The sequence below is a fragment of the Manis javanica genome, chromosome 4, assembly GCF_040802235.1.
Source record: "Manis javanica isolate MJ-LG chromosome 4, MJ_LKY, whole genome shotgun sequence".
Taxonomy (NCBI): Eukaryota; Metazoa; Chordata; class Mammalia; order Pholidota; family Manidae; genus Manis; species Manis javanica.
The window spans coordinates 71555401-71675000 of NC_133159.1; the positions used below are offsets into that span (position 1 = coordinate 71555401).

Sequence of the window (119600 nt, forward strand, 5' to 3'; positions counted from 1 at the left end):
TTAATGTTCTGTCCTTGTCCTTGATCTTTGTCATTTTAATTATTATGTGTCTTGGTGTTGTCCTCTTTGGATCCCGTCTCTCGGGAGTTCTGTGTGCTTACGTAGTCTGAGCAACTATTTCCTCCCCCCGTTTGGGCAAGTTCTCAGCAATTATTTCTTCAAAGACACTTTCTATCCCTTTTACTCTCTCTTCTTCTTCTGGTACCCCTATAATGCAGATATTGTTCCTTTTGGATTGGTCACACAGTTCTCTTAATATTGTTTCATTCCTGGAGATCCTTTATCTCTCTCTGCGTCAGCTTCTATGCGTTCCTCCTCTCTGGTTTCTATTCCTTCAATGGCCTGTTGCATCTTATCCATTCTGCTTATAAATCCTTCCAGAGTTTGTTTCACTTCTGTAATCTCCCTCCAGATGTCGGTAATCTTCCTCTGGATGTCATCCTTTAGCTCTTGCATATTTCTTTGCAGCTCTGTCAGCATGTTTTTGATTTTGATTTTGAATTCTTTTTCAGGGAGGCTGGTTAGGTCTGTGCAGATCCTCTCTCAGGTGTTGTCTGAACTATCTTGGACTTGACTAAACTTTTTTGCCTTTTCATGGTGATAGCGGTGGCTGTTGGCAGGTTGCGGGTGTGTCAGCTGGGAGAAGAAAGTCCTTTCCTGCTTGCTGGATGCCTTGCCCTTCTCCACTGCCTGTGACAGTTATCTACACTCCTGGAGCAGCCACCAGGTTAGTCCCCTAAGCTGCTGTGGGCGGGGTCTCTGTCAGAGCAGTGCGGAGCCCTGTGGGGAGTGGCAGGCACACCAGGTGCACTCCTCCATGATAGCAGCGCCCCTGCCGGGCAGCTGTGTACCAACAGTGGCCTTTTGGTCTGGCCCAGGTGGCTCTGTGTTGGGCTGGGATTCCGGTTGGCTGCTGGGAGCGCACCTGCCCTCTCTGGCACCGCTCCAGGTGCGTGCGGGGCTCTCCTGCGCGGACCTCTCCAGGACTCCTCTGGCTCCTCTGATGCCAGTGTGCGCGAGCCACACCCGGGCTGTTCAGTCACTGCTGCTGCGGGCTCGCACAAGCCTCTCCCAGTCTCCTCTGGCGCCATTGGCCCATGCGATTTGCTCCTGGTCCCTTCCTGCCCCACCGCCCCCGGCATGCACTGCCACTCTCCCTCTACTGGGCTGGTGTGTTGGGATCCATGCTGGTTGTATGAACAACTGGCCGGCTGCTTAGTGTTGTGAGGGGCTTCAGAACTGTGCTGCCTCCCCGGGGTTTAGGGCGCCTAAAGTTCCCTGGGATTCCCAGCTACTGGCTAAGTGTGCTGGGACAACTTTGTCCAGCCATGGGGTCCTTGTCTCTTTAAGACTTGCAGAAAGCACTCACTTTTCTTTTGTCTCAGGGGCGCCAGTTGCGGGGACCTGCCCACAGGTTTTGCTTTTCCATTTCTCTAATATCCAGCACCCCATGCACCTTGTATCTGCGCTCTGGGTGCGGATTTCTAGAGCTGATTGTTTAGCAGTCCTGGGCTTTCACTCCCTCCCTATTCCGACTCTTTTTTTCCCGCCGGGTTCTGGGGTTGGGGAGCATTCGGGCCCTGCCTGACCACGGTTTGTATCTTACCCCCTTCATGTGGTGTTGAATTCTTGCAGATGTAGATGTATCCTGGCTGTTGTACTGCATCCACTGGTGTCTCTTTTAGGAATAGTTGTATTTATTGTATTTTCATAAATATATATGTTTTGGGGAGGAGATTTCCTCTGAACTACTCAGCTGCCATCTTCCCATGATCCCTAGATTTGCTTTTGAGAATAGTCAATCAATTAAGTAATTCAACACATATTTTACTAAATACCCTTGTCAGAGACTGTGCTAAACAACGGAGATATAAAGGAATAAGACATCATCCGGACTCTAAATTTCAGTAGGGAAGACATCTATATAAACAAGCCATTGCAACACAATGAACACAATGTAACACTTGCTCTAATGGAAAAACAGAAAAGAGTGACTAAGTCTGTTGATGCCTGAATGACTGCGGAGAAGGTGATATTTGAGTTAGGTCTCGAAAAATGAATAGGATTTACCAAGTAATGAAGATGAAGAAAAGCATTCCAGGTTGAGGTAGAGGTGGAAGTAGAGGCAAAGGAACAAACAGGTGCACAGTTACTAAAGGCTGTGGCATATTTGGGAAGCAGTAACCAGATCTCCGCCTCTGATCCTGGGCCTGAGCAGCAGTGTCCCCAGAGCTATGAAAAACCACAACTTGAGTATATCACTTTTGCCTGGGGCTTCTTTGAGCTTATTCAGTTTTATGTCACTATTAGTTAATAATGATTTAAGACATTGGTAAATAACATTGAATAAAGATTTTAGACATTTAAAAAAATGAAAACAAACATGCATACAATGTGGAGCAGAATGCAAAAACTTCATGAATTCTTTATATGAAACAAATATATCTCAGTTGCAGAAGTCAATTTTAAGGTATAACCCTCTCACACCATCAATCAGCCTATTAACAACCCCGAGACCCTGTGGTTTCATGCCCCTGAACTCTAAAAGGCTTTGGTGGAGAAGCATGGGACTAAACGTTGGGTGGAACCAGGCAGAGAGAAAGGAAATGAGGTTAGGGAAAAAACTCACTATCTTCCAGATATCTTTAAGGTCTCTTTCATAACCTCTTTCATGGTGTGCAGGGTTCCATATGCCAGGTTGAGAATTTTTAAGCAGGATGATGTTAGGACTGAATCTCTGTTTTAGAACACTCTGTGGCAACTTGGCAAATGCATTAGAGAGGAGACAGAACAAGAAAAGAAAGTATTATTCTCATCTAGGTGAGGCATGAGGCAAACCTGAAATAAAACAGAGGCAGATGGATTATTTGAGAGAGAATTTAGGAAAGGAGAATAATAGAACTTGGTGACGTGTTGACTATGAGTGGTAGGAGTCAAGGATGGCTCTCAGATTTCTAGCTTTGCAAACAGATGGATGATGGATACTATTACCTAAGGTACAAAATAAAGGAGGAGAAAAAGTTTCTGAAAGTTAGAGTTGACTTTTGTCTTTGTAAGTTGAAAAGACTGTAGTGCAGTAATAATTCATTCAATGTCTTTATTCATTTATTCATCCATTACCTTTAATAACTATTACAAATCATGAATGAAGCTAGACATGTATTTGCAAATGTCCAATAGGTAGAGGAAGTTCAGGTCTGGAATTTAAATGACATATTGAGCTGAAAGTACAGAAATAGAAGTCACTGATGGGTTTACAAGGGTAGTTGAAGCTAAGGTGGATAGATCTGATGCCACCAGAAGACGGCAAAGAGTAAGAGGACTCAGGACTGCACCCAGTGGGAAAACTAACCTTTCAGTGTAAGGGAGTGGAGGAGCCTGGGAAAAGATTGTCACAGTGTCACAATAAGTCCTCCTCCTATCTTTGTTTTTTAATGATTTCTTTAGTAAAATTTATTTGCATGTTACTCACACAAATTCTTCAGAAATTGATCTTCCTACAATCCATGTAAAGTCATCCTATTTAGGATCGTTAAATTTCAGATGTTATAGATCTATATGCTTCTCAAATATTTTAATTGAAATTTGGCCTAAAAATTAATTTAGATCAATTGCATAATTTTCTTAAATTCTGCGAGCTTACAAATCAGGAAGTTTCAATCATTTTTTTAAAGAAAAGGGGGGACATGGTGTTGAGAGAGATGAGCTTCACTGTATGAATCCCGTATGACCCATAATCACAGATCAGGTAAACCTTGGAATCACAGAGGGATTTAATTTTCTTCCCCTGAGACTCATACTTCTAGTGTGAGTCAAACTCTATATAAAACATTTTGGCAAAAGGAAAGTGAAACACATCATAAGTTCTGGGACACCCAATCAAGCAGGATTTTTTCTCCTTCACGTCAGAATCCAAGGCCGGTTCCTAGGAGGGCCCCAGATCGCGCTGGGGTGAGCGGAGCAGCTGCCCTGAGCGATCCCAAGCCCTCAATCTTCATATCCTGCTGCTAGAGACCACACTCTGGAAGGACCCTCCTTTGGATACGAGGCACGAACCAAGCCTGTCAGTCCTGGAGACAGACAGGGCCACTGCCCTCAACATACCAAACTCCTTCCTTGTAGCGGCAAACTGCGGGTCTCGCACAGTTTCAGGGTGCGTGACGTCAGCACCACAGCAACCAATCACAAGTCTGTTCTGAAAACAGTGCGACGGAGTGGACACTGTATTGGTGGTGGTGCTTTGTCAATCTCAGCAGAGGCACCTCCTTTTTTCTCTTAGCAACGGAAGCGTCATAGCAACAACCTGAGGCTGCGGTTTGCGTACCGGAAAGAGAAGTCAAACTCCATCTCCAGATCTGAAGGAGTTTTACTCCAGGGTGTTGCAAAGCGGCCTCTTTTCCCTCCAGTTCGGCAGTTATCAGGTAAGGGAATCTCTGAATGGGAAAGGAGGTTTGGGAAACTATTTTATTCACTCTTTCAAGGGCGTTTGGAACACACGCTGTGCCAGCGATGTGCTTGAAAAATAATGACTACAAAAATGTACAAAACTTTCCTCGATTTTAAAGAACTTCCAGCTTAGCGAAGAGACAAAAATAGCAGAGCAGTTAATCACACTCTAAGAACTGTGAGGGCAGGTACTGTCTTGTTCACAGGTTGTACATTCCCAGTATCTATCACATTACCTGGCACATAGTTAGAAGCTTCATAAACAATGGATGGATGGATGGATGGATAGATGGATGGATGGATGGATGGACGGATGGATGAAAAGGAAAACAGAATGATCCTGATATAGGGGATCAAAGAAGAAAAGACTAATATAGGCCAAAATAGTTTGATGACCAAAACTGTCAAGAAAGGGCTGGTGTTAGAGTGAAGATGAATGGGAGAACACTAATGCTGTGAAAGTAAAGACCTTGTCTTATTTCTCCAGTGACCTCCAGTACTTAATTGCTGCTCAATAATTTTTCTCTTCTTCTCCACAGTGTATGCTGAATGCTGAGTGAATTCAAAGCAATCTTTCAGGCAACTCTTGAGTTTGAGGCCTTCTGCATTTGCAGGGGCCTGGCATAATTAACTACACTACAGCGTGATTACAAACTGTCAGGGAGAAAAAGATTGTTTCAGCCTAAGTGAGAAAGTTGGGGAGGCTTGAGGAGAGAATTGGAGTTGAGCCTTGAAGAGTGAGTAAGATGTAAGCCAGCAGAGAAATGTGTGCATAGTGTGGAGCAGTATTCAGGGAAGTGACTTAAGGTTTGCATTTTAAAAGGAGAGCTGTGAAAACCTTCCCTGTGGGCGACTGTTCTGGTTGGAACAGAGGTAGGAGGGCAAGTTAAATGTACGTGATCTAGTCAGAGGACAGGGGGAGAGGAATCTGTGGATAGAAAAAAAAGTTACATTTATTTTTACTAACCACTAATTGAAATGTATGCATTTGATAACAAACCACAGTGGTATTAGCAAGAATTTTGACTTTGTCACACCAAGAAATCACAGCTCTTTTCATCTTACATTATGGATGTTATAGATATATTATTTATGCTCATCGCTTCTTCGAACTTAAGGTAGTAATTAAGACCACTGCTAGTGGTTGCAATTGAATAATAAATATCTTGTTATTTAATGTGTTAATAAAGAAGCACTTGCATTATTATATCATAATTTTTAAAGTAGTTTGAAAATTGTATTTCAATATGATCTGCCTCCCTTGTAATCCCATGTTTTCATCTGATGCATGGGTTTCTCCAAGCTTCCAGAGTGATTCATGGCACAAAACAGTTAGAAACTCCTGGTATCTATCAGGACATGCTGAAGGCCTGACCCACAGGAGGCTCTGGGAGAGGTGCTTGAAATTTAGGACACCTTCCAAGGGAGAAGGGATGGGAAAGCATCTACTGAAATAAGTAAATATTCAGTCTTGGAAAGAGGGAAGTAGGTTGGGAGGAGGGAAACAAAAGTAGTAGGCAATTCAGAAATACAGGAACAATATTTGGAGGATAGATGTACCTTTGCAGGGTAGATGTATACTTGTCAGAAGATAGCTGCAGAGCCCAGGAGAACCTTGAAGTTTAATCAGGGTCTTGATGGAATTTGACCAAGGAGCAGAAGCTCCTAGAGACACATTTATCAGGATCCCAAGATGTTCATCTTGGATCTTATTCTAAATCTCTATTTTAAAAAAGAAAGGGAGGCAAACACGACAAGCTTATGCACTTTGGGAAGAGAAAAGAGGGTGATGACCACCTAGGCAAGGCCAGCTCATTAAAGAAGTCTCAGGGAAGTAATCATTTCTAAGGAAGACTCTGGGCAAAGAGAAACAGCCAGTGCCACAGGTCTTCTCAGGATTAAAGATCTTGTGAATGGGAGTACAGTACATCTATAGAGGTAACAGACAGGAACATGTAAGCAGGTGTGTGCATGAGAGCAGAATAAAGTGAGGAGAGGAAGCTAACAATGGTTTAAATCACTGCATCATGTCAATTATAATTTGTATCACCTAGCCCTTCATCTGCAGTAGTTATGCTCCTGAATAACAGGGGCATCATAAAAAGTCAAGGACAAGTCTTGAAAGTTAGCTGTTTCAGTTGGGAGGAGGAAAAGGTGATGAGCATTTTCAGAGTAATCATGGACCTGGACATGACTGAAGGCAATGCTCCTGATAATCAGTGGTGCTATCACAGATTTTAACTGTTGCATGGAGGACTTACCCCATTCTTGCTTCCCTCATCACTCTTTAAGTGATGCTGTTTAAGGTCTTTGCTGTTAATGCAGAAGGTATAAATGTGTCCTTTAGTACATTGGTAGTGAAGAGGTATTCTGGAATTGGTGAGATAATTTCCAAAGAAAATAAGTGATTTTAATATCAAAAATATTTAAATGGAATGCTTCAATATTTTTAGGTATTATCTTTCACAAACTCTATTTAGAAACTCATAGTGGCTTTGAAAATCAAATGTAATACAAACCACTGGGTTAGGCATGACCTTTTTTAAAGAGCTTATTCTACTAATAGCTCCCCACCTCATTCAGAGTAAAAGCCAAAGTCCTCCTACATGCCCTAGATCACTGTGGTGCATTTCATAATTGTCTCCAACTATTGTATTCCCAACTATTACCTCCCACCCATTGCCTTGCAAATGTACATTCCTCCTCCATTATCAGAATTGGCTTTGTAACTTGCTTGGGCTGATGGAATATAAGCAGAAAGGACAGAAAGCCGGGGAGACTTAGGAGGCATTACATGGTTCTGGTAGCTCTCTTAATTTTTTTCTGCCACAAAAGTGTCAAATGGGGCTGCTCCTTCAGCCTGCTTTCTACAATAAGACTTGAAGCTGCAGCTCACCCACAGTTGCAACACAGGACATAAGAAAAATAAGTGTTTGTTGTATTTACTGAGATTTGGGGGATATTTGTTACTGCAGCCAAGCAGACTAATACATACCCCCAGTCTTCCCTCACTCTGCTCCAGCCATCATGACTTTTTTTTGCTGTTTTCTTTAATGTGCCAAGCATATTCCTGCCTCAGAGCCTTTACATTTGTTCTCTCTTCCTGAAACACCCTTCCCTAATATCTACATGTCTGGCTCCTTCCCATCACTTAGGTCTTTGCTCTAATGTCACTTAAATGATATCTTCCTTAATTGGCCAATATAAAACTGTAACTTCCTTACACCTACAATAGCTCTTGTTCCCACTTGATTTTTCTCCTCAATAGTTATCATCAGCTAAAATATCAATGATTTTTCTCCTTTGTTTGCTGTCTCTCCCCTATAATATAAGGGTAATGGTTTTATCTATTTTGTTTGCTGTATTCCTACCTCCTAGGAGACCATCTGGTACATCAAAATTGCTCAACAAATATTGGTTGAATGAATGGTGGTGATAATAGTGAGTATATAGGATGACTCCAGGTGGTGTCCAGAGTGTTTTGCAGCATTTTAAGTCAAATGCAGCTGGAATAGAACATGGAGAGGGATACACTAACAAAGAATTTTCTGAAAATAGGGCTAGGCCCAAGATTTGAAAGTATGGTAAGACTGAGAAGTGGGATGGAGCATACCTGACAGCCTGAATAGTTGGATCAGAGTCATTCATACCAGAATATTTAAAAAGTAGAAATTCTTATTTTGTGAGAAGCAGAAAATGCTGACTAAATAATCACATCATACCTTTCTAGGTAAAGACAATAATTTTAAATAGTGTCACTTATAATGAAACATAGTAAACAGTTATCTCTGAAATCCAAAGTACAGTCTTGTATAGAGATTAAAAGCATGTGGACATTGGAGCCAGACTGCTTGGGGTCATCCCTGACTCAACCACTTACATTCATGTATCTTTTCAGGCAAGTTACCTGACCTCTTAGGTCCTGTTTTCAAATCATAAAATGGGAATGAAGATAATAGTATTAATAAAATACCTCTCCAAAAGGGTAGTTAAAATGAAATAAAAAATATGTGTAAATTACTTACAACTGTAAATATGGCACATAGTAAGCACTCAACAAACATGAGCTATCATTATTCCCATTTGAAAAAAACACATGTGAAAAACCTGAAAGAAAAAAACGTATCCACATAAACACAGACCCACTGACCCAAACTTTGATCCAGATTTAGTAATCAAGGGACTAGGCATCAAATGAAACTTGTGATAGTTGAGTATGGGCTATAAAATAATGTTCAGTCTGTATTGCTTTATTAAAATGAGGCAATCCAGTCTCAGATAACTGAGCTGATGAGCATACAACTTTATTTCATTAAATCTTCACAGCCATCTTAAGAGGTAGATTTTTATTATTACTCCCATTAAGCAGATGAATAAACTGAGACACAGAGGGCAAATAATTTGCCAAAGTTCACTCAGCTGGTTAAAGGTAGAGCCAGTTTTTAAACCCCAATGGTAAGACTGCTGAAATCACACTCCTAGCTACTTAATAACATGAGACAGAGGTAAGGATTGAAAAGATGACAAGGATTTGATGTTATAGCAATGGCCTTGGCAAGTGTTATGTCCTGTCAAAACTGATGTGATTCCATAGAAAACTTTTGGAGGTATTCTCTGACAGCACAAATAAGGACACAGAGGTTTGCACACATGCTAGACAAAAAACCTGTTTAAATTATGTTAATTAAAAAATTATCAAGTGCTGTCCTACATGGCTTCACAGCTGAATTGTACCAAATATTTAAAGAGCTAATACCCATCCTTCTTAAAGAATTCCAAAAAGTAGAAGAGGAGGGGATACTTCCAAACACATTCTAAGAGATCAGCATCACTTTCATACCAAAACCAGACAAGACACTACAAAAAAAATTACAGCCCAATATACCTGATGAACATAGATGCAAAAATCCTCAACAAAATATTAGCAAACTGAATTCAAAAATACATCAAAAGGCTTATCCATTATGACCAAGTGGGATTTATTCCAGGGATACAAGATGGCATAATATTTGTAAATCAATCAATATCGTATACCACTTTAACAAAAAGAAGGATAAAAACCACATGACCATCCCAATAGATGCTGGAAAAGCATTTGACAAAATTAAACATCCATTCATGATAAAAACTCTCAACAAGATGGGTTTAGAGAGTATGTACCTCAACATAATAAAGACCATATATGACAAACCCACAGCTACATCTTTCTCAATGGCAAAAAGGTGAAAAGCTTTTCCTCTAAAATAGAGAACAAGACAAAGATGTCCACTCTCACTACTTTTATTCAACATAGTACTGGAGGTCTTATCAAAGTAATCAGATAAGACAATAGATAAAAGGCATCCAAATTGATAAGGAAGAAGTTAAACTGTCACTATTTGCAGATGACATGACACTATACATAGAAAACCCTAAAGACTCTGCCAAAAACTTTTAGAATAACTGGGTTCAGCAAAGTTGGAGGAAACAAAATTAATCCACAGAAATCTGTTGTGTTCTTATATACTAACAATAAACAAGCAGAAAAATCAGGAAAACAACTCCATTTAAAACTGCATCAAAAATACCTAGGAATAAACCTAGTCAAGGAGTTGAAAGACCTATACTCTGAAAACTATAAGACACTGATGAAAGAAATTAAAGAAGACACCAATAAATGGAAATCTGTATATGCGTTGGATAGGAAGAATTAATATTGTAAAAATAGCCATCCTGCCCAAAGTAATCTACAGATTCAATGCAATCCTATCAAAATAACAACAGCATTTTTCAATGATCTAGAGAAAATAGTTCTAAAATTCATGTGGAACCATAAAAGACCCCAAGTAGCCAAAGTCATCCTGAGAAAGAAGAACAAAACTGAGGGTATTATGCTCCCTGACTTCAAGCTATACTACAAAGCTACAGTAATTGAAACAGTATGGTACTGGTACAAGAACACATCCATAGATCAATAGAACAGACTAGAAAGCCCAGATGTAAACTCATGCACATGTGGTCAACCTCTTCAACAGCTGGTGTTGGGAACACTGGACAGACACATGCAAGAAAATGAAACTGGGTTACAGTCTAACTCCATACACAAAAGTAAACTCAAAATGGATCGAAGACCCCAAAGTAAGACAGGAAGCCATAAAACTCTTAGAAGAAAACATAGGTACAAATTTCTTGAACATAATTATGAGCAATTTTTTTCTGGGAATATCTTTCTAGGCAAGAGAAACAAAATAAAAAATGAGCAAGTGGGACTACATCAAATTAAAGAGCTCTGTACAGCAAAGGACACCATCAGCAGAACAAAAAGGCATTCCATAGTATAGGAGAATATTTTCATAAACAGCTCATTTGATGAGGGGTTTTACATCATAAATACATAAAAAGCTCACATGCCTCAACACCAAAAGAATCTAATAACCTGATTAAAAATGGGCAGAGGACCTGAACAGACATTTCTCCAAAGGAGAAATACAGATGGCCAACAGGTACATGAAAAAATGCTCCACATCGCTAATCATCATGGAAATGCAAACTCAAATCATGAGATACCACCTCACTCCTGTTAGAATAGCCACCCTCCAAAAACAAGAAATAACAAATGTTGGTGAAGATGTGGAGAAATGGAAACCCTGTACACTGTTGGTGGGATGTGAATTGGGGCAGTCACTGTGGAAAGCAGTATGGATGTTCCTCAAAAACTAAAAATAGAAATACCATTCAACCCAGTAATTCCACTTCTAGGAATTTACCTGAAGAAAACAAAATCCCTGACTTGAAAAGATATATGCACCCCTATGTTTATTGTTGAATTATTTATAATAGTCAAGATATGAAGGCAACCTAACTGTCCATCAATAGATGAATGGATAAAGAAGACGTGGTACATATGCACAATGGAATATTTTCAGTCATTTAAAAAAAGAAATCCTGCCATTTTCAACAACATGGATGGATCTAGGGAATATTATGCTAAGTGAAATAAGCCAGGCAGTGAAAGACAAATACCATATGATTTCATTTATTTGTGAAAACTAAAAATAAAGTATAACAGAATGAACAAAATGGCAGTAGACTCATAGATACTGAGAAGTTGGTGGCTACCATGGGGAGGGGTTGGGGTGGGTGGGTGAGGAGCATTAGGGGGATAAAGGGGAACAAAAATTCTCAATCATAATAAATTGGTCACTGGAATGGTGGTACAGCATGGAGAATATTGCCTACCATTCTGTAATTTCTTCCTATGTTGACAGACAGTAACTATACTAGTGGGGATGAAGATTTAATAATATGCATAACTATTGAACCACTGTATTGTATACTTAAAACCGACATAAGATTGTATATCAACGACACTGCAATAAAAAAAATTACGTGTGTGTATGCATGTTGTGGGCCTGTGTCTGCCCATGGACTTTAATCTGTATTTGCAGTTTGGGCACCTGTTTGGGAGTAGGGACAGGGCAATGCAAAGTAATTCCCTGGGATGGAAATTGCAGCAAGAGGCAGAGAAACCAATATCCTCTGTCATGCTTCCATGGGAAGGCCTGGGGCTGAAACCTAGAAGAGCTGGCAGACCGATTCCTTCTACTTCAGTTGAATGGCCCCATGGAATGGCAAGATCTTATCAGTGAGATGGCTGCAGTAAACCTTTGGTCACAGTACACCCATTCTATGAAAACACATGTTGATTTAGGCAAAGACAAAGCTTAGAAAACATATTATTACTTACTAATTGATAATGCTTACTATTTGACACTATAAAACAGAATTTACTATTATTATCTTTTTATGCAGCTTAAATCAGAGCCATGGCTCCAAAATCTCCAAAACAAAAAAGCCCAGGTGGCCGGAAAAAGGCAAAACACAGTAAAAATAAACCAACGCTACCTGGTAGGATTATTTTTTCATTAATAGGATTTTTATGGATTTAATATTTGTATACATGTTAGAAGTCAAAATGATCATGGTTTTGTTGTGAGTCAACTTTGTTCCCTGGGTTCTTGTCCCCGCTGAAACAAACCGAAAGGCAGAGGCACAATAGGTTTTATCTGAATAAACTCCAAGGGTGAAGTAGGCCAGAGTCAAAGTAGACAGAGGCCCAGATCTTTTAGGGGAGGGTCTATTTATCATGTCCTAGCCTTGAGGTTCCTCTTTGATTGACCGTTCTAGTTACACACCCATGCCTCTTGGTGTGCCTGTCTTTTCCCAAAAACCATATGGAAAAAGCCCACCATAGGGTGGACATTTGAGAGGGGGAAGCAAAACTGCTATTTTTTTTTAAATAAGGTTATGATGAGGGGTGGTTTGGACAGTTCTTAGTTTGTTGGATGGCTCCCATGTTGTGATCTGTTTGGGACTGGTTTAGCCTGGTCCCAATGGGCAAGGAAGTTATCTGCCTGCAAAGCCTTTGTTGTCTTCAATGGGAACCCCCATCGGTGTTTTTTCCTTTGAGAACCTTGTCTTCCCCTTCCCCAGCTGCTCTTCTACCTAACATTTTACATATCAAATTACCTTAAATATTTTTGCTGTTATAAAGACAAACACATGTGGAATTTAAACTATGCAGATTTATCCTTAGTTCTGATTCATGTCATTACATGTCAATTAAATGACATATAATGAATGCCATAGCAAGCATATCACTTAAAGATAATTTGGTGAAAAGACAATCATTAAGATTCAATTATTCATGAATTAGCTCAAGTCTCCATTGTAGATTTACATTTATGTTTCATGTTTTGAGGCTTTGTAAAATATTGTAATAAACTAAGATGTTTATTTGATTCAAAAATGTAAATTTGACATCATTTTATTATATTCTAGTTAGAGAAGAAGCAGAACCTATGAATATGGAGAGCATGGGTAAGTGGAAATATAATTTAGAATTTGTCCCCAATTTTATAATATTTTAATATATAATAAGCAAGCAAGAATACTACAAATTGAAGCGATTGATCAACATGTACACAGGCTGAAATGTACATGGCTATAAAATTACATTATTTAAAATGAAAATTTTTAAAGAGAAAACAGGGAATTTCAAACTGAGAAATAGACTTGAACCAAGCAGTCCCTTAAAATCCAACATGGCATGATTATTGAGAGGCCTTTTGTTACTATAATGTGTTATACATTTCCAAGTTTTTACTTTTATTAGAATAATATTTTTCAGACTTTGGCTCACTGACAATACTTATCTGTGCCTCATCATAAGATTCCATTATTTCAAGGAAAGCAGCTGATTTTTAAGCAAATAAACTAGAACTTAGACAACCAAACTCATGTTGTTCTTACTCTCAGAGGCTAAATAATCTTAATCCAGTAGGATTTACTTGGTTTTGTTGTTATTGAAATTTACCTCTTAGTGTTGATCCAGAGGATGTGCTTTATGTTTCCAAACAGAAAGGAAACAGTGAGGGTGGGGAGGAGGGAGATCTCAAAGCCTTGTTAACCCTTGTGAAGATTTTAGTCCTGTAGGATGGGGAGCTATTGCCACCGTTTACTCATAGGAGTGATGGGATCTGAACATGTTTTTAAATCCTCACCCCGGCTGCCCTGTTGCAAACTGCACGGTCAAGGACAGAAGCAGAGACTAGTTAGGAAGCTCTTGCAGTTATCCAGGAAAAAGATGGTGGTAGCTTGGGCCAGGGCAGCAGGGAGACAGTGGGAGGATGTCAACGAACACTAAGGGGCACTGGGACAGGCCTATGCGATAATACAAATCATATGTTATACCTCAGTTGTCCTGCATATTAAAAGTTGCTTTAAATAAGCCTTATGACTCTTTTCTCACCCTCAACACATTCTCACTCCCATCTAAGCCATCCTAACTCTTGTCAGTTCTTCCTCTAAAATAGATCTCAAACCCATCTACTTCACATTATCTCCACACCTCTCACTTAGATTAGTTCCTTAGGCCTTCATCAGTATCACTGCTTCCACTCGGCCTCCTTCTGCACTGCACAGGCTGGCCACATCCCCTTCCTGCTCAAACTCTCCATGGCTTTACTTTGTCATTTTGGTGGTCCTGGCTCTGCCTTCCTCTCTGACTGTGTCTCTGTCCTCGCCCCCCTATTTATAGCCCACCAGCAATGCTGAGCACAGAACATACCAGATTTACTCCTGCCTTGGGGCCTTGCACATGCTGTTCCCAGTGCCTGGATGGCTCTATCCCAGATTTTTATGTAACTATCTCCTTATTATCATTCATATCTGGACTCCAGTCCCACCTCTGCAAGAGGCTTTCTTGACCTCTCCTTTCCTTAGTATTCTGTTTTATTGTCTTCATAGTACTTATCAATATAATTCTGAAATTACAGCCAATTCTTACTCTTCTTGGAAGTCCTATACAGCTTCTGTGGACACTGAATTAGCAAATAGTGAGCCATTGCTCCTAGAGGAAATACATAGTTAGGTTCCTGTGAGCCTCTGGTCACAAATTTTCATTAATCAATCAATACATAACCTTGTTTTACATGTGTGTCTGTTTAACAACACCTTTTCTAATATATGTTGTTGATCCATTAACAGTGAACTCACAATACTTATCTAATACATGTTTTCTCCATAATGCACATCATAGCCTTCTTCCACTTAGGAGCAGGAGACAGTACTTCAGCACTGCTCTTGGGGCCATTTTAAACAGTGAAATCACCAACAAAAAGCACAAAATGGTGAAAATGTAACACTAAATTGACATTGGAAAGGACACTTGTTTACAGTTTGAGAGCTGATATAAGATGGTAGATCACTTTGTTTAACCTCAGCTGGGAATGCGCCCATGGGGCAAGTCAAACTTTTTGCCACCATAAGCATATCCATTAATGACCATGAAAATACCATGACTTTTGATTTTGGGATTAAAATAAAATTTGTTTAATTTATGCATATGAATTTGCAAATATAAAATCTGTGAACAATGGGGATTTACTGTTTATGCATTTATAATCAGTTTACTCACATACCCATGCTGGCTTGCACTTGCACACATGGTCTTTCTCTTTCACAGGCATTCACATGCTCCAGACGAGCAAAAACTCTTCTTCACCATTGTACACCAATGCCTAGAACATATAATAAGCACTCAACAAACATTTGTAGATTGATTTATTGAAATAATGAATGAATAAATTGCTTTCCCTGTGCTTCCTGTCCAGATAGAGCACCACCACATCTACCCTCCTTAGTTCTAAGTTCTACCTCTCACCCAGTTCTCCTAGATAGCACTTGTCACGGTTAGTACTTAATATTTCCAAGTGTATTTATCTGTTTAATAATGTCTGTCTTCTCCTGTAGATAGTATACCCTCTCACCAGCACCATGCTTTTCTCATAGCAGGTATTCAATAAACATTTCTTGACTACATGTAAGTACTAGTAAGACATGTAAGACTACATTGACTAGTAAGAAAGTCCATGACCCTGAGAATGAGGCATGGTGGAGATGTTTTGACTGAAAGTAAATGATCTGAAAAATAGAAGTGAGGATGTTTGTTTAAGAGAATAAAGAAAACTTCAGCACTTTGCAGTGAGAGTTGAGGGTAGGTGTTGTTTTGTCATCCCCTTACACTAGAACTTCTCTACCTCCAGACTCCCCTCAGAGCAACATCAGGATGAAGCCCTCTGACTCCCTTGCTGTGGGTCCTGACATTGTCAGCTGTCACTCAGGGCTTGTGGCTGTGATGCTCCAGGGAAATAACATTCCTTTGCCTACCAAGGAACCCAGGAACCCACACACAAACTAAAAGGCTATCTCCTAAGGGCCTAAAGGCAATGACTAGAGGTTTCTAGAGAATAACTATAATTTTTACCGATAGCTAACATTTACAGGGCAACGACTTTGTACCAGACACACTCTTATGATCCCTTTATCTCTATGAAGTAGGCATTATTAGGGTCACTACAGAGATAGAGATGCTGGACTCCTCAAACTGTAATACTTTATGCAAATTATAAATCATACTTAATACAGATTAGAGTACCAGTGATGAATTAATCTCCTAGTGCCGCTTAATGCACCACAAAGTATTATCTCACAATTTTGGGAATGAGGAGTCTGAAATCACTGTCTCTGGGTGTAAGTTAATGTACTAACAAGGCTGGTTCCTCCTGGAGGTCCTGAGGGGAGACTTGGCTTCCTCATGTTTTCCAGCTAAAGGACCCTGTATTCACTGACTCCTGGCTTCCTCTGACCTCCATCTCTGATCTTCACCCTGCTCTCATGTCTTCCTTTAACCCAGTCCTCCTGCCTTCCTCTTATAAGACACTTTTTGGTACATTGAGCCCATTGAGGGGCCCAATAATCTCCCCATCAAGATCCTTAACTTAATCATACCTGCAAGCCCCTTTTGTCTTGTAATGTGATATATTCATGGGTTTCAGGAATCAGGGCATGGACATCACTGGCAGGACATCATTATGTTTGTCACATGTAATTAATAGCACAGGTTTTGGAACCAGGCAGAATTGGTTCAAATTATAATTCTGCCACTTAATGACTGTGTGGCCACAGATGACTTCATCTCTCTGAGCTTCTGCTTCCTCATGTGAAAAACAAGGTACTGATCCTACCTCATAAGGTCATTGGAAAAGTTAAATTAGGTAGTGTATACATATTTCTTTACCTGAGGCTGTCACAAAAGTGGCTCATGTTGCTGTTGTTACCAAAATAGAATATATACTATAAAGATAGGGAAGCTGATCAATGAATGAGAATAGAGATCCAAAAAATAGATTTACCTATTTATGGTCAATTGACTTTGAGCAAAAGTACAAAGGCAATTCAGTGGAGAAAAGATCATCTTTTCAGCAATGATTCTGGAGCAGTTGGAAATATATATGCAAAAAAAGTAAACTTCAATCCATACCTCACATCATATAAAAATTAACTAAAAATGGATCCTAGACCTAAATGCAAAACAAAATATTATAAGCCTTCTAGAAGAAAACAGTAGAAAATCTCTGTGACCTTGGATTAGGCTAAGTTTTCCTAGATACAACACCCAAAGATACAAATCATTTTGAGGGAGGTAAAAATGAGGAGTTTGTCTCTAATTTATCAGCAACTTGTATTCTGAATGTCTGTTTATTATAACAAATTATTGCAATTTAGAATATTTTTCCACATATCATCAGTGTTATGCACATAGTCATTAGAAACCCCCAAATTTCCTGAATAATTGTACAACTAGAATAGGATAAATATTTCTATGGGAAAATAAGCTCAAAATTCCAGTTGGAGAGACCACATGCACTTCTTGCTTTTCTGGCCCAACTGATGAGCAGGGGGAGGGAAGATGTTAGGATGCTCATGTATGCAGGGTCTGAAGAAGATGGACGTGGACTCTGGGGCCTTGGGAGCATGGAGTTGGGGAAAAGAGTTCTGAGGGAGATTGCAGAGCTGAGCCTTGGGTGGTGGAAACTGATGGTGATTAGAAGGAAAAGAAAATGAGAAGGCTTTAGAGAAGGGATGGCAGCAGGCAAACAACAGGCTTACTCTCTCCATTGCCCTAATAGGGCTTGCTGCTGCCAAGAAGTGGCCTGGGATGGGGAGAAAAGGACTGGAAGAACAGGAATGGAAGCCTCTTGAACCAGGATTCTCTCCTCTTCCAAGGGCATTCCTGGGACTAGGGAACCAGAAGAGAGAAAAGGGGATTCCCTACCTTTCCTGCCTCCCTATATCCGAGGGTTTGTTAATACAATGTAATTGAGAAGTTGGTAGCTTTAAAATGTGAAACATTGAGGAGCAAGCTTGACTGTGAACAAAAGACACCCTAAGGAGCAGGGGTATTCAGGTAGGGCCAAGGGAAGGTTTCTTTAAAATTTGACCTTTGAGCAAATCAGCGCTGAGGGAAACAGCACAGAAGGTGAAAAGGAGGTGGCCTGGCTGATGGGCTGGCAAGCATAGCTGCAGAATGCCACAGGATTCGGTGCAGTACACAGAATTTTCTCTGTGAAATCAGAAAAAAGTCTTCACCTAGTGACAGAGAGTGCGAGGTGAGAGGGTGACATAGGGGATGTGTTAGGGAAGTAATGTAGTTTGTTAAGAGCCTAAAAAGGTGATCATATCTTCAGACCAAAAATTTCACTTTACTATCTGTCCTAAGGAAACAATTTGAAGTATAATAAAAATATATAAAGATACAAAAGATATTTGTTTGTAGGGTTATTTACAGTAATTGGAAACAAATAAGAAAAAGTGTGATGCTTACTGACAATAGAATGTGTAAAAATTATGCTACAGAGTTAATGAAAATATGATAGATAATGTAATTTCATGGGAAAAATCTCATGACATAATGGTAAGTATTAAAGGAAGGGTTTAGAATTTCATTGAAGATACTATACATGGGTTGGCTAGAAGGAAATAGAACAAACTATTAATTGAGGCTCTCTTTGAGAGGTAGTATTATGGATAATTATTATTTTTAATCTCTCAACATTTTTGAAAATGGATATAGTTAATTTAAAAATAAGAGCAAAATAAACATTAGAATAGGGATGGCTCAAGATGGCAGCATGAGTAGGGTGGCAGAAATCTCCTCCCAAAACCATATACATTTTTGAAAATACAACAAATACAACTATTCCGAAAAGAGAGATGAGAAGATACAATACAACAGCCAGGCTACCTCTACATCTGTGAGAACTCAGCATCTCATGAAAAGGGTAAGATACAAAGCTGTGACCCAGTGGGACCAAAACACTCCTCCCACCCCAGCTCACCAGCGGGAGGAGAAGAATCAGAGTGGGGAGGGAGGGGAACCACAGGACCACTAAATAACCAGCCCTAGTAATCTGCACTGGGAGCACAGACACACATTGCATGGTGTACTGGATATTAGAGAAACAGAAAAGTAAAGTCCAAGATGGAGACTGTGAGTGGGTTCTCACAGCTGGCTCCCATGGAACAAAAGAAAAGTGGGGGCCCTTTTTAAAAGTCTTAAAGGGACAAGGGCTTAACATCTGGACAAAATCATCCCACACACTCAGCCCAGCAGGCTGAGAATCTTAAGGAACTTCAGGTGCCCTAACAGCCTGGGTGGTAACGCAGTTCCAAAGCCCATCATGGCCATAAGCAGCCTGCCATTCACTCCCCCCTGCTGGCGCTGCAAGCAAACCGGCTGACCTGCCACAGCTGTGGAGCAGCCAGAGAACAGCCCTGCCCACAGAAACCACACAGAGTCTTCTCCCAGTGTGCAGCTAACTGGGACAGACCCAGAGGCTGCTGCCAGCATGCAGCTGCCCGGCACAGACAGAGGGAGCCAGAACAAGATCTGGAAGGCAAGAAGGGATGCCGTTCTCGCAGGAAAACATACCTGGTATGTCTGCAACCACCTGTAGTGCCCTAGGCTATCCCAAGGGCCAACCCGCCCATGGCAGCTCAGGGGATTAACTCAGAGGCTATCCCCTACACCTGGTTGACTGGCACAGGCAGAGGAAGCTGGAGCAAGGTCCAGAAGGCATGAGGGGGTGCCGTTCACACAGGAGAACACACCTGGTGCATCTGCAAACCCCCGCAGTGTGCTAGGCTATCCCAAGGGCCACCCCACCCATGGCAGCTCAGGAGATTATTCTGGAGAGTGCTCCCTGTGTGTGGTAACTGGCACAGGCAGCTGAGAATGGCAAGGTGACCAACAAGCAGGAAGGGACTTTGTTCTCTCAGCTGACACATGCACCACCTGCCTGAGACCACTTCTATCACCATGAAAAGGCAGAAGAATCTGGTCCAGTCAAAAATGACTCAGACAACCCCAGAGAGAGGGCCTGGTGAGATAGATATAACCAATTTTCCTGAAAAAAAATTCAAAATAAAAGTCATAACTATGCTGATGGACCTGCAAAGAAATGTGCAAGAGCTAGAGGATGAAGTCCGGAGAGAGATAACAGAAATGAAACAATCAATAGAAGGTCTTAAGAGCAGACTGGATGAAGTGCAAGAGACTATAAATGAAATAGAAATCAACGAACAGGAATACAGAGAAACTGAGGCAGAGAGAGATAAAAGGATCTCTAGGAATGAAAGAATATTAACAGAACTGTGTGACCAATCCAAACGGAACAATATTCACAATATAGGGGTACCAGAAGAAGAAGAGAGAGAAAAAGGGACAGAAAATGTCTTTGAAGAAATAATTGCTGAAAACTTCCCCAAGCTGGGGATGGACTTAGTCTCTCAGACCATGGAAGCTCACAGATCTCCCAACACAAGCGACCCAAGGAGGACAAAAACAGACATACAATAATTAAAATGGAAAAGATCAAAGACTCAAAGACAAGAACAAGGTACTAGAGAGAGAAAAAAGATCAATCACCTACAAAGGAAAACCCATCAGGCTATCATCAGACTTCTCAACAGAAACTTTACAGGCCAGAAGAGAATGGCATGATGTATTTAATGGAACAAACAGAAGGGCCTTGAACCAAGAATACTGTATCCAGCATGATTATCCTTTAAATTTGAAGGAGGGTAAACAATTTCCAGACAAGCAAAAGTTGAGGGAATTTGCCTTCAACAAACCACCTCTACAGGGTATTTTAAAGGGACTGCTCTAGATGGAACCAGGCCAAGGCTAAATAGATGTCACCAGAGAAAATAAAATCACAGCAAAGAAAGCAGACCAACCAAATACTAACCAAAGGCAAAAAATAAAATCAACTATTTGGTGCATCTGCAAACCCCCGCAGTGTGCTAGGCTATCCCAAGGGCCACCCCACCCATGGCAGCTCAAAGGAAACACAAAAGAGTACAGAACAAAACACCTAACATATAAAGAATGGAGGAGGAAGAATAAGAGGGGAGAGAAATAAAGAATCATCAGACTGTGTTTATAATAGTGTAATAAGAGAGTTAAGTTAAACAGTTAGATAGTAAAGAGGCTAGCCTTGAACCGTTTGTAACCATGAATCCAAAGCCTGCAATGGCAACAAGTACATATCTATCAAAAATCACCCTAAATATAAATGGCCTGAATGCACCAATCAAAAAATACAGAGTAATAGAATAGATAAAAAGCAAGACACATCTATATGCTGCTTACAAGAGACTCACCTCAAACCCAAAGATATACACAGACTAAAAGTGAAAGGATGGAAACAGATATTTCATGCAAACAGTAGGGAGAAAAAAGCAGGTGTTGCAGTACTTGTATCAGACAAAATAGACTTCAAAACAAAGAAAGTAATGAGATAAAGAAGGAAATTACATAATGAGAAAGGGGTCAGTCCAACAAGAAGATATAACCATTATAAATATCTATGCACCCAACATGGGAGCACTGACATGTGTGAAAAAAATACTGACAGAATTGAAAGAGGAAATAGAATGTAATGCATTCATTTAAGGAGATTTAAACACACCACTCACTCCAAGGACAGATCAACCAGACAGAAAATAAGGACATAGAGGCACTGAACAACACACTAGAACAGATGGACCTAACACATATCTATAGAATTCTACACCCAAAAGCAGCAGATGCACTTTCTTCTCAAGTTCACATGGAACATTTTCCAAAATAGACCACATACTAGGCCACAAAAAGAACCTCAGTAAACTCAGAAAGATTGAAATTCTACCAACTAACTTCTCAGACCACAAAGGTATAAAACTAGAAATAAATTGTACAAAGAAAACAAAAAGGCTATCAAACACATGGAGGCTTAACAATATTTTCCTAAATAGTCAATAAATCAATGAACAAATTAAAACAGAGATGAAACAATATATGGAGACAAATGACAACAACAGCACAAAACCCCAACTTCTGTGGGATGCAGCAAAGGCAGTTCTAAGAGGAAAGTATATAGCAATCCAGGCCTATTTAAAGAAGGAAGAACAATCTCAAATGAATAGTCTAAGTTCACAATTATTGAAATTGGAAAAGGAACAATAAATGAGACCCAAAGTCCACAGAAGGAGGAACATAATAAAGATCAGAGAAGAAATAAATAAAATTGAGAAGAATAAAACAATAGAAAGAAATCAATGAAACCAAGAGCTGGTTCTTTGAGAAAATGAGCAAAATAGATAAACCCCTAGCCAGACTTATTAAGAGAAATAGAGAATCTACACACATAAATAGAATCAGAAATGAGAAAGGAAAAATCATCACAGACCCCACAGAAATACAAAGAATTATTAGAGAACACTATGAAAATCTATATGCGAACAAATTGGACAACCTAGAGGAAATAAACAACTTCTTAGAAAAATACAACCTTCCAAAACTGACCAAGGAAGAAACAAAAAATCTAAGCAGACCAATTACCAGCAATGAAATTGAATTGATGATCAAAAAACTACCCAAGAACAAAACCCCTGGGCCAGATGGATTCACCCTGAATTTTATCAGACATACAGAGAAGATACAATACCCATTCTCCTTAAAGATTTTCAAAAAATAGAAGAGGAAGGAATACTTCCAAACTCATTCTGTGAAGCCAGCATAACTGTAATACCAAAACCAGGCAAAGACCCCACAAAAAAAGAAAATTACAGACCAATATCCCTGATGATCATTGATGTGAAAATACTCAACAAAATATTAGCAAACCGAATTCAAAAATACGTCAAGAGGATCATAAGCCATGATCAAGTGGGATTCATCTTAGGCATGCAAGGATTGTAAAACAGTTGAAAATCCATCAACATCATCCACCACATCAACAAAAAGGGCAAAAACCACATGATCAATTCCATAGATGCTGAAAAAGCATTTGACAAAATTCAACATCCATTCATGATAAAATCTCTCAACATATAGAGGGCAAGTACTTCAACATAATAAAGGCCATATATGACAAACCCACAGCCAACATCATACTTAACAGCAAGAAGCTGAAAGCTTTTCACCTAAGATCAGGAACAAGATAGAGATGTCCACTTTCCCCACTGTTATTCAACATAGTACTGGAGGTCCTAGCCACGGCTATCAGACAAAATAAAGAAATACAAGGAATCTAGCTTGTCACAGTGTCACTATTTGAAGATGACATGATATTGTACATAAAAAAAAGACTCCATTCCCAAACTACTAGAACTAATATCTGAATTCAGCAAAGTTGTCTGATACAAAATTAATACACAGAGATCTTTTGCTTTCCTATACACTAATGATGAGCTAACAGAAAGAGAAATCAGGAAAACAATTCCTTTCACAATTGCATCAAAAAGAATAAAATACCTAGGAATAAACCTAACCAAGGAAGTTAAAGACCTATACCCTGAAAACTATAAGACACTCTTGAGAGAAATGAAAGATGACACTAACAAATAGAAACTCATCCCATGTTCTTGGGTAGGAAGAGTTAATATTGTCAAAATGCCTATCCTGCTGAAGCAATTTACAGATTCAATGCAATCCCTATCAAAATATACCAACAGCATTCCTCAATGAACTGGAACAAATAGTTCTAAAATTCATATGGAACCACAAAAGATCCCGAATAGCCAAAGCAATCCTGAGAAGGAAGAATAAAGTAGGGGGTATCTCACTCCCCAACTTCAAGCTCTACTACAAAGCCACAGTAATCAAGACAATTTGGTATTGGTACAAGAAGAACAGACCCACAGACCAGTGGAACAGAATAGAGCCCAGATATTAACCCAAAAGTATATGGTCAATTAATATATGATAAAAGAGCCATGGATATACAATGGGGAAATGACAGCCTCTTCAACAGCTTGTGTTGGCAAAACTGGACAGCTACATGTAAGAGAATGAAACTGGATCATTGTCTAACCCCATACATAAAAGTAAACTTGAAATGGATCAAAGACCTGAATGTAAGTCATGAAACCATAAAACTCCTAGAAAAAAACATAGGCAAAAATCTTTTGGGATAAACATGAGCGACTTCTTCATGAACATATCTCCCCGGGCAAGGGAAACAAAAGCAAAAATGAACAAGTGGGACTATATCAAGCTGAAAAGCTTCTGTACAGCACAGGACACCATCAATACAACAAAAAGACATCCTACAGTATTGGAGAATATATTCATAAATGACATATTTGGTAAAGGATTGACATCCAAAATATATAAAGAGCTCACGCACCTCCACAAACAAAAAGCACATAATCCAATTAAAAAATGGGCAGAGGAGCTGAACAGACAGTTCTCCAAGAAAGAAATTCAGATGACCAACAGACAGATGAAAAGATGCTCCACATTGCTAGTCATGAGAGAAATACAAATTAAAGCCACAATGAGATAGCACTTCACACCAGTAAGGATCATCACCATCCAAAAGACAAATAACAATAAATGTTGGCGAGGCTGTGGAGAAAGGGGAACCCTCCTACACTGCTGGTGACAATGTAAATTAGTTCAACCATTGTGGAAAGCAGTATGGAGGTTCCTCAAAAAGCTCAAGAAAGAAATACCATTTGACCCAGGAATTCCACTTCTAGGAATTTACCCTAAGAATGCAGCAGCCCAATTTGAAAGACAGATGCATCCCTATGTTTATCACAACACTATTTACAATAGCCAAGAAATGGAAGCAACCTTAGTATCCATTAGTAGATGAATGGATAAAGAAGATGTGGTACATATACACAATGGAATATTATTCATCCATAAGAAGAAAACAAATCCTGCCATTTGCAACAACCTGGATGGAGCAAGAGGGTATTATGCTCAGTGAAACAAACCAGGTGGAGAAAGACAAGTATCAAATGATTTCACTCATATGTGAAGTATAAAAGTAAAGAAAAAACTGAAGGAACAGAACAGCAGTGGACCCCACAGAACCCAAGAATGGACTAACAGTTACCAAAGGGAAAGGGACTGGGGAGGGTGGGTGGGAAGGGACGGATAAGGGGAGAAAGGGACATTATGATTAGCAGACATAATGTAGGGGGGTGGGCACGGGGAGGGCTGTATAACACAGAGAAGACAAGCAGTGATTCTATAACATCTTACTATGCTGATGGACAGTGACTGTAATGGGGTACATGGTGGGGACTTGATGATGGGGGGAGTCTTGTAACCATAATGTTGCTCATGTAATTGTAGATTAATGATACCAAAATAAAAATAAATAAATAAGAGCAATGATTTTAAACTCTTGCAAAATTTCCCCCAAGACAATTATTTAAAACAAACAACTGCATGTTCCTTATTTATATTTTAGTGATTGTATTTAATGTTCAAATTACACTTTGCTCTTCCCAGGTCATCCAGAAATTTATCCATTATTGTTAACTACCAAGACCCAGGAAATATTTAACTGTCAAATAGATGAAGATATCACAGATGAGCAACCTTATATACTTATCAAAAAAGAAGCTATTTTTGCAGACTTTGAAAACAGAGGTGCAATATCTGACTTCCACCCAGTCAAAAAAATTATCCAGGTAAGTCTAACATCCCTCTTTATTTTTCAGTCTTACCTCAAGAGGTTCCTGGTACATAATAACAAAAGTTGGAGGGATTTTTTAGATCAAAACTGGCATTCCCCTATTTCCTCGGGCGTATGCTATTACACCTCCTTTGAAATCCTGTTTGATGATCCTTTGTGAAAAGTGAACTCCTATCAGTGACTGTTTTATTCTACATACAGAAAAGCTCATCCTTGCCCACCTTTAACTGGAATAGGAATCTACCCTTATTTTTTCCATACTGCTTTAATTATTTACTGATTTGTCTCTGAACATGCTACAGAACACAACACTAAATAAAAGGCATGCTTTTTTTTCTATTAGAAATAAAATTACATACTAAATTTCAATGGGCCCACTGTGTTTTAAGAATTTTTTTAAGTTAATAAAATAATTTTGGAATTTAGGGTTTTAAACCATTGCTTTGCTCCATGGCTATCTTTTATGATTGATTGATCAAAGGAATATCAATTTTGTGTTGATGTCTGACTAAACTGAACGACCATTGAACATTTATCTTATTTTCTGATAATATTCCTGTAGGAATATCCTGGAGATGAGCTTCTGGTCATTTATGACAAAGACTTCAAATATGGACTTAACTTTTACCTTATTGGAACTGAAGAGGGCAAGGAAAACTATTTAAATGTAAGCACACCCTAAGCTCTTGCATTTTGTCATTGTCAGAAGGAAGCAGTACTTCTGGAGGAGAACTAGGTGTGTTTATGATTATTCCTGTTCAACAGATTATTCTGTTTCCCTGGGACATAGATCTGGTCTGGCCCTAGAGTTGGTGATCAGTAAATGTGGGAAGAACTCAATCAGAGATGTCGGGGTAGCAGATACTTAACTTATTTGCCCTTCATTGACCCCGTGAAAGCAGGAACAGTGAATCAGAAGTATGGCTACTCTAGGGCACTGCTTGGCCTCTGTTCCTGGGTCTCCTCTTGCCCCCTCCATGACTTTGGGTAAGTGGTTGAACCAATCACCTGCAAAACTCTGGCATCAAGAGTATCCACTTCCAGGGCTGCTGTGAAGATTAAATGAGCTGATACAAGGTAAAGCCCTTTGTATAGTACCTGGCACGACACTAGGTGTTCTATAGGTGTTTGCTACGATTATTTAAAAGCAAAAATTTAAAAGGAGAGTTCCTACGCAATTGAGGGGGGGATGGGGTGTCAAAGATAAGCAGAAAATTTTAAATGGTATTTTCCAAGGAAAGGAAATTAGTTCACCTTTGAGATGCTGCATTCAAAGTGACTGTGAAAGGGTGCAGATTTCAGAGCCTTGCCTTTCAATTGACATCCCCACGGGGAGTTTTGTCAAACTGATGGAGACCGAGGAGTTTGGGTGGTTTTCCAATATGCAACAACAAAAAAAGGAAAGACCAAGAACTGTGAAATGCCTAGCACTTTTTAAATTGAAAATAATCTTTCACTTAGCCTCAACAGTTTCAATTTTATTTTTATGGTTGTTTTTCTCTGTGTTTAAAATTTTTTATTTCAATGGAATATTTCAAATACATAGAAAAGAAAATATTATAACAATATCTACACAATCACCACCCAGAACTAGTAAATGTTATCTTATCATATTTACCTCAAATTTAAAAAAATAAAAATAAAATATGACCGATAATGTTCCACTCGCTCTTGTATCCTGCCTAATTCCATTTCTTCATTCCTCTCTATAAAAATCCATTATTGAAAAGTTGTTATATATCTTTCCTGTCCATGGTGTTATAATTTTACCATATATGTATGTATTTTATTAATGTAAAATTATGTTTTATACATAAATAATGGGTTTTATTAATGTAAAATTCACATGAAGTTATGCATTATCATTCTGTAACTTCTGTTTTTCACTGAATTATAAAATTCTAGGATCTGGCCATCTCAATCCACTTAGCTATCACATATATGGAGACTGAGTTTGTTCATGACAACTGCTTTATTGGATTTTATTTTATGATTATACCACAATGAATCAGTCCATTCACCTACTGATACTCATTTGGTTGGTAGTAAATAAATTTCATTGTGGAGATGTATCTTCTTGGTTTAAAAACGTCCAACTCATGATTTGATTCATATCATATTTATTCATACTTATACTCCTCTTATCAAAGAACATTTCATCAAATCAGAAAAAACTGGGTTTATATTGTACCGTGTTAGCATTCCATATAGAGATGTGCAGTGAATGCTTTTTTTTTATCATTTATCATTTCCCTTTTTCCTCTTCCATCTTTTACTTCTTTCATCCTCTTTGTATAGCCTTGATATCTTTCTTTTGTGTTCTTTATTCTTCCTTATTTTTCTCAGTTTCCTTCTCCTAACTGAAAAATGAACCAGCAAAGAAGAAAAATAAGGAAGTGCTTAATGAGTTTATATAAAAGTGTAGTGCAAAATATACACATATAGCTATAACCTAATTCTGGTCATATATTTTAGAATGATATGTATTCTCCTCTAGGCCCCACAAGTACCAGAAGAACAGGAAGAATATAAAGAGCACATTCCTGAAGACTTATTTGTTTATAAGCCACCTATCTCTAAACCATGGGTTTCTTTGGGCAGTGAAAAAGAAATTGAGGAAGAATCAGTTAAAGAATCTACAAAGCAGGTCAGAAGCTTGCATATGATCTCTAGTCATTCCCACCCTGTGGTTGGACAGCGCTTATTCCTGAGAGACCCTTAAACTTTGCTATATTTACTATGAAAATGTGGTTTTTCTTTTGATAGAAGAATGGGTCTTAGGTGGGGTTAAGGGTTGACTTGTGTCCCCCTGAAAAGATAAGTTGAAGTCCTAATCCCTAGTACCTCAGAATGTGACCCTGTTAGGAAATGGAGGGCACTAATCTAATATGACTGAGGTCCTTATAAAAAAGATGGTCATATGAAGACAGACACGGGAGAATACCATGTGAGGAGGGAGGCAAGGGATGGGAGGGATGTATCCACAAGCCAAGGAACACCAGGACTTCTCATCATCAGAAGTAGGAGACAGTCAAGGAACAGATTCTCCCTCAGAGTCCTCAGAAGGAACCAACCTCCAAACACCTTAATCTCGGACTAGTAGTCTCCACAACTGTGACAGAATGGGTTACTGCTGTTTAAGCTTCACAGTGTGTGGTACTTGGCTACAGCAGCCCCAGAAAACAGACACAGCAGCATTCCCAGAGCAGCCTGCAGGAGGATTTGCCTGTGAGAAATTTATCATGAAAAAAAAAATAGGTAAAGTAGCAGGACAGGGACTTACTGAAGCCCTGCAAGGGTGCAAAAGTCTGGGAGAGAGAAGACTTCAGGCTGAACCCCTACAGGAATTATGGAGAAAAACCTGAGTTGTCCCTGACAGAAACAAAAGAGATGGGCTTCCATGTGTCTCCTGCCAGTCCATCAGTGGCCAGGATATAAACTGCCAGTCACTTCCTGTTCTTTGTACCTATGAGCAAGTGGTCCCTGTAACCCTGAAGCAGTGCTGCACGGAGCAGCAGGCTGTGGCCACAGGAATGGAAAGCACACTGAGCTGGAGGGGTGAACAGAAAGTATACAAAGAGATCTGAGAGGATCTGGGCAGAGCACCAGGTTGTCTACCATACATCCATTTTTTCCCCAGGGACTTGATTATGTTACCTTTACTGCTTATATGTGTTACAGATTACGTATATGATTTCTCGACAAAGGAGTGAATTTGGTGCACCAATTCACTTCAGTGACCAGAATGCTTCCAGTGTAAAAGATGCCTATACTGAATGTACAGCCTACCCAGATAAAAATTTTACCCTTAAACAACTTGAGAAAGATGTTGGCATGCAAGCAGTTCCCAAAGTCAAGGACACAAGTACTCAGACAAGATGGTAAGTATGTGATGAGTTTATATATTCTCAAAGTCAATTGCAGTAAAATCTAGCAACATCCATATTATGTTGGGAAATCTTTATTATAAATAGGAATGGATTGGCAATGACAACATAGATCTCTGCAGACTTCAATTCAAGAAGGTCTAATTACACTCAACAATGTCCTTTAAAATCTTAGTAGGAAAATGAGATACAAGTATGTAGACTATAAACACTATGAAGTGAGAAAATGATGTTGTTAATCATTACAGTACTGCTTTCAGGGGAGGGGCTTTGGTCACCTCTCACCTGGAATATTGCCACTGCCTCCGAACTGCTCTACTTTAGCACTTAAGTGAGCATCCTTACCTGTCAAATCAGATTGTGGTACATCACTGCCAGAATCTTTTCTTCGGCTCTTCATCACATCCAAAGCCCTTAGGATGGCATATAAGGCCTTCCTTCCTCCATGACAAGGCTCTGCATGCCACTCTGGCCTTGTCACCCTGCTCCTGAACAAGCCCTCTGTGCTCCTGCCCCTGAACTGCTCCAAGAATACCTGCTTTTTCACTTCTCCCAGCCTTTGTCCATGTTGTTCCTCTGCATAAAATGCCTTTCCACCTGAGGAATCTTTTCACCCTTTAAGTTCCAGTTCAGTGCCCCCTCCTCTGTGATTTCCTGGAAACCCCTGGTTGAAACTGATCCCTCCCTCCTTTGGGTCCCCATTAGAGCTTAGAAGTATCTTTTTCATAGCACCCATGACCCATACTGTGCTCATCTACTTACCTGTCTGCCTGCCTTAGATCCAGAGCACTGAGCCTACAAGCCATATCATTTGGCACTGGCAAGCTATTAATTAAAATGTATCCAGTGAAAGGATCGATTTGAAATGTATTGCTAAGGGAATGCTTTGGGGACTTGAGCTAGGCACTAAATCTGAAGATAAATTAGCTAAGCTATGCACTTTATTAGGGATTTCTAAAAAACTTTTTATTTTTAAATAATTTTAGATTTATGTATGATAAGCCGTGAAGGTTGAATGATTCAGAGACAGAGAAAGGGCAAACAACTCAGACTTTTTAAACTACTGAACAGTTCAAAGAGGTGGGAAAAACCAGGTTTGCAAGGGACCATGAGACCAGCCTGGGTAGAGCAGGAGTCGTAGCAGGTGGACAGAGAAGTGAGTTTTCGGTGGCAGACAGTCAGAGACTTGGGCGAGGTCAGAAGCAAGGGAGAGGCATGATGGCAAGGCTGTTGAACTCAGGTGGGCCGGGCAGTCTGTACGGAAAAACAGAGGGAAAAGCGCTGAAGTTGAGGTGATTGGCCAAAGAGCAGTCTGTAATAATTAAACCAGGTAAAATGTGACCAATGTCTAAAATAAGGTGGTAGTAGTAAACAAAGACAGGGTGGAAAGGAGACGTGGGAAAAATGATGCTCAAACTCTCATCATTAAAACAAACTAAAACCAACGTTTTTTTTTTTTTTACCTCCCCTGCTATTACATTCTTTCTGTGCTTTTCTTTATAAGAAAGCCCCTCACCGCAGTTGTCTGCATTCTCTGCTTCCATTTTCTCTTTGGTCATTCTGCCTTGAGCCCACTCGTCTAACCAGTTCACTGAAGACCTCCGGTAGTCCGATGGCCTAATCCAGTTTTCAGACCTTTTCTTTCTCCTCTTCTCAGCAGTATTTAACATGGTTGACAATTTCTCTTAACACACTTTGTCCGCTTTAGCTTATGGGAAACATTCATTGTCCCCCTCCTAACTCACCGGCCGCTCCCCGCTCCTTCTCAGTTTCTGTTCCTGGACCCCCTCTTCCCTACTTCTAAGTATTAGAGGACCCCAAGGCTAACTCCTTTTGATGTTTTCTCTAACTACTTAATCCCGCGGTGAATATATCCAGTCTTAGGGGGTTACCTATTATCACTTACTCATCTGCTTACTCAGATGCCTAATAGGAGTTACACATTTAACATGCCCAACAACAAACTTTTGATTCGTACCTGCAAATCTGCAACTCCCTGAATCTTCCCCACCTCTGTGAATGGCAATGATAGTCTTATAATTACTCAGACCCAAAACCTTGGATTTTGTTGGTTCCTCTTTAAATATCTTCAAAATGCAGCTTAGCAATGTGGGGGGACTGTGATGCCTGCTCCCCATGCTGCCAAAAATTGAGTATAACTTTTGACTCTCCAGAAACTTTACTAATAGCCTGCTGTTGACCAGAAGCCTTACCAATTATAGTCAATTAATACATATTTTATAGTTGTATGTATTATATACTGTTTTCTTACAATAAAGTAAGCTAGGGAAAAGAAAGTATTTTTTCAAATTGTTGCAAATCTCAAAAAAATTTCCAATATATTTATGAAAAACGTCTGTGTATGAGTGGACCCATGCAGCTCAAACCCTAGCTGTTCAAGGGTCACCTCTATACCCACTGCTATCACTCTGGACCAAGCCAGCACTGTCTCTGATTCAATGCCTCCTAACTGGCCTTCTACTATCCATCCTTTCCCTCCTACATTCTGTCCTCCATAGAAGAGACAGGGTAATTCCATTAAAATGTAAGTCTGATCATGTCCCCCATCAAAAACCTGCAAAGACCTCCCATCCTGAAGGACACACAAGGCTTCATGTGGTCTGGATCACCTTTGCCCCTCTGCCCTCATTTCCCACATCTACTCTGGCTTGTCCATTCCAGCCACACTGTCTTCCTTGTTTCTAAAACCACCAAACATACTCATACCCAATGTGTTTATGCTTACAGTTTTTCTATATAGGCTGCTCTTCCCCAGATATCCTAGGGCTCCATCCCGCCTTCATTCAGGTTTCTGCCTAAATGAGGCATTCTCTGACACTCCTGTATAAAAGCAACAAGCCCCATTACTGTCTCGTACTCTATTTTTCTTCATGTTACTGTCATCACTTGATATATATTTGTTGTTTTCTTTCTTCTATCACCTTCTCCCCACCCCCATATAAAACTTAAGCTGCATGAAGCAGGAATTTTGTCTATACTGCTTATTTCCATATCCTCAGCTTCTAGGACATTCCCTGGTACATATTTATTAAATGGAATGGGAAAGGGAAGGAAAGGAGGAAGTTATAAAGTTAAGGAAGAAAGTATAGAATAGATTACTGACTTGAGTTCAGTGTTAGAAGAGCCATGAAAGATAGAGTGATTAGGAGAAACAGGGTCAGCAGTGCAGGGTGTCATACAAAACGTGGCTTTCAGATCTATGTAAGCCAATGAGAGTGCAGTGCTCAGGTCAGGGCACATAGACATTGATGCCAGGAGGCAGGACAACAAATGAGTCAGAAACAAGGAGGCAGGTTAACAGACAGGCCAGAACCAAAGGAGGTAAAAGGAAAGAAGGACTGGTAGTCAAATCTTGGCAGAGAATTAGAACATCAAAGATCTATAAACACTAGGAAGTGAGGGTGAGACAGGAAAGACAGATGGAGTAAATTAGTACCAAAGAAAGGTATGGAGACATGTTTTTAAGCCAAGCCAGCCAGAAACTTCTATGTTCCTGCAGGGTAAAGAAAAGTGACAAGAATGAATCTAGACAGGGTAGACTCAGAAAATGACAGTGAACTTCTGCTAGCAGGGACCCCAACCACAGGACTTGAGAATGAGTAGGCTCTCAAATGAGTGTTGGCTGATAATAATGGATGGTTGTTCCTATATAGATGGAGTGAATAGCTAAGAAGTAAGGACAAGTCTTAACCCATAAAAATAAGAAAAAAAAAAGGATCGAAGGAAACTCAGATGGTTGAAATCTAGGTGACAGAGAATGTTGACACTCCTTATGAAGATTAGGGAATTGGGAAGGGCAGCTGGTCTAAGGAGGAGAAGTCCAAACAAATCAAAGATGAGATTATGAAAGAAACTTCAGTGAAAGTGGGTGCTTACAGGGCTCTTACCACATACCAAGCATTCTAAGCCCTTTGCACACATCTACTGAATTGATTCCCACAACTGCCCTCTGATATAAGCATTACCCCCATTTTACAAATAAAGAAACTGAGGCAAAGAAAATTAAAAATGAAAGCCCAATGTTTGGAACATAATTTGAATTAGAAGCAATAATGAATAGATTTGTTGAGAAATACCAAAACAAATCACGCTTACAAAATAACAGTGACTCTTCATCATGTTGTTATTGATAAACGTGTCAGGTGCCATACATTTTCTTACTTAATCCTACCTGGAGGGTACTACTGTGGGATAGAAATTAAAAAGTGAAGCTAAGATTTGAACCCAAGTCTCTCTGCTTCCCATACCAACATTTTCCCATCACTTGCCTTCTACTATGGATACTGATCTAGGTAGGGAGAAAAGAATGAATTGTTTATTAGATATAAACAAAATTCCTTTTGCCCTTCTGTTTGATTATTCTCCATTTAATATATTTGCGTCTTGCAGAGATGTTTTACTGACATTTGTTTAGTAAACATAGATTAAATGCAATCTTATTTTTTTGAGCGCTTAAAATGTGCTTGGCTGTTCTGCAAACTTTGCACATATTAACACATTCAATCCTTATAATGACTCTATGAGCTAGATTCCTTAAGGATTTCATTTACAGATGAAAAAACTGGCACAGAGAAGTTAAATAATTCTCAGGGTCATAAAGCGAGTGATAGACCCAGGCTCCAAAGCCTGCCGGCCGTTTGTGGGGGTGTACATCCAGTGACTGTGCCGTAGGGCCTTCCACCCTGAAGCCTGAGATGAAGGAGCTCCCCCAGCCTAGTGGGTGAGGTCGACGGAGCCCAGTACAGTGCAGCAGGACGTGTTCACGGGTGGAAGTGAGTGCTGAGAGCAGACTGGATGGAACAAGCCTTCTTCCAGACATTGTGTCACCATCATTGCTAAAGTGTAAATTGTTCCTAGGCAGAGTTTCTCAGTCTCAACATTATTGACATTGTGGGCTGGTTAATTCTGTTGTAGGAGGAATGTCCTATATATTGAAGTGTACTTAACAGCATCCCTGGACTCTACCCACTAGATGCCAAAATGCTACATCCAAAGACGTTTCCAGACATTGTCAAATATTCCTACATTGTGGGTGGGGAAGAATTGCACTGGTTAAGAAACACTGATTTAACAAAATGAAGAGAGAATGATAAGCAAATGTGGTAAAACATTAATAATTGATGAATCCCTGGGTGAAGAGTGTATGGGAATTCCTTATACCCTTCTTACAATTTTTCTATAATTTATAACATAAGAGTTTGTTGATTATGTTGGAGAGAAATACATGAATATTTTGAAAAATAATATCAATTGTCCAGGATAAAGAAAAAAATTCAGTGCACAGAACTTAAATATAAAATAACATCCTATTATTGTCATGGACACATATCTTTGACCTGTTGTGAGCTATATTTGCTTTTCTTTGATCTGACTTTTGGTATTTGCTTTTCTTTTAATGTATTAGGCCATATCCCAAAAATGCTACTACACAATATTATCCAAGAGAATTTTCAGACGGGGAAAAGGAGACACTCGGACAATCAAAGTCTTTGATTGACTTTCTTAACAATGCGTCCATAAGGTAACAACTTTGTATGAAACTTTAAAAATAAAAAAAAGTGTATGTTTAGTTATAATGATAGGTCTTAAAAACAACTCATTCTATGGTGTCTAGATAGTGTGGAGATAGTTATCAGATATGCATGAGCATATTGCACTCCCCACAGATTAGCAGTCTATCTTTCCCTTCCATCGCTGGGCAACATCCTAGGCCTCCCAAGCTGGGGCCACACCGAACAGTGTGAGCCTGGAAGATGTATACAGTTGAGTGTGTGAGGATGTTTTCCTAATGGCAAATTAACAACTACTTATTTACCATGATTTCTCCTACTTCAGTGTTTTTTCCATTCCTCACTCCCCTTCCTAGCTTCTTTACAGGATTTTATAGCACTTTTATGGAATTACTTTTAAAGGTGAGGATGCTTTGAATGGTGAGGATGATCATTATAATGGTGATGGAAATTTACAAAAATATCTTTGTAAATGAGAACCTGAAGTCAATTCAGATGGACTTTTTGTATGTCACTCTTCTCCCTAATTCCTGTGTTGTTGCCACTCTTAGTGGATCTGAGACAGAGGTCTCTTCAAAACACCCCCTACCCTGTACTAGGACCCTGGTACTAGGTTTCCAAACCAGTGAAAGAGCTGGACAAAATTTCATCAAGTTGATAATAGAGTTCAGGGAAGTGGAGCCAATGATGGACAGATCTGCCAGTTGTAACCACTAGGTTGGTTTCCATTTCTTTCCAAAATTAAAGTGTTGGTGGTCAAGTTCACATACAGCCCATGTTCAACTTTTATACTTTTATTTTTATTTTTAAGAAAACATTTGTCTTGCCAGGGTTTCAGCCCTGGACAAATTCACTATGGATTCAATGTGACCAAAGAAATGACAGTAGAACATTCTTGGGGTGAAAGAGTTATACCCAACTTTATTCCCACTGTGGCAGGTCAATCACTAGAATCCCGTCCACTCAGAGTGAGCCTGCATGCAGCAAACTGGTCTCTGCCTCTAGGCCGCTCTACCTGTGCAGCTGTCTCAGTCTCTGTCCTTGGCACTGCCTTTGCTCTACTCTCCTGCAGCCTTACAGCTGTGCTATTGTAGTACCCAGAACACTGGGCGGAGCTCTTTACATAGAGCCAATAACAATGCATGCCCACACATGTGTAGTGAGCTAGCCAACCAGGGCCAGGTGAGAATCCTGGCCACAGGAACCTCCACTTTATCCACAATGTATAAATATGTTTACTGTGGGTCAAGGTTTTTAGAAGTTTGTGAAGTTTTTTAGAAGATGGAACAAAAAGAGCAAGATAGATATTGCATCAACTCCTGATGGGTTAGTTTTTCAATAGTCTGTCCCTTGCTAACTTGTCATATGTTTTAGCTAGACTGCCTGCTGTTTCACGGTGTAAGCCACCAGATGGCTATAGAATCAAAGCTGAGCGCAGAGGAAATACAATGCCTTTACAAAGAGCCAGAAACCCAGAGGAAGAGAGCTTGCAGTTTCTCCTCTCTTGACTTCAAACACTAGCAGGTCTCTGGAGAAGATATTAAAAATGCCAAGAAACTGCTAGTATTCTACTCAGTGTATCTCCCTGGAGGAGCCACACTACATGCAGAATTCTGTGGAACCTTAGGGAAGAGAAAAGGGCTCAAATATTTTTAAGAAGGGTTTGTTGTTTTATAGAGACTGCTAGTTGTTTGAGGGAAATGAAAATCAGGTGAGTTTACTTCTGACTTTGAAGTTAGCCTCATTATCTTGTCTGCTTGGTAATAAAATTAAACGTGTTTCTGCTTATTAACAAAAACAAAAAACCAAAAAACAAAGAGTGCATTAATTATTTGCCACTTATTCACAGGAAGTAGACTATAGTTTTTCCTACACAGGCAATGAGAAAGAACCAGAAAACCTAAGGTTTTCTTTCCTCCAAATCAAAATGAAGTAGTTATTAAGTTTTTTCTTGGTAAGAACATTAAAAATGAAGACTGTGTACTATCCATTTCAAGGGAATAAATGGTTGATAGCCAGTTCTCAATTATCCACATTGTGTGTTATTTTTAGCCTGGGCTTTTATTCTTCCCATTCAGTTGCCATGATTAGAAAGAGAGGAATAGTAAACAGTTTTATAATTTCCTCCCTAAGGTGTGGGAAGGAAAAGCCAGAACTATAAGAAGAGAAAAACTGGTGCAGGAATTAAAATAGCATTAGCCAAGAATAAATGAGCAGCCCACACTCACTTCACTGCCATGCTTCTCACTCTAAGACAGTTTAAGGTTTAATTTTTTAAAAATTGTTGTAAGTGCAGTTTCATTCTAGAAGAAAGCCCTGAACTCTTTCTCATAGTTTTATCCATAAAGGAAGCAATATTTGCAAAAGAAATTATAAGAGAGGAGAAAGCAACTTCAAGGGGGTTCTCAAAACAACTAAGAAATGTTCATTTAGGGGTTACAAAAGCCAAGGATACTCATGGGCTTAACTCAGACAACAGCTTCACCAGCCCTCAGTTCATCACTGTCTTGCCAATGGATTTCAGCCCAGGGCAAGTTCACTACGGATTCAGTGTGACCAAAGAAATGACAGTAGAACGTTCTTAGGGTGCATACCCTTGGGGCTATACCCAACTTTATTCCCACAGTGGCAGGTCAGTCACTAACATCTCACCCTCTCAGAGCGAGTCTGCATGCAGCAAGCCAGTCTCTGCCTCTGGGCCTCTCAGCCCACACAGCTGACCTCTGGGCCTCTGTCCTCGGCACTGCCACCATTCTAGCCTCTGCTCTGCTCTTCTGCAACCTTGCAGCCGTGCCACCATGTCACCCAGAGCACTGGGCAGGGCTCTTTAGAGTCAGTAACAAAAACATTGTCCACATGTGTGTAGTGAGCTAGCCAGCCAGGGCCAGGTGAGAATCCTGGCCACGGGAACCTTCATTTTATCCACAATCACCCTCAGAAACCACACGGTGGAGTGCAGAGAAATCAAGAAACAGGAAACCAGAGAAAAGGTGTTCACTTCTCCTATTCAGGCTGGGAGGGAAGAATCTGGAAACCAAAGCAAAAGCTCTGCCTTTAACTTCTTTCCTTGGAATTCACTCCCCCATTCAGGCTGAAACAGGAAGAAATAGGATATTGAAAATGCTAACAAATGTTTCCACGGGAAACTGGGTTTAAACCTTGAAGCTCCAGGGTGTGAACCTACCCTACAGAGGGTTACTCAAACTTCAGCGTGCATATAAACAACTGGTGGTCTTGCTAAAATGCAGGTCCTGACTCAGTAGATCTGGGGTGGAGCCTGTGACTCTACATTTCTAGCAGGCTCCAGGTCAAGCTGATACTACTGGTCCACGGACTGAATGTTAAGTAAAAAGCTCCTAGGAAATTCTAGTTGAAAGATGAAGTACAAGAAGAATTTAACGAAAAGAATATTCAATTAAGCTGGAAGCCGTAGTGTTAACGCTTAATGGCAGAGGTAGCAAATGGTACCCTTGTTTAATTACATTTGAGGAGTATCTATTATAGTATGTAGTGTTTATATTTAATTGTGTAGATAAGGGTTTTTTTTTTTTTCTTATTTTAGGAGATGCGTAATTGAGAACCACTCTTACAACTTACTGCATCTATTTAAAAACCAAGCTATTTGGACTTTCAGTCGTTAGGGTAAAGCCTTGAGTAGCATTCTAATTGTGGGAAAATTCCCACAGGCCTTGGGAGGGAGCTGAGTTTTCAAACTTTAAGCATATAAAGGGACAATAACTTATAGTGACTTTAAAAACAGGAGTCTGTCAAGCCAAGGTTCCCAGACAATTCAGAGATGAAACTGAAGGGCAATATTAGCATTTTTAGCAGGATACTTATTTATTTCAGGGATTGTCTCACGCATTGCAGAAGCCTTCCTAATGGCATTAAACACGTTAGCACCTCCTAGGCACTGTGATAACCAAAACCACCATCACTGCACACACACATGCAACACACTTCTAAACTCCCTTGACAATTTATGTATATTATACACACACACACATAATCCTAATTACATATTAGTATAATTAGTATGTACATATATAATAATTTGGTACTGAACATGGCTAAGAATATTGCCTTGTCTGTCAGTTTGGGGTTTTCAGGAAGCAGATAAGACAAATTTCAAAGCTGAGGTTTACTGAGATTCACACTGTGAAAAATAAAGGAAGTGGAAGCAGGGCTGGGCAAGGAGAGCTTCCAAGTCTCAGCCCCACGCCACTGCAGGAGCTCCAGAGCCAGAGAGGCCTTTTGGCAGAGTTCCTACACAAGGCAGAGCAAGTCTACTGGGGTCCCCACAGCTGGGTGCTTGGCCGCTGATCTGGTGAAAGCCCAGCCTTAGTTTGGAAACTGGGGCCAGTTGTGAAGGTGCTACAGGCTCTCAGCTAACGGCAACCTGCATTGGAAGTTCTGAGTAGCACACTGCCGTGAAATTTGTCCCTGCTTAAGTCGTTTATTTCACATGGGGTTAAACACTAGTTACCAAATAAAACTGAGAGTATTTTTTTCTTTTGGTACAAATGCAGGAGGAGGAGCTGCTGAAAGACATACCATTGAATACTAACAGCCAATGTCTTAATTACTTTTTTTTTAATGAAATAGTGTGGAAATAGCCTTGCAACAGAATGAGATCATGAACACATTTGTTAATGACTGGAGATGCCTGGCAGAAGATGAAGGCACCTTTGAGGACAAGACTGATACCCACCTGAGGGAGTACCAGTCCTTCACCGACCTTCACAGCCTAACTGAGAAAATGGTCACCTGCGTCTCCTGGCATCCGACTATCTATGGTGAGATGGAAATGACCGACTCCCTTTGGCGATTGGCGATGGCATTGAAGTAGTCTGTTGCTTTTATACGTACAGTTGCTAACCAGCTCCATTTCAATGGGACAGTGTCCATTTGCTGAGTACCTGTCCTGCCAAGCCCTTCCTGTGCCTGTCCTGGGTCCTCTGGGACACTCACTGCCGTCTCTACGAGGGCGAAGCAAAGCTCAACTCAGGGAAGTGACTGGCTCAGGTCATACAGCTCGTGCAGTGTTGAATCTGGATTTGCCCCAGGCCTGCTGGGCTCCCCACTTCATTCCCTCTGATATTTTGCCTCTCCTGTTGCCTGAGGAGAGATTGCTGCCTCCTTTAAAGTGCTAAGCTGCCAAAGGGGGTAGGAATGTGTGAAGGGGGAACTACGGAGAAAGAGAGGTCCTTGCCCTCTTTCTTCCTCCTTCCCACCTCCACCTTGGCCATTTCCTCACAAAAAAATGAACACTTTTTTTTCTTACTAAATCTTCAAAGTCACTGTTTATTTTACAGTAACAGTACATTGCAGTTTGGACCAGCTGCATTTCAACTGTTGAATTATCAACATGTGGTTACTGGCTCTGTTCTACACAGACTCTGTTGAACACAATGTAGAGCTCTGAAAAAATTCTTGGTCTCTTACAGAATATTTTTACTTGTTTTACCAAAACGGAAATTAATAATATTTATAGAAAAGCAAAAACTTAAAAACACTTTGCATGTACTGTTACTGAAGATTTTGACTCTGTGTTTCCATCAGGGCTCATGGCTGTGTCACTGGCTGTACGACTCTCCTTTGAAGACAGAGTCCACTTTTCTGGTAAATTATTGCTGCAGCCATCACTGATTCTTTTCTGGAGTTTCTCTGACCCCATTCATCCTCAGGTAATTGATGAGAACCATTCATATAGTCTAAAATTTTCAGATTCCACTTTCGTGTGTATTTTTAAGAGTTTTAACAGCAATATTTTTTATGCTCCATATTGTAAAACCTTATGAATTCCCCAATTCAGAATTTGTCATTATTCAATTTGAGAAAAGCTAAATTTACATTTAGTTAACTGATCAAAGGGTATTGAACAAATCAACATACTATTTTCAAAAAAGATTCTAAGAGGAATATTTTATCAATTGTAAAAGCAAACTCTATTATGGGCTTTATTTAAATACTAATTATTCAAATTCAAATAGACTTTGTTTCCATATGAATTTCCTTGATTTCCAGGGTTATAAAGTAGGTGCTAATAATTAGTAAAGTGCAGAAGACAATGGGGAGTGGTGGGGACTAAGACCCTAGAGAATGCACAGCCCATCTGTGGGGACAGCCACTCTTCAGCTCTCTTGTTGCCAGGTGGTCCCACTTGTCAAGAGAATCCAAAAAGCAGGAATTTTATATGAAATCTCCCGATTTTTAAATAGCTCAGCTCAAACCAAAACACACAATCCAAATAAAATAAGGCTGGGTTTGTCCCCCCAGGGTTCTATTCCATCATCTACTCAAGAAAAGTTCTGCTTATAGGGAGGGTGCTTTATAGTGTTAGATTAAGTTATTTCAATGTACATAAACATAGTATTTTTTCTTTAAAATATCATATAATTAAGTCATTCCCTAACAATCTCTAGATTCCTCTTTTTCCTTCTTCCCTAATTCACCTGAACTGAGGAGGTTTTAATGTAATTGATTCTAGGTACTTTAATTATTATAGACCCAGAGATCAAAATGACGGATCTCTACTTCTTTCTTGTCAGCCTACTTACTACAAAAATGGTGCCGTCCTATTGCTGGGGTCTAACATTTTCTAGTAGTCTAGGCAAATAGGAACAGGAAAGAAAGACCCTCCTTTTCTCTATTTTGATGAATAGCTTTAAAAAGACAAGTAGATAAATTCCTAAGGAAATAATACAAAGATTTATTTTGTCTTTGTTCTAGTCAAAACTGTAGGAGAATATTAATAGATTTTATTTTTCAAAAATACAGGTTTCTCTAGAGCCCACAGAGTAATGATTAAACAAAGATGAGCCACCCCAATTCCAGTTTGAAAGCTTTAGCTCAGTGGTGGCAAAGCGATGGCCTCTGGGGCCCTTGTTTTTGGTCATTATATTTAAAGAAGAAAGGTAACCATGCAATTGTTTTGCCTGATGGCCACCCAGTCACGCAGGTGCTGTGTGTGGTTAATATACCCACTTCTTCACATTGGTATGTTCCTTGCAGGGCTTCCTCCCTACCTTCCAGGTACTTGAGTTTGTTCACCTTCTGGTTCTGTGTTACCTTAAAATTTGAAATATTATCACAACCAATAGCTCAATCTTCTCTCATTCAATAAATGTTCACTCTGTGCCAAGCTAGATAGACAGCAGGGAACAAAACAGACAAATATCCTGCCCTCACAGAGTTTACACTCCACACTTTTCAGAAAGACTAGCCGCATAGTCTTTGTTTATTAAAAAACATATATAACATGCCCCCACAATGACCCATGGAGGGGAGGGGAGGGAGAAACCTGGGCCCCTTGAGACCACACCTGCTCTCATATGCATGGCTACCATCCACAATTAAATGCAGTAAAAGCAGCTTCCAGTCCAGAAGTACAATTCTGGGAATGAAGCCTCTGTGCATGTTTCTTATAGCTAGTTATTAAATGAGCTAGTTATTAAATTTTGGCTGTTTTAATATTATTTTCTAGCTATGATCTTAATAAGTTTTCTCACTTCTTAAATTTGTGGGGTTGACTTTAGTTAATGCTGGAGAGCCCAGACGACATCTTCTGTTTCCAGTTCTGTCCAAGTAACCCTAATATCATTGCTGGAGGCTGCATAAATGGACAGGTACTTATGGATTTTTTCCATCTATTTATTAATTTAGATAGCATTCTATAATACATTTTTGATTGGTGATTTTTGTAACTGAAGGACTCAACTTAGCAGAAGGAAAGCATGCCAGTTATATGCCAGTCACCATGCCAGGAACTGGGGTACAAAGATGTGGTATTGGGGTTCAAGGTACCAAGGGATAACCCAGTTGTGATAACTGGAACAAAACCAGCTCAAGTCTATTTGTGTCGCTGTGATAGAACCATACCTTGTACAAGATTCTACAGAAAAACAAAACCCAAAAGCATTAATAGCTTTTGGTTCAAGAGGGCTCTTCTGAAATTTCTGAGGGGATAGGAGTCAGGGAGTGATCAAGAATTTAAACAGAAATTCACTGGAAAAACATATCTACCATTAAATTTATGTATGTATAATTTGACATTTGCTTTTTTCATCTTTCCCTTTTAACTTACCTAATTTATGTAAAATTTAGATCTTATCTTCTAATTACCTGTTTCTCCAATAAAGTAAAACAGAATCTTAAAGCTGTTTTATGAACAAAGTTTAAACTCACTGTGATTCAGTGAGTTTGGCCATTTCATGGTCATGATTTTTTTTCATGGTATATAATCTTTTTTTGTGTGGCTAGGAAATATTCCTTATGGTTAAAATTTGTATATCTATAGCATCCGTGCCCATTTATCCAAAACCAAACAAGGGCAAACAAATTTTCTCCTTTAGTTTTGTTTAACAATAACTGGTGGTGTCATAATGATGACTCAGAGCCCATTCCTCAATTCCTGAAAATCCTGAAATGCTTTTTTCACTCACTATGATGAAGGTAATATGACTTTGTTTCAGAATATTTTAGAAAAGCAAATGATGAAAAGAAAATCATTCACAATTCTGTAATTCTGATGTTAACATTTTAGGGTACTGAAATGGCTTTTAATCCTTGAAAATTAATCAAATGTAGGGTTGCGTGTTCTATTTTGTTCTGATTTTTCCAAAAATGATCATCAGTGTATATGCAAATTTGGAGTTAGCCATAATATTAATTTAAGTAGAAATAATCATTTTCCAGTCTTTTTGAATAGTTGGGTATTTGTACTTAATTCTGGAGAGCAAGTTGTTTTCTTGTGAGTTTAAAGTAGCTGTTCCCACTATCACAGCACATTCCCAAAGACAGAGGAACTCTTCCCACAGCAGAGGGAATTTCATGATGTTTACCTTGGATTTTGAAAAATAATAGCATGTATTGGCACAAGCACAGAAATCAAAGTGCTGAAAACACTTTTACAGAGAAGAAAATATTCAATTTTATACATGCTTTAAAAGTTCCTAAATTACAGGCTGTTCTGAATTACATACTTTTATAATAAACCAGTGATCCAGAGAGTAAAAAAATAAATAAAAAAGTTGCTGACTTACTTAAAATGTAGGCTAAAATGTGGTAATCTCCCAAGGTGACTGATGTATCAGAGTATATACCAATCCTGTTAGGTTTTAAGAAATCTCTAAGACCCAATTAGCTGTTTCCTGATGATACATTATAATAACATTAATTTCTGTTTTAGATTGTCATGTGGGACATTACTGCATATGCAGACCGCATAGAAAACATCAAGACAGGTGGTAGTGGAAGTAAAAAAGTCACACTCAAGGTTAGCTTTTTATAGCTTTTCACTTGCATATTGTTCCATTCAGGAGTTTGTTAAAAAGTACATACATAACAGTTACCAAGCTAAACAAAGACTCAATAGAGAAACAAAAAGTGCTGTTTCTCAAGCATTCACCTCTATTTGTAGACATGTTCTGAATCACTTTTATGTAAATCCTTGATTAAAAACACAACAAAGCATGTTGCATGGTCTGTCCCAGGGTGTTAAACTCTTTTTTGTTGTTATTATTGTTAAATAAAATAATGGGAACAAGTGACTTGCCTAAAGTGATGTCACTGAAAAAGCACTGGATGGAAGGGCCATGTACCCAGGCTCTGGATCCTTCTGTTTTGCTTTGTTTTTATACTCCACAAATGAGTGAAATAATTTGGTATTTGTCTTTCTCTTCCTGGCGTATTTCACTGAGCATAATACCTTCTAGATCCATCCATGTTGTTGCAAATGGCAGGATTTATTTTCTTTTTATGGCTGAATAATATTCCATTATGTGTAAGCATCTTCTTTATCTATTCATCTGTTGATGGACACTTAGGTTGCTTCCATATCTTGGCTATTGTAAATAGTGCTGTGATAAACATAGGGGTGCATATGTCTTTTTGAATCAGGGATCTTGTTTTCTTCAGGTAAATTCCTTGGAGAGGAATTACTGGGTCAAATGGTATTTCTATTTTTAGTTTCTTGAAGAACCTCCATACTGCTTTCCAGAATTGTTGAACCAATTTACATTCCACCAATAGTGTAGGTGGGTTCCCCTGTCTCTGCATCCTCACCAGCATTTGCCATTCCTTGTCTTTCGGATGTTGACCATCCTAACTGGTGTGAGGTGATATTTCATTGTGGTTTTCTCTGATGATTAGTGATGTGGAGCATCTTTTCATGTGCCTGTTGGCCATCTGTATTTCTTCTTTGGAAAAATGTCTGTTTCAGATCCCCTGCCCATTTTTTAATCAAGTTATTTGATTTTTGATTGTTGAGACATATGAGTTCTTTATGTATTTTAGATGTTAACCCCTTATCAGATAAATTGTTTACAAATATATTCTCCTATACTGTAGGATGACTTTTTGTTCTGTTGATGCTTTCCTTTGCTATACAGAAGCTTTTTAGTTTCATGTAGTCCCATGTATTCATATTTGCTTTTGTTTCCCTTGCTCAAGGAGATGTGTTCAGGAAAAAGTTGCTCATGTTTATATTCAGTAAATTTTTGCCCATGTTGTCATCTAAGAGTTTTATGGTTTCATAACTTACTCCATTTTGAGTTTACTTTTCTGTATGGAGATAGACAATAATCCAGTTTCATTCTCTTACATGTAGCTGTCCAGATTTCCCAGCACCAGTTGTTGAAGAGGCTGTCTTTTCCCCACTGTGTATCCATGGCTCCTTTATCATATATTAATTGGCCATATATATGTGGGTTTATATCTTGGCTCTCTATTCCATTCCATTGATCTGTGGGTCTGTACTTGTTCCCGTACCAAATTGTTGGTTTACTGTGGCTCTGTAGTAGAGATTGAAATTAGGGAACATCATCCCCCCAGCTTTGCTCTTCTTTCTCAGGATTGCTTTAGCTACTTGGGATCTTTTGTGGTTCCATATGAATTTTAGAACTATTTGTTCTAATCCATTGAAGAATGCCGTTGGTATTTTGATAGCGGTTGTATTGAACCTGTAGATTACTTGGGCAGGATGGTCATTTTGACAATATTAATTCTTCCTATCCATGAGCATGGGATGTATTTCCATTTATTGGTGTCTTCTTTAATTTCTTTCCTGAGTGTCTCGTAGTTTTTCAGAATAAAGGTCTTTCACCACTAGGTATTTTATTCTCCAATTGTAAATGGAGTTGTTGTCCTGATTTCTCTTTCTGCAAATTCGTTGTTAGTATGTAGGAATATAACAGATATCTGTGTATTAATTTTGTATCCTGCAACTTTTCTGAATTCAGTTTTTCTAATAGTTTTTTGTTGAAGTCTTTAGAGTTTTCTATGTATAATATCATGTCATCTGCAAACAGTGACAATTTAACTTCTGCCTTACCAATTTGAATGCCTTTTATCTCTGTCTTGTCTGATAGCCGTGGCTGGGACTTACAGTACTATGTTGAAAAAAGTGGTGAGAATGGATATCCTTGTTTTATTTCCAATCTTAGAGGAAAAATTTTCAACTTTTTGCTATTAAGATGGTGTTGGCTTTGGGTCTGTCATATATGGCCTCTATTATGTTGAGGTATGTACCATCTATACCCATTTTGTTAAGTTTTATCATGAATCGATGTTGAATTTTGTCAAATTCTTTTTCAGCATCTATTGAGATGATCATATGATTTTTGTCATTTTTGTTGATGTAATGTATGTTATTGATTTACAAATATTGTACCATCCTTGCATCCCTGAAATAAATCCTAGTTGGTCATGATGGATGATCTTTTTGATATATTTTTGAATTCAGTTTCCTAATATTTTGTTGAGAATTTTTGCATCTATGTTCATCAGGGATATTGTTCTATAATTTTCTTTTTTGTGATATCAGGTCTGATTTTGTTATGAGAGTGATGCTGGCCTCATAGAATGAGTTTGGAAGTACTTTTACTTTTTGGAATACTTTAAGAAGGATGGGTATTATCTCTTCTTTAAATGTTTGATAAAATTCATCCATGAAGCCATCTGGACCAGTAGTTTTGTTCTTAGGTAGTTTTTTGATTAACAGTTTATTTCATTGCTGGTAATTGGTCTGTTCAGATTTTCTGTTTCTTCCTGGTCTTAGAAGGTTGTATTTTTCTAGAAAGTTGTCCATTTCTTCTAGGTTGCCCAATTTATTGCCATATAATTTTTCATAGTATTCTCTAATAATTCTTTGTATTTCTGTGGTGTCTGTTTTGATTCCTTTTTTGTTTCTGATTCTTTTTATGCATGTACTCTCTCTCTTTTTCTTAAAATGTCTTGCTCGCTGTTCATCTATTTTGTTTATTTTCTCAAAGAACCAGCTCCTGGTTTCATTGATTCTTTCTATTGTTTATTCTTCTCAATTTTATCTCTTCTCTGATCTTTGTTATTTACCTCCTTCTACTGACTTTGGGCCTCATTTGTTCTTCTTTCTCTTGTTTCTTTAATTGTGAGTTCAGACTGTTTACTTGAGATTGTTCTTATTTCTTTAGATAAGCCTGTATTGCTTTATATTTCCCTCTTAGAACTGCCTTTGCTCCATTGCACAGGTTTTAGGCTGTTGAGTTGTTGTTTTCATTTGACTCCATATCTTGCTTGATCTCTGTTTTAATTTGATCATTGATCCCTTCATTATTTAGGAGCATGTTGTTAAGCCTCCATATGTTTGTGTGCCTTTTTGTTTTCTTTGTGTAATTTATTTCTAGTTTCATGTCATTATGATCTGAGAAACTGCTTGATACAATTTCAATCTTATTGAATTTATTGAGACTCTTTTAGTGGCCTAGTATGTGATCTACTCTGGAAAACATTCCATGTACACTTGATAAGAATGTGTATCCTGCTGCTTTTGGGTGGAATATTCTACAGATATCTGTTCGGTCCATCTATTCTAATGTACTGTTCAGTGTTTTTGTTTCCTCACTTATTTTCCGTATGGTTGATCTGTCTATTATTGTGAGTGGTATGTTAAAGTCTCCTAAAATGTATGTGTTGCACTCTATTTCCTCCTTTAATTCTGTTAGTATGTATTTTACATATTTAGGTGCTCCTATATTGGATGCATATTCATAATAGTTATATCCTCTTTTTACACTGACCCCTTTATCATTATGTAGTATCCTTTTTTGTTTCCTGTTACTTTCTTTGTTTTGAAATATATTTTTTCTGATATAAGTACTGCTACTCCTATTTTTTTCTTCCTATTATTTGCATGAAATATCTTTTTCCATCCCTTCACTTTTAGTCTTTGTATGTCTTGGGTCTGAAATGAGTCTCTTGTAGACAGCATATAGATGGGCCTTGTTTTTTTTATCCATTCTGCCACATGATGTCTTTTGACTGATGTGTTTAGTCCCTTTACATTTAAGGTGATTATTGATAGATAACTATTTATTGCCATTGTAGGCTTTAGATTTATGGTTATCAAGGTTCAAGAATAGCTCCCTTACTATCTAACACTCTACATTAAATCACTGATTACTCTATTTCAAACACAATCTTAAGGTACTTTTTATTCCCCCTTCTTCTTCTTCTTCCTCCTCCACACTTTACTTATTAGGTGTCATATTCTGTACTCTTTGTGTATCCCTCGACTGGTTTTGTGAGTAGTTGATTTAATTTTGTACTTGCTTGGTAATTTATTGGTCTACTACCTTTATTGTGGGTTCGTTTTCTCTGGTGACAGCTATTTAGCTTTAGGAACATTTCCATATAAAGCAGTTTCTTTAACATATCCTGTAGGACTGGCTTAGTGGTGATGAATTCCTTCAACTTTTGTTTATCTGAAAATTGTTTAATCCCTTCTTCAAAGTTAAATGATAATCTGGCCAGGCAGAATATTCTTGGTTGAAGGTCCTTCTATTTCATTACATTAAATGTATCATGCCACTCCCTCTGGCCTGTAATGTTTGTGCTGAGAAGTCTGCTGATAGCCTGATAGGGTTTCCTTTATAAGTAACTTTTTTCTCTCTCTGGCTTCTTTCAACACTCACACCTTGCCCTTGATCTTTGCCATTTTAATTATATGTCTTGGTGTTGTCTTCCTAAGGTTCCTTTTGTTAGGGGAACTCTGGGCATCCATGCCCTGAGTGTCTATTTCCTTCCCCAGATTTGGGAAGTTTTCAACAATTATTTCCTTTAAAAGACTTTCTATCCCTTTGTCTCTCTCTTCTTTTTCTGGTACCCCCTATAATGTGAATGTAGTTCTATTTGGATCTGTCACACAGCTCTATTATTATTCTTTCATTCCTAGAGATCCTTTTTTCTTCAGTTTTTCAGCTTCATTGTTTTCTTGCTCCCTAATTTCCAGACTGCTTACAACTTCTTCAACCTGTAAAAGCCAGCTCTTAATTTTCCCCATTGTATTTTTCATTTCAGATAACTGTATTCTTCAGCTCTGAGTGACTCTTTTGGAGGTCTTCAATCTTTTTGTTGGGGCCCTCCCTGAGATCTTGAACATTTTTCTGTAGATCCACGAGCATGTTTATGACTTTTACTTTGAAGTCTTTATCAAGAAGATGGGTGACTTTGGTTTCACTCAGCCCTCTTTCTGGTGTTTTGTCTTGTAGTTTGGACCAAATTCCCATCTCTTCATTTTTTTTTAGTGTTTCCTGTGAAATAATAGCTTTATGTAGGATGTCCCCTCTAGTGCCCAGAAGCTCAATTTCCTGTGCAGGAGCCCCAGCTGTTGGCATGCAGATGAGTGGGGCACCTTTCTGTCTGGCTTTTAGTGATCTGATTTCAGGTGGTCTGTGTGGGCCATCAGCTTATCCTGCAAACAGGGAGAATACTCAGGGCTGCCCCTCTGGAGTTACTGTTGGTGGAGCCACCCTCCTCCCAGCCTGCAGCAATGACAGGGGCCACAGGTAAGTGGGGCCAGCACCTGCCAGAAGAAAGGAGTTCCCAGGGCTGGCTCCTGCAGTATTTCCCTGGCTGGGCTGAAACAGGGCCAAGAAAGCTGGGATGGTCTTCCTCCTCCTTCCCAGTTACAAAGCCTGCCTCCACTACCAGGTCAAGTGGGCTGAGCATGCAGGGAGGAGACTCAGTGCTGCACTGCTAGAGCTGCAGTGGGTTGAGCTGCACTTTGTCCAGCCTGCAGCTATGGTGGGGGGCTTCAGGCAAGTGGGACAGGCACCTGCTGAGAAGAAGGAGCTCCCAGGGGCTGGCTCCTGCAGACAGTTCCCCAACTACCCTGAAACAGGGCTGAGAAAGCTGGGACAGTCTCCCCCTGCCAACCCAGGAGCAAAGTCTGATTTCACTGCCAACCAACAGGCTGTGCACCCCAGGGAGGAGCCTAGAAGCTGCATTGCCAGCAAGGGGGATGGAGTGTCTGAAACTCATAAGAGTTCCTAACCTGTTGGATTGAGGGTGGGTTGGGGAGATATTGTCCACCTGACCCTTCTCCTGAGCAGAAAGCTCTGTGTAATCCTTGCCTCTCTGGTGCCCCTCTCACTGCTTTCTTCTGGAGTTGAAGTCTTTCAAACTGCCTGCTTTGCTTTCTTCTCAAGGGTTGCTGGTAGAGCATACCTGTAAGTGGCTGGAATCTCAGTCTCTCTGAGTATTCCACCTATCTTTGTTGTCCAGCCCTACTTATCACCAGAGCACCATGTAACGTGGGTTCATATTCCCAGGGCAGATCTCCAGGGCCAGATGTTTAGCAGTCCTGGGCTTTTACTCCATCCCTGCTCTGTTCCTCTTCCTCCCACCTGTGGCTTAATATAGGGGGAGGGCTTGGGTCCCCTAGAAATGGCTTTGCTACTTTACCCTTTACTGTGAGGTCTTCTTTTCATCCCCAGATGTGTAGTCAGTTCTACAGTCTTGAGGTCGTTTTCAGGTTTAGTTTTACTTGCTGTATTTTCATGTTCCATGTGGTTTGGAGAGGAAGTTTCTGCCTTGCCTTCTTACACTGCCATCTTTTTCCCAGAATCCTTTCAGGCTCTGGATCATGGTCCTGCGAGTTTGGATATGTCCCCTCACCTCAGCAAGCATCGATTTTCTCATGTATAAAATGAAGGGGTTACAATCCTTCTGTATAATAATATACTATGGTTTCGTGACACTGTGGATTCTACCACAAGGGCTGGGAAAAGATTCCTTGGCTCCCAAACTCTACTTACCCACCATATTGAACATCTTTACCTCCAGTCTTCATTCAGCCTGGACACCATCAGTTCTCCTATAGCAAACACAATGCAATGTGATCCTCTGTGCACACAATGAAAAATTCCTTCAAAAATGAATCTCACTGATTCTTTAGGGAGTGGCTCAATAATTCTTGTTAAGTTTATATATAAAATCTTAAGACTAAACTGAGGAGGAGAGAAGATAGTCTTATTACCTAAATAAATGATACATAGAAATGCTAATTTTTTTCCTTGACCTGCTATTTTTCCAAGTTAATTTTAATTGAATGGCGAGTTAAGTATGTATTCTTTCATCAGCTCTCTGAAATTAGCATATAACTTTCTTTTAACATTTTTCCAGCCCATGTTTCTTCTTGAACCAGAGAGTAATAAAGAAGCAATGTATATCAGACACTGTGCAGTCTCCTCAATAGAAAGTGGTCATAAGAAAGTAATTACAGATATACATTGGCTGTCTGACACCTTTGAGGTGAGTTTTGATGCCTTCATAGTTTTCTTCTGCACTGTAAATTTTCAGATGATTTTATTCAAATACAATGTTTCCAGTGAACAATTCATTTACATTTGAATTGTGAAATAACCAGGATATAGGCATCAAACAGTTGTGTCACTGTTGCCAGACCAACATCTGACTTTAGGATAAGAATAATGCCAATGTTTCACCTTCTATGGTTTATAAACCACTAAAAAATGTAGGTGGAGTCCACATTGATATAATATAATAGTTATTAACCATATTATGTGAGAATGTAAATTTTATGAAGTTTGGGACATTCCTATTTTTTTTTGAGGGGGTTATTATTTTTTTATTAAGATATCATTGATATACAATCTTATGCTCAGATTTCACATGAGCAACATTGTGGTTACTACATTCCCCCTATTATCAAGCCCCCACCACGTACCCCATTATAATCACTGCCCATCAACATAGTAAGATCCTACTTGTCTTCTCTGTGCTATACTGCCTTCCTCGTGCCCCCCTATATTATGTGTGCTAATCATGATGCCCCTTAATCCCCTTATCCCTCCCTTCCTACCCACCCTCCCCAGTCACTTTCTCTTCAGTAACTGTTAGTCCATTCTTGGGTTCTGTGAGTCTACTGCTGTTTTGTTCCAAGAAGCTCTGTTTCAATTCCATTTCGGCTCACATCACACACACAAATTAATTCAGATGATCATAAACTTAAATAAAAATGAATCACAGAAAAGACACAATAAATCAAAATAGAATATAGTATTTCTGGATTGTGAGTTTTCTAAGCTAATTAGTGTTGAAAAATTCAAAACATATATATGTAAATTTCTAAATTAAAAAATAAAGAACAAATAACAAAATGGAGAAAAATATGTGTCAAATATGGTAAATACAAAATTTCCTGTATATAAGCAAAAGACATATACTGAAAAATATATAGTAGGTAAACATGAAAATCATTCAGCCTTTCTAACATCAAAGAAAATAATAATAAAGTAACAATAATGTGCTATTTTGAACCTGTTTAATTTTTTTGAAGGAGAATTTCAAATACTACTCTAGTGTTAAAGAAGATGAAATGGTGAAACCAGTAAACTAACATTGATGGTTCCAATATAAAATCTTAAGAATATAGTCAGTCAATGGTGGTTCTTCATTTTCATCCAAATTTTCAAACCTTTTGATGAGTAATTCAAGTTTTGGGAATTCATACCAAGAAATAATCTGTGTCTCAAGATACAAAAATTACATGTTACACCTTAAGAAAACATATCAAAGTATATCCATAAAAGAAGATTGGAAAAGAATAATATAAAGTAGAATTATGTTTGATTTTAAAACCTTCTGTTTTCTAAACTGTTGAAATATTATTATGGGGTTTTAAAATAATCCTTAAACCATAAAACTCCAGAGCAAGTACACTTTTGGGGTCTCACACTTCATACAACAGGAAAGGCTCAGTAGAAAGAGGCAACACGGATCTGTGTTGTTTCTCAGATCCAAGTGGAAGTTGGCAGCAGTCACCAACTTCCACTTGTTTGTTACTTCTTGTTTGTTACTAAGAAGGTAGGAAATTGGGAAAAGTCATGTTTCTCTATTGATTCAAGAGTGGCACCTTCATAGGTTGCACAAAACCTTCCACCTAGTTTGAGAGCTAGCTGACTGGGATTTTGGACCTCTAGGACCCCGTGGAGCCGTTAACCATCTCGGACTCCCTCAGTGTGCTAGCAGAGTCAGGCACTGATTACTGAAGGAATGCTTGCTGTTATTATCTAATCTTAACACTGAGCTTCTTTTCTATTGATCTTACCTGGTTAACACTCACAAAACTTCTCCGTTCCACAATTAATAGCAAAAAACCATAACAACCTACATTTCTAATAATAATGGATAATGCAATTATGATACATCTTTTATATATTATAAAACTATTAGAATGACTTATGAGTACACAAGTGTTCAAATTTTATTAACTGAAAAATCTCAGTACAGAAGTTTATAAGCATGCTAATTAAAATTATGTAAAAATGTTTGAAAGAAGACTGGAAAACTAGTTAAGGCAGAATTAAATTTGATTTTAAAGCCTTCTATTTTCCAAATTTCTGTGATAGTATTATTTTTTTTTATAAAAATTTAGAGGAAAATCTGAAAGGGAACAATCTATGAGAAAAAAGGCATTACTGTTCTAGATACACAGAACTTGCTTTTTTGTTTTTAAAAAATAGATTGACAGACTGGGTTCTGTCTTTGAGAATCGAAGTGGATTGTGCTGTCAACTTGTCACGTGTTCGGCGGATTGGTATGTCCTTGTTTAGTGTTCTCGGCCATAATTTCAACATATGCAAGGGAGTTCTGGGGAGGTTCCCCCACTCCTCAAGCAGTTCCAGGTCACCGGCTGCGTGTCCTACAATTCACCAGTTTTCCCAATTCTGACACCATCTACACAGAGATAGCATGAAATCCCACAGTTTAAGGGCTCAGTCCCACAAGATTACCCTCCAATCCACTTTAGATGCAAGTGGATACGGGAACTTCAACCAGTTGCCTGTAAATCAGAGGTTCCTTCGACCCACTCCTCAGGTTTGCTTACTTTGCTAAAGTGGCTCACAGAACTCAGAAAAACATTGCCCTACTAGATTACTGGGTTATTATAAAAGGATATAACTCAGGAGCAGTCAGACAGAAGAGATACACACAGGGCAAGGCATGGGGAAGGGGCGTGGAGCTTCCAGGTCCTCTGCAGATGCACCCCTCTGGGCGCCTCCACGTGTTCACCAAAGATTGACAGTTCTGCCCCTCTGATATGCTCCCTTGGCAACCAGCCCCAGTCCTTCCTAATTTCCAAAGTCACCTCATTAATATAACAAAAGACACCTTATCACTCTTCACACTTAAAATATTCCAAAGATTTTAGAAGCTCTGCCCTAGAAATGGGGATGAAGAATGAATTGATATCTTATTATAATTCACAGTATCACTGTTATTTTTATCAATGTTATTTTTAACATTATCCAATATGTTTTCATAAAACAAATTCTTTATTCTTAGATGCTTTATTCTTAGATGCTTCTAAAATCATTGCCTTTCTCTGATCTTAAATAATCTTTGTTGTAGCAATTAAACCTAATATAACTAAAGGACAGAATATTACAGACTGTTGCTGGTTAAAAAAATATTTTTATAGGTACAAATATGTTGTAGAAAGAATTAAGTAGGTTTCATGGTTGATAATGTATAACATTATCTATAGTTATTCTCCTTTTTCACTTACTCATATTTGTAAGTTTACAATGTGCTGTTTACATTCAGTTTTGTCTTATAATTACAAAAATTACAACATTTAATTTGGAAGTGTTCTTTTTAAAAGTGAAAAAGTTGTACAGTTTTTGTGGTAAATGTGATTTAATGACTACAAAATCCTCATCTGCAATCAAAAGTATCATTTGCATACAGTAAACAGGCCTTTATAAACTTGCCATTTAAATTAAAGATGTCTTGTTTACATCACTACTTCATTCAGAGTGTTCTCTGCTTTCTAGCATTTTAGAATTACTGGAAGTTTAGAGCACCTCTTCTTTCCCCACCCTTTATGCTCCCCTCTCTGCTGATGTGGAGACTGGTCAGGAAAAAGAACAGAGGGCAGAGAAGGAAAATGACTTGTACAGCATCACACAGCTACATTTTGGCATATTTTGTACACATTTGGCACACAGCTACAAACAGGCACATTTTGGCCCCAAGGCACCCAGCTCATGTCCAAATCACTATTTCTTTATAGGCTGCAATAGGTAGCCTTTTGGCTAGTCAATGTCAATTTACCACAATTTTAAAATGAGCAGAATCTGTTTCTTTTTCTCAGTGCAAATAAAATAAAGATAATAATTAGGAGGAAAGTTGATCCACAGCTTAATAATGCAGTTAGAAGTGCAGGCCAGAACACAAAAAGCCCTTAATTTTTGCAATGCTCTCTCTTATCACCTCCATAGCTTAATTTCTGACTTTTCCAGGATATATTGGCAAATAGATTGTGGAGGCATCACAAACAATTTATCTAGAATAAGCCTCAAAGTATCAGCACTTATAAGTACTAAGGATGTTTTTGTTTTATTTGGAATAACAATCTTTGAATCCTACTTTTTTGCCAGAATGGTCTTTAGATATTTCTCATAAAGTTACTGACCCATAATCCATGGGTGGGGCTCTTTGGCCAGAAAAAGTTGTACATTTTATTGCATATTTTTAAAAAGTTTTATAAACCATTTGGTAACTATGTTGGAGAATATCTTTTAAATAGAATTAATCTCCCAATTTATAGAACTAAAAATTTATAATGAAGTAGGAAATATGAAGAATGTTTATCACCCAAATACTGGCAAAACTTTTTATTCCAAATAGCTTTGATCCCAATAGAAATAATGACACCTTAAGCCATAGAAGCTGACAGCATCAAAAGCAGTTGTGGAACAGCAAGCAAAGGCATAAGTAACATTAACACCAACCATGGGCAAGGGATGGAGGCAATATGATTAATCCTGTGGGCATGTATTGGGTAAGGTTCTGTGATTGCAAGCAACAGAAATCGACTATGCCTACTTGAAGGGGACAAATTAAATTTATGGGAAATAAATGTATTGGAGGTTTATGCCAATACTACTAAGTGCTTTAATAGGTTAGTTATTCTTATAACTATTTTTACATTAACAACAACCCTGAAAAATACTTATAGATAGAGGAAATGAGGATCTGAAAGTTAATATATTATCCATCTATTTATAGTGAGTTATATATGTAACTGTTTACCATAGCTAGGTATATACTATATGAATCACTATTACTATATATATATACTATAGTAATGATGTTACTCAATCAAAGGAAATGCTGATTCAGGCCTCAGAAAGAGCCCAGTGGATTCGATGGCAGGAATGAATGGCCAGCCTCTTCCATGTGAATGAGTCAGTGCCAACCATCGCGTCATTGTTGAGGTTTCATACTGACAGGACAGTCTGACTTACTTCTGTTACGTTGTGAATGGACCCCTTTGGATAGAGAAGGAATGTCAGAGAAACGTGAATGTTCCAACCTGACTGCAGGCAGCTGGGAGAGGCAGGTCCCCAGAAAACAATTAGAATGTTCTTCCTAAATAAAAGGGGGTGGTGGTGGTGGTGAGGAGATTGCTGCCCAGGTAAAAACAACACATGGCACCAATAAGGCCATATGAAACACTGAGCAACAATTAAGATTATGTTACAATGTCATGAAGAAATGCTTGTGGTATGATGTTGATTACAAACAACAGAACACAAAACAATACTGTTCTTCTATAGCCTTGGAGAACATATAGAAGCACTGAACAGACTTAAAATAGTACATGTTTTATATTGAAGGCACAGGTCCTTGATTATATTCTGGAATATTCTGGAAATAATTCCTTCAAACGTTGTTAACATTTTTTTTTAATTTTTGCTTTTTTTAATACATAGAAGATAACTTTTACTTATATGGAAAACTCATAGTCCTAACATTTATACTTCAGCCAAACTAAGGTTCTTATAAGCAATATAGAATAAGATAAAATAAGGTTCCATTAATTAAGAATATGTGGCTGATTTCTGCATTAAGTTTAACTGAATTTATCTGTTTCTAGCAAAATCATTTCATTAATTCATTAATTCATAATCAATTCATTACTTAAGGCAAATTAATGCTACAAATGAGATTCAAGAAGAGTCTTGTAATTTGGAAAATAGTTTTAAACTAGCTATAATTATATTTTAAAACAGTTCTTATTATCTTATTGTGGTATTCTCCCAAGGATTTATTTTTTAACAGCTTAAAAATTATTAATATTTTCATTGATTTTAACTATTCACTAAGAAGAATAAATGATTGATATTAAGTAATTCACATGAATAAAGTTTTGTTAGTCTTACTTGAGTTATCTGATTTTCTAAATACTTTAACTTACACATCTAAATTCTTTAATATCTTAAATTTATTAATCAGGTTACTCATATCCTTAGTGATAGAAATTATTGAGCCAATATCAAATATCCTTTGCCATTCTCATCATATTTTTTTCACATAATGCAAGACACTTTTATTCTAAAGTACCATACAAGTATCAATATAAATTTTTACCAAATTTATTGCACTAAAAACAATACTCTATATTAATGTGGAACTTTATGAGAATTTTCACATTCATAATCTCACTTGATTTTAATAATCAACATGTGAGAAAGGAGAAATAACTCTACTCAATGCCTACTATTTACAAAATGCATTAAATCCAATTTCAGCTGTATGTGTTATTTTCACTATAAAAAATTATATATGATGTATGTGTCTATATATTATGCCTCTTGTGTGTGACACCAAACACACAAGGAATAAAAGAAAAAAAAGGTAAATTGGACTTCATCAAAATTAAAAACTTGTGCTTCAAACAGCATTATCAAGAAATTAAAGGCAATCCACAGGAAGGGAGAAAATATTTGCAACTCATCTATATTATAAGAGATTTCTATCCAGAATATAAAAAGAACTCTTACAACTCAACAATAAAAAGAAAATAACCCAATTTAAAAATGAGCAAATATTGTTCATAGACATTTCCCCCAAAAAGAAATGCAAATGGCCAATAAGCACATGAAAAGATGCTCAATGTCATCAGCTATCAGGGAAAAGCAAATCAAAACCACAGTAAGACCTAAAAGAGGCAAATAATCTTGACAAAAAAGAAATAAAGTTGGAAGATTCATTCTTCTTGATCTGTAAACATTCTACAGAGTTAACATTTATAGAGACAGATGTACTGACACTGGCCTAAGGATAGACATATAAAAGAGTGGAATGGAGTCCAAAAAGCAACCCATATGCCTGTTTGACTGATTTTCAACAAGCATGCCAAGAGAATTTAATGGAGAAAGGTTAATCTTTTCAAAAAATTGTGCTGCTACAACTGAATACCTACACACAAAAGAATGAAGTTGGATCCTTATGCCTCATTCTGTATATGAAAATTAACTGAAAATGTAATAAAGACCTAAATGTAAGAGCTAGCACTATAGAACTCTTAGAAGAAAGCATAAACATAAGTATAAAATACTTATGGATTTAAGTTAGAGAGTGATTTCCTAGATATTACACCAAAAGCCGAAGCAAATGCAAATCAAAATCAATTTTGATGAGGTACCACATCATACCTACTATGATGCCTACAATAAAAAAAATGAAAATGATAGGTGTTAGCAAGAGTGTGGTGAGGTTGGAATCCTCATACGTTGTTGATGGGAATGGAAAAACAATGCAGTTGCTTTGGAAAACAAACAGTTCCTCAAAAGATTAAACATAGAAGTTATCATACAAGCCAGCAATTCTGTTTCTAGATACATACCCAAGAGAAATGAAAGTTACATCCACACAAAACTTAAACACAAATGTTCATAGCTGCATTACTCATGATAACCAAAAAAGGAAAACACCCAAAACTTATTTATCCATTCATCAGTCCATCAACTGATGAATGGAAAAATAAAGTGTGTTGTATTCCATACTATGGAATATTATTTGGCAATACAAAGGAATGAGGTATTGATACATACTATAACATGTATGAACTTTGAATATGCTAAATGAAATAAGCCAGTTTCAAAAAAACACATATTATGTGATTCCTTATACGAAATGTCCAGAACAGACAAGTCTATAGTGACAAGAAGTAGATTAGTGGTTGTCAAGGGCTGGTGGGAAGGGTTGGGGGAAAATGGGGAGTGATTGCTAATCTGTAGAGAGTTTCTTTTTTGGGGTGATGAAAATCTAAAATTGACTGTGGTGATGGTTGCACAACCATCAAATTGTGTACTTTAAATGGGTGAATTTTGTGGTAGGAGTTATATGTGAATAAAGCTGTTATGTTAGTAAAAAAAGATTGTGTCAATGTCAAGACTCAATCTTCATATATATTAGTCTCAATACCAGAAAAGTCATTAACTAACCCTATAAACTACATAAAGCTCTAAAATAGAAAATTTCAAACAGTCCCATTTCAGAGATACTAAAAAACAGCCACAATCGCATTGCTAAGTGTAGCAAGTATGGTAGTTCTGAGGTTACTCCTCTTATTTGTACTTGATAAAATAATAAAACATAAACTTTTTTTTAAAGCACAATATGTTTTTGGGATATCAGACCACAGAAAGCTTTAACCTCTCAACCAACCGAGAAAAAGAAAGAAGAAAGTATTGAAATTCCTTTTGATGTACCATCTACTTTTTTGCATCTAGATCTCTCCTGGAAACCTCTCAGTAAGGTAAGTAACATGGGATTTAGTTCACTCAATTTGTTTACATACACTATGTAATGTATATATATATAAACATACATATATACACACACTCCAGAAGTAGAGCAGCTTAAATTAATGCAGCACTTCACAATTCACGTATTCATGCAACTAATAAATTCTTTCATTGAGGATTAATTTGATGCCTGCCTGGGTCCAGCCAGAAATCAGTTATTGTGAACTCAAGATTGATATTTATTCATGTATAAGCAAGCCACAACTTACCAATGGTTTGTATAATAATTATTCAGTTACACAGCAGCTGCTTGAAAATTGGTAGGCTCTCAGGGTAGCCCGGAAAAGCTGATGTTACTGCTATTGTAGATCAAGTCGGCATAGTTTGCACATCACTAGCACCAAACAGTATTGTAATACCTATCGTCAAACAAAACTGAAAGTAATTGAAAGAGAAATTATTTGTACTTACTTCTAATGGAAGAGTTTGAAGAAAAACCGTTTTAATTTAAAAAAGAATTGGCTGTGGGAAGTATGAATGAATTTCTGACTTTGATGACTCTTTCTTTAGAATCAAATTCAAACGTAATACTTCTCTTTTCCTTTGGTTTACAAGTATCACTAGAATTACATCATTATGTATTTGAGAATACATAGTGTATTGAGAATGTATGTGAGAATATTCCTGACGTAAATGGGATTAGAAATTAGAAATTAAAGAGCATTAGAAATTTTCTGGGATAGGATTTACTGAGCTGTAAATGGTTTTAGAAAAACAGATAAAAAGTCACCCGAGGGGAACAAGCCATTATTTTATATTCAGGCTAACAAAGATGTATTATGGAATAGAATACAAACCATTTTCAGAAATTAACACATGAGACTTTGGAATTTGGAAATGAGCCTCCGGACAAGCTCCCTTGAATAGCATGGTTTTGGAAACAGTGGTTAAAGTGCTGTTCATAAGGGAAAGCAACTAGAAATCTTAGGGAGAATGGAGAAGGGAGGAGAAAAAGGTGGGAAACAGCAATCTGGGGGCAGAGGGAAAAGAAGAATAAATCACCCTTGGATTATTTAAGGGTAATTGGAGATAATCTGTCCAGTATGTTCTCCCAAAAGGTCAGGCTATCTAAAGGTGAAACAAGTTTAGACCACTGCCCAACCAAGATAAGCTTGAGTGAAGACCATCTCCTTTATAGAACACAAGGTAATTGCCTCTGCTTATTAAAAATGCATTTGATAGTTTGAATGTTAGTGATTCCCTATGTTTAAGGTGAGTTACTTGCTCTGACAGCCTAATTTATAAAAAGAATACAGAAAACTAAACCCTTCAATATGGAGCTTTATGATGGATATACTATGTATAGCCAACACAATAAAATTGCCTATACACACAAAAATGATTTGGCAGACTTCAGTTCAATTTAGTTTCACAAACATTTATTGAGCACATTGATGTATTTTTGAAAACTCATTACATTAAATTTAATGAAGTCCACTTATGAATATGGATATGCTTAAAGAATAATTCTATAGAATGCAACATATCTCAAGTCTAGCAAAATAAGTTATGAAGCGCTAAGAAACAAATTACCATTCTCAATCAGAATGTAACAGGAAAATTTATATTTGTACAGCACCATGATAAAACTGAGTAAAGAGAAAACAACTGACTTTTAAATCTATCTCAACTCAACCTGTATATCTTTGATTAATTAATTAAAGTATGTGTACATTTAAGCTGTCAAAACTATTAAAATAATGGAGCACATGAACATCCGACTTTGAGAGCAATGCATAACTAAACTACTAGAATAATTAGCAACTGAAGTATTTTCCAAACATTTGCTTTATTAAAAGGATTTCCATTTGTAAATGGCCTCATGTTTCATAGATAGGACATCTATGAAAAACATTACATATTTGATACCCTGCTTGGGCAAAATTCACTTTGAAGTACTGTTTCTCACACATACAACCCAAGACCTCATGCCAAAATAAAAATGGAATCACTAAATTTTTATAGATATTTTCAAAGTAATATTAAAACATTGTATGTCTTTTATGTATTTGGGCCTGCTTCATTCCAGAGGGAATCAATTTAAGATCAATCTAAGATCCTCCTCTTGGCAACAATTAATTGAATTCCAGCCATGGGTCAGGGACTGTGCTAATATTGCACATGCTTTCATTCATTTAACAGATATTTATGAAGTGTTTATTTCATGCTAGGCCGTGGGGGTACAGCTGTGAGTAAAACAAATGCTAATGAGCAGAGCAGTCCTGCAAGCTGGGAATTTTCATTACCATTCTATAAACAAGAAAACAAGACCTAGAGAGGTTAATGCAACTTGTAAAAAAAATAACTTATTAAATACCCTAGTCTTATTTTTTAACCTAATAAAAACAAATAATCATGAGGATGTTACTACTATTACCCAGTATATAATAAGGCTACCACTCTATCTTTTAAAGTGTGTTTTATCCATTACTCACTTTTAACATTATTGAGGTATAATTGACACAATAAAATGCACGTTGAAGTGTTCAATTTGACATGTTTTGACATATTAAATACCCATGAAACCATTCCTGTACTCAGGGGAGCATGTACCTCGCTCCCAGAACTTCACTCATACAGAGATTCCCTTTATAATCCTCCTCTGGCACGTCCTCCACCTCCATCCCCAGGCTATCACTGATTTGCATTCTGTCACTATCAGTTTGCATTTTCTATAATTTTTTTTTTTTGAGAGGGCATGTCTCATGTTTATTGATCAAATGGTTGTTAACAACAATAAAATTCTGTATAGGGGGGTCAATGCTCAATGCACAATCATTAATCCATCTCAAGCCTAATTCTTGTCAGTCTCCAATCTTCTGAAGCATAACGAACAAGTTCTCACATGGTGAACGAATTCTTACATAGTGAATAAGTTCTTACATGGTGAACAGTACAAGGGCAGTCATCACAGAAACTTTCGGTTTTGATCACACATTATGAACTATAAACAGTCAGGTCAAATATGAATATTCGTTTGATTTTTATACTTGATTTATATGTGGATCCCACATTTCTCCCTTATTATTATTACTATTATTATTTTTAATAAAATGCTGAAGTGGAAGGTAGATGCGAGATAAAGTTAGAAAACATAGTTTAGTGTTGTAAGAGAGCAATTGTAGATGATCAGGTGTGTGCCTGTAGACTATGTGCTAATCCGAGCTAGACAAGGGCAATAAAACATCCACGGATGCAGAAGCTTTCTCTCAAAACAGGGGGGGTGAGGTTCTAAGCTTCACCACTGTTGTTCCCCGATTTCTCACCTGATGGCCTCCTGCGACTGTGCCTGTTTTAGGTTGTTCCTCCCTTGAGGAATCTTACCCGTCTCTGGCTAACCAGTCATCTTCCGGGGCCATACAGGGAAATGTAAAGTTGGTAAGTGAGAGAGAAGCCATATTGTTTGAAAAGGTTAGCTTTTTACTTCTTTGCAGATTTATGCCCTGTGGCTTCTATGCCCAGCACTTGTCTCGAGTTATCTTTACCACCTGGAGGAATTATGATACTCGGTAAATTCGATATGAGGCACGAATTCTATTTAAGGGTTGTAATTAGGAAGGAAGAAGAAAAGCTGTAGAGGTAGCAGATGGAAGAAAACATGGGAGGATTGATTATTTCTTTGACATATCTTCTTGTAGAGTACCTTAAGCATGTATAGGTTTTAAACTACTAACTAACTTGCGCACACATATTAACATAATAGGAATATGGTAACATAAACAAAGCAAATCTATAATTACCAGCCATCTCCAGTGAAGCCAAGAAAACCATTTAGGCACCCTGGGCATTTGTGAAAATTTGTCTATGATATGATGGATATTGTCCAACTGTACTTGAACAGTCTGAGAGAAATAAGACAAATTAAAGCAACCCATTTCTGGGATCTGTTCACATCCCATATGTTCTTTTAACTGTAGATAGTCTATAGTCGTAAGATTTTGGAGTGCTACAACTTGCACCCCTCCCAACTCCTGGTTGAGTTCCAACAGTACAGATCTGGTCAAATTCGTTGTCTCACTGTATGCACATGCCAGCCTAGACATCTCCCTCCTCATTCCTATGGCAAATCCAGGAAATGGTGGGGTGGACGCAGCCACACGGCAGCATCGCCCGGATCCCTGTGGAGGCTTTTTGATGATCATCCCCCGGCACGTGTCCCCCAGAGAGTGCTGATGCTGGAAGCTACTCCTCATATCGTATCTTAGTTCATTTTCTGGGTAGCCAAGCTAGGCCTTGATCTTCTGCATAGAAACAAACAGACCCTTTGCCCACACTTTGACATGCCCTCTATACCACTGTGTAGAACTCATTGGAGGTCAGCACACAGGAACTGCTTTTTTTTTTTTTTTATTAACAGAAAGGCATATTATCAGAAAAGAGTACGTCCATAGCTGATCATCTGACACCCTTTAAGTGATCAACATTAAGGATATTTAAAGCATGTGTTAATCTTTGATTTACCAATAGTTTTATCCTATCAAGGAGTAATCCCCCTTTTCTTTCTTTCTTTCTTTTTTTTTTTTAATCTTTAATCTACACTTACATGAAGAATACTATGTTTACTATGCTCTCCCCTATATCAGGTCCCCCCTAAAAACCACATTACGGTTACTGTCCATCAGCATAGCAAAATGTTGTAGAATCACTACTTGTCCTCTCTGTGTTGTATAGCCCTCCCTCCCCTTTCTCCCTCCCCCCCATGCATGCTAATCTTAATATCCCCCTTTTTCTTCCCCCCCTTATCCCTCCCTGCCCACCCATCCTCCCCAGTTCCTTTCCCTTTGGTACCTGTTAGTCCATTTTTGGGTTCTATATTTCTGCTACTGTTTTGTTCCTTCAGTTTTTCCTTTGTTCTTGTACTCCTCAGATGAGTGAAATCATTTGGTATTTCTCTTTCACCGCTTGGCTTATTTCACTGAGCATAATACTCTCCAGCTCCATCCATGTTGCTGCAAATGGTAGGATTTTTCCGCTTCTTATGGCTGAGTAGTATTCCATTGTGTATATGTACCACATCTTCTTTATCCATTCATCTACCGATGGACATTTAGGTTGCTTCCAATTCTTGGCTATTGTAAATAGTGCTGCGATAAACATAGGGGTGCATCTGTCTTTCTCAAACTTGATTGCTGCGTTCTTAGGGTAAATTCCTAGGAGTGAAATTCCTGGCTCAAATGGTAAGTCTGTTTTGAGCATTTTGATGAACCTCCATACTGCTTTCCACAATGGTTGAACTAATTTACATTTCCACCAGCAGTGTAGGAGGGTTCCCCTTTCTCCACAGCCTCGCCAACATTTGTTGTTGTTTGTCTTTTGGATGGCAGCTATCCTTACTGGTGTGAGGTGATACCTCATTGTAGTTTTAATTTGCATTTCTCTGACAATTAGCGATGTGGAGCATCTTTTCATGTGTCTCTTGGCCATCTGTATTTCTTTTTTAGAGAACTGTCTGTTCAGTTCCTCTGCCCATTTTTTAATTGGGTTATTTGTTTTTTGTTTGTTGAGGCATGTGAGCTCTTTATATATTCTGGACGTCAAGCCTTTATCGGATCTGTCATTTTCAAATATATTCTCCCATACTGTAGGGTTCCTTTTTGTTCTATTGATGGTGTCTTTCGCTGTACAGAAGCTTTTCAGCTTAATGTAGTCCCACTTGCTCATTTTTGCTGTTGTTTTCCTTGCCCGGGGAGATATGTTCAAGAAGAGGTCACTCATGTTTATGTCTAAGAGTTTTTTGCCTATGTTTTTTTCCATGAGTTTAATGGTTTCATGACTTACATTCAGGTCTTTGATCCATTTTGAGTTTACCTTTGTATATGGGGTTAGACAATGGTCCAGTTTCATTCTCCTACATGTAGCTGTCCAGTTTTGCCAGCACCATCTGTTGAAGAGACTGTCATTTTGCCATTGTATGTCCATGGCTCCTTTATCAAATATTAATTGACCATATATGTTTGGGTTAATTTCTGGAGTCTCTAATCTGTTCCACTGGTCTGTGGCTCTGTTCTTGTGCCAGTACCAGATTGTCTTGATTACTAAGGCTTTGTAGTAGAGCTTGAAGTTGGGGAGTGAGATCCCCCCTACTTTATTCTTCTTTTTCAGGATTGCTTTGGCTATTCGGGGTCTTTGGTGTTTCCATATGAATTTTTGAGTTATTTGTTCCAATTCATTGAAGAATGTTGCTGGTAATTTGAGAGTGATTGCATCAAATCTGTATATTGCTTTGGGCAGGATGGCCATTTTGACAATATTAATTCTTCCTAGCCATGAGCATGGGATGAGTTTCCATTTATTAGTGTCCCCTTTAATTTCTCTTAAGAGTGACTTGTAGTTTTCAGAGTATAAGTCTTTCACTTCTTTGGTTAGGTTTATTCCTAGGTATTTTATTCTTTTTGATGCAATGGTGAATGGAATTGTTTTCCTGATTTCTCTTTCTATTGGTTCATTGTTAGTGTATAGGAAAGCTACAGATTTCTGTGTGTTAATTTTGTATCCTGCAACTTTGCTGTATTCTGATATCAGTTCTAGTAGTTTTGGAGTGGAGTCTTTAGGGTTTTTTATGTACAGTATCATATCATCTGCAAATAGTGGCAGCTTAACTTCTTCTTTACCAATCTGGATTCCTTGTATTTCTTTGTTTTGTCTGATTGCCGTGGCTAGGACCTCCAGCACGATGTTGAATAACAGTGGGGAGAGTGGGCATCCCTGTCTGGTTCCCGATCTCAGAGGAAATGCTTTCAGCTTCTTGCTGTTCAGTATAATGCTGGCTGTGGGTTTATCATATATGGCCTTTATTATGTTGAGGTACTTGCCGTCTATTCCCATTTTGCTGAGAGTTTTTATTATGAATGGATGTTGAATTTTGTCAAATGCTTTTTCAGCATCTATGGAGATGATCATGTGGTTTTTGTCTTTCTTTTTGTTGGTGTGGTGTCGAATGTTGTACCATCCTTGCATCCCTGGGATGAATCCCACTTGGTCATGGTGTATGATCCTTTTGATATACTGTTGAATTCTGTTTGCTAATATTTTATTGAGTATTTTTGCATCTACATTCATCAGGGATATTGGTCTGTAATTTTCTTTTTTGGTGGGGTCTCTGCCTGGTTTTGGTATTAGGGTGATGTTGGCTTCATAGAATGAGTTTGGGAGTACTCCCTCTTCTTCTATTTTTTGGAACACTTTAGGGAGAATGGGTATTATATCTTCTCTTGTGTTTCTGATAAAATTCTGAGGTAAATCCGTCCGGCCCCGCAGTTTTGTTCTTGGGTAGTTTTTTGATTACCGTTTCAATTTCTTTGCTCGTAATTGGTTTGTTTAACTTTTGTGTTTCTTCCTTGGTCAGTCTTGGGAGGTTGTATTTTTCTAGGAAATTGTCCATTTCTTCTAGTTTTTCCAGCTTGTTGGCATATAGGTTTTCATAGTACTCTTTAATAATTCTTTTTATTTCTGTGGAGTTTGTCATGATTTTTCCATTCTCATTTCTGATTATGTTGATTTGTGTTGATTCTCTTTTTCTCTTAATAAGTTTGACTAGAGGCTTATCTATTTTGTTTATTTTCTCAAAGAACCAGCTCTTGGTTTCATTGATTTTTGCTATTGTTTTCTTCTTCTCAATTTTGTTTATTTCTTCTCTGATCTTTATTATGTCCCTCCTTCTGCTGACTTTAGGCCTCATTTGTTCTTCTTTTTCTGGTTTCAAGAATTGTGATGTTAGACTATTCATTTGGGATTGTTTTTCCTTCTTCAAGTGTGCCTGGATTACTATATACTTTCCTCTTAAGACTGCTTTCGCTGCGTCCCACAGAAGTTGGGGCTTTGTGTTGTTGTTGTCATTTGTTTCTATATATTCCTTGATCTCTATTTTGATTTGTTCATTGATCCATTGATTATTTAGAAGCATGTTGTTAAGCCTCCATGTGTTTGTGAGCCTTTTTGTTTTCTTTGTAGAATTTATTTCTACTTTTATACCTTTGTGGTCTGAAAAATTGGTTGGTAGAATTTCAATATTTTGGAATTTACTGAGGCTCTTTTTGTGAGCTAGTATGTGGTCTATTCTGGAGAATGTTCCATGTGCACTTAAGAAGAATGTATATCCTGTTGCTTTTGGATGTAGAGTTCTGTAGATGTCTGTTAGGTCCATCTGTTCTAGTGTGTTGTTCAGTGCCTCTGTGTCCTTACGTATTTTCTGCCTGGTGGATCTATCCTTTGGGGTGAGTGGTGTGTTGAAGTCTCCTAAAATGAATGCATTGCAGTCTATTTCCCTCTTTAGTTCTGTTAGTATTTGTTTCACAAATTCTGGTGCTCCTGTGTTGGGTGCATATATATTTAGAATGGTTATATCCTCTTGTTGGACTGAGCCCTTTATCATTATGTAGTATCCTTCTTTATCTCTTGTTACTTTCTTTGTTTTGAAGTCTATTTGGTCTGATATTAGTACTGAAACCCCTGCTTTCTTCTCACTGTTGTTTGCCTGAAATAAGTTTTTCCATCCCTTTACTTTTAGTCTGTGCTTGTCTTTGGATTTGAGGTGAGTTTCTTGTAAACAGCATATAGATGGGTCTTGCTTTTTTATCCATTCTATTATTCTGTGTCATTTGGTGCATTAAGTCCATTTACATTTAGGGTGACTATTAACAGATATGTACTTATTGCCATTGCAGGCATTAGATTCGTGGTTACCAAAGGTTCAAGGTTAGCTTCTTTAGTATCTTACTGCCTAACTTAGCTCGCTTATTGAGCTGTTATATACACTGTCTGGAGATTCTTTTCTTCTGTCCCTTCTTATTCCTCCTCCTCCATTCTTCATATGTTGTGTGTTTTGTTCTGTGCTCTTTTTAGGAGTACTCCCATCTAGAGCAGTCCCTGTAGGATGCCCTGTAGAGGTGGTTTGTGGGAAGCAAATTCCCTCAGCTTTTGCTTGTGTGGAAATTGTTTAATCCCGCCATCATATTTAAATGATAATCGTGCTGGATACAGTATCCTTGTTTCAAGGCCCTTCTGTTTCATTGCATTAAATATATCATGCCATTCTCTTCTGGCCTGTAGGGTTTCTATCGAGAAGTCTGATGTTAGCCTGATGGGTTTTCCTTTATAGGTGACCTTTTTCTCTCTAGCTGCCTTTAAAACTCTTTCCTTGTCCTTGATCCTTGCCATTTTAATTATTATGTGTCTTGGTGTTGTCTTCCTTGGATCCTTTCTATTGGGGGTTCTGTGTATTTCTGTGGTCTGTTCGATTATTTCCTCCCCCAATTTGGGGAAGTTTTCAGCAATTATTTCTTCAAAGAGACTTTCTATCCCTTTTCCTCTTTCTTCTTCTTCTGGTACCCCTATAATACCAATATTATTCCTTTTGGATTGGTCACATAGTTCTCTTAGTGTTGTTTCATTCCTGGAGATCCTTTTATCTCTCTCTATGTCACCTTCTATACATTCCTGTTCTCTGGTTTCTATTCCTTCAATGGCCTCTTGCATCTTATCCATTCTGCTTATAAATCCTTCCAGGGATTGTTTCACTTCTGTGATCTCCTTCCTGACATCTGTGATCTCCCTCCGGATTTCATCCCATTGCTCTTGCATTTTTCTCTGCATCTCATCCCGTTGCTCTTGCATTTTTCTCTGCATCTCTGTCAGCATGTTCATGATTTTTATTTTGAATTCTTTTTCAGGAGGACTGGTTAGATCTGTCTCCTTCTCAGGTGTTGTCTCTGTGATCTTTGTCTGCCTGTAGTTTTGCCTTTTCATGGTGATAGAGATAGTTTGCAGAGCTGGTATGAGTGACCGCTGGAAGAGCTTTCCTTCTTGTTGGTTTGTGGCCTTCCTCTCCTGGGAGAATAGCAACTTCTAGTGGCCTATGCTTGGCAGCTGCGCACAGACAGGACTTCTGCTACCTGCCCGTGTGCAATGGAGTTTATCTCCGCTGTAGCTGTGGGCGTGGCCTGGCTGGGGATGCTCCTCCAAAATGGTGGAGCCCCGTTGGAGGGGGAGTGGCCAGGAGACTATTTATCTTCGTAAGGGGCCTCTGTGCTCCCTGTTGCCCAGGGGGTTAGAGTGCGCAGAGATCCCCAGATTCTGGTCCCCTGGTCTAAGTCTCCTGGCCTGCCCCTTTAAGACTTCCAAAAAGCACTCTCCAAACCAAAACAACAACAGCAACAACGAAAGAGGGGGAAAAAAAAATGGAAAAAACACGCGATTTTCTTTGTCCTCAGGTGCCGGTCCCAGGCACCCACTCACCGGTCCTGCTGCCCTGCCTCCCTAGCACCAGGGTCCCTGTCCCTTCGCGGCTTCCAATAAGCACCTGCCAAAAAAAAAAAAAGGGGGGGAAACGCGTGATATTGTTTGTCTTCAGGCGCCGGTTGCAGGCACCCACCCACCAGCCCTGCTGCCCTGCCTCCCTAGCACTGGGGTCCCTGTCCCCGTAAGGCCTCCAAAAAGCACTAGCCAAAAAGAAAAAAAAAGGGAGAAATGCATGATTTTCTTTGTCTGCCAGGCACTCGCCCACCCGTCTTGCTGCCCTGCCTCCCTTGTATTGGGGTCCCCATCCCTCTAAGGCTTCCAAAAAGCACTCGCCAAAAAAAAAGGGAAAAACACTATTTTTTTTGTCCTCAGGCACCAGTCCCAGGCACCCGCTCACCGGTCCTGCCGCCCCACCTCCCTGGCATTGGGGTCCCTGTCCCTTTAAGGCTTCCAAAAAGCACTCGCCAAAAAAAAGGGAAAAAAAAGGGAAAAATGCGCAATATTCTTTGTCCTCAGGCGCCAGCCCCAGGCACCCGCCCACCGGTCCCGCCGCCCTGCCTCCCTAGTATTGGGAAAAACGTGCAATTTTCTTTGTCCTCAGGCGCCGGTCTCAGGCACCCACTCACCAGTCTTGCTGCCCTGTTTCCCTGGTATTGGGGTCCCTGTCCCTTTAAGGCTTCCAAAAAGCACTCGCCAAAAAGAAAAAAAAAGGGAAAAACGTGCGATTTTCCCTGTCCCCAGGCACTGGTCTCAGGCACCCGCTCACCGGTCCTGCTGCCCTGCCTCCCTAGTACTGGGAAAAATGCGCAATTTTCTTTGTCCTCAGGTGCCCGTCTCAGGCACCCACTCACCGGTCTTGCTGCCTTGTTTCACTGGTATTGGGGTCCCTGTCCCTTTAAGGCTTCAAAAAAGCACTTGCCAAAAAAGAAAAAAAGAAACAAACCACTCCGGTTTTTTTCCACCTGCCGGGAGCCAGGGGGAGGGGCGCTCAGATCCCGCCGGGCCGGGGCTTGTATCTTACCCCCTTCATGAGGCGCTGGGTTCTTGCAGGTGTGGATGTGGTCTGGATGTTGTCCTGTGTCCTCTGGTCTCTATTTTAGGAAGGGTTTTCTTTGTTATATTTTCATAGATCTATGTGGTTTTGGGAGGAGATTTCCACTGCTCTATTTACGCCGCCATCTTGGCTCCACCCTCCTGCATTTCCTAGAATTTTATGAGAATCATACATCCTTTTTTTTTTGTCTGGCTTCTTTCAATCAGCATTATTTTGGGCTTCAACTATGTTGCTGTGTATAGCAATAATTCATTCCTTGTTATGCCAGAGCAGTATTTCATTGTACGGATATACCTCAGATGTTTATCTTCTCACCCGTTGAAGGCTATTTGGATTGCTTTCAGCTTAGGGCTATTGCAAATAAAGCTTCTGTTAACAGTCATATACAAGTCTTTGTACAGACATGTCCTTTGATTTGCTGGTGTAAATATCTAGGAATGGAATGATTAGATCATATGACAGGTGTTTGACTTTCTAAGAAACTGATGAAGTGTTTTCCAAATTGGTTGTACCATTTTACATTCCAACCAGCAGTGTATGAGAGTTTCAGTTTTTCCACATCTCATGAACAGTCATTATGGTTAGTCTTTTTACTTTAACAACTCTGACATATGGGTGTGATGCCTCATTTGCATTTATCTGATGATGAAAGACATTGAGCATATTTTCATGTACTTATTTGCTGTCTGTATGTCTTCTTTGGTGAAGTGTCCAATTATTTTGTCCAATTTTTAGTTGTGCTATTTGTTTTCTTATTATTGAGCTTTGAGAGTTATTAATATATTCTGCCTACTTGTCTTTTATCAGATGTATAATTTGCAAATATTTTCTCCCAGTCTGTGATTTACTCTCTGTTAAGGTACTGTGTTATTCTCGTAACACTGTCTTTGGAAAAACATGAGTTTTTAATTTTGAGGAAGTCCAATTTATCAATTTGTTTTCTTGTGAATCATGATTTTGTTGTGAATTTAAGAAATCCTTGCCTGACTTTGGGTTATTTTTTTTTCTAGGAGTTCCATAGTTTCATAATAAGCTTATGATTCTTATAGAGTTAATTTTTGTTTATGCACAACTTATGGATCAGAGTTGTTTTGTGCATGGTGTCCAAGCACCATTTGTTGAAAACACTATCCTCTTTCCACTGGATTGATTTTGCATCTTTGTCAAAAATCACTTGTCCAAATACCTGTAAGTCTATTTCTGAACTTTCTATTCTGTTCCACTGATCATGCGAAACAGAATACATGTGTCTGTCTTTCCACCAATACCACACTGTCTTATTTTAGTTTCATAATTAGTCTTGAAATTAGATAGTGCTAGTCCTTCAACTTTTTTCTTTTCCAAAGTAGTTTTTGACCATTCTAGGTTTCTTTGGATTTTCATGTGAATTTCATGAGTTTGTTGCATAGAATCCTGCTGTGACTTCGACTGGAATTGTGTTGAATCTATAAATCAATATTATAAGAATCAGCATCTGCAATTTTGAGTCTTTCAACCTGTAAGTATCGTGTATCTTTCCACTTATCTAAGCTATTAATTTCTCAATGAAGTTTTATAGTTTCCAGTGTACAGGTCTTTTATCTCTTTTGACAAATTTATCTCTATGTCATATTTTGATGCTTGTGTAAATGATACTTTCAGTTTTTTAATTTCTGATTATCTGTTGCCAGTGTATAAAAATACAATTGATTTCTGCATATTGATTTTGTATCCTAGAATCTTGCTAAGATCACATTACTTAGACTGGCATATTTATAGATTTATTGGTTTTTCTATATAAATCATAATGCCTTCTGCCAGAAAGGACAGTTTTACTTCTTTTCTGATCTGCACAATATTTTTCTTACCCAAGCACTGGCTGGAACCTCCAGAATGTCATATAGAAATGGTGAGAGAGGACAACCTTATTTTGATCCAGATCTTAGGGAAAAGGCATTCAGTGTTTCACCATTAAGTTCAGTGTTACCTGTAAGGTTTTCATAGAACCCTTTATCGGATTGAAAAAATTTATCTTCTATACACAAATCACTCTTGGATTTTGTCAAAAGCTTTTTCTGCATCTTTTGAGATGATCATATGCTTTTTTTTCTTTGTAAGCTTATTAATATGATGAACCACTTTGACTAATTTTTGAATGTTAAATGATTCCTGCAGTCGTGGGATTACCCTCACTTGCTTGTGATGTAGTATACTTTTACTACATTGTTGGCTTCAGTTTGCTAAAATTTTGTTAAGAATTTTTTCATCTATGTTCATAAGGGACATCAGTCTATAGGTTTTATTCTTCACAATGTCTTTGGTTTTGATGATTCTGACCTCAAAGAATGAATTGGGAAGAATGTCCTTTTTTGTTCCCATTTTTCTGGAAAAGTTTATTTAGAATCAGCATTATTTCTGCTACATGTTTGGTAGAATTCATCAGATGAGCCATCTAGGTATGGATTTTTCTTTCACTTGCTCTTTGTATTATTCTTTTGTTTTCTATTTTATTGACTTGTGCTCTAATCTTTATTATTTACATTCTTCCATTTACGTTGGAATTAATTTGCTCTTCTTTTAGCTTCTTAAGGTGAAAGCTGAGGTTACTGACTGGAGATCTTTTCTAATATAGGTGTTTAGTGCTATAATTTTCCCCGTAAGTACAGCTTTGCAGCATCCCACACGTTTTTATATATCATGTGGTCATTTTTATTCAGTTCAACATACTTTCTAAATTCTCGGGATTTCTTCTTATGCTCATGGGTTACTTAGAAGTGTGTTGTTTAGTTTACAAATTGTTGGGATTTTCCGGAGATCTTTCTATTACTGATATCTAAGTTAATACCATTGTAATCAGGGAACATATTTTATAAGACTTGTATGACCGTACTTGGTCTATCTTAGGAAGTGTGCCATGTTCACTTTAAGAGACGGTGTATCTGCTGTGGCTGGATGGAATGGTCCACCAATGTCAACAGATCAGTTTGGCTGACAGTATTCTTTAAATTTTCTATATCCTTTTTGATTTTCAGTCTCCTTGTTCTATTAATTGTTGAGAGAGCAGCATTGAAATCTTTGACCAGAATTGTGAATTTGTCTATTTCTTCTTGTAGTTCTCATTTTTGCTTCATGTATTTTGAAGCTCTACTACTAGATACATAAGTATTTAGGATTGTTATGTCCTCTTAATGAATTGGTAATATCCCTTACTCTAAAATAAACTCTGTCTAATGTTACTATAGCCATCCAGTTTTCTTTTGGTTCACATTCATGTAGTATATTTTTTCATGCTTTTACTTTTAACCTATTCATGTCTTTTGTTTCTGTTTGACATGCATTTCTTGTGGGTCTTGTTTCTTTTTTTAGTCCAGTATGATAATCTGTCTTTTACTTGGGACATTTAGAGCTTCTGCATTTACTATGATTTTTAATATGGTTAGATTTAAAACTGTCATCTCTTTTTTCTCTCATCTTTCAGGGATCAATGTCCTCTGTGGTCTGATGTCAGTGTCTTGAAAAATATTACTCCATACATTTTGCCTATTTTTTAGGTTGTTTTAGGTGAGAGAGCTTAAGTCAAACCCCAGGTGCTTCATCTGGGCCAAAAGCAGAATTCTCTCTAAAGTGTTTTAATAAAACTTCGTTATTAGATAGGACTACATCTTCTTTTTTTTATAACAAGTGAATCTAAACTTTATTGTTCTTCAAGTGAGTGTAGTTTCCATTGATCCTTCATTTCTTTATAAGTATCAGACTCCTAGCCTACCTCTTTCTGAAGACTGCCTGAAATATGCTACCATTTCATATTAAGGAGACTTTCCTTTTTCCTTAAAGAATATTATATTTCATTTTAGAATAGGCACAGTTAAAAATTAAAACCAAGGAGTAGCTGCATAAAGCTAAATGTGGTCAAAAGCATTGCTTAGAAATATTGTGATCCTTTAATTTTTTAAAGCATAATTTTTATGCTGTTATCTGTATACTTATGTATCTATGTTTATTTAAAACATTTATTAAATTCTTGCAAAGTGCCAGGGTCTGAGGATACAGCTGTGAAAAGGCAAGTCTTTGCTTTTATAAGGCTTATATTCTGGGGAGATTGACACTAAAAAAGTAACAAATATATACCTGCATCCATCTGTTTGTTTAAAATGAAAAATCTTGAAGCATGCACCAAATGTTATCAAACAGAAATACTCCACATCAAATGAATATTTTCTTTCCAGGCCAGGTCATTTTGTGGATGTTTCTTAGAGAAAGGCGTGTTTAGCCAAATGAGTTTGTAGAGGGAATGGACACATTTTTAGATCCTCAGCTGAGACTATAGCTGGTCATGTCCCTCTGTGTATGTTCAGAAGGCTATGTTGCAGGCAATACCACAAGGCCTGGAGAGAATTAAATTTCATTTGCTTAATCCCATGGATTTTGCTAACATATGCCTCTTAATCCTCAAGGCAGTTACTATGTCAATGTCCTCTTGTGTATGGCTAGCTCGTAGGACTTTGAGATCTAACTGTGGTGTTTTGGACCTCCTTTGGACACACTGCCAGACGTAGACATGTTGACCAGAGTACACTTATACGTTTCTTGACCACATTTTGCTTATTGAACCTCTCTTTGGTTCTCTGTCACAAGGCCATAGTGTCTGGTACTCTGTTGCCATCTAGTGGCCACAGGCCACTCGCCCTATGCCTGCCGAGTTGGATCCATAAAAGTCAATGCCCTTCTAAGCACAGTTGACCCTTGAACACCTGGGGGTTAGGGGCACTGACCACCACCGCACAGAAATTCACATGTAACTTTTGAGTCTCCCAAAATTTAACCACTAAGAGACTACCATTGGTCGGAAGCCTTACTGATAACATAGACAGTTGTTTAACATGTATTTTGTATATTATATGTATTATATATTGTGTTCTTACAATAAAATTGGCTAGAGAAAAGAAAATGGTTTTTCAAATTGTGACAAATCTCCAAAAGCTTTTCCAATATTTTTTGTGAAAAAAAAAACTGTGTACAAGTGGACACACACAGTTCAAAGTCATGTTTAGAAGTCAACTGTAGTCCTTTTAAGAAGTTGTATATTTATTCTAATGAGGAAGCCTTTGCTCTAAATTGTTTTGGAATCCCTCTTCTGGAATTGCCTTCACAGCCTCTGTTAATTCTAAGTAATATGACAGAGTAATTAACGATGTGGATTTGGAGTTGATGCTCTGGGTTTAGGTCCCAATGCCACAATTTATTATTTGACCAGGTCAAATTATTTTACCTCTCTGTGCCTTACTTTTTTTTTTTCCACTTGTTTGAAAAGAGAGATGATGATAAGGGGACTAACTAGTAAAGGTAACTACCTCATAGAGTATTGTGAGTATATAATGAGATAATGCATGTAAAGAGCTAAGAAGAGCCTATTGTCAACCCACAAATGTTGGCTGCCGTGCATGAGACATTGGGCAAGCTACCTGATCTCTCTGAGTCTCAGTTTACTCATCATTGAAGGGCAACTGACACTTCACCAACTCAGGAGTTATTGTAAGGACTGAATGAAATGGTTCATATAGGACATACAGTTTAGAGCCTGGCAAGTAGCAAGCATTTAATAAATATGAACTGCCATTATTACTATCCCTGGTGACAGAAAATCCATGGCCTCTGAGGATGACATTGAATTGAGTAAATACCCAAATTATTCCAGGCAAGTCTGAATCAACACAGCTGATGATAACATTTTTCTCTGGTCTCATCCTCTTTGACGCGACCACCTTAGACACTATCCATGAAGCCCCTTTTCTTGGAGCTCCTAGCTTCCTTGGCTTCTGTTTTCTTCTATGAACTTCTTCAATTCCTCTCCCCTGTCCTCTCTCCTGTCTCCTTCATGCTGCTGCCCCCTCGTCATGAATGTACCTCAAACTCTTAACTTTAGCTGTGTACTTCCCCTGTTAACATTCTCCCTTTGGTAACCTGGTTTACTTTCTTACATCTGTTGAGAATCCTCCCCTCCCCTCCCCTCATGCCTTCTCCTAGATTTGAACCTTGTCTTTTCCCTTATAATCAATGTATACAGAACAGAATCTCTAATTTGAGTCACCCCTTACTGTCACCTCAGGTCCACAGGTCCAGTCTCTCACTCAGGATAATTAGGTCTTCCTTGCAATCCCCAATTTGCCTCTTCCTTAGCATTACTAGTACCAAGCCCTGGATCAGGCTCTTGGCTGCCCTTGTTTGACCAGAGGACCCCAAACTTTTCTATTTTTCACCCTCTCAGGAAAAACTTTTGAGCACATATCCCCAATGAACATGTATTATTTACAAATTATATATATGTCTATACTACTAATATATTTATATACATTATTTTTTAAAAGAAAAACAGATGTAGAGATGAGTGAAGAATTTTAAATAAACATTTTAAAGACTTTATGTATTAAAGAGATACAAATACCTTTTTACTCTTTGTAAATGTATTATGTATACATTTTATTATGAATAATACATTTTATTAAGAACAATGTGATAGACTACCTAATTATTTCTGAAATGTTGATTGCCATTTTGTAATACAGCTATTTAAAGGTCTGTTTTCATATTTGGCTTACTTTGTTATTTGTTTTTAATGTCTTACCTAAGGGGAAAAGAGAGTCCTCAAAATATGTAGATCCCAAAGCAAGGAAGTGTTGGTTAACTAAATCATGATAATTATTTTTTACTTTTGTCCAGAATTATGTTAAAGTTTTTTGAAAGTGCAATATGTATTTTTAGTATACATGAAGTTTTCTTCCCCTATTTTAGTTTTCATCTGTATGTCTGTTTTCCTATGGGTGATATAACCCAGGGGATGTATTGATGAGATGTGGTGAGGAGAGTTTGTAGGCCTATATTTCAATGCCATCTTTCCAGAGATTTAATATCACATTTAAAAAATAACTAATAAGTGACATGGGAAAATGCCCAAGTGTATCTTTAAAAGAATAGAAAAGCAGGAAATAAAGTTAAATATCTAATTAAAAGAATCTGTTTATATACACATTCACAAAAAAGGAAATAGAGGTAAATATACCAATATTTTAATAGCGGTTATTTCTGGAAGACGTAATAATGAATGCTTTTTGTTATTTTCCTCATGCTTTTCCCTCTATTGATTTTAGATCCTAAGGAGACATTTGAATTAAAACAAGATGACATCAGATGTTTTTAAAAAGAAAGAAGTTCCAGATGATGTTTGAATTTCAGCTCCCAGATTAGCTAATGCTCTTACTGTTTGCATGTGTAGTTATAGTTATCATATCATACAATCATTGACGTTCATAAATAATAAACCAAAGCTAATCAGAAAAACATTAAATTATATCCTATATTCTGTGCTTATTCCAAACAAGTAATACATTTTGAATGTTTTTTTTTAGAAGTTAAAGAAATTTTGACACTTAACCGGCCCATCTTTAATTATTTGAAATGTTTCCATATGATGACAAATGAATAAAAATGACATGAGTTTTTGATTAGAAAGTTTTAATAAGAGAAAAATCAAGGGTGATATAACCCAAAGGATGTATTTTGTATCCATTTTTTACTGTAAATAATTCTGAAATGAGGTAGATATGTGGAAGTGATTTTCAAACTGTGTGCCATGAAACCTTTTAGAGACCCTGAAAAAGTAGTCAGAGGTCTCCCCCTTCCTACCCAGGAAGCTTTTAAGCACAGCAATGCAGCTTTGATTGATTTTATATGCAAGGGGTCCTGCATAAGCTTTGGTTTGAAAAAAGCATTTCACTGCTAAATTAGAAGTCCCAAAATGCTTGGACTTATGCCCATCATATTGGGGAAGGAATGGGGCAGATGTGTGTGTCAAGGGACAGAGAATACAATTTAATTTTATTTTAAAAGATATTTCACCATAATGCTGTGTTCCTCTCTCCATATGCCTCTGAAAGATAAAGTGTTATCTCAGAGCAAAGCCATAAAGGCAGAAGAAATAAACCCATACCAGAATCTGGAAGGTGGGTTGGTCAATCATCTCAAGCCAATAGAGGATTTCTGCACAAAGTTCTTTGTGGGAACAGAGGTGAGGTGGACTTATCTGCTTTTAAAATTTATACTTTTAATTACATTGAAATATTTGACTGTAACCCCTATTGTACATGTTTGCTTTATGGATGCTTATAATATTTATACCTTTTTCATATTTTAATATGCTTATTTGTATTTAAAATGTTTAATCTCAGTGTTTCATAGATTCATATTTAAATGTACCTGAAGAAATGTGGAAAAATCTATAAAATTAGTTAAGACTATTTTTACTAATAATTTATTGATCAACCTGCAAATATTTATCAAATGTCCACATCATATGGAAGAATTCATGTTGAGTGTGAGAGATTTACTAAGGAAATACATTGTTTTGTTAGGCCAGCATAATCTAGTAAGAAAGACTGTGAAAACGTCACTCAATTCAGAAGATAAATAACAACTGGACATAATGTAAAAGCTTCCGTTTTCTTAACAGCTACTATAATAAGCAACACAAGCTCCCATTATTGGACATTTTTTATATAGTGGAGTCTGTGCCAGCTAATTTTCAAATTACATCTCATTTAATCCAAATAATCCTGTAAGGGTTGTATTATTATTCTCATTTTAGAGATGAAAAAATGAAGCTCAGAATCTTATCTGTAGTCGTAAAGAGGCAGGGAGATGCCCTTTTCATTCATGAAATACGTGAATTTTCTCCCAGACCATAGTACCACGGGAAGACGCGGCAGATGAGTCTCACCAGAATGCAGTTCACAATCACAGTCAGTACTCCATGGTGGCTAGTCAATTCCACTAATTCTCAAGAATGTACTGCCTGCCCACAGAGCTCGGCCCCAGGTCAGAGCTGACTCCGGAGCAGTGTCCCTGTCCCCAGGACACTCACTGCCTAGTTAAGGAGCATCATGTTGATGACATGATCCCAAGGCCACAGGGACAGGACAGAGGAGGTTGGGGAAGGTGACCGTGAACTGGTGGGACATTGCGAGCAGCTGAAAGATCAGGGTGAGAGTCCAATTCCCAGCAGAAGCAACAGGCTGAACAGTATTTTGTATTTGGTAAGTCCGGGATTTGTCTGGAGGTAGTGGTATAGTTTGGTGCAAGATGCAATGCTGTACCTCGCATACTAGGTTAATGTCCAACCAAGGGCTTTTCTGCCTTGTCAGGTACTGTGAATTTCATTTGGTAAGCAACAGGGGCACTACCAAATAAATACATGTTTTATAACTTGTGCTTTACAACAACTCTGGAAAAATATTTTACAATTTACCATATTAACTGTTTTTAAGTGTACTAGATACATTCGTGTTGCTAAACAGCTATCTCCACCATCCATCTCCAAAACTTTCTAATCATCCCAAACTGAAATTCCATACCCCTTAAAACAATAACTTACCATTCCCTCCTGCCCTCAGCCCATGCAACCACTATTCTACTTTTTGTCTCTGTGAATTGACTCTTCTAGGTACCTCCTGTAAGGGCAATCATAGAATATTTGTGTACACACCAAAGTTTCTACAGAGGAATGACAACTGTAGAAAGATGAAAACCAAAAGATCTTAGAACAGATATAAAACACCCTTTGCTTAAACTCCTGACTCAATCAAACATGGATAAAATCCAAACCCGTCACACCATGGCCTATAAGATTTTGAATAATTTGGCTCCTTCCTATCTCTCCACCCCAGTCTGCACCAATCTCCCTCCCTCTCTCCAGCTGCTCTGAGTTTTCTCTCATTCTTCTTTCACATCACACTCTTTCCTGTCTTTCGAGCTCCTGCCCTGCTTAGAATTAGCTTCACCCATCCTTCTGCAGACGTTTATTGAGCATTTAATATATACCTGGCACTGTTCTTGGCCTAGGGAATATGGCAGTGAATAAAACAAAGTGCCCTGCCCTCATGGGTGGACATTCCAGTGGAATGCTCTTCTATCAGCCCTTCCCGTGGCTGGTCTGGCTTCCCTGGATAGAGAGATAAGGGAGGCCTCTCTGGGGCTCAGGATGGCTAGTGCAGGGCAGAAGAGGAAGGGAGTGAAGCCCTGGAGGCAGAGAAGCCAGGCAGGTGGTGATTTCAGGGGCACCAAAAATGCACAAATGAAGAGGGCCTGAGCAGTGAGGCTGAGAATGTCAGCATGGGAGGAGGGCGTGGAATTCTCAGACGTGAATGGGGAAGGATGTGAAGGTTTTCAGCTAGGTGGCAGATGATATAATGGACACTTCACCCTTACTTATTAACCTGGTTCAAACTAATCCTCTTTGATATGGTTCAATTTCAATGTTCCACACACCAGCTGTGAGACCTAGTAGGTATTAGTAACTCTCTTACAGGACTTTGGTGAGAGCTGAGGTCACATACACAAAGCTCCTAACAACTCTGGCAAACACTGGGTGCTCAATAATTGGTTGCTATGAGGGTGATGTGTCACAGGCAACACACTAGACCTGTACCCTAGACATGTACTGATCTGTCTGTTCCCTTAGACCTGAAGACCACGGGTGGAAGGGGTGCTGATCCTCTGACTCTGATTTTCCAACACTGAACACAGTCCTTGTTTGTTCAATGAATTGGCATGAATGAAACAAAGCACAGATGAATGAATGAGTAGGCCCTGGCCCCAGTGAGCTTATTCTCCACTTTGCACGAATCAAATATTTTTCCATCTCCCTTCCCTTAGCAACGTATCCCAATTCATCCCCTCATCTGAGTCCTTGTAACCTCTCTTTTTACATAACCTTCTCTGTGTTTTCCTGTTACTATACAATGAAAAAAAAAGTTAGAATTAGGAGACAACTGGGTGACCTTGAGTAAGTCACTTAACCTTTCTGAGCCTCAGTGTTTGCATCTATAAGATGGCACCATGGGACTACACTGTTTCTCTAAACCTTTCCCAGCTCTCTCATTCACTGGTTCTGTTTGTCCTTCCCATTTGTGTGGCTCTGTCTGTTTCTCCTTTACACCAGGTCTTTCTGCCTTTCCCTCTCCCTAAAATGGCCGTAAGTGGAACTAGAACATGTATTACTTGTTCTGTTATTTGAATGGAACTTTGTGTTTCCTGTTCACAACTTTAAGAAGGAATAAGTACCACATTATGAATTCATATCCCCTCTTTCTTATTCCACAAATATTGACTATGTACTGACTGTAACATGCTGAGAACAAATCACCAAGGAAATAAAACCAGACCCCTCCCCACCTGGAGCTTTCAGTCCATCAAGATAATTTCCCACTTATCATCAAGATAACAAAAGCTTTGGAAACCCAGCAGTTGGAACTTGTGTACAAAGATTATCTCCATAATTGTCTATGTTCTCCACATCACTGTATGTAGAGAAAAACTCAGCAAACTCATGTTTTTGTTCAATATAAAATCGAGTCATCAGACTGAGCCTCCTTCCCCTGCCTGTCCCCTGACCGAATTGTCATTTGGTTAACATATCGCTTTGTGTCTGTTATGCTTACAGTTAGTCCTCCCGCATGAACATAAAGTCTTTTGTCTCTTAAGTCATCATTGTACCATAAGGAACCTGTATTCTTTTTAGGAAGGTGAAGTGATATACACAGATTGGAAAGTGGAAAGAGACCCTGAAACTGGCCGATTTATGAGTAAGTTTCTCCGATTGCTCTTTTATGAATAACCTGTGCCTTTTCCACAAGGTGCTGAGTGACCTTGGCCTCGCTAACGGGAGGAGGGCACCTAACGTGCTGACTGTACACCTATTGGTCTCAGCAAGGGCCGCAGACGAGCACGCCGGCTGCCACCTGAGAGCTTGTTAGAAGTACGGATCTTAGATCCTACCCCAGGTTTACTCAATCTCAATGTGGACTTTTAATAAGATTCACCAGGTCATTTGTTTTCACCCTAAAATTTGAGGAGCACTGATCTAATGATACTTAAATGACTGAGGCACTTGGACAAGTAATTAAAAATTAGCAATGTCAATTCAATAATTGAACAACCTGGTAGCTCATCTATGTGGGAAATATTAGTCAATGTGAATTTATAAACTAAATTTACAATGCTCTTGAAGACATCAGGACAGGATGGAGAAGTGGCTGCAGGACCTTCCCCTGGGTTAGGACTTGTGGTGTCCACGTGTTCCCCTGCTCCCAGGGCCCGGGCTCTGGGCCGCCAAGCAGAGGTCTGAGGGTCACACCCAGTTTGGCAGGAATCACAGTCAGGAGTCTGGGCACCCACACATGCCCAGCTCTTTGTGTTTAGTAGGCTCAGAGCCTTGGCATTCACTACAGTTACAAGTACTCACTTTCAAGTTTTGAATTTTATCATGGCATGAAAATACAGTTGAGCTATATTTCAAAGTGTGGAATAATCATGAACAAAGGAAGAGGCAGCTGCTGAGATGATCAGAACACCACGGAGCCGAGAGGTGAGGCAGCCAGCCTAGGCTTGCAGAGAGGATCTGGCCAATCCTGTGGGTGGGTGGTTGGGACAAGGGGACATGTGAGTGACTAATGGGTCAGAAGTCAGAGCCAAGCCTGCAGGGAACAACTGCTGAGGCTCCAGTCTTCACCTCGAACTTCACTCCCTCATTTCTATCTATGGAGACTGGTTCTGTAGAGTAAAGTCTACCGTAGGCCTGGGAAGGTTTCCTTTGTCAGCCGTGCCACCAGGATAGCCACTTTTATCTAGAGACCAAAGCACTCCTGCTTTTACATAGTATCCCCCTGTTGAGGAACCCAACATTAAGTGTGTTATGTTTAGAATGGGCCACTAAAGGGGGATTAGATGTGACACAAGGAAGGGTCAAGTGCATGCAGAACTGAAACCTATTTTTACTTTTCAGTCCCAATTCCATGAACTCAAAATCATGTGCCGGATACAGTAAACTATATTCAACTTCTTAAGGCTTATTCATGTCCCAATTCATTCAACAGTTCATGGATGTTAGTTGTACACTTGCTGCACACCAGGCACTCTATATGACATGGCAGCAGTCCCCACCACACCCCTGGGACACAAGCCTGGTGGCCTGACTTGGTTATGCACAGAGGCCCACAGTTCCTCTTGGTGTGAGAGGTTTCCTTGGGGCCCCATCTCCCCCTGGAGCCATCTTCCTTAACTACTTTTTGCAGGGGCCTCATGACAAGCAGGTTTATTTATTTATTTTAAATGGGTTTCATTCCATTTATAACATAACCAATACCAATAAAGTTAAGAACCAAGAGCTTTGTTTAATTCTCACTGATGTTTATTTTTTCTTTCTTCCTTACTTTTGCCCCTCACTAAATCATTATTAAGAACCTACTATATAAAGATGACCAAGATATTACCCTCAAAAGGAGTTCCATGACCTGTGCAGAGAGTCAGACAAACAAACAAATGGCACTGTGATGCTGTTATTAACTGCTACGGCTGGAAGCAGACACGAAGTGATGTGGAATCCTAGAGAGGACCTGACTCTCCTGGGCTGTTAAGACAAGGTCTCACTAAAGAGAGATACAGTTGAGCTGGGTCTTGATTGCAATTTTCCAGATGAAGAAAGACATTCTGGGTAGAAGGGTTAAAAAAATGCAAAAAACACAGAAACCCAAAGGAATGGTGACGATTAGGAAACAGGGAGGTCTCCTGGTCAAAGCCTAGCAATGGAGAGGGCAAGAGCAGCCCTAGAGGTGCCAGGAGGGACATCTGGGTCCAGGTAGGCAGAGCCTGGAGTGCCCTACTAAGCTTTGGACCCTATCCCAGTGCCACCAGTATAATCAGAAAATCCTGTCAGAAAAGCAGGTCTGAATTAATTTACTAGTGAGATATGTCATGGAAGTCTGATAACCAATTGCAGTAGTCCATAGAGAGATGGTGAGGACTAAAGTGTAGGCATGGTAACAGGATATATAACAGGAAATATGAGAGAGAGACTTAGGGGTCAACATGCCAGGACTTTGTGACCAATGGGTTGTGGATGGTCAGCAACAAGGTGAGTTGCTTTTGATTCCTTTGCATTTAGTTCATTTTTTTAATGGGAAATAATTTAACCACCAATTTAAAAGATACTTTAAGATCATCATAATACTTTAATACTTCAAAATCATCAGTCAAGTATTGTTTAACATGGAAAGCCAAACGACATTGTTATTCCCACTGAATAATGGCTGAAGTTCAGGGCCAGTCAATGTGTACATGCACTGAACTTTGAATTGCACGCCCTAATTACTCCGGGAACTGGCTGTGTTTTCCTTGGGAGCTACCAGCCCAATGTCTTTCATAAACACCACGGACATTTCCTGAGTTAAGATGAGGCAATTACTGGGACCCGGTCCCTCTTGATCTGCTGGAAACCCCATGGTCTTACCTCAAACGCACAACAAGGCAGGAAGGACAATTTCCTCTCCTAAGAAACTTTTGAAAGATGGATTTCCCTGACTGAGTTAAGTGTGATAAAGAAGGCCAAATCAAACAAACTTTCCAATGAAATGAAGGCTGAATAATGGCAGTTGACAAAATCATTTCATGTACTCTACCCACAAATCGGCTCATGTCCTGTGCAAGGCACTCTTGCAAGCACTCTCCATAGATTAGCTCTTTAATCCTCACAGCGACCCCGTGGGGTAGCGGCCAGCACTGTAGGGTTTCAACGTGGGCAGTCTGGGCTCTTAACCACATCACCATACTGAATCCTGCTTCAGATAAAGCCTCTGGAAACTACGTTTTTGCCTATTACAACTTTCTTATAACACCCTGGCCTGAGGGCTCTGGCACTCCACTTAATAACTAAAGGACAGCTCCATTCATCGATGAAGTGCACTAAGGTCTTCATTGGACAAAAGGAAGGAAAAACTATTATGGGCTGAGAACCCCTAAGATATTATTTTAAAGCACAGCTCCTGATGACTGTCGATATTGCTCTTGGTAATCATTACGTTTTGCAGAGGGCTTCTGACTCCAGGGCGGCACTGCTCTACGGTGAGGTGGAGCCTAGGGACACGCTGCTAACAGAGCAAAGGCTGTGAGAAACAGGAGGAGCAACAAGAAAGATGCTGATTTGCAGGGATCTCCTGCCTTCCCTAGAATTTTCCAGATCACTTCAAGTGGGCCCTGAAAGTATGTCTTCTGTGCTGTCTTCAAGATGGGGCTTTGGTTAGAGAAAACTTGGTCTTTTTTTTAATCCAGAAAGGCTGCACTTAAATTATTTTGTTTATTTTTAGTTTATAAGCTTTTTCAAATGATTTTAATTGTGGTAAGATAAATATAAAATGACATTTGCCATCTTAACCATTTTTAAGTGTATAGTTCGGTAGTATTAAATACACTCACTTGCTGTACAACCAACATCCAGTACTCTTTCTATCTTGCAAAACTGAAACTCTACCCACCTTGAATACTAGCCCCTCTGTCCTCTATGCCACCAGCAACCACCATTCTGCTTTCTGTCTCTATGGATGTGACTACTGTGGGCAGCACATGTAAGTGAAATCATAGTACCTGTCTTTTCCCTTAACATATCTTCAAGGTTCATCAATGTTGTAGCATATGTCAGAAATTCCTTCCTGTGGAAGGATGAATAATGTTCCATTGAGCGTATAGACCACATTTTGCTTATCCCTTTATCCACTGATAGACATGTAGGTTGCTTCTACTTTTTGGTTATTGCAAATTATGTTGCTATGAGCTGGGGTGGACAAATATCTCTTTGAAACTCTACTTTATGAATTTTTTGCAAGATTTAGTAGCTCTTTTTTTTTTTGCTTAATGTCCCACAGGTGTCCTGAAGAAAACAAAAATGCAGCCTTCACATAGCTATTAGTACAATGAGATTCAGAATAAGTTCATAATTTTGCTATGAAGTCGCCAGACACTGTAGTTTGGCCAGTTGGGTGCCTATTCTTACGGCCATCCCTGGGGCTTGGGCAAGGAGTGGGGAGAAGGCAGTTCTGCACTCAGGCCTGGGAAAGAGGAACCCAAACAATGACTGGGTAGACAGATGAGGGGAGGAGGAGGACACTCAGGTCTAGGACAGAGATTAAAGGGAACTCTTAACACCCAGACCTGCCCTCTAGACTTCCCAGCTGCAATAATGGAAATTCCATGCAACCTGGCTGTCATTCTCAGCACTTCATCTCTCTCACCCACCCCGTTTGAGCCATCTCTAAGTCTTGTCAATTATAGCTCACAAATATTTATCGATTACCCACTCTTCTCCATTGCACCTTCATCCAAGCCACCATCCTTTCTCACCAGAACTGCTGCAGCAGCCTCCTACCATATTCCGTCTTTGTTTTTACCTGCCTTGAACCCATTCTCCCCACAGCAGCCAAAGAACCTTTTGGAAATGTCAATCAGATCATCTTCTAGGCCTCCAGGACTTATAAAAACACATTACACTTAGAATATAATCTGAACTCCTTTCCTACAAGGCCCTGCATGGTCTGGGCCCTCCTGTCTCATGCTGGGATCATCTGACTCCAGTCCTACTGCCCTCCCCAAATTTATACAAGCACCAGACACCTCTCCCCTCAGGTGCTCATTGTTCCCTCTTTCTGGAATGTTCCTCGATACCACAATTTTCTCGTGCTGAACTGCTGCTCAAGCCTAAAGGACTCATCTGCAGAGAAGGTTTTTCTGACCATTTGGTCTAAATTGCAAATGTCTCTTGTTATTCTTTCTTGTAATGTTTTCCTTCCTGACACTTTTCACATTTTGTATTACATACTTTGGGATTTGTTTATTGCATATCTATCTGTCTTTCCCACTAGAGAGTAAGCTCCATGAGGGCAAGATCGTGTTTGTTTATTAGTCATTGTTTTCCAAGCTGCCTATGGTATTTATAAGTACATATAGGCAACCTACAAATATTTATTGACTGAGAGAATTGATGAGTGAGTAAATGAGTAAGAACATGACATGTTCTTCTGAGCCTGAAAAGTGGCCTTGATGGAAAATTCCCTGGACTTTCCAGAAAGAGAAGAAGAGCTATTCCTTGACAGATTCATACACCTCCACTGACCTCTCTCTAGCTGTCCACTCTTGGCCCTCATTAATTGGGACCTGACTGTCAGTCAGAGGTCTGCTTGTTCTTCATTGAAAGTATGTAAACAGTGTTACTGAAGATGAAATGGCTTTTTCCACTCCAACAGCAAAGAAGCCAGCGAACCTCTACACTGTCCATGATGGAGCTGTGCACACTGTTCAGAGGTCACCTTTTTACAAGGACATTATTCTCACTATCGGGGGATGGAACATGGCCATCTGGAAAGAAGGTGTGATGGTAAGCTGCCTGTGAAATGGAGGAATGGGTGGGTGGTCCTTTGTTACTGAGAAAAACAATAGGAACAATAGACTGTTCTGGTGTAACAGAGCCTTGGGACACTTGTTAGAGAAATTGGAACAGATGGCCTGGGTTCCAGCTTGTCAACAGAACCACTGTGAGCCCTTTGAAAACACTGCCATTTGCTCTTCTTTCCTGAGGGAAGGAACCAGTATTTACATGACTCCTGTTGTCTGCAAAATAATAGTCTTTTCTTAGAAATATATACTGTGGGCAGCTGGCTTGATTTATGTCCCTTAAGACACAAGGTGGGATCTGTATGAAGTGCAAGGAGGAACGCTGGGTCTGTCATGTTTGCTTCTGCACCAGAAATATGTGAGCTGGTTCAGCAAATGGAAGCAAGAAAGCTAAGGTGTCCGTCCCTCACCAGGCAGACCAGAGACATGCACGGGTGAGAGTGAGGCAGTGCCAAGAAACTGGAGGTCACGATTAGGAGGGTCAGGATCCAGGCTGGTGGAGCTAAATTGACAAAAACGAGGAAGATAGATAAAATCCAGTGCAAGAATGTGGGGAGATCAGTATGACATGTCTCTTTGGTGAGAAATTTGAGACCTTAAAAATCTGAAATATATATATATATATATATATATATATATATATATATATATATATACATTCACAGTTGTAATGTATATTTATATACACATATGATTTAAATAAATAAATACATATGCCATTTGCTTTTCTTTCCTGAGGGAGGGAAACCAATATTTACATGACTCCTTTAACCTATACTTTTGCTTATGGAACTCTAACTTGCACATATACTCAAAAAAAATTCTGTGACTATATGTACATAATTGTCATTTAAACAGTTGGAAACTACTTAAGTGTACATCTACAAAAGGACTTCTACTTTATACCAATGTATGTCTGCATGTTTGATTTCTTTTACAATAAGCAAGTATCCATTTTGCATTTAAAGAAAAGGAAAAGGGAAAGTTAGGCAAGATTGTCTGAAGACTATGCAGGGGTCAGGAACCTGGTCATTCACAGAAAGGTGAAGTTGGCAAGAACAGGTTTGGAGTTTCACCTCTGAGTAGTCCACCCATCTGAGACATTCTTCACTCCCCAGTGGAAAGTTTCTAAGGCATGTACTGGAGGGTAGGGACAGCTCCCCAGTTGAGTTTAGTTCCTGCAGGTGTAAGTAGATAGATGAGTACCCCTGGTCGCCAGCGGAGTATGACAGTGAAAGCACATTCATGTATCTCTATGCAAATCTCCCAAAGAAGGCAAGTTACCTCATGGTAGAGAAAAGAGATGTTTTTTTTTTGATGCTTTGCTGGACTAAAATCTCTTCCTAATAATATTTATAAGCCATGCAGCTCCCAACTGGAATTGACTTTTTATTTGCTTTTCCTGGCTACCAGGGTTATTTTCATGGGAAGTAGACATCTGACAGCAAAATAAAGATATAAGCAAAATTTCCTTGTGGTCTTACCTAATGTCCACCAATCTCCATAGAAATAACAATGGACTTCAGCAGCCGTTGGATTATTAAAACCATCAACAGCTGTACTGGAGGACTTGATCCTTTCTAAAAAGCAACTAAAATATTTTTTTTATATGTTATACAAACATACAGGAAAGAAAAGAGCTGGGAATACATAAAAATCCTACAAGAAAAAAAAGTAATACTTGTGAGTGGGTGTAATTTCTGTAATATGATCATAGCTATGAATGCTACTTAAAGAAAATCATTGTGAACCTCTTGCAAACAATAACAAATGCTTTTAATTTGTCTTTTAAAAATTTTGTTTAAAGACTGGACCCCTCCTTCAGTCATCCTGTGCACCAAAAAGGTACACCTCAGGGCACTGGTCCCTGACAAGGCCAGGAGTCTTCTATATTGGCCGAGAAGATGGAAACATCGATATCTGGGACCTTCTGGAGAAAACCCACGAACCAGCCCAGTCACAAAACATCTGTGTCAGTATGATCACCTACATCAAACCCCGGACTTTCTCGGGTATGTTAATTCTGATTGAATGAGCTAAGTCATTTTGCCCTTTGGGGGTGACTCAGGAGCAGTCTGACTTTCATTTGGAAAGCCTCCAGTGTTTTTTCTCAAGTTTTTGTTTTCCTTTCCATTTCATCCCATCCTTTTTCTTCCATTTTCCACTCCTCCCTTCCCTCCCCATTCCATCTTTCCCCTTCTTTTCTGTCCTCCACTGAAATGTTGGATGCAACCTGAATTTCTCTGTTTTCTTTGTCAATTATTATTTCTGAGACACATTTGTATCCCAAGGCTGATTTGGAACCACAAAATGAAAAAAAAATCCTCATCTTCTCCAGGTCAGATGGGGTGATCCCTAAATCTTTGTTACCTTGTAGTGCTTCTTTTCCAAGTAGAATACATTTTGTATCTTTAATTTTTCATTATGTCACAGATTTTCAATATTTTATCACTTTTGTGGCTCTCCTCTGGACCATATCTAGCAATTCTCTTCATGAAGTCAAATTACTCTCTGGAGTCATATAACTATTTAAACTTTAACATTTGAACTAATAATATGGAAAAACAATGTGTAACAAAGCAAGCAGAAATTCAAGGATGTGTCTATGGAAAAGTAATTTGTATGTCCTTTATCCTAATTTTGGTTTCACCCGAGCACTACTTTCTATATAAATCCAGTATATTTGCATCTTTTAAAAGAAATTTCCCTTTGTTCCCTAATTTGTGAAGGCATCAAGTTGTCTTTTTATTCATTTCTGTCTCAGAAAGAAACTGAGTCTTCAGAGTCTCAAGAGTGTCGGTCTGGCCACTGCTTAGCCATGCGTCACCAAAATGTTTTCTCCATCTTTGCTAAAAAACAATCTTTTGTATACCTACAGGGATTATGAGTCTCGGAGTTTGCAATTTGAACCAGATCTTCTGAAAATGAGAAGAAAGTGAGGGGGGAAAATCCATAATGAAAAAAAAGATTAAAATTCTCAAATACATTGGTGTTTTATATCCATTTTAAATAATCAAAGGCAGCAATTTGTTTTTATATCATGATAATAAAACCCTGTTTCTGGCTGTGTCTGAAATTCATCTGGGCAAGGACATCATTTAGCCCTTACTGTGTCTTTGGTGAAAACTAGCTTCATGGTTTTTCTTTGAAAATCTTTTCACATTTTGTCTCTGCTTTCTTCTTAAGTCTGCCCAGTGGGCCAGCCATGGAGAGGGACCACTCCAGCTAGGAGCCACAGTCCTTATGTAAACACCAAGAAAGCAAGAGTTGAGATGGGGAGGGTGGCTGACAAAAGCTCAGGGTCTTGGCTTTCATTTCATCAACTGGAAAAAATGACTTTTACATGCTAATATGGTCCCCAGTCATGAACAGCTGATGAAAATGCCAAGATGCCTGTAACCGCAGCAGGTCCTTTGGGAGACCACAAAACAAACACACACTTCCTGTGTAACCTCTAAGGTGGCTCTCTGATGGCTGAGTTGTTCTCTCCCCCCATTTTTTGTATCTTTCAGCTAAGCAGCAATTTATAGCCATAGCTGATTATTATGGAACACTGTATATATTGGAAATTCCTTGGACATTAAGTCACCCTTCCACCAATGAGGTTAGTAACTTTGCACTTTGAGGATTTATGTGATCAGATATTGCTGAGGCATGTTGTAAAATTGTGTTGAGAAGTGACAGAAGTTTTTCTCTATAAGAGAACAAAAGAATCATACAGTCAAAAGTAAGGGGATGTATTTCTGTTGTATGAGTTAAACAGTTTGAAGCTAGAAAAAAACAAACATGCAGTGAGAGGGAGGCCAAGTAAGTGAAGCCCAGAGTCACACGAGAATTGATTTGGGGCTTCATAATATTGTTATTTTTAAATTGTGACTGATATCTAATTTCAGCAATGTCCTACCCAGAGGGCCCAGTGGACATTTTCATGCCTCTCTCCATCACCCACTTTTGCCCCTTTCTCCCCCAGCACAGCGTATGGCAGGCAGCACATCTGCAGTGGCAATATTCTGCCCCTCCATACAGCACCCCATGGTTTCAGGAAATGTTAATAATGAGGTTATAAAAAGAAAATCAACGGATAGAAATACATAAATATATAAATAGCCAACATTAAAGACACAGACTGCAACCTGTTCAAGTCCCAAAACTACCAGCCTAGTTCCTGGCGGGCAAAGGCTCTCCCTCCGCTGGCCTCCTGGCCCACGGTCCCTGCTGACTTCCCTGCTTCTATGCTCAGGCTCCACACTCAGCCCTTCAGAAGACCAGGGACTGAGCTCTGCTTCCAGTCCCTTTGGGATTTACGCTGATTGCCTCAACTGGGCTTTCCAAGTTTGACCGATAATATGAAACTTCTCTCAGTCTTTGAAATGAGAGGGAAGAAAGGGGAAAAGAATATTTCTTCAAAACGACAATTTTTTGCTTTCTCCTTCCAAACCTCATTCTCTTCCTGGAATCCGCCCATGCACAGGACCCTGAACCTGAGCACAGTAGCAACCCCAGCTGAGCTGGCCCCTCTGGTAGCGGGCCTGCGGGTAGTGCCCCAGGTCAGGCTATGTACCCGGTGAATTACCAGCAGCAGGAATTCTTCCAGAGCCTTGGCAACAATGCAGGGGCTTCCATGTGGGCTCCCCTCTTGTGTGCCTGTGTTTCTAATAGGTATCGAGCATCAACCACTACTTTGAAAGAGAAGTCAAGCATCTGGAATATGTAGAACAGCGCAGGAAAATTCGTGAGCAAGAAAAGAAAGAAATTGAACTGGAAATGGAGAAGAAAAAAGTTGTAAGTAAATTTCAGAAATAAAGGTTGCTTTCCTCTAACCCCAGTAGAAATGAATATGTATGTATGGCTTAGTCCACAGTTTCAACAGGAAAATGATGCCTTTTCACATTCTCCTCTTGTTCTCATGACAGTCAAGAGGGCATTTCTCTGATTCCCCGGCTACCAGTGGGTGAGAACTACCCATGGACACAGAGCAAGATTCTATCCAATTTAAGTTTTGAAATTTTCCATAATTTCAAAGTCCTTCAGATACAATGGTATCTAAATACCATCTGTACATACAATGTTTCAAAATTTGAACACTTTCATTTTATAGAATTTTATTTTTTTATTTGGTGAATAACACATTAAAACAGGTGGAATATGGAATCAAGACATGTGGGCTCAAATCCCCACTCTACCACTTAACTATGAAATCTGGAGTAATGTTCCTATCTTTGCTGAGGTTTAGTTCTCATTTTTAAAATAGGAATGTTGATACCTATTAGGATTATTAGAAAGTTTTCAGTTAAGTAAGTAACCTGACAAACTTTCATTAAATGGGAGCTAGTATATAGGCAAATAGATATACATTTTACTACAATATAATACACTGGAGCTGCAAAATTTGAGATAGAGGGGGAATCTGGTACAGGACACCGAGGAAGAAGGAACTCTTGAACATCATGACTACCTTTGCAGATATTACAGTGAGTTAGATTGCCACAGTAATTAAACCAGAGCAGTGCTAACACAACACTGACAGATCAAAATGCAGAACAGATTATTCAGACTGTTCAGCAAGGAGTGTTGGGAAAATGGGCCGACCAGGTGCTCCTTGCTCGTCTTTCCCCTCTCAGTGTGCACCTCCCTCCATCAGTGGCATGAGCTCGCAGGCCAGCTGGGATGGTCAACCCTGAGAACACACGTCTGACCCCTCTGCGCACCTGGTCTGCTCCTGCTCCCGCAGATATTGTGCTCTGTGCCCACTTGCCCCCTCTCTCCATCAGTCCTCCTCAGAGCCAGCAGCTCCTCCTCCTCCTGCCCTCTGCCCCTCCCGCAGCCCCCCTCCCAGAGAGCAGCAGCCAGGCCGGCCAACTGTTCAAAAATTGCCTCTTCTCATTCTTCAGTATTCCTAGCTGTCAGTTTTTATAGGTCTGACTTGCTTTTTTCTTCCCCAATAGATAGCATACCAGAAGTCAAAAGAGCAATTGGAGACTGAGCTGAAAATGGACTACGAGAGTTATCTGGAACTGGAAAAGACCGTTCTCATCAGCCTCGGTCTAATCACAGCATCCGAGACAACGTCATAAATAGACGTGATACAGAGAAGCTCTCTGTAGGAGGTTCTGTGGGCTTTGTGGGACTTTTTTTCTTTCTATTCATTATTTTTTCTGTAAGGTGAACTAGCAAAATAAAAACATTAAACAGGTTTATTTATAAGTATTAGGCTTTTATTTCACTATTAAAACTTTTGAGTTATAACAATAAGATCTGCTTCAATTTTTGTTTGGGCTAAATGTGTACTGAACTGCGTACTGAGTATGACAGTTATCAGTAATGAAATTTTCACTTTTCTCTAGTAATACAGAGCTTCCGACGCCCCCTCCACTGCCAGTCTTCACCACCCAGTCAGCACCTCTAACCCCAGACAGAAGTGGAAATGAAACTTTTTCAGGTTGCTTTTGATCACCTCTCCAAAAAGTGTTCCCCCTGCGCCACCTCATGGATGGTAGGGTCATGAGGTAAACAAAATGGTAGCAGACTGAATCCAGAAACGTGTATGAAAAAGGAATAACACATGAAGATCATGTTGGATTTATCCAGGGAATATAAAGTTAATACAACAGAAAATAAATCAATGATTGATTAAAGGGGAGAATGAATCCTGACACCTATTCATGACAACAGTAGTAAATTCTTAGCAACTACAAAAAGAAGGGAACTTCCTTAATCTGATACAGGGTTTCTAAAACAACTGTCCATTAGACATCACACTTAAAGGTGAAACGTTGAAAGCTTTCCTCCGAGATGTGGAACCAGGCACAGTGCCTGCCATCACGTCTTCTTGTCAAAATTACTGGGGCTTACCCAGTGTGGGCACAGAAAGGAAGGAGCATGAAGCCGAGCTGCACAGGAGTGTGTGGCATCTCACTCGGAGGGTTCATGTCATAGGACAGTGACTGGCGTGCGAGGCAGGGCTGGGGGAGTGCAGCAGAGATGAGGCTGGAAGAGGAGCCTGCAGCCAGGTTGAGTGGCTCCTGTGAACCAAGCTAAAGAGGCTGGATTATCGACTGCAGATAACAGGGAATTACTAGTAAGGCTCATAAGCAGGAAGATGACACAATCAGCTTTATTTTTAGAAAGATAAGGGATGCATTAGAGTAGGCAGGGTCTCATGGCAGGAAATCCTATTAGAAGGCAGTAGTAATAGTTGAAGGTAAAAGATTAGGACGCCTGTACTGAAGCTCACTGAGAAAATTGAAATGAATGTCTGCTTGGATGGGGAAGAGAAGACAAAGCTTGATGCCAAGATTTGTAAGTCGAGTCGCTATAGGAGATAGCCCTGAAGTCATCAAAGCTACTGACTCAGCAGTCAGGAGGAGAGCACTCAACCATCTGTGTGCCTCTGGACACATGACTTAGCCCTGGAATTGGCGACCCGTCTACTGAGTCAGGTTCAGAGTACTTCCCTCGCCACATCTGTATAAAGGATAGATGGCACCTGCATACAAGGTGGCGGTGCCCAGCACATTAGTAGCACCATTACTGGAACATCCCAGGGCTCATCCTTGCACTTGAACATTTTTTTTTTCTTTTAAACCCAAACTCAGGTCTTAGGTGAACCCTCCCAGACTCATAGCTTTAAATACTATCTATATCCCTGACCTGGACTTCTCTAGGGCTGTATATACATTTAACTACTCACTATCTTCACACAGATATATGATAGGCATCTCAAATTTAAACATGCTCCAAACTGAGTGCCTGGATTTCCCTCCCAAACCCCTGCCTCCTGCAGTCTTCCCGATCACCTTGCTTCCTGTTGCTCTGACAAAACTTGCTCCATCCATCCACAGTCTGCGAGCAAATCTTGTTGACTACACTTTCCAAATACACCCAGAACCTGACCACTTCTCTGTCCCTCTCTGCTGGCACCAAGCTCCAAGCCACCACCATCACAAGCTTGGATTCGGGCAGCACTTCCTCACGGTCCTCCCCACTTCTACCTGGCCCCCTGCACTCTCTCAGAGTAGCCAGACGGCAGTGTTAAGCAGGAGGCAGAGGCTGTCCTTGTGCTCAGAGCTCCTCCTCAGCTTCCCTGCTCCCTCGGAGGATGAGCTGAAAGCCTCACTCCCGACCGCCAGCCGTGCAGTCAGGCTCTCCATGTCCCTCCACTCTCAGCTCTCATTCTCCGCCCTCCGCATGCCCCTCCGCTCACACCAGCTCCTCCTATTCACCAAACACTCCACGCACATTCCTATCCCAGGGCATGTGTAACTGCTACTCTGCACTTTTCTCCAGCAATTTTTCCCTATTTTGTTTTCATACATCCCTTCAAAGAAAAAAAAAATGTTTTCAGTGCCTAGTGTGTGCCAGGCTCTACAATTTTAAGCAGGTGTTCAAGGTAGGTCTTACCTAAAGAGGATGGCGTTGTTGCTCTGTAGTCTTTAAGGAGAATCAGCCTCCAACCACACCCCAGCAGACTTCTTAGTTCTTCTGGACAGGATTGAGTTGTGTGGCCACCTGTTAGAGCAAAAGAAGCTGGGACAATGAGAACGGGAGTGTCATGACTGTGTGACATAAGCTACTACCTAGGGCTGGCACACTGTGGTCTCAAACAAAAGCAGGGTGTATTAGCATGGAAGGGGGTAATGAATATTGAGAGGGTGTACGCCTGAGAGTTATCAAGTAAGGGGCTGTAGTGTTGGCATAGAGCAAGCAGTAAATATGTTTTGCTACTATTTTGCATAATTTACAAATACAACACGATTTTAATATTCTTGCTATAGAAACTAAACATAAGGGTCACCTTGCTTACAATAGCAGTTATTATTAGCTCAGTATGATATCTTTATTGTGTTTATAGCCTCAGTTTTTCCAGGTCTCATCATCTCACCAATCAGGTCACATAAATAGCATGAGCCCAAGTGTCATGGAATCTTGTCCCACCTGTTTGCCAGTTATTTCATCCTTCTGCAAAATGCCTCCGCGGTGTCCTATAGTCCTCAGGATGAAGGTAGATGCACATATGTTCAAAAACCAGCCAACAGCCACCAGGCACTCAATACTTTCTTTCTCCCAATATGTTAAAGCTGCCTGATAGCCTGTACACAGGAAAAGGTGCTGGCACAATGCCTGCATGTTAGGACCAGCCCAGCAAGCAACAAGTGCCAAGGAAGGACTAGATGTACAAGAGATTTACTGGGAGGGAAAGCAGGAGAAGCCAGGGAGAGCCTTCAGCCCGTGATGCTGCCAGCACTCCAGCCTCTGCTCTCCTGTAGCCGGCAGCCCAGAGCCCTGGGCAGAGCTCTTTATACATAGAGTCAATAATAACATATTGCAGCGTGCAGTGGGCAGGCTGACCAGGGCCAGGTGAGAATCCTGGCCATAGGAACTTTCTTTTTCTCTACAGCTACTTAGAAATATTAATCATTCTAATAATACCTGATTTATTTAGATTAGATTTAATATCATTTAGCTTTACAAGCTGCTTTTTACCCAACAAGAAGTATCATATAATTGAACAAGCATATTTTTTCAAGTCCTCAAACATTATCATCTGTGTTTACTTCTGAGGAAAAGGCAGTTGGCTCCATTAGACAGTGGCCCAGGCACTCATCAGCGACTGTAAATAATTAACATCCTGTGCCCTCTACCCCAGAGCGCTGCTTGGGGGAGGCAGTGGTCCACCCGGTTGCTAGGTTGCCATCCCTCTGCCAGATACTATGTAACTGAGCAAGGCCCCTAGGTTGGAAATTAAATATCTCTGTGAAGGGCAAATTAGACCGTGTGTGATGAATTCACTCCTTCCATGGCTGATGAGCTGTTTGAGGGTCACAGGCTCATATAAAACAACTGAACACCATCAGAGTAGAATCCCAATCATCCAAGGAACAAATTTGGGAAGTTCATGGTTTTTAAAAATTAAGTGTAATTGCTCCAGATGTTTTCTTGCTCATAAACATGATACTAAAAGTCAGTGAGTATGATGAATAATATAGTTTGTGTTTCCCTGCAATAATGTCAAGGCTCCAAGCTTAAAAGGACAGAAAATGTCACTTTGAGTGCCAAGTATGTGCCAGGCTCTACAATTTTAAACAGGGTGTTCAAGGCAGGTCTTAGTGGGAAGGAGCAGACACCTGAAGAGGATGAGGATGTTGCCCTGAAGTCTTCCAGGAGAAGCACCTTCCATCCCCTCCCCAGCAGACTTCTGCTTAGGTCCCCTGGACAGGACGCAGTTGTCCTGCCATGAAGTCACCTGTACATGTGATATTCTAGGCTGTTCTTATTCTTTTTTCTTAAAGAGGAGAAGAAAAGAGGTGGTAAAATAGAAGATTCCACATTCTTCCAACCAAATAAAGGTACATTTTCCAGCCCTTTTTACAAGACATATGTTTTTTTAAATAACAATTCTCTTTAAAAAAAATTCTAAAAGAGAAAACACAAAGTCAAATCTAAAATATGGCAAGTGTCTGCTTTACTTCAACCTCAGTAAACAAGCTAAATGAACAATTTAAATCGATATTGATGTTTCACTTTTAAGGAAGTTTCTAGACTATGTGGATCAAAATGTAACAAATAAACAGAATAAACTCCTAATTATCCAGAGTCCTCAACAATGAATATCTAGAACTTTATTACTTTTAGTTCTCTAGTGAATCCTTGTGACAACACAAGAAAAATAAGCTTGTTATTAAGGATTTATTATTTTTATAGCCATATTTCAGGGTCCCTCCAAAGGTCAGTAGGATTCAGCCACCTAGTGACATCTGCAGAACTGGACAATAATTACTGATGGCCATTGGTAGAGAGATAGCCAAGGAAAGTGTAAGCACAACTGCTCTCAAGCTTTGTAACACTGAGCAAATAATTTTTCTGGTCCTCCTTTTCTTCAACCATTAAATGGGGCTAAAAACTTCCACTGCAGAGTTATTGTGAAGATTAAATAAAATACATGAAAGCACTTTGTAATGTCTATGTGCTATAAAAATAACTGTGTGGAACAATAACAACAATAGATGCTGAACTCCTTTGGGATTCTAAGGTGACTTGAATCATCAAAGATTGTTTACTTGAGCTTCTTGTAGTATTTTTATGATACAGTACTACCTGATAGTGTTTAATTAACATTCAGCTAACCAAGATGTTCCATTCAGGGTTTCTTTGTTACCGCATCATAGCCTAGCCCATCCTAGGGTGGATTAGAGAACACTAAGTCTCATCAGAACACACGTGCACAACTATTAGCTGGAAATCAAGAACTAGACTTAAATATGCACACATTTAATATGACACTAGGAAAAATAAAAAGCCATAACCAAAGATATCAAAGGAAAAATAACTTTCTTGAACTGGAAATTGCCTGTATTTATGAGTTGAAAGAGGACACTATATTTCAAGCAAATTCCAAATTCTTCAGTAAGTGGGTGAATCAGGATTTACATATCACTCCAAGTCCCATGCTTTTAAATGCTCAGCACTGAAGCTGAAGTGGTCATTGAAAAATCAAATCTGAAGCCCATAACATCCCTGCTCACACCCTTCCAGTGGCCCTTGATGCCCACAGGACAAGGTCTTAGTTCTTTGCCTACTTGTGCCACACACAGCCCTGCCTGCTTTGTAGGTTGATCCATTCCAGTTGAGCCCTCCCTGCTTCCCCTTCAGATGCTGCAGTCCATCCTGTTCTCCATGCGTGCTATGCTCTCTCACCTCTCTTCCTGAAAAATACTATACCCTTTTGTGGATAAAGTGAAGGTTCCTGTGGCCAGGATTCTCAGCTAGCCTTAGTTGGCTAGCTCACTACACACATGTGGGCAATATGTTGTTATTGACTCTATATATAGAGCTCTGCCAAGTGTTCTGGGCTATACCGTGGCACCACGGCTGCAAGGCTGCAGGAGAGCAGAGGCTGAGTGGTGGCAGTTCTGAGGACCGAGACTGGGACAGCTGTGCAGGTAGAGAGGCCAGAGGATGGCTGTGTAGGCAAAGAAGCCCAGAAGCAGAGAACAGCTTGCTGCATGCACACTCGCTCTGGGTGAACGGGATTTTAGTGATTGACCTGCCACTGTGGAAATAAAGCTGGGTATAACCCTTTCATCCCAGAACGTTTTATTGTCATTTCTTTGGTCACCTTGAATCCGTAGTGAACTTGCCTGGGGCTGAAACCCATTGGCAAGACACCTTTCCATGGATAAAAAGCTGCTAATAATTCAAAAATGTTCCAGAATGAATTTGTACTAATGCAATACAACAGTAACACACATTTCTAAAATGATAATTCATATGTAATCTCCTTTCATATTGAACTTCATTTGAAAAATGAATAGTACTCAGAAGAATGTTTTAGAGACTATAAAAGCAATTGACAATATGATATTAATAGTTTTCAAAGTCATAAAGGAAGACAAATACCTGGGTCATAATCAGACCTTTAGAGTCAGAATTCTGAGCACTCAGCCACATACAAGGTTTAGTAACTTAACCAGGACAAGCTTCTGCTGTGGCAGAATGAATTCTCAAAAATGGCTACAGTAATATGTCCCATTCCACAGGCTCTTCAAAACTTTGCCATACACTCATGGAGAGACTTTATTTCCTCTCTCTTTGAAACCGAGTGGGACTTAGAGGTCACCTTGAAGAATAGAATGCAGCAGAAATGACACCAGATGACTTCTGATGTCAGGTCATAAAGGTGGCACAGATATAGTTTGCACTGGCTCACTCTCTCTGGACACTCACCTTAGGAGCCCAGCCACATCCATGATGAGGCCCAGGCTACATGGAGCAGGCACTTGGAAGTGTTCCAGTAGACAGCAGGTAAAGGTTCAGGCAATGGCCAGCATCACCCACAATACCTGCTGAATTCACAGGCCCTCAGATGACCCAGCTCTCAGCTGGTGAGCTTCCCCAGATGATGCTCAGTGGAGCAGAGATGATCTATCCCTGCCAAGACCTACCCCAACTCAGATTGTGAGCAAGGTAAATGTTGTCATTATTTTAAGCCATTAAGTTTTGGTACAGTTTGTTTTGCAGCAGTAAATAACTTAAGGTTGAAAAACATTCCACTGTGTGTATATATATATATATTATATATATATAAAATATATATATTATATATATATATCACATTTTGTTCAACGATTCATCCATCCATGGCATCTTGCCAATGAGTTTCTGCCCCAGGCAAGTTCACTATGGATTCAACGAGACCAAAGAAATGACAATAAAACGTTCTGGAATGAAAGGGTTACACCCAACTTCATTTCCAGTGGCAGGTCAATCACTAAAATCCCGTTCACCCAGAGCGAGTCTGCATGCAGCAAGCCAGTCTCTGGGCCTCTCTGCCTGCACAGTCATTCTCTGGGCCTCTCTGCCTGCACAGTCATCCTCTGGGCCTCTGTCCTTGGCACTGCCACCACTCCAGCCTCTGCTCTGTGTACCTGCAGCCTTACAGCCATGCCACCATGTTGCCCAGAGCACTGGGCAGGGCTCTTTATATAGAGTCAATAACAATGTATTGTCCACACGTGTGTGGTGAGCTGGCCAACCAGGGCCAGGTGAGAATCCTGGCCACAGGAACCTTCACTTTATGCACACATGGACATTTGGGTTGCTTCCAGCTTTTGGCTCTTGTAAATAGTGTCATTATAAAGAGGTGTAACATCTTACTCAAAATGGACCATGGGCTTAAATGTAAAATGTAAAACTATACAACTTTAAAAAAAAACACAGGAGAAAATTTTCAGATCTAGGATCAGACAAAGAGTTCTTAGACTTAACACTAAAAGTATAGTCCATAAAGCTGGATACCAGTGGGACTTTGGCTCCCTGAAAGAGGGTGAAACAGCAAGCTCAAGACTAGGAGGAAAATACTTGCAAACTGCATATCCAACGAATGAAAAGACTTAATAATACACAACACTCATGAAATGCTGACTATGTGTTAGATACTGTTAAATATATTGACTTACCTAACTCTCCTAGTTTCCTTATGGAGTACTAAGAATTGTAATTATTACCATTTCACTCATGGGGAAACTGAGGCACAGGTTAAAAATCTTACCCAAGGTCAAACAGCAAAGCTGTGATTTGAACCCAGGCAATCCTGCCCTTCAGGTCATGCTCTTAACTCATACAGCCTTCCTATGCCCAAGATAGATCACACAAGCACTGTTTATAACAGGGAGGATTGGAAACAACCTATGTGTCCATCAACAGGGACTGGTTTTGTAAATCACTGAAGACCTAAAAGGGTAATATTATAAATTCATCAAGATGATGATGTAGATTAATATTTGTTGACCAAGAAAGATACTCAGAATAGAGTGTTAAGTTAAAAAAGTTTTAGACAGCATAGAAATGATCCCATTTTATAAGATGTCATAGATACAACTACATATATATCATATGGACTCTGAGATGCCTGAAAGGATATTCACTAACATGTAACCTATCTATTTTTTGGATATTCAGAGTTCTGATGATTTTTACTTTTGTCTTGATACTTTTCCACAGTATTTGAATTTTAAAAAACGAACTTTTTATAAAAAAGAAAGTCAATTTTTTAAGAATTCATTTGCTTTAAACAAATATCATGTAAGTAAAAGAATAAAAGATATTAGAGAACTATTTCTGATGGCTTTGAATATGCTATATTGTATCATCAAAACTCTTGGCCAAGCATATGTACCTTAGGAAGGAATGAAGATCTGCAAGCATTTGCAGAAGAGTGTTTTAAACTTGGAAAGGCCTAGGTCGCTTTATTTATGCCATCAACCACCACAAAACCCACGTCTATAGCAGGGGTCCTCAGCCTTGCTTGTGTGTGAAAATGGCCTATGGTGACAGTAGAAGAACAAATGCACAGCCAGGGTTGAGAATTCCTGGTCAAAAGCAGAAGACATAGGAGAACAAGCACTTACAAGAAGGCTGTGCAACCCAGGTGGTTCCGATGAAGTGCCTTCTGAATTGAAGACTGAAGAGTTAGGCAAATGAAGTTGAGCTGGGATCCGAGAGGCCAAACAGGGCTCCAACCTTGGCAGTATCATCGTTTGGGGCTGGCTAACCCTTTGTGGTCAGGGGCCGCCCCCTGCATTGCAGGAGGCTCAGCAGCATCCCTGGCCTACCCACTAGATGCCAGTATCACTACTTCAGCTGGGACAACGAAAATATCTCCTGATACTGCCAAACGTCCCCAGGGGAGGTGGAGGTGCAAAATTGACACCCTTCTCCCCAAGAACCACTGGGCTGGAAGGAAAGTAGGGAGTTCTTTGGAGAGGGAACTATACTGCAAAGATGGAGGACCATATGGTCATTTGGTGCAGCTAGAGTTGGCTTGGGGAGTTCATGAACCAGGTAAGATTAGGAGGTAAGGGAGCCTCTACCTATATCACAAAAGGCCATTCTAAACTCATTTTTGTCATGTTTTAAATATAAAACTTTTCTCTGATGTCTGCACAATGCTCGTAGAAAGAAAAAAACAGCTCACAAGAACAATAATAAGTAGCAATTTGAAAAAATAGCAAAAATCAATTACCAAAGATTGTGAAGTAAAGCTCTGTTTCAATTTCCTAACAAATTGCCACAAACTGAGTAGCTTCAGACAATGGAAATTCTTTTCTCTTACAGTTCGAGAGACCAGAAGTCTGACCTGAGTCCAATGGGGTTGAAATCAAGGTGTTGGCAAGGTGATGGCAGATGCCATCAGAGAATCCATTACTTGCCTCTTCCAACTTCTGGTGGCTGCTGGCATTCCTGGGTTCAGAGCTGCATCTTTCCAATCTCTGCTTACATCTTCACAATGCCTTTTCTTCTTCTGTAGTCAAATCTCCCTTTGCTTCCCTTTTAAGATATTTGTAATTATTTTTAGTTTCCAGCTGGACAATCCAGGAAAATCTCCCTATTTCGAAAGCACCAATTATATCTTTAAATCATTTTTGCCATCTAAATTAACATTCACAGGTTTTAGGGACTAGCTCATGGATTTCTTTGGGCTATTCACTTTGCAGATCCATCCAAGAGCTGATTACACTTATGCTGAGTAATATTCTGTTGTATGGATATACCACAATTTGTTTGATGGACATTTGGGTTGCTTGCTTCCAGTTTGGGATCATTACAAATTAGTCTGCTATGATCATTTCTGTACAAGTTGTTTTATGGACATATGCTTTCATTTCTCTTGGATAAACATCTAGAAGTAGCATACTGGATCATATGGTATACATATGTTTAATTTTTTAATATATTGCCAAATGTTTCCAAAGCAGTTGTGCCATTTTACATTCCTACTAGCAGTGTATGAAAGTTCTAGTATCTCCACATTCTCATCAGTATGGTCAGTCTTTTAAGATTTAGCCATTCTAATTAGTTTGTAGTGGTATCTCACTGTAGTTTTAATTTGCATTTTCCTAATGACTAATGATGTTGAGCTTGTTTTCATGTATTTATTTTCCAATGACATAGCTTCTTTCACAAACTGTGTATTCATATATTTTTCTCTTTATTTCTGGAGGATATTTTTGGTAAATTTTTTTTTAATATGTTTTAAATTATTGAGATTTATTTCAGAGTTCTTCAGATACTCAAGATCAAATCCTTCACCATATACATGCAACATTTACTCCAAGTCTGTGGTTTGTCTTCTCACTCTCTTAACAGTGTCTTTCAAAGAGCAGTTTTTAATTTTAGTGAAGTTTTTTATTGACCATGTTTTTGGTGAGAAATCTTCCCATAACCCAAGGTTTTCTTCTAGAAGTTTTAAACTTCTAGGCTTTGCATTTAGGCCTATGAGCCAATTTTACATATAGTATGAGGTATGGATCAAAGATTTTTATTTTGCATGTGAATATCCAAATATTCCAGCACCATTTGTTGAAAGACTATTCTTTCTCCACTGGGTGGCCTTTGTCAAAAATCAGTTGTCCATATATGTATGGGTCTGTTTCTGAACTATTTTATGTTCTATGGGTTTATTTGTCTGTCCTAATGCCATTACCACACTGTATTGATTACCGTCACTTTTATAAGTCATAAAATCAGATCAGTATTTGTCCTTTTTAAAAATTGTTTTGGCTAGTCTGGACCTTTCATATGAATGTTTATGTTAATTGTGATATGCAATTCTGACTTTCATAGAATTTCCATTAGGTGATGTGTGTGTTAGAAGCCCAACCTGTGACGTGAGTCATGAATTAAGAATATAGCTGATTATGGCTTGAGTGCTGTTCTGAGGTGGTTGAGGATGTATGTAGATAGAGAAGTTGAGATGGCTGAGATGGCCAATACAGAAGCTGAAAATATTTCGCAAGTGAACACAACATGGAACAATAGCAGCAGCATTGAGGGAATGCACAGTTACCAGAAAGACTGCAGAGAAATTAAGGGAGTTCCCCTGATACTTTCTTCTGCATATTCTTTACAAGTGGTTTAATAACCTCTCTTTTTTCAGGTACAAGCAAACCCTAGCACCATTAACACCCTAGTATTTTAATCAGATGATGAGATTGCATGTTTCCAGGTGAAACTATAGAACCACATCAAAGCAAGTTTTCCTTGGCGGCAGAGAAGGAGTTGCTGATTCTGCCCGGCTGGGAAGAAGCAAGATTGGTGGGACTATCTGAGGCTCAAGGCCGCAAGGGCTTGAAGAGGAAAGGTTTCACCAAGAGAGGCAAGAATATGCCAGTTTGGGCCACTCTTCAGATTAATAGGGATACACAGGGATAGCAGTCGCCTAGCAATTATCTGAAAAATCTTTCTGTGTTGGTTTTGGTTGCTGATACTCACTTCCACTTCCTGTTCCATTCGATGATGTGCCCTACAGTCCATCCTGTGACATTTGGTCACAAAAGGAGGAAGCAATAGGAAGTAATTGTGAGGGGACAACATCCTGTACTGCTCATGTTTCCATAAAAGGAAAGGAACATCTCCATCTCTCAAGAGGAAGCAGTATGGCAGGATCACGTCCAGCTTCTCTCTGCTTCCCTCATTTCCTGCTCCCTAAATCATAAAAACCCACTCATCTGAGTGAGGAACAGAGCAGGACCTGAGTGTGTTTGCCTGGGGGCTTCTGTGTTCTTTCACCTACAGAGCTAGCTTGTTGATAACAGCACATACGTTTTTTTTATGGCGCTGGCAAGCTCTACCCCTGCCAGGTGAGGCTTGCTTTTAACCAACTCTGCCAGTCATGGTGGGAACCATCAGATCACAGTGGGTGTGTGAAGAAGGGCCACGCGGCCACAGCACCAAGCCTACTTCCCAGCTTACCTTTACCAGCAGGAGATTTGGCGTTTTGATCTCATATATCCAGCTCCAGTGTTTTGGGTCTAGTTTAGGAGGGAAAGATAGGAAGGAGTGTTGTCATCCTGCTATCATACCGATGTTAACACAGAGGTCGTTTGAAGGAAGATAATGCTGGTAGGAGAGGGCTAGAAGTCTATGAGGAAACAAGATGGAAAGCAAATGTGGTCAGAGCCACAGCTCTGAGAAGTCCCTGAAGGAGAAACTGAGGGTGCAAGGATGGGGCTTTGGCTCTGTCTCTGCCAGTGTGCAGGTCAGCACGTATTGACAACACAGGCCTCGTGAAGGACGGGCCCCACGCGGACACCAGCTCAGACAGGCTGCCAACAGAACCTCTGAGTCCCACTCTGGGAAAACTGCCCCCTCCCCATGGCCAGCTTAAGGTGAGATGGGCAAATCAGGATGTGGGGCTTTCATTACTAAAAAGAGGGAAGAGCCTGTTGTCACCATGTGTCCGACTTCCAATGCAGCTTTTACTTTTCTTGTGCCCAAATAACTCAGGATTTCCCAAAAGCTGGTTTGCATTTACTTTAGTGCATTGAAAAAGTATGGTTAACTTGTTTAGGACAAATGATCCTGGCTTTCCATTTATGGCAGCAATATGAATTTAATTGAAAAAAATATTTTTTAGAGAAAATAGGAAAGTAACACATGGCCCATGGATATGGTAAAATTGTGAAGGTTGTCTGTGAATGATGGAGGTCTGAGATAGCCAAAAATAACATGGAAAGGATCACAAGATACCCCAAATATGCATTACTTTATAGAAGCTTTGCAATGCTGGAGCTTTCTAATCATGATGACATCTAAGATTTGTGGTAAACACACTAAGCATGAAATTCTGTTAGAGGTTAATTATAATCACACAAAGTTCTTCTGCAACCTACTTTAAAATGGACCAAAGTGGGAAAGTAAATTGGTGCGACCACTGTAGAAAGCAGTATGGAGTTTTCTCAGAACACTAAAAATAGAAATATCATATGACCCAGTATTCCACTTCTAGGAATTTACCTGAAGAAAACAAAATCTCTAATTTAGAAAGATAAATGCACCCCTATGTTTACTGCTGCATTACTTACAATAGCCAAGGAATGGAAGCAACCTAAGTGTCCATCAATAGATGAATGAATAAAGAAGATATGGTACATATATACAGTAGAATCTTATTCAGCCATAAAAAAGAAAGAATTCCTGCCATGTGCTACATGGATGGACTTAGAGGGTATTATGCTAAGTGAAGTAAGCCAGGTGGGGAAAGACAAATACCATATGATTTCACTTACTTGTGGAATCTAAAAACAAAACAAACAAAACAGCAATAGACTCACAGACACTAACAAATGACTGGTGGTTACCATGTGGGAGGGGTTGGGATGGGTGGGAGAAAGAGGTGAAGGGAATAAAGAGGCACAAATCCCAACCGAGGCACAAATCCCAATCATAATATAAATTAGTCACAGGGATGAAAGTACAGCACAGAGAATATAGTCAATAGGTCTGTAACATATTTCTATGTTGACAGATACAACTACATTAGTTGGGGTGAGCATTTAATAATGCATATAATTGTTGAATTACTGTTGCATACTGAAACCAATATATATTGTATATCAGCTATACTTCAATAATAAAATAAAATAAAATGAAATGGACCACAAATTAAGACAGACAATGGTGGATAGATATATGACCAAGTAATTACAACAAATTCCTTACAATCATAGAATCAAGCCAATAGATGTATGGATATTCACTGTATAATTTTCAACTTTTCTTAACATTGAAATGTTCATAATGTCGATGAAAAAAGATATTGATGTGTCTACTTTTATTAATAGTCTAGTTGACTTTACAGGTGAGTTTTTCATCAAGTACAGATCAAACACAGATATACACCTCGGACAAATGGCATTTATACTCTGACATTTCTTATCTACCAGTGTAGACAAGCTGTTTTCACTTACCTAATGATTCAAACATGTTCTTCAGTTAAATGTGGGTTTTACAATGGCCACAGGGTGGGGAAAAGTTAGGCAAGAACACATGCAGACAGGCTGGCAACCCGCATCCTTTTCTGGAACAAAGGTCAAGAAAAGGGGTCACTGTTCAATTTCTGCAGCTTGAAAAAATGGGAGCTTCAGACTTGCTGTCTAATAACTGTCACAAAAACTTCTTGAATGACAGGGACTTCCCCTTTTCTTGATTTAATATTCATCATACTTTCTAAACTTGGAAGCTTAAAATCTCCTTGGAATAGTTTATTTTGAATAATTTCTGGTCAAAGAATTATGTAGAATATTGAGGCCAACACTGTGCTTCACTACATAAATACCTCCATTAAGCAAAGAAAGAAATATTAACTCAAATGACTTAACAGCACATGAGTGCCTTATCAAACAAATAAGGATTTAGTCAACCCAACCCAGGGGCTAATTAAGCATTTTCTTACCTGCTTAAAACAAACACTTGACACTGAGAAAAATAAAAGATTAAAATGTAGTGCCTGTCCCCCAGTACAGTCTCTGCTATTCTTTCCAATAAGAGTTCTATTTATAGGGTTCATTCAGCCTTATGAAAATATTTTATTTTAATAAAATGGAAAATAGATTTTTCCAGTTCTAGCAAAAAGTGCACACTAAAGTGATCAGTTCAAAATACAGAGGACATTTTTTCTTCCTGACTTCTACAAAGAAGTAAATGATGTATTTTGACAAAAGCTTTCCTAGAGATTTTCCTTATAGTGGGTGCACTTTTTCATTCATATATCATTTAAATAATTGTTTCTACTAAACTGTGCAGCAAAAAATTATCTACCAAAAACTACCCCAAATTTACTAACCCACCCACTTTTTAGGTTACTAATTTTCCCAAGGCCACTCTAGTTCCAAAATAAACACAGAAGAAAAAAGAAAAAGATAACATTACTTTCCTAACCATAAATAATTTATTACACAGGAGTAAATATTTGAAAAATTCTATAGACAATTGCATCTCATGGTCCTTAGTCTTTTGCTGACAAAAAGACAACCATCCTCTAAGAATCCCTTTGCCTTCATTCATGTATTAAAAATTAACTGAACATCTTCCACATTACGGTTTCTAGGCATATGGAAATAAACTGGATACACCAGGTCTCTGCTGCCATGGAGATTACATTCTAGAAGGGTGTACAGATAATAAACAAGGTAATTTCAGGTAGTGACAAATGCCTTGATGAAAATAAGTCATGGTGATAGGACAGTGACAATGGGTGTGGTTATAATTTTTAAGTTTTTTTCTTCTTCTATTTGGCTTACATGTAAAAATTTTCCAAAGTGACCTTAGTGTAATCAAATAGTACCACAACTATTTGGCACCTGCTGTAAGAAACAGAAATCTCCATATTCTTCCTCCCACACTTCTCAAAGGCAGACTCTGAAGTGATATTTGAGCAGAGAAGAGAAATGATAAAACAGAGCTCTCCAAGTAATGTCTGGATAAGGAGCACTCCAGACATAGGGAAAGGCAAGTGCAAAGATCTTAGGACAGCAATGGGGACTTCAGTGTTGTCAGAGCACAGGACTAAGGAAAGAGGCCAGGGAAATGATGCATTTTCCCTCTTTAAAATATTTATTTAGTGCCTAATGCCTATGAATAGAATGGAGTGTGGGGGGGGCGAGGAGAGTGATGCAAAGAGATGAAATAAAATGATTGGGAGATGATGGTGGCTCGGGCTTGGGTTGGAGTAGCGACAAACGCAGATACAGGTTCAGGATATATCACTGTAGTCGGAAATGTTGATGAGCTGGGTGTGGACAGTGAGAGAAAGACTCCAGTTTGGGGCAACAGGATTAAAGACTAGGGAGGTGTTATGGATATTTGTCGATGCTCAGCCTGCTCAGGATTTCTATCCCCTTATATATTCATAGAATTTATCACTGTGTAAGTTTTGGGGATAGACGGCTAGCTAATTGCTGACTTCTGGAAGCTGGGTCACAATCTGATACTTCTGTTGGGGACTTGAGTCCGGAACAATGCAGAGGAGCAGGGAAGTTTTATTATTAATTCCAGCGGCGTACACGGAGGGCACGTGTAATCACAGGCACAGCCTTGGCTGTTGTCATTCTGATCACCCTCCCTCTCCTAGTTCTCCTTATTTTCCAAGTCTATTTCTCCAGCTTTCCCATTTTACAAACCATTTACTTAAAAAAAAAATCAAGGTATGATTTCTATAAAGGGCACAAATCTTAAGCATGCAACTTGATATGTAAAACACCAACTTGAAGCTTCCAGCAGATCAAATATAAAACATTTTCAGCATCCTAAAACAGCATTCCCTCTGATATATATATTTTTTAATTCAATTTTTGCCTGAACTCACTGGTTTTTGGCTGAATAAGAATGAAACCAAAAACTCTGATTTCTGGTATATTAATGTTTATCAAATATGAACCTTACTGAATTCAAAATGAATATTGGGCAGGGAATAGAGCAAAAGAGCATTTCTCTTCATACCAAAATCCTCGGGTCTGTAAGACTCAAAGTAAGACTTGTTATTTCTAAACATAATACAACCTTATCACTATACAAGTACCTAAAACTTGGTGTTTTTTAATTATAAAATCCTAAGCCTCAAAGTCATACTGTAGTCTGGAAACTAAATTCTTTCCAGGAACCATACCACTACCCAAATCTGTTTCTTTAGGGTCTCTATTATAAAGCTACAGAATCTGAAATTTTCCAAAGTCAGTGATGATGTGGGAGTTGGCTTAGGTATAGTGACTCTATGAACATCATTATAGAGGCGTAAGCACTTACAGTGAATAGGACATAATAAGGCATTGTAATATGTAATATTCAACATTCACTACAAGGAGTTCATTTAAAATACAGTGGAGTCACCTCAGTCTCATTGGATGGTAACTCTATCTTTCAGTTGCTCAGGCTTTACTCCTTTCACAGCCCACTGGCAGGTTCTTTGGCTCCTACTTCTGTAGGAAAGACTCAAACAGATCAGATGAGTGTAGGTATGGAAGGAATTCATGAAAACGAGAGTAATAGTGAACGGCAGCAGCCATGCAGGCAGCAGAGAGCAAGGAAGAACAGAGGGAGGAATGGAAGTGCATTGAACTCCTGCTCAGCATAGAGCAGATCCCTTGCCAACTCTTAAAGCCAGAGTCACCTGGCGTTCAGTGTCAGCTTGGATCTGGGAACTAACCCTCTACCACTCCAGGATTTGGGGGAGCTTCAGAGAACTGGATGGAGTGAGATTATATTTTAGAACTTCCCAGAGCAAAGAGGTTTTTGGGCAGACTACTAATGGGCATGATCATATAGCTGCAGTCCTGTCTGGGTCACCCAGGCAATGGAAACTTATAGGCCCAAATCAGAGATCTCAAAAGCCCTTTCCTACAGAGAGACTGAAGACTTACCCTTGAGTGCAGAAAACTGAATGAAATAGCTAAGTAACAAAAACACTTAAAATGCAGGAAGTTGAGCAGTGAGAAGATTTAAGGCAAAGTATACACCCAAAGAAAGGGAAGTACAGGCAACTTCAGAGAGGATTCTGTCTTTTAAGGCTTTCAAGAATGGGGCAAAGGGCCAGGAGGGTGTAGGCTTGACATGTGGTCTCATGATGTCTACCTCCAATGACAGACATTGTGTTATCATCCATAGTCTGCCTTCTAGATACTCTGTAACATAAACATAACACAAGGAATTTCTTGATCTTGTTCTTCTCCAAGATAGTAGTTACCACCAAGCAGTGGGGACATATCATTTAGTACTACTTGCCCTGCCGTAAGACAGGGTCGGTTATTGTCTAATTACCATAAAATGTTAGGAATCTTACCTCCTTGCACCGTAGTTTTTAAAATGGAATCTTAGCCTTAAGATGGAGTCCCTTCTGTTCTTACTATACTATTAACATCTCAGAAGTTTCATCATAGGCAGGAAAAATTAATCATGATGCTCGTCCCATGTCCCTGCCCTACATCACTTCCAAAATATATCCAGAATACCATCATTTCTCATCACCTCCACTGCTTCTTTCCTGGTCTGAATCACCATCTTCTTGCATGGATTACAGCAAAACTGGATGTTAGCAGATAACAGAGAAATACCTTCCAAGTTCTAAGGGAAAATGTATTTGAGCCCAGAACTGCAGGTCTAATCAAAATGAAGCATGGATAGGGAAGAAATAAAGTCCTTATCAGACATAGAAGGACTCAAAGCTTATGTACCATGCACTCTTTGTGCATGTATGTGGGATGAGGGGTGGGGAGAAGACAAGTACTTTATATACTTCAGCAAACAAAAAATAAATGAAATGGAGAAAGAGTGGGTTTAAAAAAGAAATAGGATACAAAAAACAGTAGAACAGAGGAGTGCAAGGAAAACATATCCCAGGATGATAGCTAAAATTCACTTTGTCCAAGTTTGATAAAGTTGATAAGAAGCTTAAAATGAGTTTGGGGTTGTGGCAAGGAAGATATTTTTCTTCTGTCAAAGAAAAACAAACAAAGGCAAGAATATACTTCAAGAATCCCAGGATAAGAGCTAAAAGCATTCTGAACAAACATGGTAATGCCATGGTATAAGAAAAGAGGTGTTACAAACTATAAGACACTCTTAAGAGAAATTAAAGAGGACACTAACAAATGGAAACTCATCCCATGCTCTTCACTAGGGAGAATTAATATCGTCAAAATGGCCATCCTGACTGAAGCAATATACAGATTTGATGCAATCCCTATCAAATTACCAACAACATTTTTCAACAAACTGGAACAAATAGTTCAAAAATTCACATGGAAACACCAAAGACCCCGAATAGCCAAAGCAATCCTGAGAAGAAAGAATAAAGTCAGGGGGATCTTGCTCCCCAACTTCAAGCTCTACTACAAAGCCACAGTAATCAAGACAATTTGGTATTGGCACAAGAACAGAGCCACAGACCAGTGGAACAGAATAGAGACTCCAGACATTAACCCAAACATATATGGTCAACTAATATATGATAAAGGAGCCATGGACATACAATGGGGAAATGACAGTCTCTCCAACAGATGGTGCTGGCAAAACTGGACAGCTACATGTAAGAGAATGAAACTGGATCACTGTCTAACCCCATACACAAAAGTAAATTCAAAATGGATCAAAGACCTGAATGTAAGTCATGAAACCATAAAACTCCTAGAAAAAAACATAGGCAAAAATCTCTTGGACATAAACATGAGTGACTTCTTCATGAACATATCTCCCTGGGCAAGGGAAACAAAAGCAAAAATGAACAAGTGGGACTATATCAAGCTAAAAAGCTTCTGTACAGCAAAGGACACCATCAATAGAACAAAAAGGTACCCTACAGTATGGGAGAATATATTCATAAATGACAGATCCAATAAAGGGTTGACATCCAAAATATATGAAGAGCTCACACACCTCAACAAACAAAAAGCAAATATGCCAATTAAAAAATGGGCAGAGGAGCTGAACAGACAGTTCTCCAAAGAAGAAATTCAGATGGCCAACAGACACATGAAAAGATGCTCCACATCACTTGTCATCAGAGAAATGCAAATTAAAACCACAATGAGTTATCACCTCACACCAGTAAGGATCGCTACCATCCAAAAGACAACACATGTTGGCAAAGTTGTGGAGAAAGGGGAACCCTCCTACACTGCTGGTGGGAATGTAAATTAGTTCAACCATTGTGGAAAGCAGTATGGAGGTTCCTCAAAAAGCTCAAAATAAACATACCATTTGACCCAGGAACTACACTTCTAGGAATTTACCCTAAGAATGCAGCAGCCCAGTTTGAAAAAGACAGATGCACCCCTATGTTTATTGCAGCACTATTTACAATAGCCAAGAAATGGAAGCAACCTAAGTGTCCATCAGTAGATGAATGGATAAAGAAGTGGTGGTACATATACACAATGGAATATTATGCAGCCATAAGAAGAAAACAAATCCTACCATTTGCAACAACATGGATGGAGCTAGAGGGTATTATGCTCAGTGAAATAAGCCAGGTGGAGAAAGACAAGTATCAAATGATTTCACTCATATGTGGAGTATAAGAACAAAGAAAAACTGAAGGAACAAAACAGCAGCAGAATCACAGAACCCAAGAATGGACTAACAGTTACCAAAGGGAAAGGAACCAGGGAGGATGGGTGGGAAGGGAGGGATAAGGGCGGAGAAAAAGAAAAGGGGCCTTATGATTAGCATGTATAATATGGTAGGGGGGGGCATGGGGAGAGCTTTGCAACACAGTGAAGACAAGTAGTGATTCTACAGCATCTTACTATGCTGATGGACAGTGACTAAAATGGGGTGTGGGGGGGGACTTGGTGAAGCGGGGAGCCTATTAAACATAATGTTCTTCATGTAATTGTAGATTAATGATAACAAAAAAAAATGCTTGGTCAAAATTTAAAAAAAAAAGAGGTGTTACAGTGATGAAAGCATTTCTCTTCTGTCCAAAAAATAGTAATTATTTACTCCAGGAAAAATAAAGTACCACAAAAGTGATGACTCAATTATAAAGTAAATAACACAGCATAATTTTAAGCAGTTGATGGCTATTAAGATAAAACAATCCATTTGATCTTCAGCTTAGAATATTCTGTTTAAATCAGCATAGACTTCAGGATGCAAGTGTAGATATGAAGAAAACAGAATCACCTGGTTTCCATGTAAATACTTTTGCATAATCTAGCATATAACTGCTAGTTACTGATTTGTCCCATGTCCTTGCCCTGTCCCCATGTTCCTAAAAATACATGTATAAAGGAAAAACCTAAATTCCCCAAAATAATATACATCTTTTAATGTGCAAACTAGTAATATAACTTAGCTATATAAACTAGTATACAGACTATCTAAACTAGAAATATATCTTAGAGAAGTTAGGAGGGAAAGGGCAGTGATGAGTTTGAAAGTACAGCGTTGGCCATTTCCACCACGGTAGGAAGCCAAGGGATACTTTAAAGCCAATGGATCAAGAAATAATTACTAAAGTTATAAAGGAAACCAAAAGAATTAAAAGCATAAAATGGAGAGGAATGAAATTTCAGAATGGACAGTCAACAGATAATGCTTAAGCAACAAATCATAAGCAACAAATCAAGAATCAGCAGCATTAAACCTAGAAAGGTGGAGGTCACCACCTGAAGAATAAAAAGTGGTGGTCACTCTGGGAAGTGGGGTTAGTGTGCACGGCATGGGAGAGCCCTTTTACTTTTTCTTTTCTGTCCGAATTGTACAAAATTTTTACTCAGGCACTTGCACTAGAATGAAGATGGCTTTTAATCTTTAAAGCCATTAGAGCTGGCAGGTTGAAAGGGAATGACCACAGTGTAGGAAGATCCCAGATTATAAAAAGCCTGTATAAAAATGCAAAAGAAGCTTTGAAATAAATGGCCATTTAAAACAAAGGAGTAAACTTATTGAGTACTATTAAATTCAGCAGAGTCAATAAGAGATTTATAGTTACAACTTGGTGATTCAGACAATAAAAAATGTTTAATATTTTCTATTTAAGATGCCAGAAGTTAACTTTAAAATTATCCCCATCTGAAATTATATAACAAAATAAGAGTAGTCATTAAAGTATTTCAGATACTGGAACATTCAATTTTGGACCAAAAAAAAAAAGTTACATATATTTATGGATAATATATGATGGCCCAATGCTTTAATGCATTTGTTTAAAAAGAATGACATGATCCTTAAAATCACTGTGATAATTAATAGCATGACAACAAGGTTAAAATAGTTTAATTAAACTTTTACATTTTTTGGAACAACTTAATTCAATTCATACAATATTCATGATATACATGATACAGCAACAAGAGGTAGAAGACTGAGAGTCTTCCTACAAAATATTTAAAGTACATTTCTTTTGAATGTTTACTCATTATATATACCTGTCACATATTCTTTTAGCATTCTTCTGAATTGTTACAGAGCCTTAAAAAATGAAAATTTCATATAAAATAGTTACATACCTGGTTTTTTAACAATTGAGTTTTCAAATTAAATAACAAGGTATTCCATTAACCAATGTATTTTACATAGAAATAGTTAAGTACTTTAATATTTAGAGAAATATAAAGGAGTCAGTTTTTTTAATGGCTGCTACATTTTTAAGTCGTAATTCAAATTTTATTTATAATTTTGAAATTACACATTCTGTGGCTACATATTTAAAAAATACATTCCAATTTAATAAAAAAAGCTTTTTAATTTACATTTTCAAGCACTGCTATGATTGCTATAATGGCTATCTCATAGACATACTTAGCCAAAATGAGTTAATTTTTAAAACTCACTATGTGGTATGCTGGCAAGATTTCTTTAGAAACAAATGAGAGTAATTATAAAGTCAATAATATAAATGCACTACTACAAATAAATACATTATAGGTATAATTACTTTGTCTTAAAAAGTAGAACATAAAAATGCATAGAATAGGTGAAGATATTTTTAATCTAAGTCACTAGTGCAGAAATCTGGGCACTTAATCCCTTAAGAAGTTAGAAGATTTCAATTTAAAAGATGACTTCTTCCTGGGGAGAGTGTGACTTTCTGCAAGACAGAAAAAGAAAGTCTATTATGTCTATGCAGATGCTTCTAGTGTTTTGGTTTAAGTGTTTCTGAGCAACTCCTTTAACATGAATGCTCTTTCCCTGAAAAAGACATTTTAAGCTATTGATTTGGCCTCATGACATATATTCTTCAGAGATAGATGTGATTTTGTAGCCAATCCCTCCCCCTACTCTAATACTTACACATATATGCACTTATAAATATATACGTATTTTTAGGATTATAAAAATATTTAATTTTTATAAGCTTAAATATTTATTGAATGTTAATATTTATATAACTTTATTTATAAAAGGTTTCTTATAGCAGCATTTGCATTGCAAATGAAATGTAACCAAATGATGTCGCAGCATACAGGGACTCAGCTGCAACATTCCTCTAGAAGGAACATCTAGTTCAGCTACAGAAGAGCACTTCCTATATAGTATAAAAATCTTGAAAGGCTAATAACTTACATGAACCCAGTAAGTGCATTTAAAAGTTATCTCTGTAGAAATGGGAAAATTTAAAATATCCACAAGAAGTCCAAGTTATCTTAACACCAACAAAAATCTTCTAATACATAAGCAAAAATTATATTGATGAACAGTGTTTTTAATTGAATCAGATACTTGTTAGAAATTAATTGAAGGTTTCAAAAGTAAAAAAATAAAAGCATCACTGTGAGAGGTATAAGAAAAGGAGAAAGACTGATTTGAAACGTTAAGGCATGAAAAACCAAATGAAAACTCTCAATCTCAAACACTCATATTAAGCTTGTTTTTGTTGAGCTCACGCTCCAGGTTTCCAATCAAAGTATCAATACTTTCTTGTAGATCTTTGAGATTGACTTTTCGATCCACTGTAGACTCAATTGTCTGCATTGTCAAATATGTCTGAAATGTGCACTCTTTGGACATGGGAACTGGCTGATCAATCATTATATCTGGTCCGTACATTTTGGTACAATTTTCTCTATCTTCTGAAGGGACTTCATCATAATCCACATGATCTAAATTTTCTTTTGTATTTAAAAAGTAGTTTTCTCCACAGCTGCTCCAATCTCCTGCATAACGATTGCTAAGTGGACTGTCTAATCTGGTTTGTCTTGGCCTAAGTACTCCTGATGAATCAGTACTACTCAAATTTAACATGTAAGGTCGTTCTTTCTTCCGCCTCAAATAATTTAGAGAAGGCTTCTCTGGGAACAAACTGCCTGTTGATTCTTTGGCAGATGAATGTTGCACTAGAAACAAACAAATTTGCTTTAGTGACAGCAATCCAACTGGCTTTAAAAACAACAAAGCTAAAGACAAGCCATTTAATAATCAACTACAAGCATGCAATAAAAGAAAAACATTCACACTATCAAAAGAATGCATTCCATAATTATTTTTTCTCCCACCAGACATGATGAAGCTTAGGGACAGAAACTAGCAGAATGCTCAGTGGTACTAATTCATGCTATATCATAACATCCCTGAAAAAATCAAATTTCTAATGTTGACTAACTTTCTGTGCAAGTTAATTATTATCTAGCTATAATTCAAACAGAGCTAAGCTCGTAGTTTCTTCTAAATTGAAAGCTGGAGCAAAAAGCAGGCGAGGCATGTTGGTGTATAAACAAAACAAAACAAAAAGTTCCTTCATCTTCAAACATCTAAATGAGGCAAAGGCATTCTAAAGTGCTTACTCTAAAGTTCTAAACATTGTGGGGCTGTTTTTGCAATTCTATGAACACTTATAAGTGAATTCTTAGTAATTTACTAAGCAACCCAATTTAACTTTGCTAAAATGCACAAGTACTACACTTGACCACTTGTTACCTGAGTTTGATTGTACAGCATTAGCTACTAATAGTCTTCATTTATTGCCTGAAAATAGCACAGATATTTTATTTTCTCATTCTGGTTAGGTATCTAACAATCTCAAATAACATTCCTCATATTAAGACTAATCCTTCTAAGAGTATGCACTGTGCTGGCCATACAAATTACCATAAAGACACATTCTACTTCATAACAAACAGAGGCTT

At 38.8% G+C, this 119600-nt stretch overlaps 2 protein-coding genes across 4 annotated transcripts in view; one reads left to right on the plus strand and one right to left on the minus strand.

The window, feature by feature from the left end:
- Positions 1 to 3894: 3894 nt before the first annotated feature.
- Positions 3895 to 94905, plus strand: DNAI3 (dynein axonemal intermediate chain 3). Of its 2 annotated transcripts, XM_073234218.1 has the most exons (23): positions 4188 to 4421; positions 12238 to 12333; positions 13267 to 13305; positions 25622 to 25803; positions 26371 to 26475; positions 28306 to 28455; positions 29490 to 29689; positions 35121 to 35237; positions 39832 to 40022; positions 40789 to 40913; positions 42765 to 42854; positions 44417 to 44503; positions 51667 to 51795; positions 54030 to 54103; positions 59974 to 60118; positions 61226 to 61313; positions 79368 to 79498; positions 83006 to 83069; positions 88554 to 88684; positions 90509 to 90713; positions 92214 to 92305; positions 93361 to 93483; positions 94647 to 94905. In XM_073234218.1, the coding sequence occupies exons 2-23, from the start codon at positions 12252 to 12254 to the stop codon at positions 94773 to 94775; spliced, it is 2679 nt and encodes an 892-aa protein (XP_073090319.1). In that variant the 5' UTR covers positions 4188 to 4421; positions 12238 to 12251; the 3' UTR covers positions 94776 to 94905. The 2 variants fall into 2 exon arrangements, with proteins under 2 accessions (XP_073090320.1, XP_073090319.1); XM_073234219.1 differs by lacking the exons at positions 92214 to 92305; positions 93361 to 93483; positions 94647 to 94905 and adding an exon at positions 91580 to 91771 and having other exon boundaries at positions 3895 to 4421.
- A 21819-nt stretch (positions 94906 to 116724) lies between these two features.
- SYDE2 (synapse defective Rho GTPase homolog 2) overlaps positions 116725 to 119600 on the minus strand; it is a 41501-nt gene continuing 38625 nt past the window's right edge. Inside the window, exon 7 of one of the 2 annotated variants that reach the window (XM_017671311.3) lies at positions 116725 to 117565. In XM_017671311.3, the coding sequence (XP_017526800.3) occupies positions 117498 to 117565 (68 nt within the window). In that variant the 3' untranslated portion in view covers positions 116725 to 117497. Of the gene's footprint in view, positions 118812 to 119600 lie in introns of both variants that reach the window. The other variant, XM_017671319.3, reaches the window with a different exon arrangement.

What these genes read in the sequence shown, in the direction of transcription:
- DNAI3 (XM_073234218.1), top strand. Translation starts at nt 12,252, where the DNA reads ATGGCTCCAAAATCTCCAAAACAAAAAAGCCCAGGTGGCCGGAAAAAG. An exon ending in ACAAGTACTCAGACAAGATG is followed by an intron (nt 29,690 to 35,120) that starts GTAAGTATGTGA and finishes TTAATGTATTAG; the next exon opens with GCCATATCCCAAAAATGCTA. An exon ending in AAATGGAGAAGAAAAAAGTT is followed by an intron (nt 93,484 to 94,646) that starts GTAAGTAAATTT and finishes CTTCCCCAATAG; the next exon opens with ATAGCATACCAGAAGTCAAA.